This window comes from Coloeus monedula (assembly GCF_965178545.1).
Source record: "Coloeus monedula genome assembly, chromosome: 1".
Lineage (NCBI taxonomy): Eukaryota > Metazoa > Chordata > Aves > Passeriformes > Corvidae > Coloeus > Coloeus monedula.
Window position 1 is genome coordinate 1,232,861 of NC_138781.1, and position 142,584 is coordinate 1,375,444.

The 142,584-nt window shown below is 50.6% G+C and overlaps 1 protein-coding gene across 1 annotated transcript; it reads left to right on the forward strand.

Annotated features, from left to right (window-relative positions):
• Positions 1-24,673: 24,673 nt before the first annotated feature.
• PTH1R (parathyroid hormone 1 receptor) lies at positions 24,674-100,304 on the forward strand (the record flags this gene model as incomplete). The annotated part of the gene is made up of 13 exons (XM_082300462.1): positions 24,674-24,748; positions 57,108-57,213; positions 68,030-68,140; positions 70,181-70,299; positions 78,921-79,015; positions 81,436-81,622; positions 84,603-84,756; positions 91,057-91,117; positions 93,021-93,087; positions 96,312-96,406; positions 98,164-98,305; positions 98,775-98,816; positions 99,942-100,304. 13 exons carry the CDS (start codon positions 24,674-24,676, stop codon positions 100,302-100,304), a joined length of 1,617 nt encoding a protein of 538 aa, XP_082156588.1.
• Positions 100,305-142,584: the final 42,280 nt, after the last annotated feature.

The window sequence follows — 142,584 nt, forward strand, 5'->3', positions numbered from 1 at the left end:
CTCATCCCGAAAATGCTCCCGGGGGAAGAAAAGAGCTCTAAAAACTTCTGGAGGCTGGAAATAAATGAAGATTTTCAGCTGATCCAGAGCTCCAGAGATTCCCAACATTTCAGCTGATCAAGAACTCCAGAGATTCCTGAAATTTCAGCTGCTCAGGCTGACAGGAGCTCAAGAATTTCCCACAATTTCAGCTGCTCAGGCTCCCAGGAGCTCCAGAGATTCCCAACCTTTCAGCTGCTCAGGAGCCCCAGAGATTCCCAACCTTTCAGCTGATGGGGATGACCGGAGCTCCAAAGCTTCCCAAAATTTCCACTGCTCAGGAGTTCCAGAGATTCCCAAAATTGATGCTCCTGGGAAAAGAAGCCAGAAGCCACCTGCAGGTGGAGTTTGATGGATCAAATTCCATGTTTCCAAGTTCAAATCCAGAAGACATCCAGGAAGGAGATGCTTCCATCCATTATAAACCAGATAACGGGACTGATAAGGGGTCAGCTCTTATCTCCTCCCAGGGGGGCCTCATCCAAACAGATCCAAGCCATTGAGGAAAAATTTGGGAATGTTTTGACTGAGGATTGAGGTTTTCCTGACTCCCTGTGGAATGTCACAGGGAGAGCGAGGCTTCTTGAAGGGTTCCTGTTGCACTCCTTCTCTTAACTGGGGCACAGGGGCAAAATCCATGGGGTTCAGCAGGATCATGGATTGAAATTCCTGGAATATCAGCCTTTGGATTAGTCCTGTGAGACTCTGATAGATTTTATGGAGAATTTTTAGTATTTTTAATATTTTAAAATTTTAATGTTTTTATATATTTTATATTTTTATGTATGTTATATTTTTATGTTTGTAATATTTTAAATATTTAAAATATTTTTAATATTTTTAATACTTTTTATATTTTTAAGTATCTTTTATATGTTTTATATTTTTTCCCTCTTCCATAGGAAACCTCTCCTGATTTTGGCATCTTGGAGATGCAAGAAATCAGGGAATGGAGGGAAAAGGCAGGAAAAAAGGGGGCAACCCCTCCAGGAATTCTTCATGCCATTGGAATTTGGCTTTCCAGCTGCCATACTGGAAGTGTGAAATTCCTGCTGGAGATAAAAACAACTGGACCTGAGGCATCTCTTTCTCATCTGAGGCTGGGCTTCATTTCCAGCTTCCCAAGAATATCCCTGAGGAATTCTCCTTCCCCTGTTTGCTGATGGCAGTGCTAAAGAAATGGAGGAATGAATCAATCCCTGGGATTGGTTGACTGGACCAGGGATTCCAGGATCCTGCTTCAACCGGATCAAGTATTTTATCCAAATATTCATATTTATCCAAATATTCCCTTTACACCAATATCCAGCTGAAAATTGGGATGTTTTATTCCCTTTATCCCAATATCCAGTTGAAAACCCCAAATGTTTTATTCCCTTTATCCCAATAGCCAGCTGAAAATTGGGATGTTTTATTCCCTTTATCCCAATATCCAGCTGAAAACCCCAAATGTTTTATTCCCTTTATCCCAATAGCCAGCTGAAAATTGGGATGTTTTATCCCCTTTATCCCAATATCCAGCTGAAAACCCCAAATGCTCGTCAGAAAAGGAAGGGAATAAATATGGAAGCATCCCGTGGGATTTATCCCCGTTGGCTGTGCAATGCACATCCTGCTTTTCGGTGCCTCCGGGATCCCATCGGGAATCCCATCTGGGATTCTCTTGATCATGGAATCATGGAGTGGTTTGGATTAGGAGGGACCTTTAATGTTCAACCCTTTCCCACGGCAGGGACACTTCCACCATCCCAGGGTGCTCCAAGCTCCATCCAAGCTGGCCTTGGACAATTCCAGGGATGGGAATAATCCTTGGGAAAGACCTCTGGGATCACTGAGTCCAACTGCAAATATCCTTGAGAGGCACCTTGGCCCCACAGTGACTTTTAAGGAATTTTCTCCACTTGGATGTGGATGAACAACTCGGACACTCCCAGGCATGAACTTCCTGCCCCCTGCGCTTTCCCGATTTCCATGGTCAGGAGACATGGGAAGATATAAAAAGAACTCCATGGAAAAGCTCCGTGGGCAGGGATGGCCTCGTTTGTCAGGGGTGATTAACGCCATGAATAAATTACCGGAGCGCATTAATTAACGTCCTGCTCTTTCCATTCCAAGGGGCATGGATTGAACCTTGGGACTGAGTTCCCAGCCAAAAAAATGGTTAATCCCAAAAAACGGCCAAGGACGCGAGGGCAAAACAAAGGCTGTGCCAACAGATCTGGCAGAACGAGCATGGAGTGGGAAGAGAAATCCATGGAAGAATTCCCAGCAGGAAAGGAGTTACTCATTTATCCCGAAGGTCATTGTTGGCTCTGGAAGAGGAGTTAAAGATTGACCCGGCCTGAGCTGAGGTTGGAAAACAGGAGGGAATCCGGGACTGGAGCAGTCGGATCCCAGCCTAGGTGATCCCGAGGCTCAGGAATAACGTCCTGTGTTTAACCAGGATCCTGGGAGCACTTGGATAACGTACGGAGCAGGGACAGGCGTTCCCAAAGGATCGCAGAGCAGCAGCCTGCCTGCAGCTCCTCAGTGATCCCAGAATCCCAGAGTCCCAGAATCCCACAATATCAGAAGCACCGAATCCCAAAATCCCTGAATCCCAGAACCACAGAATTCCAGAGTCCCAGAATCCCACAATCCCTGAACCCCAGAACCCCAGAATCCCAGAACCACAGAATCCCAGAACCACAGAATCCCAGAATTCCAGAGTCCCAGAGTCCCAGAACCCCAGAATCCCAGAACCACAGCATCCCAGAATTCCAGTCCCAGAATCCCAGAATCCCACAATCCCACAATCCCACAATCCCAGAACCACAGAATCCCAGAATCCCAGAGTCTGAGTCCCAGAATCCCACAATTGCAGAACCACAGAATCCCAGAATTCCAGAGTCCCAGAATCCCAGAATCCCACAATCCCACAGTCCCACAGTCCCACAATCCCAGAATCCCAGAATCCCAGAATCCCACAATTCCGGAACTGCAGAGTCCCAGAATCCAGAACCGCAGAATCCCAGAATCCCAGCATTTGATCCATTTCTGTCCTGCTTTATGCCAGAATTCCCTGATTTTGGAAAAGCGTGTTTTCCTGTGCTTTCTGACTATCCAGCAGCAGCGACTGGAATTCTGTCCTGAGCTTTGAGGGCATGGATCACACCCAGGATCACCTGGAATGAGGTCCAGCACCTCCACAGCCTCCCTGCCCTCTCCCGGTCATTCAAACACTCCCATTCCAGCAAATATTTCCAGGAATTCAAGCCCAGGGCTCCTAAAGTGCTTCCCAGCATTCCGGGATGAGCACATGGATATAGGATCGCAAATTCCCTTTAAACCAGCCCGGCCACACCTGTTCTTGGGAAAAGCTGCCTTGGTCAAAGTTGCTGGTGTTGACCTGGAAAATCCCGATTTATCTCCTTATCCAGAGGGGATCAGCATGGGATTTGTTGAAGCTCCGTGTCCGAACAGAATGTTCCCCATCCCCTTATCCACGACCTTTGTGCTCAGCTCAGTCCCACCAAATTTTTCCAAGTGCTGGGAAAGAGAAGTTCCCTCATGGACTAAAAAAAACCCCGATCTCTGCTCCAGCAGAAGCAGATCCGGGATTTTCCAGGCTTTTTCTTTTGAAATGGAAATATCCAGCTTTGAAGTGCTCTAGGGACAACATTCCCGAATATTCCCTCTGCTTCCCAGTCACTGTTGAACGTGCCCGCTGTGAATTCCCAGATTTGTAGCTCCCGTGTGGAAATCTTCACTCGGGAAGGTTTTCCTTGAGCTTTTCCTTTCTGAAATTGGAGTTTCAATCCAATCCAGGATTGTTTAAAGGGAAATTCCCCCATTTCAGTTCCTTTCCCTCGTTCCTGTAAAAGCTTCAGTGCTTCCAAGTGCTCGGAATGCTTCTTTATTCCCATTTTTTTGCAAATCCAAAGGCAAATCCAAGGCTTCAGCTTGAATGGAAATGTTTGGAATGCCTCTTTATTCCCATTTTTTGCAAATCCAAAGGCAAATCCAAGGCTTCAGGTTGAATGGAAATGTTTGGAATGCCTCTTTATTCCCATTTTTTTGCAAATCCAATGTTCCAGGATCTATGTAAATGTTTGGAATGCCTCTTCATTCCCATTTTTCACAAATCCAATGTTCCAGGATCTATGTAAATGTTTGGAATGCCTCTTCATTCCCATTTTTCACAAACCCAATGTTCCAGGATCTATGTAAATGTTTGGAATGCCTCTTTATTCCCATTTTTCACAAACCCAATGTTCCAGGATCTATGTAAATGTTTGGAATGCCTCTTTATTCCCATTTTCCACAAATACAATGTTCCAGGATCTATGTAAATGTTTGGAATGCCTCTTTATTCCCATTTTCCACAAATCCAGTGTTCCAGGAGCTATTTAAATGTTTGGAATGCCTCTTCATTCCCGTTTTTTTGCAAATCCAAAGGCAAACCCAGGGTTCCAGGATCTCTTTGAGCCTCCCCACTGCAGCTGATGGAGAATTAAGAGATTTTAGCATTTTCAGGGACTTTCTCAGAGCACAACTTTGCTCCAAGAGCTTCCAGGGATTGTGCAGGACCCGGAATTCCGTGTGGATTTGCTCATCCCCGAAAGAAAACTCAGCTATCACGGACAGCTGGAATTCCATCTCCAGGCTGAACAGATTTGGGGCTTTTTTCTTTTAAACACCACTTTTTAAGCTCAGTTTTATCTCTCATTGTCTGACTCTGAGCCCTTTAAACCCAAACTTGTTCCTTCATTCCCAGTTTCATTCCCTCCGAGTGTTTTGGGCTGTCCCAGCACCTCTTGGAGCTCCCCCATCCCAAGCTCCCAAATCCAAAGCCACTGTTCCAACCCTAAGGAATAATTCTGCTCCATGGAGTCGGCTGGGATTCCCCCGAGAGCCGAACACTCACGGAAAAACTGGAATTAACGGAACTTTCAACGCACTGAAGGAGGAGTTGGATTTTCATCGCCCTTGGGGGTCCCTTCCAAGCCCGGATATTCCATGGGTCTATGATTCCAAGTATTTGGAATCTCACTTTTCCCAAACCTTTTTACTTCTCCAGCTGTTCCCATTGCTTTCCAGGGAAGGTTTGGAACCCATGGATGCACTGAGGGCTGCAGGAGCTGCAGAGAACCCTGGGATCGCCTTTTTCCCTTCTCCATCTCTCTCCACCTTGGAGTAATTCCTAAAAAATCCCAATTTCACGTGAGTTTAACTTAATTTAATGAATCCCATCCTTGCTTCCCAAACCCAGAGCAATCCCATTCAGTTAAAGCGGCAAAAAGTCATCAGCGATTCCCTCCGATTCCAATTTAAACTTCCATGGAAACACAAGGAGGCACATCTGGCCACGAGAGGAAGAAAAGCTGTTGATGCAGCAAATCCTTGATTATCCTGCAAATGCAAAAGCTGGGATAAAACAAGATCTGACCCTGCACGGTCCTGAGCTGGATGAGCATTCCCTGGAAAAATGGGAAAGGAGATGGAGCTTAAACCTTCTTCAAACAGGGCTTAAGTCTCCTGATTTAGGGGCTGCCAGTGCTGCTGTAACTCCACAGTCCCTGGATCCCCATCCAGGTGCTGGTTGCCTTTTCCAGTTGCCGCCTGCTTTGATTCCTGATCCCAGGATCGTTCTGCGGACTCCGGTTTTGTGTGTGCGCATGAGAACAGACCCGGCCTCAAGCCTTCGGAAAAGTCTTCGGAGCAGCTGGTTCTGCTTCCAAGAAAACGTGAGGAATTCCTCCCGAAGGAATGGGAAATGTTTAATTGTAGGCAAAGGCAGCAGAGCACTTTAGTCCGGACTTCTCAGGCATGGTCTGGGTTTCCCCAGTCTGGTTTGGGCTACTCAGGCTTGGTTTGGGCTACTCAGGCCTGGTCTGGGCTTCTCAAGCCTGGTCTGGGCTACTCCAGCCTGGTTTGGGCTACTCCAGCCTGGTTTGGGCTACCCAGGATTGGTCCGGGCTACTCAGACCTGGTCTGGGCTACTCAGGCCTGGTCTGCACTACTCAGGCTTGGTGTGGACTACTCAGGCTTGGTTTGGGCTACTCAGGATTGGTTTGGGCTCCTCAGGCCTGCTGTGGGCTCCTCAGGCCTGCTGTGGGCTCCTCAGGCCTGCTGTGGGCTCCTCAGGTCTGCTGTGGGCTCCTCAGGCCTAGTGTGGGCTCCTCAGGCCTGGTTTGGGCTCCTCAGGCCTGCTGTGGGCTCCTCAGGCCTGCTGTGGGCTCCTCAGGCCTGGTTTGGGCTCCTCAGGCCTGGTTTGGGCTCCTCAGGCCTGGTTTGGGCTCCTCAGGCCTGCTGTGGGCTCCTCAGGCCTAGTGTGGGCTCCTCAGGCCTGCTGTGGGCTCCTCAGGCCCGGTTTGGGCTCCTCAGGCCCGGTTTGGGCTCCTCAGGCCCGGTTTGGGCTCCTCAGGCCCGGTTTGGGCTCCTCAGGCCCGGTTTGGGCTCCTCAGGCCTGCTGTGACCCTCCTGGCCCAGCAGAAGTTCTCCTCTCGTTCCCTGCTGCCGCCGGACGGTTCTTGGCTGTTTTGCTGAGCTCGCAGCTCGCTCTGGGTCCAGCTGACCCCGGGCTGAGCTGTCCCCAAAGGAACCGGACAATTGTCCCCCTCAGGTGTCCATTACCAGCCCCGAGGGCGAGCGCTGGGTAAATCATCAATTGCCCAGGTGGTTTTTATCTCATCTTTGCTGAGATTTGCGTGTCTGCGGCACTTAACCCTTAAGGAAACCGTTCCACGGGCAGGGAATAACAAATCATGGAATCATGGAATGGTTTGGGTGGGAAGGGACCTTAAATGCCACCCCATTCCATGGGCACGGACACCTCCCACTGTCCCAGGGTGCTCCGAGCCCCGTCCCACCTTTCCTTGGACATTTCCAGGGATCCAGGGGCAGCTTCTCTGGGAATTCTGTGCCAGGGACCAATCTGTAAATATTTTCTAGAGTAATTCCTGAAGAAAGAGTTATTAATAAACTTCTGGAAATGATGCCATAAAACAAATAATATAGAAAAGAATTAACATAAAAAAGAATTAATGTTGAAAAGAAATAATATTGAAAACAATTAATATAGAAAAGAATTAATATGGAAAAGAATTAATATTGAAAATGAATTAATATGGAAAAGAATTCATATTGAAAAGAATTAATATTGAAAAAAATTAATATGGAAAAGAATATGGAAAAGAATTAACATAGAAAAGAATTAATATTGAAAAGAATTAATATTGAAAAAATTAACATAGAAAAGAATTAATATAGAAAAGAATTAATATAGAAGATAATTAATATAGGAAAAAATTAACATAGAAAAGAGTTAACAGAAAAGAATTAACATAGAAAAGAGTTAACATGGAAAAGAATTAACATTGAAAAGAATTAATATTGAAAAGAATCAACATGGAAAGGAATTAATATTGAAAAGAATTAATATTTTTAAAAAATAATATTGAAAATAATTAATATTGAAAAAAATTAATATGGAAAATAATCAACATAGAAAAGAATTAGTATAGAAAAGAATTAATATAGAAAAAAATTAATATAGAAAAGAATTAACATAGAAAAGGATTAAAAAAAATAAATACAGAAATATTCATTCAAATTATATAAGAACAAATTAATAAATAATAAATAAAAATAATTTAATAAAATCATTAATAAAATTTAAATGATGTCTAAAAATATTGAATAAATTATTAAAAAAAGAGGGGCCCTTAGCAGAACCGTGACCTGGGGGGGAAGGAGCCCACACAAGGAATTCTGGACAAAGGAATAAACAGTAGGAGTTTCCCATAACAGCGGGGGTGGCTTTGCTCCACAGATGGGAATTAACAGCAGTCGGAGAATTCGGGCCGTGTCGGGACCGTCGGATCAGCCCAAAATCCCTGTTTGTGCTTCCATAAAGCGGGAACAGGGATCGGAAGGGATCAACAGCAATCACTTCATTTTTGAAGCCACCCCTTTTTTGGCAGCCAATCCCCCAACTGTGCCCGTGGCAAAGCGCACCGGGACACCAGGAGCGGCTTCTAATAAAGCCGGGATTAATTAAACTCCGGCTTTGCAGAGTGAGTGAGCAGAGAGCAGCTGAGCCCAGACATTCCCAAAATCCAAACCGAGGCACAATCCTTGTTTTTCCACGGCCACTTCCACTGCAGCTGATTTTATCGATGAGGTTGTAATTAACTCAATGAATTAATGCAGTTAATTAAGGCAATTAATGAATGCGGCACAGGAGGAGCTGCTCAGGTTTGCAGGAACAAAGCCCTGCGTGGACTTGGACACCTCGAGAGTGGAAGTTTCCCTTTGGTGCCGAGGGAATGAGGAGCTGAACCTTCCCTTCTTTGCCTTCCTGGATTTGGCACCTCCGGATTTGATAGGAAATTCCCCAAGGTCGGGCTACCCCAATTCCGACGGTTTCTTGGGATGCTAATTAGGAGGATAAAGACCGATAATCCCAAAGGGTTTCGTGCCCTCTGCGTGTCCCAAACACCGAGGTTATTTTTAGACCAGCCGGAATTTTGCATTAAACTAAACAAAACCCCCCCAAAATGAGGGACTTTGATGTCTGTGGCTGGGAAAACACATCCCAGCCTGGCTCATGGCGATGGATGAGAGGTTGGATGTGAGCCAGCCCCATGTGGTGGCAGCCCCAAAGTCCGATCCTGTCCTGGGCTCATCCAAAGGAATGGGAGCAGAATATCCAGGAGGGAATTCTGCCCCTGTGCTCCCTCAGGTGAGGCCCCACCTGCAGAGCTGCCCCAGCCCTGGATCCAGCACGGGAAGGAGCTGGAGCTGCTGGAGAGAGCCCAGAGGAGGCTCCAGGGGGATCCGAGGGATGGAGCAGCTCTGCTGGGAGGAAAGGCTGGGAGAGCTGGGAATGTTCAGCCTGGAGAGGAGAAGCTCTGGGGTGACCTCAGTGTGGCCTTGCAGGGCCTGAAGGAGCTGCAGGAAACCTGGAGAGAGACTTCGGACAAGGCCTGGAGGGACAGGAGCCAGGGAATGGCTTCCCAGTGCCAGAGGGCAGGGCTGGATGGGAGATTGGGAATTGGGAATTGCTGGCTGGGAGGGTGGGGAGGGGCTGGGCTGGAATTGCCAGAGCAGCTGTGGCTGCCCCTGGATCCCTGGCAGTGCCCAAGGCCAGGCTGGACATTGGGGCTGGGAGCAGCCTGGGACAGTGGGAGGTGTCCCTGCCCATCCAGGGGTGGCACTGGATGATCCACAGTGAGGTCACCCCAAAGCTTCTCTTGTCCAAGCCGAACATTCCCAGCTCTCCCAGCCTTTCCACATCCCTAACCATTTTGTACAACTCTCTCCTTCCTCTCATGCCAAGAAAATCTGGGATTTCACTTGAGCTCCGGGACCTGTGGGCTCTGACCAGGGATCCTGACCCACCTGAGACATTTTGGGACTCGATGTCACTGAGGGCTCAGGGATTCCCAAATTATCCCATGCTGGCAAATCATGGGAATTCTGCTGCTGGTTCTGCTGCTCCCTTCCAACCCAAACCACTCTGGGATTCCAGGACTCTCGGATCCTTTTTCCAATCACCTTCCCTGTGCAGATTTCTGGAAATCCAGCCCCAGACAGGTTTATCTGGGACCTCTCCCACCCTTGAACTCAGCGAACCGAGGTGGTGGAAAAGCAGCTTCTTTTTATCACCTTCCAATGTTTGTCCTCCTTAACTGCTGGAATTCCATCGGAATTGCAGGGGAGGCAGGAATGGGCTGGGAAGGGACAAGGGTTGCTGCAGTAAAGTCACATGGGAACTCTGCTCCTGCATTCCGTAAAAAGAACAAAACAAATCCTAAGGAAATTCATGTCGGAAGCCCCAAACCAGCCCTGTGTTGAGATATTCCAGGAAAATTCCACCCTTTCTCTGTCCGGGCTCTGCTCTCCTCTCTTTTCAGCAATCATGGAGGAGTTTTTGGTGTTTTCTCGGGTTTCTTGGGATTTTTCCACACGGAAAGTCACCATTCTCCATCTCCACTGCCTCTAAGTCAGCAAAAAGTTCCTCACGTTGATAAAATTAAAGTCTCTGTTAAGGAAGGAAAGTCAAAAACTCCAAAGGGAAATCCATCCCTTTGGAAGATATTTGGGACAAAGTGGTGGAATCTCCATCCCTGGAATTGTTGGAGAACCAGGTGGATGTGGCACTTTGGGATGTGGTTTGGTGGGAATTTGGTTGAAGGTTGCACGTGGTGCTCCTGGAAGTCTTTTCCAACCTTCATCATTCCATCATTTGCCTAAGGCTATAAAAATCCTACAGGAGAGAACTTCCCACAGGGAAAAGAAATCCAAAGGGATCTTTTCCTCCCTTTTCACTGCTTTCTGTTCACCCACAGTTAGGAAATGTTGACTTTGGAACGATGATCTCGGCAATAATTGGATTTAGGACATAATTATGGTGCTGTAGAAGTGGGACAGACCCAGCCCTGCAGCTCCAGGAAAAGACTGGAAGCTCTTCCCTTCCCGATTCCTGGCTATTCACAGGGAGGAGGGTGGCACGAAGGAAGAAAATTCCTTTTTCCAGGTTTTTTTGTTTGTGCTTGGGTTAAACTTTTCCACATTATCCAAATATTCACACTTGGCTCCGACACGAGCCTGAAGCTCCTCTCCCACTTGGATCATGGAGAGTTTATTGGCATTGCTCCCCAGCCTACGGAAGCGGGAATTTCCCCGCATCTTCCTGCTCATCCCTGACTTCCCATGGAAACTTCCCCCACATTGGCTGGTTCGAGGAACCTCTGGAGTTACAACCAACCCCAAATCCATGGAATTCGTTTTGTTCTGGATCAGTTTTCCTGCTGGTCCTGTAGGAATCCTCCATAGGATTGTGGTGGCCCAAGCACGGATTGGAGGGAGCAGGAATTCAGAATTAATGGGGAATATTTAATATGCATTTATTAATTTGAGCTGGTTTATTTATTTAAATATCTATCCCTTATATATTCATTGAAACATTTATTGATTCATTTCTTCAATAGATATTTATTTTTGTATTGATTTTATATACATTTATTTATTTCTTTAATAGATATTTTAAAATTGATTTTGTATACATTTATTTATTTCTTCAGTAGATACTTCTTTTTATATTTATTTTGTATACATTTATTTATTTCTTCAATAGATATTTATTTTTATATTGATTTTGTATACATTATTTATTTCTTCAATAGATATTTATTTTTATATTTATTTTAGATACATTTATTTCTTCAATAGATATTTCTTTTTATATTTATTCTGTATACATTTATTTATTTCTTCAATAGATATTTATTTTTATATGTATGTTATATACATTTATTTGTTTAACAGATATTTTTTATATTTTACCCTGTATATTTATTAAATAGCTATTTCTTCCTGTAAAATATATTTATTTAAATAGTTGATATTTATTTAATCAATTTACATTTATTTAATTAATTTAATTACCATACTTTAATATTAATTAAGAGGAATCTCCTCCGGGGATATCTCTTAGGGAATCTATAACTCAGCTGCAAGAGATCCCACAGGGCTTAAATGGGAAATTTGGCTTTTCCATCATGGAATTATTTATCCAATTTATCGTGCTCGGGCAGGAAATCCCTCTGAGGCAAATTTCCATGGCCCTTTTCCTTTTCCTGGTGTCCAAATCCTTATTTACAGTCACTGGAGAGGGATCACTCCAAGCTGGACATTCCCACCTGAGCATGGATGTGAAACAAAAACGTCTGGAGCTCCAACTGCTCCTTGCTGTGGGAAAAAGGAATCCAGATCCCGGATTTCACCTGGACACCCCCCTTGCATTAGGATAAAAATCATGGACAGACTTATTTGAAGTCACCAGGCAGATTTATGGGATTTGGGATCAATTCCCAGCTCTGTAATTCCAGTTTTTACGACCCCATCCCATCACTCCATTCCTGGGTGACTCTGTTCACCATCTGGGACTGAGACATTTTTCCTTGACGCATCCATTAAATTCTTGGAGTAGGAGCCATAAATCCTCCCATAAATGGAGCTCTGAGCCAAACACATTGTCCTGGCTGAGGAGGGTTGGGATTTCTGCTCAGCTTTCCTGGGATTTTCTCTACCCTTTGGGAATTCTCCTCCTTCTCCTTCTCCTTCTCCTTCTCCTTCTCCTTCTCCTTCTCCTTCTCCTTCTCCTTCTCCTTCTCCTTCTCCTTCTCCTTCTCCTTCTCCTTCTCCTTCTCCTTCTCCTTCTCCTTCTCCTTCTCCTTCTCCTTCTCCTTCTCCTTCTCCTTTTCCTCCTTCTCCTTTTCCTCCTTCTCCTCCTCCTCCTCCTCCTCCTCCTCCTCCTCCTCCTCTTTCCCTTTCCCTTCCCCTTTTCCTTTTCCAGAACTTACAAGCCTCTTTATCCCTGCATCTCCATCCCATAATTTTGGTGACTAATTTTCCATTGCAGCCTCTTGTTTAGGAATTGGGTTTTTCCTGGAATTTTCCCTCTGCTCTCGTGATCGATTTTTGACGGAATTTACACAAAATATTTACAGGACTTTCCTCCACCTGGGAAATTGATTTAAAATTGAGCAATGAGGTCAAAATTTCTGGGGCGGGGACTGGGAGGCCTGGGAATCCCAGGGATAAAACACGTGGAATAAAAGAATTCCGTTTAATATTAAAAATCACTGGGATGAACTTGATGGTTGATGAGGGAGCTGGGAATGTTCATCCTGGAGAAAAGGAGGCTCTGGGGGGAACTTCTGGCAGCCAGGGGGGAATCAGGATCTGCTCGCAGGGAATAGGGACAGGAGGAGAGGGAACGGCCTCAGGCTGGGCCAGGGAAGGGTTAAATTGGATATTTGGGATAATTTCTCCATGGAAAGGGTGCTCAGGCCTTGGAACTGCCCAGGGGGGTTTGGAGTGCTCATCCCTGGAGGTGTCCAAGGAACTCCTGGAGGTGGCACTCGGTGCCAAGGTGGGCGTGGGGCACAGCTTGGACTCGCTGATCCCAGAGATCTTTCCCAGCCTCAATGATTTCAGGATTCTCTGGATGCAAAAGCCGCTTTTCCCAGCCCCGTTCCTCCTCCTCGTCCTCTAGCCCCTCCCTCAGCCCTGCCAAAACTCTCCAGGTGGATCTGGAAACTCCAGAGGAGGATTTTGCTGGGATTTAACCCAAACTCCTCCAGATTTTTGGGAAGCAACCAACTGCCAGCTCCAGCACATCTGAGGGAGGCTCGGGTTGGACAGCAGCAGGAATTTCCCTATGGAAAGGGTGCTCAGGCCTTGGAAGGAGCTGCCCAGGGGGGTTTGGAGTGCCCATCCCTGGAGGTGCCCAAGGAATTCCTGGATGTGGCACTCAGGGCTCTGAGCTGGGCACAAGGTGGGCATCGGGCACAGCCTGGACTCAACGATCCCAGGGATCTTTTCCAACCTCAGCGATCCTGGAATTCTGTAATTCCAGTGCCACAGGCTTCTCCCCTCGTCCTCAGCATGGAGCTTGATCCATCCAATTAAATCCATGGATTTATTCTTTTCCCAGTCCTACACGTGGAGAAGGATCCCAAAGACACCCAAAGTCATCCCCGTGAGGACATTTTGGATGCAAAATCCAACTTTCTCCATAGATAGGACCTTGTTTCTGCCTACCTGGATGCTGAAATAAAAATTCCTCAGTTGGGAATTTTATTAGCATCCCAAATTTCCTGCATCCCCCATTCCTGCTACAGCAGCACCATTTAAAACGAAGGATTTTACAGGACGAGTTTGGAAAATGTTCCTGCAGTGAAAATTCCTGAAATCCTGGCAAAAAGCGAATGTCCCAAAGGCTGGGGTGGGTTTTTTTCTTCCTTCCCCTTTTTTTTTCTTCCCATTCTGCTCCTTTATCCTTACGCTCGGCTGAGTTGTTGGAACGTGCAGGAGCCAACTTCCAGCTTTTCCTTAGGCAGCAAAAAATTTTATGGAGTGAAACCATCCCGGATCGTGCAGTATTTTATGGACGGCCTTTCCACGGTCCATGGAAGTGTGGAACCAGATGAAAGAGCACAAGGATCCCTCCAGATTCCATCTGGAGTTTAAGGAAAATCCCAATTCCCAGCTGCCAGGTGTGGGAAAAAAGGGACCATAAAAAATACGTCAAAAGGAAATATCAGAACTAGGTACAATTATTTAAAAGTATTTCTATTCCTGTCAAAAAGAAGGAAAAAACCGTGATTTTCTTATTGGAGCTTGTTTTCGTCCTAAATAAAGTTGAGGAATTGCAGCTTCTTTTTAATACAAGTCCTTAAAAGAGTGGGAAGCGTAAAAACGGGAATCTAAGAGCAACAGGGAATGCTGCAGGAATTAATTCCATTTTGGTGGAATAAAACAATTTCTGGGGTAAATCTTTTCTCCCCAACTCTTGGCTTGGAAAACCTGGGAAGTGACGGATCCTTGGAGCCTCCTGAGGCTCCTAAGTTTCTACAAATCCATGATTGGAGTTGGTTTGGAGCTGTCCTAAAAACTCTGTGGAGTTTCTTTATCAAAAATAGAAATTTCAGCCATAAATGGGAGAATTCTGCTCCAATACGCCTGTTTGGAGAAGCTGGAAGTTGGATGGAGAGGACATTTAGATTGGAATCATGGATTTTATCCCTGATAAAATGAATCGTGGGATGCTCAGGTTCAAACCTCTATTAAAGGAAAAATTACGGATTGAAGCCATAGCCCTCCCCGAGCTGGAATTTATTGTGGGAATGGAATTTTCCTGGATTTTTCCCAGCCTATCCTGGGCTCTGCTCAGGTTCCGTGCATGGAAAATGAGATTCACCCCCATGGACACGCAGCCGGATATTCCCACTGCGTTATTTGGGAGTCTAAACTTCCGTGGATCTGGGAAAAGGAGAGGGGAAGGATGAAGGACCCAGGGAATGGCTTCCCAGTGCCAGAGGGCAGCGATGGATGGGAGATTGGGAATTGGGAATTGCTGGCTGGGAGGGTGGGGAGGGGCTGGGTTGGAATTGCCAGAGCAGCTGTGGCTGCCCCTGGATCCCTGGGAATGTCCAAGGCCAGGTTTGGAGCAGCCTGGGACAGTGGGAGGTGTCCCTGCCCATTCCAGAGGTGTTGGATTCAAAGGAAATCTGGGATAATCAGGGGATGCTCCAGGGTAGGAGAGCAACATAAACCAGCTCCATGAATCCCAGTGCACCTGGAAAAACTTTCCCAAGGATTTCCAGGAGAAGATTCAATGCTGAGATTCCCAGAGCCAGGGTCAGACTGATCCCACCAAAACACAGGGAGACAGAATGGAGGGATGAGCCCTGGGATTTTAACATTTCCGGGATATTCCACCCCTGGGAGCCCTGAATTCCCAGGAAAGCAGCCCGAGGGACACAGGGGGACTGTGGATGCTCCATTGGTTCGGGGAGGAACGAACAGGAGGCTTGGAAAACCAGGAATATTCCCTGCTCCCAGTTCTGGAATTTCAGAGAGGAGCAAGCTTGGCCAGGGGGGATTTTTCCACCTGGAAAATTCCTTTTTTCCTCTTTTTTTTTTTTTCCCTTTTACCCCAGAACTGCTGATCCATCTCAGATGGAAACTCCACCCTCTGGAATCTCCAGCAGCACCGGTGACGGATAACGAGGGAACAACACGCTGATAACTCCTGGGAGCAGAATTCCTCCCGAGAACAGCGGGAACATCCCATGATTTTCCACGAAATTCCCCAGCCCCCAACAACTCTGAACCCAGGGACCTCCCAGGGCACAGACATTTCACCAGGTTTTAAACCTGGAATGGTTTTTTCCTTGTCTAATCCCAGTTGGAATCCATGCCGACAAAATCCCACCGAGGAGTTCCTCAGCTCCAGCACCCGCCTGGGAGGAGCCACCTCCTTTTTTTACCCTTTGCTCTCCTGGAATTTTCAGTGCTGTGCTCCACATTTTTATTGGGAAAAGCATCAAATCCCCATTTCCTGGTGGCGTTTTCCATGATTTTCATGGATTCTTTTCCAAACCCTGTTTTCCAGCTTGGAAAGCCTTCCCCGAGGTGTCAAGCCACGATGGAACCCAACAACCCAAAAATGCCCTACACTGGGGCTGATTTTTCCAGGACAGGGACGTGGATCTGTTGGGATGAAGGTTGTGGCTCCTCCTGGAATGTTTGGGAATGGGATGAGAGGTGCCGTTCACCACTCCAGCCCGAGCTGTGGTGTTCTCAGCGAGCAGCAGCCCCCTCTGCTTGCTCTGCTCTCCTGGAACTTTCAGTGCTGTGCTCCACGTTTTTATTAGGAAAAAAATCCCAAATCCCCATTTCCCTGTGATGTTTTCCAGGATCTTCATGGATTCTTTTCCAAACCCTCTTTCCCAGCTTGGAAATGGGAGTTTTCAAGGTGCCAACCTACGATGGAACCCAACAACCCAAAAATGCCCTACACGGGGGCTGATTTTTCCAGGACAGGGATGCGGATCTGTCGGGATGAAGGTTGTGGATCCTCCTGGAATGTTTGGGAATGGGATGAGAGGTGCTGTTCACCGCTCCAGCCCGAGCAGAGGCCCCACAAAGGGACCTTGTCCCCCCCCTCCGGTGGCCCCGGCAGGTTGGAGGCCGTCACCTTTGGACGCTTATCGGAGCTCCGATGGACTGTGAACTCCCGGGAAAACTCCCCGGAGGTGGCTCGGGAGAGGCCTCAGGTGCTGCCCAACGGATAAACCCGGCTTTACGAGGCCCAGGTGGTAAATCCCGGTTTATGATGCCAGGGAACAGGTTCCGAGCTCAAACAGCCCCGTGAAACAGCCCCGTTCCTCATCGGGCCCTTATCGGAGTCAGCGGCTGGGGAGGAGGGGATTCCAGCTGCTTGTATCCCGCTTTTCCTCCTGGATCGGAGCATTCCCAGCCCCTGCTGTGCTCTGGGAGCTCAGCCTCGTGTCTGTGATTAAAAAAATCGGGATTGCTCATCCAAAAACATGGGGATTGCTCATCCAAAAATTGGGAATCCTCATCAAAAAATCGGGATTGCTCGTCCAAAAACATGGGGATTGCTCATCCAAAATCGGGAATCCTCATCAAAAAATCAGGATTGCTCATCCAAAAACATGGGGATTGCTCATCCAAAATCGGGAATCCTCATAAAAAAATTGGGATTGCTCACCCCAAAATTGGGAATCCTCATCAAAAAATTGGGATTTCTCATTCAAAAATTGGGATTTCTCACAATTGGACACAATCAGAGTGTGCAAGGTCCTGGCAGCTCCCAGGACTGCGTTTGGCGCTGTTGGAATGGGAAAAACCAGCTCATCCCACAAAACACCCATTCCCAGATTCCCGAAGAAGTTTGGAGTCAGACTCCTGGCTATCTCCAGACTTTTCCAGCTGTTTGAGCTCTGGGATGATCCCACTTTTTTTCCATGCCTGATTCCCTGGCAGCCATGAAAAGGCTCCTTTGGGATCAACCTCGCTCCAGAGACAATCCCCTAAGCCGAGTTTCTCCCGTTCCCTCATCCCGGGCTGGCGCTCGGCTCCTGCAGAGCTTTCCCAAATTGTTTTTCTCCCCGGCAGTTTCCGAGGGGTTTTCCCGCTTGCCTCTGGAGTTTTTCTGAGGATTTTGCCGGAGCTTGGGAAAAGGGAAAAGAGGACAATTTGAGTGAGCCCAGAGATATCGAGGCAGGGGAGGGGGGAAGGGGAAATAACTTCCAAAAGAGGAGAAAAAGGCTTTTTCCATCTGGAGAAAAATGTGGAAGCTCCAGACGCTCCTTTTTGAGTCAGGGTGGGAATGAGGGAGAGGAGAAATCCCTGGAATGGATAAACTGGGACGAGCAGCAGGGACGGGAGCAACGGGGAAGGGTAAAACCTCGCAGCTCACGGTGCTGGTTTGGGGCAGCAAATTCCCGATCAATTGGATAAATTCTCCCAATGAATAGATCAATTCCAACTGTTTTGGAAGATGGAGCTGGGAAACCGAAGAAGGAAGGAAGGAATGATCCACTGGGAGAAAAACTTCCCTGGCAGTGCCCAAGGCCAGGCTGGACATTGGGGCTTGGAGCCACCTGGGACAGTGGGAGGTGTCCCTGCCCATGGAATGGGATGATCCTTAAGGTCCCTTCCCACTCAACCCATTCCATGATTCCAGAAGATGATCCATGACCTCAACCCCACATTCCTCATCTCCCTCTTCTTCCAATCCAGACAACAAAAATGCTGGGAATGAAATCTAACTCTGGGAAGAGCTTTAGGAGTTCAGATTCTCACTCCGGTTCTCCAGGAGGATTCACTGGGAATTTCCCTCATCCTGCCCCACGTTTGCAGGGAATTCCTGTTCCCAGAGTGCGGAATGCTGGAGAAACGCAGAGCGAGGACCAGCAAGGAAAGCACAACAAAGAAAGGAGAAGTTTTTCCCACATTTTGGGTGATTTCCCAACGGTTGGAGCTGTGAGCCGAGGGAAGGAGAGTGCGGATGGAATTTTCCATCCCTGGAAGTTTGACACCAAGATGAGGCAGTTCCGTTTGCCCATGGAATTCCAGAAAGTTTGGGATGGACCTTGAGGATCATCCCATTCCCACCCCTGCCATGGCAGGGACACCTCCCACCATCCCAGGCTGCTCCCAGCCCCAATGTCCAGCCTGGCCTTGGGCACTGCCAGGGATCCAGGGGCAGCCCCAGCTGCTCTGGCAATTCCAGCCCAGCCCCTGCCCACCCTCCCAGCAGGGAATTCCCAATTCCCGATATCCCTTCCCAAGATCCCATCCAGCCCTGCCCTTTGTCACTTTAGTGACCAGGAGAGAGAGGACAGAAGATTTTTTTCTCCAGAATGGGAATTCCAGCTTCCGCAGGAGGGAACTGTTCCCCCAGCTGGGAATACACTAAAAAATCCAGGGAAAGGAGAATTTGATCCTTAAACTGCATAAAAATTCCCTCCAATCTGGAGCTGATTCCCCAAAGTGCCCATTCCTGGCCCCAAATGCAGCAGTTTAAACGGACGATCCCATTTTTATTTTTTTTCCACCCAAGATGCTGATTTCCAACAGTGGAAGGATCCAAACCTTTGGAAAGGTTCAGCTGAAGCTGCTGGAGCAACATTCCAAGCCCTTCCATTCCCGAGGCGCTCCTTAAAATAACAACGTTACAAAGGCTCCGTTTATCCCACATTCCTTCCCGGTTCCTTCAATCCCCGCTCGTGGATACGATCGGGAAAGGAAGCGAAACAGAATTGTCTGAATTCCCTTTGAGAGGGATTCAAGGCTGGGATAGAGAACGGAGCTCTTCAGCGGGAAGAATTCCAAGGAATTCCTCCCACACTCGGCTGCCTCATCCCAAACAAATCCAGGATGAGCCGAAGAATTCTCTTCTCTCTCCAAAGGCTGCAGAGAGGGAAAAATTCCTCTTGGAAGCAGCGTTGGGATGATGGGAGATGGCAAAATCCTTGTCCTGGAGCACCTGCTCCATCCCAAATTCCAGCAGTGGGGCTGCTCCTGGAATACATTTCAGTTTCCCAGGAAAAGCTTCCAAGGGCAAGGTTGGAATTCCTGTGCCTCGTGATCCTTTGATGTGGGGAAAAGCTGGAGAGGTCCTTTCGGATCATGTGGATGTGGAGACGCTCACATGGCCCCTCTGGCACTGGGATGTGATTTCCTGGGATTATAGGGAAGCTCTCTCCCCCATCCAGGCCTGCGCCTGCATTCCCGCTCTTCCCAAAGCACTGGGAATGAGGGAGGTCGGGAGGCATCCAAGGGAATCCTTCCTCTGGATCGGAGGTCATCTCCAGCACTGGCAGAAATCCACGGGAATGATGCTGAGCTGGGAATCCAACCCTAATTCCCATGGATCCGTCTGAGAGGGGATGGGAATTGTCCATCCTCCCTGGCTTGGAGTGTTTGGGAAAAGGATTCCAGCTGCCACCTGGAAAAATCCACTTCGCCGGACTGGATTTGAAGCTCATCCCACCAAAGAGTCGCTCCAGGCCCTGCAATTCCCATATTCCCAGGAGGAAACAGGCTGGGAAAAATTAATCATTCCCTGGCTGTTGGATCTGGCAGGGGAGGACTTTGGATCTGAGGATCCTGAGGTGTGGGTTTGGATTTTTGTGGATAAAAGGGATCCGGAATTTCTTGGCCTTGGTGTCAGGGTCAGATTTCCCAGGAGAGCTTCTGGTGCCAGGGTTAAACTGGGAATAATTCCCTTCTTGTGCAAGGATTAAACTGGGAAAATTCCCTTTTTTCCAGGGTTAAACTGGGAAAATTCCCTTTTTCCAGGGTTAAACTGGGAAAAATTCCCAGTCTTGTGCAAGGTTTAAACTGGAAAAATTTCCCTTCTTGTCCCAGGGTTAAACAGGGAAAAATTCCCTTCTTGTGCGGGGATTAAACTGGGAATTATTCCCTTTTTTCCAGGGTTAAACTGGGAAAAAATCCCTTTTTATGCCAGGGTGAAACTGGGACAAATTCCCTTCCTGTGCAGGGATTAAACTGGGAATTATTCCGAGTCTTGTGCAAGGGTTAAACTGGGAAAATTTCCCTTCTTGTCCCAGGGTTAAACAGGGAAAAATTCCCTTTTTTGCAAGGGTTAAGAGGGGAATGATTCCCTTTTTTCCAGGGTTAAACTGGGAAAAATTCCCTTCTTGTGCAGGGATTAAACTGGGAATTATTCTGAGTCTTGTGCAAGGGTTAAACTGGGAAAAATGTCCTTTTTTGCCAGGCTGAAACTGGGAAAAATTCCCAGTCTTGTGCAAGGGTTAAACTGGGAATGATTCCCTTTTTTCCAGGGTTAAATGGGGAATTATTCCTGGTCTTGTGCAAGGTTTAAACTGGGAAAATCTCCCTTCTTGTCCCAGGGTTAAACAGGGAAAAATTCCCTTTTTTGCAAGGGTTAAGAGGGGAATGATTCCCTTTTTTCCAGGGTTAAATGGAAAAATTCCCTTCTTGTGGAGGGGTTAAACTGGGAAAATTCCCTTTTTTCCAGGGTTAAACTGGGAATAATTCCCTTGTGCAGCTCCAGCAGTTCGGTGTTAACTCCTTTAATCCCTTGAATCCCTTTGATTTGTGGCAGGATCCAAAGAAATGTAAATTTTAAGTAAATCAACTCGAAACGAATCAATCGGAAGGAAATCAATTAGAAATAAATAAATTAGGAAGAAATAAATGACAAATAATAAAATGTATCTAAATAATAAAAATATAAGGAAATATTTAAAATCCCTTTTTCCTTAAAAATAAGGAAATAAATAGAAATAAAATCGGATCAGGGAAATCCCTGGATCAGCCCCTGGCCACGAGGGACTGGATACGGCTGGAGCACCAAAACCTGGATGTGGCCATTCCCAAAGCTTCTCAGATCCCAGTTTATTCCCATCCCAGATCCTGGTTTATTCCCATCCCAGATCCCGGTTTATTCCCATCCTCTCCTGCCAGTGGAATCCCTGGAAAAGGCCCCTATAAAATCCTCATTTTTATATCAATAAACCTATAAATGAGATTTTCCCTGCTTTTCCTCTCTCTCTGAGGAAAGATCCCCTGGAATGCTGCAGTGGACTTTTCCCCTCCTTTTCCAAAGGCCTGGGGATCCCTGAGTCCGGATTTTCTCCGTCCCTAAACCCACCCAGATCCTGGGAATCCCTGGGAAGGATTTCCCCAACCCCAGGCCCCCCTCAATGGGAAAAGCAGCCAGATCCCACAAAAACCCCGGCAGAGGTGGGAATACCGGCCCGGAAATTCCCAAAGAAACCCTCTCAACCTTCCTCGGCCTCCCGAATAAAAAACTTTGGGATTGTTGCTGGAAAAGCAGATTTGGGATCTGGCTGCAATGGGAACGGGGAGGGAGGAGTGTGGGGTCCGTGCTCTGAAATCCCTGTCCCGCAGCATCCTCCATCCCAATCCCGCTCTCCAGGGGTGGGGTGGGGTGGGATCAATGGGATGGGATGGGATTGATGGGATGGGATTGATGGGATGGGATTGATGGGATGGGATCAGTGGGATGGGATCAGTGGGATGGGATGGGACTGATGGGATGCGATCGATGGGATGGGATCAATGGGATGGGATTGATGGGATGGGATGGGATCGATGGGATGGGATCGATGGGATGGGATCAACGGGATGGGGTCAATGGGATGGGGTCAATGGGATGGGATGGGATGGGATGGGATGGGATGGGATGGGATGGGATGGGATGGGATGAGATGGGATTGATGGGATGGGATGCGATTGATGGGATGGGATCAATGGGATGGGATTGATGGGATGGGATGGGATGGGATGGGATGGGATGGGATGGGATGGGATGGGGTGGGATGGGGTGGGATGGGGTGGGATGGGGTGGGGTGGAATGGGGTGGGGTGGAATGGGATGTAATGGGATGGGATGGGATTGATGGGATGGGGTGGGATGGAGATGGAACGGGACGGGTTGGGGTGGGGTGGGGTGGGATAGGATTGATGGGATGAGATGGGACGGGATGGGATGGGATGGGATGAGGTGGGATGGGATGGAACGGGACGGGATGGGATGGAATGGGATTGGATAGAATGGGGCGGGATGGGGTGGGGTGGGATGGGACAAATTCAGGCCTGACCCCTTCATTCCCAAGCCGGGGGCTGCAGCCGCTGCCATCCCAATCGGGAATGGGGGGGTTATCCCTGCGTGCTCCCCCCGCAGCCGGGGAGATCCTTTGGGATTCCAGGGCTCGGGAAAGGCGGAGCAGGAGGCGGAGGAAGAGGAGGAGGCGGCGATCCCATCAAGAGCGGCCCTTTTTCATCCCTTCCCTCTCTCCCTCTCTCAGGAAGCCCGGCTCTACCTTCGCCTGGAAAGAGCCTTTCATAAACCCAGCTCAAGGCTCCCATTCACGGCCATGGAGCTGGGAAAAAAAACCGGGAATAAAAAAAAAACCCAACCCGAGCAAGCGGAGAGTTTGGGGTTTCTTTTTCTCTCTCTCGCTTCTTCTTTTTTCCCCCTGCGCTCCAAAAAATAACCCAGGAAAGTTGATGTTTTTCCCGCCTGCTCCCTCAGAGAGGAGAGAGTTGGAATTTTTCGCTCCTCGCTGCCCTTCGGCTCCTAAATATCCGCGAGGAAAAGGGGGGATAAAGGGGGGAAAAAGAGGAGGGAAAAGGAGGGCAAACCCCCTCCGAGTGCGATTTTTAAGGCCGAGTGAGTCAGCCCCGAGCCCGGCGCCGCTGGTTGCCCGCGTGGTGCATCCCCGGCAGGGTCTGTAACCCTTTCCCAGCCCCGCTGCTCCTCCCCGCATGGAAAAATGAGGAGGGAATGCTGGATCCCGCCGCAATTCCCAAATAAACCCCCCACAGCTCGCTCCGGTGGGTTGGAATTTTTTAGTATTTTTTTTTTTTTTTTCCCCCGGCGGAGTTTTATGAATGAAAGCTCCCCCGGCTGAGCTGGGATATCCCGGCTCTGTAAATTGGGAATGCTGGAGAAATCCAGGCTGGGAGAAGGGGGGAGCAGCGGGATGGGATCGGGGTGGGGGTGGGGGTGAATCCCGGCAGTGCCAAACCCCCTTTTCCCGGCTTTCAGAGATCCTGGGATCTCTGTGGGTGGAAAAAAAAAAAAATCAAAAATATTAAAAAAAAAAAATCAAAAAAATTCCCCAAATCAAAATCAAAATCACCCCAGATCCCGAGGATTTCAGGGAATTTCGGAGTGAGGGCAAAAAAGGAGGGGGGGGGGAAATCAAAAAACCTCCAAACCCCCTAAAATAAAGGACGGGAAGGACGGGAAAGGGGTGGAAGGAGGGGCAGGGAATTCTCAGCCCCACGTTTGCAATCGGCTTTTCCAAACTGCGGCTCCTTGGAGGCAGGGAGGGAGAGAGAAGCCCAAAAATTCCCGATCTCTCCCCGAAACGGGAGAATTCCCTTCCCTCTCCAGCCTGGCAGAACCGAACTCCCGGGACAGCCACGCAAAACCACCCCCGAACGCCGCCGCTGGCCCGAGGGGGATCGCGGAGCGAAAATATTCCCAACTTTTGGGGCTTTTTGGAACTTTGGGATTTGTTTGCGTGCGGGAGCGAGAAGGCGAGGTACAAAAAACACAACCCCCCCCAAAAAAAACCCTCCCAAACCAAACCAAATCCCGAAAATAAAAGGGACGAGGCGAGGGGAGAGTTTGGGGGTTGTTTTTTTTTTCCCCCTTCCCCTCTCCCCCTCGGAAAGCGAAAAGATAAAATTACTGCGGCTAAAAATAAAGCGGGGGTTAAAGTTCCCCCTCCCTCCCTCTCGCATCTCCCACCCCTTCCAGCCCTCTCCCTGCTCCCTCCCTCCTTCCCTCCCTCCTTCCCTCCTTCCCTCCCTCTCCCGCTGCCTCTCCGTGTTTGCGTTTGACAAAGAAATGATTTGAACTTCCCGGAGCCGCAGAAAATCGGGATCCCGAGGCGCACCCGGGCCCATATGGATGTGATTTCCCCAGCTCGCTCCCAGATGATCCAGCGGCACCGGGAGCTGCGGCGCTGAGCGGCTCCGCTGCCTCTTCCCATGGGCTCCGCGGCGGAATTTTGGGAGCTGCCCGCCACTCCAGCCATGAGAAAACGAGGAAAAGCGCCGGGATTCCTCGTCATGTGCCTTTCTGGCTGAAAACTGGGCAGCCCCACGAGCGAGCCCGCGGATCCCGCAGCGCTGGGGGGCACGGCAGGAAGGACAAGGAGAAACCCGCGCCGCTGGAATTCCGAGCTCGCCTCCTCCCGCTGCCCGGCGCGAGGCTGGATGCTGGAAGCAGCCCCTTGGATATGGGATCATATCTGGTGTATCACAGCCTGGGATTGATCCTCTGCTGCTCCGTGCTCAGCTCCGTCTACGCGCTGGTGAGTCCCGCTTCCCCCCCCCCCGCCCCCGCCGCGCTTTTCCCGGTTTTCCCTGCCGCCGGGAGGGATACTGGACGGGACGAAGGATTAAAAAGCCGTCCGGGCTTTTTGGGATCCGCTGGAGGATCGGCAGGGCAGGAGGGTTCCGGGGGCTGCAGCCGCTGGAGTGAAAATGTCTGTGCTTCCCAAGGCTTGGGATGGCTGGGAAAGCTCCGGCCGGGAGCGCGTGAGGTTTGACAGGGATCCGGGACAGCGCCTGGGGAGGATTTGGGGATCTGCCTATGGAGAAAGGACAACTTTCCTTCTTTTTCCCCTCTTTTTTCCCCTTTTCTTCTCCCTTTTAAAATTTTTCTTCTGCTTTTAAAATTTTTTCAAAATTTCTCTTTCATTTTTCTCTTTTTCTTCCCTCTTTCCCCCTATTCCTTTTCTTTTCATTTTCCCCCCTTTTCCTTTCATATTTTCCCTTTTCCTTTCATTTTTTCCCTTTCCCTTCCTTCCTTTTCCTTTCCCTTCACTTTTGCTCTTCCCTTTCCCTTCCTCTTTCCCTTCCCTTTCCCCCCTTTCCTTTCCCTTCCTCTTCTCCTTCCTTTTCCCTTCTTCCCTTCCCATTCCCTTCTCCCTCTTCCTTCCCCTTTTCCCTTCCCTTCTTCTCCTTCCCCTTTTCCCTTCCCTTCTTCTCCGCCCCCTCCAAGACAATTCTATTCCCAATTAATCTCCTTATCCTGACAATCTCCCCAGTCCCAGTGAAACGGAGCCTTTCCCTTTGGAATTAAATTCGGGAAGAGCAGGGAAGCTGTAGGAACCCTTTGCTCCTTGGCACTTCCCACCCCTTCCTGCACACACCAGGCTTTCCAAGGCTGGAAAACCGGGATAAATCCATCCAAACTGCCTCGATGCTGGGAACGGTTTAAGATCTGCAGCTCCAAAGCCCTCGGGAAGCAGGGAAGGGACATTTCCTCGGGAATCAGGCTCTGGATATGGAGCCAGTGCTGGAATTCTGCTGTGACAGGAGCTCTCCCGGTTTTCCCCATCCCTGGAATCCTCGCTCCTGCTCCAATTTCCCAGCGTTTTCCAGCCCAGGAAGGAGCAGGACCCTCATGGAAAGTGGGATCTGCTCTCCCGGAGGGATGGAGATGGAGGTGGGATTGGGATTGGGATCATCCTGGCTCCAGTCAGGTCCTTCCTGACCCTCCAGGATCCACCAGCCTGGGTCTTATCCCTGGATTTCGTAGGGAGAGTTTGGAATCTTGTGCAGGGCTGGTGGGGGGTGGGATTTTCCAACTTTTTCAGTGGGAAACATCTCCTCGATAAATGGGAAGGAGCAGCCTCTTGGAAAACTATCCCTGTCCAGTCCATCCATGTGAAACATACGGAGAAACCTCCTAAAATCCAAGGAAAATTGGGAAATCAGGGGAACCCTTGGAGATCTGTTGGGATTTCAGGGATGGATGAGGTTTTTCCCAGATTCCAGGGCTGGATCAGCATCTCCTGGCTTTGGGGCCGTATCCAGGTCCTGCAGCACCTGCTCCAGAATTCCTGCAATTCCTGCTGCTTTGGGGCTGGGAAAATCAGGATTGGGAAGCAACCAGGCTGGAGTTGGGGGAATTTCAGGATGCAGAAAAGCCGGGCAAGGCTCTACCTCCCCTTCCCATTCCCATTCCCATTCCCATTCCTCACTCCCCTTTCCCAGTGCATCCAGTGTCAGCCGTCTCGAATTCCCAGTGGGATTTCTTTTGGATACTCCATCCCTGGGCCGGCTCAGGGCGAGCTGGACCTGGGCAAAAACTGGGAACAGCTCTTCCAGAATCCCAGAGGGCTGAGAAATCCAGGAAACAGGCTGGGAAAGCTCGGGAGTTTTCCAGCAGCCCCTCCTGGATGTGCATTTGTTGATCCCGTGGGTCTTTCCCAACTCGGATTTTTGCTGATTTCAGCTCCTGCTGCTCCAAACCCTGCTCGGTTTAGTTAGGCCAGGCTTAAATTCCCATTTCAGACACTCCCCTTGCTTTTCCAAGCACTCTCGACAGCAGAAGGGATTTCCAGAGGGTTCCTAAATCCATCCTGACAATCCGGGAGCTGCAGGGATCCCGAGTGTCCCTCCTCAGGCAGGATAAGGCCACCCCTTGCCACCCGCCATCCAGGAACTGCCTTGAGCCTGGTTTTCCTTGGAGTTGTTGCTTCTTTTCCCAGGAATTTGATTTTTAAACAGGCTTTGGGAAGCGGGAGTGGGATTGAGGGTGGTCGGCAGGGAGAAGATTCCGTGGATTTTTTATAAAATCCGTTATTATCTGTTATAAAACCCGTCATTATTTATGACAAAACACTTCATTTCTGTTTGTGATAAAATACTCGATTATTATTTCTTATGAAATATTTTGTTGTTCTTTATTAAAGGCTCATAAATATCTCTGATATTCGCTCAGTGCCTCTGAGGGATTTGCTGCCGGAATTTGTCCCTGTCCCGGGAGCAACAAGGAAAAATCCATGGGAAGAGCAGCAGGATGGGGATGCAGGGATTTAATTCGGGCTCTGGGCTGAGCTTAAGTGGTGCCGCGTTTTCCCCCGGGCAGAGCAGAGCCGGGCTCAGCTCTGGGCTTGGAGTCGGGAGGATCCCGCTCCAGGGCACAATTCCCGGCTGAGCCAGGAGTCTCGGGAATGCGGGCCCTGATTCCCGGGATCTCCGCAGTGATGCTGGGATGGGGCAGAGCACGGAGAGTCCCGAATCCGGCGCCGTCATTCCCGATATTCCCGTTATTCCAGCAAGGATCGCTCCAGAGGTGCTTTGGGAGGGAATGGCGCCGAGCAGGGATGGGAAATCAGTTCCCAGCCCTGGGATATGCCGGGATTGGCAGGACTGGGAGCTGGATCCCTCTGCAGCGGCCCTGCAGGTGTCCCTGCATTCCCACCGCGGGGAATCCAGCACCGGGAAAAATCCCTGGGAAGGAGAGAAAAGTGGGGAAAACCAGCCCCCCCCCCCCGCGGCTCAAATCCATGCGGGATCAGCTTCCCAATCCTGGGCTTTTAGGGATGTTTGAGGTGGGAGAAAGACCTGGGAAAGGCTCGGCTTTGCTCCAGCTCTCCTGACAATCCGGAGAAACCTTCCCGGCGTTTCCCCGGAGTAGAAATTCCCTGGAATAGCCCAGGAACACCTGCCTGAACAACGGGTGGAATTTCAGTGGGTCGAGTGCTCTGTGCCCGGAATCCGTCAGGGTGAGGGTGGAAATTCGGGATGATTCTGCTCTTTAGTCCCAGGATTAAGGAATTCAGACCGGCCTAAGGAGGGGAGCTGTGCGAGGATGGCTCTGGGGAGAATTTGTGGCAAAAGGAGCTGTAAAAGTGGGATCCGACAGCAGCAGAGCTCGGGAGAAGGGAAAACGTGGGAATGCTGATTTTATCTGGGAGGTGCTGGCGGCGGAAAATCCTCCCCGGGTCATAAATGGTTGGATTTTGGGATCTGAAAGGTCTTTGCAACCTAATCCTGGGATTCATGGAATGGAAATCTCCAAGGTCAGCTCCTCCAGCGCTTTTTTGCTTTCCCTTTTTTCCCTTCTCTTGCTCAGCCGAGAAAATCCCAGCCCGGCTGTCACTGGAGGAAAATGACTAATCAATCAATCAATTAATTAATTATTAACAACGATAATAGTACAGCAGCCTCCTGCAGGACTTGGGAGCAGAATATCCCAATTTTGGGAAGCAGCTCCCAGGCTGAGCCGGCTGAGCTCAGGGAGGAGGGAAACAGATCCATGTGGGGAGGGAACGGGTGGGAGATGGGACCATTCCCACTTTTCGCTGCCTGGAATTCCAGCCCTGGCCCCGCTCAGGTCGTTTGGGTGATGCTGAACTTCCCTCTGCTTTTGTGACGCTCCCAAAGATTCCAACCCCGATCTTTGGGGGACTGGGAATCCTTTCTGGCACACAGGGACCTGGAGAAAATTCCTCAGGGAGCTGCATCCAGCCCTGGATCCCTGGAATGTCCATGGGCGGCTTGGACGGGGCTTGGAGCAGCCTGGGATAGTGGGAGGTGTCGGGGTTGGAATGGGATGATCCTTGAGGTCCCTTCCAAGGCAAACCAGTCTGGAATTCCGTGCTGTTGGGGAAAGTTCGGATTAAGGAGGTGCTGGATGGGGTTTTCCTCTTGGGCTCGTTCCTTGTTGCTCGGATCAATCCCGCAGATCTCCATGGATGGGGAAAAGGGAATGGTTTGAAGTTGGATGGAGGGAAGGGAGGATAATATTCGTCCTCGGAATACAACTCAGGATAAAAAGAATAGGAATAAAAATGAAAATGAAAAGAATGAAAAGAATAAAAGTAAAAATTATAAAAAAGAAATGAAAAGAATTTAAAAATAATAAAAAAATTTAAAAAATAGTGAACAAAACTAAAACGACAAACAGAAAGAAATTTAAAAGTAAAAATTAAATAAAAATAAAATAAAAATTATTAATAATAAAATAAATAATTATTAATAATAATAATTAACAACAATAATAAATAATAATCAAAAAATAAAAATAAAAAATAAAAATAGAAATTGGTCCTGTACAGAAATCCCACAAATCCCAAGTTCATTGAACCGAGACAGGCCCCAAACATCAGGAAATGCCCTTTCCTGGGCACACCCTTGGGAAGGAGCCCATCCCTGCTCCCGGATTTCTGAGAGATATTCCCGCTGTGACCGGACTCTGGAGCAGCCGATATCCCTGGATCCGAACCTTTCCAGAGGCGAAGGGAAAGCCAACAAAGCCCATGGCCGGGGAGAGCCCGGTCTGGCAGCTCAGGCCACAGCAGGCAGGAAAATTGGGAAGAGGAAAAGCGGGAGCAGAGCTGAGCCCACGGAAGGGTCGGGGCTGCAGGAGGTGAGAGCCGGGGCTGGGTCCCGCAGTTGTTGTTTGGTTGGCGCGCTCCCAGAAATAGCCCGGAGAGGTTTTTTGGGATCAGCGGGATTATCCCGGCTGGAGCGTGGCTGTGCCTGCAGGGATTCCCCAGGCAGGGACAGCTGGAGCCACTGAGGACACCCCGCGTCCCTTTGGAAGGTGAGGATGGGAGGGACATCCCTGAGCTCTTCCTGGGATTGTCCCGCTGGAGGATTCCCATCCTTTGGAAAATGCAGCTCCTCGAGCCAATCCCACTGGAATCAGGCCCTGTTTGCAGATGGATTTGGGACACCAAGGCCACTCTGGTCACCCTGAAATCCCAGATTTTATGGCTGTGGGGTGAGCGGGAAACCTGTCCTGGGATACTGGGATACAGGGCTGGGAATGTCCAAGGCCGTTGGATGGGGCCTGGAGCAACCTGGAATGGTGGGAGCAGCCCTGGCCATGGCAGGATGAGATTCAAGGTCCCTCCAACCCAAATCATTCTGGAATTCTGTAATTTTATGATCTTTTTCCGTGGAGTCCATGGCAGAGCTTTGGCTCCGGCTAAACCCTGCAATCCCAGGATTTCTCTGTGCCTAAAAACTGGGAGGAGGGAATAGCAAAGCTCCGCTAGGGATGCTCTCGACTTAAACCCTCCTCGCTGAGCTGAGCTGCTCCATCCTCATCCCACACCGGGATAAAGCCGGACTCTCTGAGCCCATGGATGTCACCGGGATCCTTCGGAGTCCCGATCCCTCCAAACCCCCTGTGGATCAAAGGGAGAAGCCGGCAGGGATCCCCCATTCTTTGGGATGCGCTGTTTCTCCGGAAAAGGGCGGGCCAAGAGGGTTTTGTGCTTCCGCTCAGCTCCTGCTGGAAGGGAAATCAGGAACAATTCCGATTAAAATTAAAATGAAAAAAAAAATCAAGGAAAAGCTGCTCCTTTAAGGACCTAAAGGAAGAGCTCGACAGGCTCAGCCTGGCTTAAAGTTTAGACTTTATCAGATCCATGATCCTGGGCCTTGGGAAGAAAATTCCCAAACTGGGAATGGCCCTGGCTTGGCATGAATCCCTTTATTCCCGCCGAGGCCAGGCTGGATCTTGCCAGGGATTAGAGGGGCTCCGTGTTTTAGGGTTTTCCTTTTCCTTCAGAGGGATTCAATCCCAGATACTCGATTTTCAAGCCAGGAATATTCTGGATTGATGGGATCCTGCCACAAATCTGAGGGTTCAAACTTCTGCCAGAAAAACTCATCCAAAGGAATTCTGGCCTCTGGGAAAAGATTCCAGGATCCGTGGCTGGGGCAGGGAAGGGGTCAGGAATTGCTGGCTCAGCAGCCCAGGCTCCTTATCTGGTTTCCAGCCCCGGTGCTGATCCGGGCTCCCGATGTTATCTCGGCTCCAGCCTCCCTCCCCCTCCCTCCGAGAATTCCCGGGTGTTCCTCTGGAGAGGCAGCCCCAGCTGGATCTGGAAAGGCAGGATTGGATGTTTGGGTGTCCTTAGGAAACCTCCTCGTCCCTTCCCTGAATTTTGCCTCGGGACTCAAACGGGATTTGGGGTTTTTGGTTTTTTTTTATTTCTTTTTTTTCTGGGTTCTAACCAAAGACCCCAAACTCAGCTCGTGCTTTGCATGGATTTAGGGATGAGCGCTTTGTGAGGAGCAGCAAATATTGGGAATTCCCACCTAGAAGGGGACAAATGATCCGTGAACTGCGGTTTGTGGGATTTTGGGAATCTCTGCCACTTTGAGGGCCACTAAGGCCCTGTGGCTGAGGATGTCCCTGCTCATTCCAGAGGGGATGGATAAGGTGGCCTTTCAATGTCCCTTCCAATGCAGATTATCCCGTAATTCCATGATTTAATCACCTCATTGCTGGGATTTATCCACGTGGCTGTGAGAACTCCGGCGATTGCAGCATCCCAGGAGATCCCTGGGCCCGTCCCTGCACTAAACCTGGGAATGGGGCTGGGAGCAGACGTGGAGCGGGATATTCCTTAGCTCTGAGGAAAATTGCTGGAATTTCTCTGGCTCTGCTCTGCCCAGGAAGGCCGGGATTGCTGGATCTGGGAACTCCCTTTGAGCCTGGTTTTGTTCCCATTCCCTTCACCATTCCCGTGTCCCATCGGGATGAGGCCCCACTCCATCATTTCTGTCCCTGCCTTTGACCCTTCTGTCACAATTCTGGGGACAAAGAATCACCATTTTGGGAATGGACACGGAGCTGAATCCTGCCTGATCCGTGTGGGCACATGGAATTTTCCTGAAGGAAAAGCTGGCTCTGGATCATCCTCAGCTTCACCCCCACCCAGCTGATGATATTTCATTTTCCATAACCCCAAAACCTGGGAATGGTCCGGAACACACTTAATTTAGGGGTACAGCGCGGCCTGGGGCTCCAGGGAATGCTCAGGATTAGGAAACCATGGAGACATTAATTAACTAATTAATTCATTTTCTGCATTAAAGCTCCTCAGGCAATGCCTATCAAAGAGCCTAGGGCCTAACTGGCTTCCATAGAATCCCAGAATTCCAGGATGGATTGGCTTGGAAGGGACCTTAAAGCTCATCCCATTATTCAGGTGTCTTTTGTTTTTCAAAGACACAAAGCAAATTCCCAAATTCACTGAAAAATCGGGATTGATTTCCACCTTCTTTCCATCTATCCCGCTTTTATTGCCTGACCCTCTGGCTCACCTCAAGGTCACCTTGACTTCTTTCTCCGTTCCTGCATCCCAATCCACGTTTCCTCTTGGACACGGAGGAATCCGAGCTGAAGTGGCTTTGAGCAAGGACGAGACCTCCTTGTCCCGGGTTTATTCCGAGACTCGGATCAATATCCATTACAAGGAGCTTTTATTTTGTGGGTTGCAATCCGACTCCGCTCGATGAAAACACAGGAAATGATCCCGAAAATAAAAGTGGGAGGGAGCCGATGGAGGTGGGACTTCCAGGGTCTTTATATATGGACATATAATGGCTTTTGTAGTGGAAAAGGTGAGGGATGGATGGGATATCAGGAGGGAATTCCTGGCTGGGAGGGAATTCCCAGAGCAGCTGGGATCCCTGGGAGTGTCCAAGGCCAGGCTGGACAGGGCTTGGAGCAGCCTGGGATAGTGGGAATTGTCCCTGCCCATGGCAGGGGTAGGAATGGGATGATCCCATCAAATTATTCCCATTTTAAGGTCCCTTCCAGCCCAAACCATTCCAGGATAACACAGACATGGCTGATTTTCCCTCGTGCTGATTTCCCAGGACTGTTTATCCAGGATAGCCACTGGACTGGGATAAGGCACGATAGGGCCAGGACTGGCGGGGCCTCGGGGTGTTTTTCCCTCGGCCGTACAAACCCATGGAATTGGGTGGAAAACTGGGATGTGTTTGTGTATCCAAGGGAGTGCAAGGGTGTCCCTGCATGGCTCGGAATCATTCTGGAGCAATGGGAAAGGAGAGGATTCTCTCAGTGGAGAGAGGGTGATGGGAACAGAGAGGGTTCTCCAGATGGAGAGAGTTGGATGGGAAGGGAAGGGATTCTCCAAATGGGAGAGATCCAAGATGGATGGGAACAGAGAGAATTCTCCACATGGAGAGGGGTTGGATGGGAAGGGATTCTCCAAATGGGAGAGAGTTGGATGGGAAGGGAAGGGATTCTCCAAATGGAGAGATCCAAGATGGATGGAACAGAGAGGATTCTCCAAATGGAGAGGGTTGGATGGGAAGGGATTCTCCAAATGGGAGAGAGTTGGATATGAAGGGATTCTCCAAATGGGAGAGATCTGAGCTGGATGGGAACAGAGAGGATTCTCCAAATGGAGAGAGTTGGATATGAAAGGATTCTCCAAATGGGAGAGATCTGAGCTGGATGGGAACAGAGAGGATTCTCCACACGGAGAAAGTTTGATGGGAAGGGAGAGAATTCTCCAAATGGAGAGAGTTGGTGGGAAGGGATTCTGCAAATGGAGTGAGTTTTCTGGGAAGGGAGAGGCTTCTCCAAACGGAGAGATCCCATTTTTCCAGCCGCATCTCCAACCCCTGGTGATTCCAGCAGCTCCATTGGTGCCTCCCCTCCCTGGGCAATGAAAACCTTGGAATGATTTCAGCAGAGCAGTTCGGGGGTTCAGCAAGGCGGGAATGTCCCTCCTGCTCCTGGCCCTGGTGCCGGTGGGAAGGAGGATGGACACACTGGGAGTGTGGATTTTCCAAACCCCAGGACAGGGCTGGATCCCGTTGTGGATTTGGGGCTGTTTTTAGGGGCTTCCAAACCATCTCTGAGCTTTGGGCAGATTTAGTCTCGGTATTTAAAGCAGATTGTTCGGGAAATGAATCTTTTCCTTCTCTGCTCCCCAAAATTGTCCCGATGCTGTCCCTCAGCATCATTGGTAAAGTCCTTGTGATCAATAAATTGAATTTTAGGCACTTTTCCCATGGATTTCGGAGGTTTGGAAGCAGGAAATCAGAGCGCTGTGCTGTGTATTCCCAATTTTCTGTGCTGCCAGCCGGAGCTGACTCAGGCTGCTGGAAAAGGGGAGGAGACGGAGCTCAGGTGGTGGAAAAGCAGCAGAATTCCCTTGTTTGGGATCCAGGGGAGGAGCTGGGGCTGTGCCAGGGAATGGGATCACAGGGAGAATCTCCATGAGGGATAATGCAGGCGCTGCCGGCTCCCCTGACTCAGCACCTGGACACTGATAAGGGCTCTGATAAGGGCTCTGATAAGGACAACAAAGCCCCAGGGTGACCCAGCTGTCACCCCCCGGATGGCTGAGCAGAGGCGGGAGCAGGGACATTCCCATGTCCTTCCCAGTTTTCCTATTCCTGCTCCCACGGAAGTGAATCCCTCATCCCTCCCATCCCTCCTGTGATGCCAGCAGATATTGGGAATTCCCACCTAGAAGGGGACAAATGATCCCTGAACTGCGGTTTGTGGGATTTTGGGAATCTCTGCCACTTTGAGGGCCACTAAGGCCCTGTGGCTGAGGATGTCCCTGCTCATTCCAGAGGGGATGGATAAGGTGGCCTTTCAATGTCCCTTCCAATGCAGATTATCCCGTAATTCCATGATTTAATCACCTCATTGCTGGGATTTATCCACGTGGCTGTGAGAACTCCGGGGATTGCAGCATCCCAGGAGATCCCTGGGCCCGTCCCTGCACTAAACCTGGGAATGGGGCTGGGAGCAGACGTGGAGCGGGATATTCCTTAGCTCTGAGGAAAATTGCTGGAATTTCTCTGGCTCTGCTCTGCCCAGGAAGGCCGGGATTGCTGGATCTGGGAACTCCCTTTGAGCCTGGGCCTAATCTGCAGCAGAGCCCTTGGTCACTGAGGGAACACCCATGGTGAGGATCCCAAGGATCGGCCACCACCCCCTGGATCCCTGAAGCACAGGAATGTCGCTATTCCTGCAGGAATATGCATGGATACCACACTGCAATATGCTCCAGGCTTGGATTTATTTGGGTGCTGGATTTGGCTTCTCCCGATGGGTCACAGCTGGGTTTTTTCACTCCTGGGATTTTCCTCCTCCTTCCCATCATTCAAAGCCAATCCAGCTTTTCTCCTCTCCTGCCTTATCCCGGGGCTTCCCCCAGCTCCAGGGGAGCAGCGCCCCCTCCAGCATCTCTGCTTCATTCCCAGCAATGAGGAGAGGAGGGAATTCCGGAGCTGCCTGGGGGGAGGAGGAGATGAGGGAATGCTGGAATTGACTGGCTGGAGTGAGGAGATGAGGGAATGTCGGAGCTGAGGGTTGGAGTGAGGAGATGAAGGAATGCCAGAGCTGAGGGTTGGATTGAGGAGATGAGGGGGATCCTGGAGCTGCTTGTTGGGAGCTGGGATATGAGGGATATCCTGGATGTGCCCGCTGGAGCAGGAGCATGTGGAACATTCCCTGTGGGCTCCTGTGCCCCCACAGAGCCGCCCTTGTTGTCCGAGCATCCCAATCCCCATCCCGTCCCATTGATCCCACCCCAATCCCATCCCAATCCCATCCTAATCCCATCCCATCCCATTGATCCCATCCCCATCCTAATCCCATCCCATCCCATCCCATCCCATCGATCCCATCCCATCGATCCCATCCCATCGATCCCATCCCATTGATCCCATCCCATCCCATCCCATCCCATCCCATCCCATCCCATCCCATCCCATCCCATCCCATCGATCCCATCCCATTGATCCCATCCCATTCCATTGATCCCATCCCACTGATCCCATCCCCATCCTAATCCCATCCCATCCTAATCCCATCGATCCCATCCCATTGATCCCATCCCATTGATCCCATCCCATCCCATCCCATCCTCCGCTCCCGGCCACTGCTGGCAGCTCCCACCTGTTTTTTTGGGAACAGAACCGCCCTTCCCAAGAAAAGGGAGAGCGAGGGGTCTGCAGGGAGAGAGGAGAGGACGGGAGGCGGCGGTGTCCTGGCTCTGTGGTGGAGCTGTGAATCGGGACATTAACAGCATTCCAGGGATCGGGATGGGGTTGGATACTTGTGGTTTGAGGGATTGCTGGAGCCAGAACACCACACTGCTCCTGGAGAGGAGCTGCGGCCTTCCAGGGGGAATCCAGCTGGGAAGGGATGGGAAAGAGATGGGAAAAGGGAAAAAAGGAAAGGAAAGGAAAGGAAAGGAAAGGAAAGGAAAGGAAAGGAAAGGAAAGGAAAGGAAAGGAAAGGAAAGGAAAGGAAAGGAAAGGAAAGGAAAGGAAAGGAAAGGAAAGGAAAGGAAAGGAAAGGAAAGGAAAGGAAAGGAAAGGAAAGGAAAGGAAAGGAAAGGAAAGGAAAGGAAAGGAAAGGAAAGGAAAGGAAAGGAAAGGAAAGGAAAGGAAAGGGGAAAGAGGAAGGAAAGAAGGAAAGAAGGAAAGAAGGAAGGAAGGAAGGAGCCCTTTCCATGGATTTCCTGGCTCTGCTCCAGAATTCCGGGAGGAGACGACTCCCTGTTTTTAACCTGCCTGCTGAGCCTTTGCCTTGATTTGTTTTCCTCTTTGTCCCCTCATTCTGGCACTCCAGAATTCATCTCCAGAAATTTGAGTTGGGAATTTTGTATCCCTCCATCAATGACTCCGAGGAAAACCACTCCTAAAACACAGCAGAGAAAGGAATGAGAACCCACAGTCCCGACATTCCCCGTGTCCTTAAAGGGGAAAAGGAGGAAGAAAATCCCATTAATCTCCTTCCCGTGTATCCCTCAGCAATTCCCCCTCTGGAAGCAGTCCACTAAGGAGATAGTCAAAGATTTTGGGGGGAATTCCTGGAATTTAAAGCTCTTTTGCTGTTTTTTTCCCACCTTACCCCGTTGGTCACTGTGGGGAAGCGCCAGAGCAAATGGAAAAGATTCCCAAAATCCATATTTTAATTCCTGTGGGGATTTGTGTGCACAGGAATTGGGATTCTCCTGGAAACGCCTCAGGAATGAGCTGGATTTGTTTGGTGTTCTGGGCACGGTTTGGGTTTTGTTGCGTTTGTGGTGTTCCCGGCGGGGGGGATTCGGATGTCGGAGTTTTCCTGGTCAGATTTGGGAAACGGCCCTTTGGAAAGAGCAAAAGCTGCAGTTTGGGCCAGACCTAAATTAAAAAAGATTCCAAAAATGCGTCCTGGATGGGACTGAAAGGGAACATTCCCGGTCAGAACCTCAGGAGAAAGGAATTGGAAAATCCTGGAATGGTTTGGGTTGGAAGGGACCTCAAAGCTCATCCCATTCCCAAAGGCAGGGACAGCTCCCACTGTCCCAGGCTGCTCCCAGCCCCAATGTCCAGCCTGGCCTTGGGCACTGCCAGGGATCCAGGGGCAGCCCCAGCTGCTCTGGGAATTCCGGCCCAGCCAGGAATTCCTTCCCACTATCCCATCCATCCCTGTTCTCTCTCAGAGCTCTTTAGGGAATGCAGAGACCTCCCTGGACAAAGTGAGCTCAGATATTCCAAGGAGCTGTGTGAGCATCTCCCAGCATTAGGACAATTAGGACAATTAGGATAATTGGGAAGCTGCTTTCTCCTCCGCGTGCTCCTGTTTCCTCTTGGCTGGAACTTTTTCCAGGCAGAGACTCCCTCGTGCCTTGCTCCAGGTTCATCCCCTGGGAAGGAGATTCCTTGGGATGCTCAGGTCTCTCCTGGGCTCTGTGGTGGGAATTTGTCCATGGAGCTCCTGGAGAGGGATCCAGCTCTTCCCATGGAGCCACTGAAGGCTCCATTCATCCCTTGGCCTTCCCGGAGTCATCCAGAGGCATCCAGGGTGTCCAAGAAACCTTCCCGGGGAAGGCAGAGCTGGCTCGGGACCAGCAGGAAGCATCAAGTAGCACTCGACACCTCGCTCCCAACAGCCTCCGGAAAAGCGGGAGCCGGGATTTTCCCGTCTGTGGCCGGGGAGCAGGAGAGCCCCTGGACAGGGAGCAGCCCCCTCACAAGCAGGGTCTGTCTCTCTCTGTTGACTGAGCTGGGACAGCTCCGGATTTGGTGGAATTTGCTCCAAGATCTCCGGACGGTTCCAATTCCCGCTCCATACGTGCAGTAATTCCATTTTTATACCAATAAAAATCCCTCCGACACCGCAGCAAGGCTGGGAATTTTATCCTTCCTTGCTCTCCCGAATATCAGGCTCAAGATTTAACGGGGTCTTTTCCAACCTTGATGATTCCATGAGATCAAATGTCCAAAGTGGGAAAAAAACCCGTCCAGAATCCAGGGATTTATCTGGTTGTAAATGAAATTCAAAAACCAGAAGGAAAACACCCACTCGAGCAGGGATTTCTGGGAAAATCATGGCACATCCCTGCCATCTCCTTGCGTTTTCATGGAATGCCGGAGAGTGGTTGGTACAATCCCGGCGTGAACTCCAGGAATATCCTCAGAAACATTGGGAAGCGCCAACGAAGCCTGGCTCAGGCTGTGCCTCCCTGGGTTTGGCTCCACTGGACGCAAAGAGATTTGGGAAAGATGGATAAAAATTCCCAAATCCATCATTAGCAGACACTGGTCATGAGACGAGGTCCACATGTCCCAAAAAGAAAAGATGGATAAAGGTTGGGATCTACCATCCGTTCAAAAATCCACCTCCAATATTCCCTTCAGACCCCCAAGAACTGAAACCTCCGGCCTTTAGTTCCAAATCCCAGTGATGACTCCGGTTCTGGAGGGAAATTTGGGATCGCTTATGGATCATGGCATGGGAACAGCAGGAGCTGCCCCTCAGGATGAGAACATTCCATCTCCCTTTATCCAACTTTTATCAGTTATTGAGGTTTTCCTTCGGTGTTTCAGAGCTCTCATCCTGTGGGATTTTGTGCTTCCTGCTGCTCATTCCTGCTTTTCCTTGAGTCCACGGAAACAGCCTGGGCTGGATGGACCTTCGGATGCTCCATCCCTGCTCGTTATTCCAGGCCCTGGGGTACCTGTGAGCAGCTCTTTCCCTTTTTTTTTTGGCTCTTCCCTCCTTTCTCCAACTTCCTTCTTTCGGCTCGGCTTTGGAAACATCCAGGTTCTCCCAGAGATCTGAGGGAATTCTTCCCAGAACAACTTCCCAGCCAATTTCTGGGCCCTGAGCCAGGAGTTCCTCCCGGGACAGGTGTTTTGTGTGGGTTTGTGGGGATTGAGCGGCTCGGTTCAGGACAGGGATGATTTCCAGCTGGGAAGGATCCTCCGTGGATCCAGAGGTGCGGAATTCAGGGACACTTTGAGATCCAAACGCCGAATCCTCCTCACTTCCCACAATTCCCTAAAATTGGCTGTAGCCAGGTCCGGCTTGTTCCCTTCTCCCAAGAAATCAGCGATGGAAGAAGAGGAACAGCCTCAAGCTGTGCCGGGGGAGGTTCAGGTTGAACATTGGGAATATTCCTCATGGAAAGGAATCCAGCCTGGATCCTGCCCTGGCACAGGGTGGAGCCCCAATTCCCAGGGGGATTGAACATCCATGTGGATGTGCCACTCGGGAATGCCAGTCCTGCTCCAAGGGCTTTGCCAGCAGCACAGACACAGTGGGAATCTGAGGGAAAAACAAGGATGAGGCTGGAATTCCCTTGGGATAGCTCCGTGTCCCTGCTCTGGATGGAGCCGGGCCAGGGAAGCTTTCTGCTCCCGCCTTGTCTGCGCTGCAAATGGGCCGGGATGGGAGGGAGGCGGAAAAGGAATCCCAGTTAATGGATTTGAGGGATCATTAGGACAGGAACCGGGCCCGGCAGCGCCGTGGCTTCTGCAGCTGCTCGAAAATTCCCTTTCCCGCTGCGCCGGAGTGCTCCTGGATATTGATCCAGGCCGAGCAGGAGAAGCTGGGTTTGGGTTTGTTTTGTCCCAAATTGTCTCCAAAATGTCTTCTGGCTCTCCTTAGTTCCCACAGAAAACCCTGTGAACCCGGGGAATATTCACGAGGGGCAGCCCCCGGTTCCCTTTGGATCAAATATCGTAAAATTCCCATTTTCCCTCTCTCCCTGCACCGGAGTGCTCCTGGATGTTGTTTCAGGCTGAGCAGGAGAAGCTGGGTTTGGGTTTGTTTTGTTCCAGATTTTCTCCTGGTTCTCCATATTTCCCATGGAAAAGCTGTGAACCCGGGGAATATTCATGAGGAGCAGCTTCCAGTTGCCTTTGGATCAAATATCCCTAAAATTCCCATTTTCCCTCTCTCCCTGCACCTGAATTCTCCCAGATATTTTTTCACATTCCCGGCCAGCTGAGCAGGAGAAGCTGGGTTTGGGCTGGGTTTGGGTTTGTTTTATCCCAAACTGTCTCTTGGTTCTCCTTATTTCCCATGGAAAACCCTGTGAACCTGGGGAACATTTAGGAGGAGCATTCCCTGGTTTCCTTTGGATCAAACATCCCTCCCCTGGGCCGTGGTTTAATATCCGAATGCACATTCCATGCCTGGATTTCTTTCCCGTAAATCGCTTCAGGACCAGAGGTAGGGAAGAATGGTTGGAGAAACCCCTCCAGAAGTTACCTTTAAACCTCCCTGAGAACCTGGAGGCTGGAAAATCCCACATCCTTTGGTTTTTCCACCTGGATTCCAAGGCCAGACCTTGATCCCTCCCTTCCATCCGGTGCATCGGGGAAATCTTTCCCGTGGGTGCAGACTCCGAGAATCCCGGGATTCTGTGGCTGCCATTGAATCCTTGAGGCCAAGGCTGTGTCCTGAGGTGGACCTGGAGCACCGGGATCTCACGATCCATGATCCGGGAGAAGGGAGAGGGGAGACAGGGAGATGTCTGGGCTGGAGGAGATCAAGGGGCCACATGATCCCAGTTCCCAACACATCAAGGGGACAGGGAAAAAACCCTTCCTCAATCCCTCAGGGATTGGCTGGGATGACCTCAGATTTCCGGGAAGGAAACTGGGTGAAAAGCCAGAAGATTCCTGGGAGGATGGTGGGGCTGGAATGTTGGGAAGAGAGGGCTTGGTTATCCCAGAGGGGCTCAGCTCCAGAACCTCATCAGAGCAATTAAAGCAGAGCTGATTCTGGGTTTAATTAGGAAAAAGGGATCCGTGCTTCCAGCAGCTCAGCAGTGCCGGGATTATCCCAAAACCCCCCCAAACCAGTTTTACCTTCCTGCCAGAAAGAAACTTCCCAAAAAAGGAGGATGAAGGATTTTCCTGGAGCAAAGGAGGCTCAGGGGGGACCTTCTGGATCTCCACAACTCCTGACTGGAGGGGGCAGCCTGGGGGAATCGGGATCTGCCCCCAGGGAACAGGGACTCCAGGGAAGGTTCAGGTGGGATATTGGGAATACTCCTCCCTGGAATTGGTTGTCCAGCCCTGGCCCAGCTGCCCAGGGCAGTTCTGGAGTGCCCATTCCTGGCGGGATTTAAATCCATGTGGATGTGGCGCTTGGGGACGGGAATGGCCTTGGCAGTGCTGGACTCGATCTCAAAGGGCTTTTCCCACTTAAATAATTCTGTAATTCTGAGGAAAAGCGATCAGGATCTCCCAAACAATTCCCTGTGCTGCGAGGAAGGAGAGCAGGGCACAAACAGCCTGTCCTGGATAAATCCCAGGATGTTTTCCAGAGGCTGGCAATGACTGGGGGGGGAATGAGCTGATGTCTCCATCCCACAAGGACAACCCCCGACACCAGGGAAGCGCTGGATAAAGGATCTCCTGGATTGAGATGTTTTGTGGGATTCTCTGAGTGTTCCTGGCTGGAAGGAGATCCTGGGGCTGTCAACAAATCCTCCCTTTCCCAAGTGGAACAAGAGCGCTTCCCTGCAGCCGGGCTCCTTTCCCTTTGTTTTGTAACTCCCGGAGTTTTAACCATGGAATTGCCCTCTCTGGAGCTGCCTTGGCTCCACGGGATTGCAAATTCCCAGCCCGGAGCTGCCAGATGCTTCCAGGATTCCAAGGATCCGGAGGACACCCCTCAGTGACCCGAGGAGGGTGCGATCCCTGGAGCACATTCCCGATATTCCCAGCCCCACGTGTGAGGCTTGGCTCATCCCAGATGGTTTTTCACGGGAATGACCGAGCTCCAGCTGCTTTGCATCACTGGAGCCCTGCAAAGCGCTTAATGCAGGCCAGGCAAAGCTTTCCCTGGAATATTCCCAGCGTTTTCCGTATTTCTGGGATTTTATGGATGTTCAGATCTGCTTCGCTTTCTGCTTTTCCAGGTAGGAACGGTCAGGCTCTGTTCCCAGGGAACGGGGGCAGGATAACAGGGAACATCCTCAAGTTGTGCCAGGGCAGGTGGAGATTGGATAATAAGGAAAAGTTTTCCCCGAAAGGAATGTCCAGGTCTGGCACAGGCTGTCCATGGAAGCGGTGGAATCCTGATCCCGGCAGGATTTAAAAGTGTGGATGTGGGATTTGGGGTGGTGGCCTTGGCAGTGCTGGACTCCGTGATCCTACGGGATCATCCCACAGAAACGATCCTGGGATTCCATAACGTCGTGGAGAGCACGGGAACGTGGGAGCAGGGACACAGCAGGGACCTGGCTCAGCCTCTGCTTGGGCTCATTTTCCATGAGGAATTCTGGCAATTCCAAGAAGAATTCTGGGAATTCTGTGAGGAAATCTGTGTCCTCAGACTCTGGAGCGGATTTCCAGGTGGTTATTCCATGTTTTTCAGACATCCACATGGATCTGCAGAGTTGATTCCATAATGTCCCAGCAGAGCATGGGAATGTGGGAATTGGGAGCATGGACTCAGCAGGGACCTGGGCAGGTGAAGGAATTCTGGGAATTCTGTGAGGAAATCTGGGAATTCTATGAGGAAATCTGTGTCCTCTGAGTCTGGACTTCATTTCTAGGTGCTGGATCCATATTTTCCAGACATCCATGGGGATGTGCAGAGTTGATTCCATAATGTCCCAGCAGAGCACAGGAATGTGGGAATTGGGAGCATGGACTCAGCAGGGACCTGGCTCAGCCTCCGTTGGTGCTCATTTTCCTGAGGAATTCTGGAAATTCCAAGAGGAATTATGGAAATTCCATGAGGAAATCTGGGAATCCCATGAGGAAATCAGGGAATTCCGTGAGGAAATCTGTGTCCTTGGACTCTGGAGCTGATTTCCAGGTGGTTGATCCATATTTTCCAGACATCCCCATGGATCTGCCGGCCCTCTAAAGGTGCTGCAATTCCAGAGCCCCAAAAGCCGAGATTTCCCGATAACTCTGGGCCATTCCCACTGGAATAAATCTGGAATGTCCCGAATAGGAATCTCCAGAGGGAGATGCAGCCCCCTCCAAACTGGTGCCAGTTCTGCTCCCTCGGTCACCGGCATTTTTTGGGAATATCCCCAGTTACGGATCGGGATAATCCTGTGTTCCATCTCCCTGAAATAAATCCATAGAAAGTGCAACCAAGGGATGTTTTCCACCCAACTAATGCTCCCGCTCCTCTCTCCCTCTTTTTAATGGATATTATTTCTGCTTCCCGCCGTTCTACCCCGGAAATGTCGGGATGCTGCTTTTCCTGCAGCTCCCAGGAGCCAGAGCCAATCCATTTTTAATTCCATTTCCTTCCCTTCTCTGGCTGATTTCTCCCTTAGGGCAAAGCACCTCAAAGAGGCAAAAAGCTGGAAAGGGGCAGGTGGGAATTCTAATTCCCAGAATGGTGGGAATAATAAATATTCTATGAATATCCAGCTTTTAAACCTTCCTGAGCGGAGCTGTCCTTATTCCCAATAATTTCTCTCCTCTGGCTCCCCACAAAATCTTCCCAGATCCCAAACAGGACCTGCCCAGGTCCTCTCTGGGAATTCTTAATGTTGGAGAAGTCCTCTTGGATCCTGGAGTCCAATCATGATCCCAGTACTTCCAGGCCCACCACCAACCCACAACCCCAGGCAGCGCATCCATGTTTTTGTTGAACTCTTCCAGGGACAGGAATTCCATCATTTCCCTGGGCAGCTTTTCCAACGCTTCACTCTCTCAGGGAAGAAAGAAATCCCGCAGTTTTCAGAGAAGCAGCCCCCAAAACACTGGGAAAACACCACAATTCCCAGCCCTGCTCCATGAAATATTCCAAATATTCCTGCTCTGCCTCTCCAGAGAGGGAAAACTCCTCTCCGTAGGTGGCCGAGAGCTTTGGAAGCAAATCCCAGGTCAAGGATATTGGAAAACTTCCTTTCCAAATCCGAAGCAAAGTTCAGGGATTTCCCGCCCAAGGCTTTTCCCACGGAATTCGGGGATTTTTTGGATGTTTGTTTCTGAAACTTTTCCCGTAAACTTTTGGCATCCCTGGGGTTTTGCATCCAGGAGTTTTCCAGCTTTCCCAGAGCTCCTGCAGAGCTGGAATCATCAGGGCAGGCTGGTGGGATGAGATGGAGGAAGCTGATTCCTGGATTTGCCAGGGGGAGCTTGGGCATCCATGGCTTTTCCCAAAGGAATTGCTGTGTTTGGAATTGCATGCGGGATCTGGGAACATCCTGGAGGATCAGGGATGAGCCTTCGGAGCTGTGCCCAAGCTCTGTTTGAATTCCTGGGCTCAACATCCCAAATTCTTTTCCCTTGGAATAAAGAAGTGAGCTGAGCTAAAAACCTGGGATAACTCGGGATAACTCGGGATAACTCGGGAGCAGGGAGGGGGAATCCACAAACCTTCCTTTGGCTTCACTACGATTTGGGATACAGGGAAACATCCCAGCCATGGTGTGAGGCCGGACATGCCAAAATTCCCACAGGAGGAGTGGGAATATGTGGGAATTTTCCATGGGAAGAGGGCTCAGGGGTCCTGTGGAGGAGCTGGTCTCTCCCCACAGCTGATCCTTGATCCAGCCTTTTCCATGGAAGCTGGAAGGACGGGACATTTCCCTGGGGCTCTGGAGCTCATCCTGGCACCCAATCCCATTCCGGTTTCTCGGATTTCTGGGATTAAACAGAGCAATCCCACACCCGAGTGTCCCAGCTGGACATGGAGTTCTGTGTTTCCCACAGGATTCTCCCGGATATCAGAGGCTCCCAGGGACCTGGATTTGGAGAGGGAAAAGGCAGGAAAAGGGACCGGCCCGGGGCTGTCCCCAAAGCGGTGTCCCAGTCCTGCTGGGCTTTCCCAGGAATGCAAATCCCTGTTCCTGGCCTTCTCCTGGAAAGGTTCGGCTTTGCCGGGAGCTCGGGAAAGGGGGAGGAGGCAGCTCCTGGGAGCATCCAGAGGGGGATCCCCGATCCAGAGGTCGGGAAGAGGAGCCTGGCAGGGAAGCAGCTGCGGCTCCACAGCCTCGGGATCCTGCCAGAACAAACAGCAGCGCTCGGGATTCCCGGGAATTCCACACGGGAATTCGCTCCTGCCTCGCCGGGAGGGAGGAGAGAGGGAGGGAAGCACCGCCTGCTCCCTGCGCCGCTCCCAAATCCCAGTGCTCATATCCCAAATTCCCGGTGCTCATATCCCAAATCCCGGTGCTCATATCCCAAATATTCTGTGTTCCCATCCCAAATTCTGGGTGTTCCCATCCCAAATCCCGGTGCTCATATCCCAAATCCCCGGTGCTCATATCCCAAATATTCTGTGTTCCCATCCCAAATTCTGGGTGTTCCCATCCCAAATCCCGGTGCTCATATCCCAAATCCCGGTGCTCCTATCCCAAATCCCCAGTGCTCATGCGGCACTTGCTCCCGGAATTTGGGCCAGGATGGGGGGATACAAATTCCCAGGGAAATGCCGGTGAAACAGCATCAGAACTGGAAGTTTTCCAGGCATCTGCTCTGGAGAAACAGGGAAACGGGAAAAGAGAAGGAAGAGGAAAGGGCAGGAATATTTTCCAAAGCCTTTCGGGCGTGTCCCCTCTGGAGCAGTTGCGCAGCGTCATTCCCAGTTATCCCAGATTATCCCGGGAAGCTCCTCTCTCCTCCCTGCACTTTATCCCTGTTCCTGGCGTGCTCTGAGTGGCCTGGGGATCCTGGGATGGAAGTTTTCCATGCGAAAGGATTCCTAGGAAGTCTTTGGAGACAGCTCCTCCCTGCTTCCCCATTCCCAGCCCAGGAAAATCCACCCTGGAGCCGGAGCCGGGTCTCTCCCGGCTTTTGCACTATTTGGGATTGGCCGTAGATGGCAGCAAATGTCTCGCAGCTTCCCGCTGAGTTGGCTGCAGCCGGGAAAATTCCCGCATCCCGGAAAATTCCCGCATCCCTCTGCTGTGCGGGAATGGGCCCTTCTCCAAAGGGAGCGGGAGCGCAGGTGGGATCAGAGCTGCTCCCATCCCGGGATCTCCAGAGAAGCATCTCCTGCAGGATCCAGCTCCTGGATCCTGGGATGAACTGGGGTATGTGGAGGGAGCGAAGCCTGGGGAGAGCCTTGGGAATGGTCCTGGAGCTGATCCTGGAGGGATCCTCCTGCGGGGACAGGAAAAGGAGCAGCAGCTTTAAACTGAAAAAGGGAAGATTTGAATTGGGATCTTGGGAATTGGGAATTGCTGGCTGGGAGGGTGGGCAGGGGCTGGGCTGGAATTCCCAGAGCAGCTGTGGCTGCCCCTGGATCCCTGTGCACATCTGGGGTTGGAAATGGTCCTTTCCAATCCTCAAGGTCCTTTCCAACCCCGACCATTCCGTGATCTTCCCTTGCAACTCCAACTTCCCAAAAGCTTGTAATATTTTGGAAAACTTGGAATCCATCTGACTTTAAAGCCGGTCAGAGTCTGGAAAATCCCCCAGGAGTGAGGGGAGAGAAACGGAATCGTTGGGGACCTTGAGAGCTTCAAGTTCCAACTTGCGCTGGGCTTTATTACCCAGAGAGGCACCCAGAGTCCAGCTTGGAGATAAACTGGAATTCCCTGCATCCATTGTTTACGCACGGATCTGTTGGCACAGGCTATTCCGAGACACAAAACCTCCAGACGGAATTCCCGCCGTTATTCCAGCACAAAGCCCATTTCTCACGGATGAGATCCCCATCTCTTTTTCGGGAGGCATCCAATCTATTTTTTTCTTTTTCGGCTGCAGAGGAGTCTGTGCTAAATTTAAGGCCCAGACAGGAGTAAATCCATCATCCCAAAGCCACGGGCCTGGGCGTGCCCCGAAATTCCCAGTGCCGCTCCGAGCGTTTCTAACTGGGGCACCAGTAACGTGATATCCGCACGTGCTGGGAGCCGGATCCGTCGCGATATTCCTGGGTACAAACCCCGGATTGTGCCTGTGGGATTCTCGAGCGGGCTCTCGGTAAGGGATCCTTCCCCAGCTGACGTCAGCGGGGCGGCTCGATTTCCACCGGCCGAAATTCCAGGTCTTTTTGCCGTGTCTCGGAGGGGCTGGGGATGCTGGGAGAATTTGCGTCATTCCCGCTGTGGTAGGGCTTGGAAAATAGCACCGAGGGCTGGAAAGAAATGCAGCCCTGCTTTTCCCAGCTCCGGGATGAGGAGCACAAAGGGAACATGCCAATGGATGTTGGGGTTCTATGCGTTCCGGACTTGTTGGGTTTGGATAACTCTGAATCAGACCTGGGAATGTGAGGCTTAAATGTCCTTTTTCCCTTTGGTTTTAAGCTGAAGGAGGGTGGATTGAGATTGGATTTGGGGAAAGAATTCCTGGCTGGGAGGGTGGGGAGGGGCTGGGCTGGAATTCCCAGAGAAGCTGTGGCTGCCCCTGGATCCCTGGCAGTGTCCAAGGCCAGGTTTGGAGCGCCCTGGGATAGTGGGAGGTGTCCTTGTCCATGGCAGGGATGGAACTGGATAATCCTTAAGGTCCTTTCCATCCCAGCCTATTCCATGATTCCCTGATGTGTGACAGCCAGTCCAGCTTCAGCCGGGACTGGCGTGACTAAATCAGGGTCAGTTTGTCCTGGGAATGACCAAGGGATTGAGGGACACCTCCGGATCTCCGGTGGGATGTGTCTGGAAGGATTCTCCTCCCAACGATGGAATGAACCCGGGGAGAAATCCCATTGTCAGGGTATCCCTGATGTCTGAGAAAAGTGGGATGAACCAAGCTCAGCAAGGACCAGGAAAGCCCAGCTTTGGTGTCGGAGCTGGCATAGTCTGGCCTAAAGTCCGAACATCACGGACAGAGGTGGGAAGTTGGGATCACGGGATGTTGTGGATGGGCAGGGCAGGGAGGGGCTCCTAGGGAAGGAGGTGACCCCAAAAAAGCGGAGTGGTCCCCTGGGGATGGCTGGGAAGGCTCAGCTCAGGGAATTGGCACTTAAACCCAGCCTGGGGAGAACAAGGGCTTGGGCTGGTTGGGACAACTTCAGTGCATCTTGTTTCCCAAAAAAAAAAAAAAAAAAAAAAAAAAAAAAAAAAAAAAAAAATTGGGAATGGCCTTTTCCAGCACACAGGCAGAGCTCCTGGCAGCATCTTCACAGCTGTGCCTAAAATTCCCAATCGGAATAATCACAATTACGAATATTCCCTGATGGCAGAGCTGGGAGATTTCCAGAGCCAGAAAAACTTATTCCTTTCCCCTCTGATTTCCAGAGTTTTCCTTCTCTTGTTTTCTGATGGAAAATCCCGGTTCACCTGCAGGGGAGCAGCGCAGGAGGCACCTGCCTGGCTCGGGTTTCCTTTCCCAGTATTTCCATGTCATCCTGATCCCAGAGTCACAGAATTCCAGACTGGTTGGAGTCGGAAGGGACCTTAAAGGCCATTCCCAACGCCATGGGCAGGGAACCTTCCACCATCCCAAGCCTCATCCTTGGACACTTCCAGGGATGGGGCATCCCATGAGTCCTGCTTGGGTCTCACCTTCCCCCAGCCCCCCGACATCCCCATGATTCCTATGGAATTCTTTTCCCTCTGTTTCTTGTTGACAGCCAGGTGGAGCCTCCAAAGCAGGATGTGAGCAGTGGCTGTCGGAATCCCTGCGCCAACCTCATCCCAAAAAACCCCTGTTTTCATCCAGACAAAAACTCATTGCTTGTTTTACGGGCTTGTGGATGGGCCTTGCCTTGGAACCCAAAGGGAATTTCTGGAAAAGCTTTCAGCTGGGACGGTGAAATACAGGCAGATATTTTTAGTGTGGGGTTGTTGTTGGGGTTTTTTTTCCTTCCCATAAATCATGAGGATCTGCCTTTGTCCGTGCTGAAAAGGTCACGGGTAGCCGGGAATTTTGGCTGTGCCGGAGGGATCAGCACATCCTTAATCCTGGAAAAGGTGATGGAATCTCAGGTGGGGGGTCCCCATCGCTTGGTGATTAATGAGTGGCTTTTTTAGGGAAAGCAGCAGCAGCAGGAAATAAATCCCAGCTCCCGCCAGGTGATCCATGATTCCCACCGCAGAGCTCTGGCTCCGGCAGGGAGCACTTGGAAGCAAAACTCGGTTGCAACACTTTTAAGGAGGCCGTGGCTTATCAGGAACATCTGTCCCTGCCTAAGCCGGGCTGCTGGCTTTATAAAGCCTGAGTTACCAGGGAAAAGCCAGGGAACTGGGAAGAGCAGTTCTGGGAAAGACCCGTGGAGAGGGTGCCGAGGAGCGGCAGGAAGGCGAGCGAGCCCCGTTGGGTGGCGGAGCCGCTCCCTGTGAGCTCATCCCGGGCTCCCTTTACGGCCTCCCAGGGAAAAGAGGCACTTTTAGGGAATGATTTAGGGAATGATTCATGGCGCTGTTTACGTGTCTGGCTTAGGAGGAGATAAATCACTCCTGGCACTGCAGGCACCGCCGGCTCCAACAAAGCGAACCCTGCTGGGATCCGCTTGGGATTTCATTTGGGATTTCATTCGGGATTAAACTCCTCTCGCCTCCAGCGGCGTGTGGCCCCAGCCCAGCAGCAGAGCAGGGATGGGGCTCATCCCATATCCAGGGATAATCTGGAGGGAAGGAATGGGGCAGCCCATGGGTCTGGGTGCTGCTCCAGAGCCAGAGGGGTCCCCCAGCCATCACTCATCCCAGCAGGAATACAAATCCCAGATATTTTTAGCAGATCTGGGCCGGCACAGACGCAGCCCGAGGTGCCCAGTTCCAGTGGGACGTGCACGGATCAGCTGGATCCTCCCAAAACGGGACTTTAAAAAGGCTTTGGGCCATTTGGACTTGTCTGATATTTTTGATACGATTCCAAACACAGTTACAACTGGGAAGACAAGTGTGGAAGGGATAGAGGAAGGGTTAGATGGGATATTGGGAAGGAATTCCTGGCTGTGGGGGTGGTGAGGGACTGGAATGGAATTCCCAGAGAAGCTGGGGCTGCTCCTGGATCCCTGGAAGTGTCCAAGGCCAAGTTGGACACTGGGGCTTGGAGCAGCCTGGGATAGTGGGAGGTGTCCCTGCCCACGGAATGGGGTGATGTTGGATGATCCTTCAGGTCCTTTCCAACACAAACCATTCCCTGATTCCATGATTCAGCAGTAGGATGTGTTATTTCCTCTGGTAATCTCCCTCACCCCGCTCCCTTATTCCATGCTTTCCATGGACATCTGTCTCAGCTGGCTTTCCTTGTGTTTATGGATAGTCTGGGACAGCAGCGTGCCCTGGAATTTGGGTCCCTGATGGATCGGGAGAGCGCTGACTCATGGAGCAAAGGCGTCACCACCTGCAGCCTTGAGTCTCACAGGGAAACATCCAGGGGATTTTCCAAGCAAATCCAACAGGGAGGCAAAAATAAGAAACCTTCAGGGATTGACCAGACTGAGGCATCTGTTGTTCCAAGAGAGGGATGGAAACCAGGAGCTGGAGTCAGGCTGGGAATCTGAAGAGACAGGAAGTGGCCAAGGCCAGGTTGGACGGGGCTTGGAGCATCCTGGACTAGTGGGAATTGTCCCTGAGGTGGCACTGGATGATCCATAAGGTCCCTTCCGACCCAAACCATTCCATGCTGGTGCCGGATGTTTGGATTCTCCAACACGAACCCGCAGCACCTTTCCCAAACGGGATTCCCTGCACGTGGCTGGGATTCCTGCCCTGGATAAGATCCATAAATGGGATCCTTCCCGACCTTGGCCAGGGAACCGCCCGTATGACACCAGCCTTGCCTGGGTGACATCCAGGCCTGGAGGTGCCCCCTCCCACCCCAAATCCTTCTTTTCCTGCCCCGACAGCCAAATTTCCGGGATATGGAGCTCATTGGTGTCAACGGATGGGCACAGCCCCGCCCCCACCACGGCAGCTCCCATCCTGAGGGACAATTCCCTGCCCAATCCATGCTGGAATGTGTGCCTGCTGTCCCCGGTGTCTCCTGGGCCGTGCCCTCAGTCCTGGCCGTGCTGCCCAGCATGTCCCACGCCGATGATCCGAGGATGATCCCGAGGGAGCAGCTGTTGGCACTGGGAGCTCTCTGGGGTTTCCCCGCTCCCGGCCGTGGCTTCTGGCACACACGGAGCAGGGGGAATGTGGCCTGGAGCCCACAGTGCTCCACGGCCTTGGCACAGCATTCCCAGGGCACGGATTCCGCGTCTCCCTGCGGTCCAATCCCACCAGCAGCCGTGGGCTGGCAGGAGTCAATCCCAAATCCCTGCTGGGGCAGCGGGGAGGGATGTGGGATTGACCATTCCGGCAGAAATATCTCGGGAGCATCCCCCGAGCCCCTTTAGGGCCATCAAGGATGGGAAGGGGGAGTTTTGCTTCCAGCTAGATTTCTCTGGATGGGAGGGAAGAAGGGAGGGCTGCTCCAGGTCTGTGCCTCTGGACAAGGGAATTGCTGGGATGAGGGTGCAGCTGGATGTTGGAGCAAATGCTCCAGGGAAAGGAGCAGGTTATCCTGACCTGAAGGGTTTGTGGTATCCTAGGACTCCGAGCTGCAGCAGGGAAGTTGTGCCAAGATTTTGCCTCTCTCCCCAAATTCCTGAGCTGCCTGAGGCCACGGAGCAATCCTGTGTTGATTCCTGGTCAGGGCTGCTGGAAGGTGAGGAGTTGGTGTTTTGGAAGGAGGAAAAACCAGGGAAATGGAAAAAAAAAAAAGGGGAAAAATGGAATCAATTCCAGCATGATCCGGAGCAGCTGTTTTGGGAATTCAGTAGAACCTTTGGATAATTTGCCCATGGGAAAGCTGGAGTCTCCAAGCCACGGGAGTCAGGAATTACCTTCAGCTGCCATGGAAGCACCGGGAGCAATCCCAAATTTCTCAGAATTTCTCACAGATCCGCTTGTCCAGCTTAAATTTAATCCTGCCTTGGTCTAGGTCTAGTCCTTGATCTCGAGCGTAGCTGAGTTAGGCTTGGCTCGTTTCATGGAAGTTATGGAGAAGTGGGGATGTCTCCAGCTAGGCCAGGCCTTCTCCAGACCAGAGGGGAGAACAGGATGGGATTCATGGGAATATCGGAGACATTTGGCTTGGGATTAATCATTCCTGGAGCGCAGAATGCGAGGGGTGTTGTTTGTGATCCAGGAACAGAATTCCGATCCCTGCTGATCCCTCTGCACCAGCTCCATGCTCCGATCCCTGGGAAGGACATCCCTGTCCAGGCAGCCTGATAGGAAGTTCTGGGAATTCTCTCCTTGCTGGGAAGTTGATTTTTCCATAGCTCAGCTCTTGGGTCCCACCTCGTTTGCCCCAGGGGTGGAAAGTGGGAAATCCTTTGGGAGAGACAAATGTTCTCCCTAAATTCCTGTTCCTGGAAAGGCCCCGTAAATCTCAGTTCTCCTGGATAAATGGCTGGTGCTGACTGCAAATTGTGGATTCTCAATCCTTGGAAGTGTCCAAGGCCAGGCTGGACAGGGCTTGGAGCACCCTGGGATGGTGGAAAATGTCCCTGCCCAGGGGTTGGAATGGGATGATCCTTAAGGTCCATTCCATCCCAAACCATTCCAGAATCATTTTCCCTTTCACTTTCCCAGCCATTACCCGGTGCTCTCCCAGCAGATCCCGGCAGTCCTTGCCCTCAATCCCAACAAATCCGTTTGCCTGGAGCTGCTTTTTGAGCTGCTGCCAGGGAAGCGGCACAGAAAGGACCTCGCTCTTCCCGAAAATGGGGCCCATAAACGAGGATGAACGGGACCTCACCGGGGACGTTTGGGGTTTGCTCTCGTGGCTGGGACATCGGCCAGGGAATGGAAATTCCAGAGGACATCCTCATCCTACCCCGCGGGCTCTGGAGGGGCAAGGAAAGGGAGGAAAAAGGGATCCAAAAGGATTTTACAGCCTCGGGATAAAGTTGTTGTGTCCCCTTCCCTTTGGCATTTCTGCTTTCTCCGGACACGGAGGGAAAAGCAACATTCCCAGATCTTTTCCCCAAGAGGAACTTTTATTTTCCAGCAAAACCCAGCACTGGGAAGAGGGGAGGGGATGATTGAGCAAGAGGAGCAGGTGGGATTTGATTGGAAAACTGGGAAGCGCAGGGAGGAGCCTCCATCCCTTCCAGGTGCTCTGGGGTGGAATTGCAGGAATGAAGGGAAAAGCTGTGCCTGTGGAGCCCCCGGGCTCCCGCATCCCTCGGGATAAAGCTATTCCTTGGAAAAACTGAACGCCAAGAAGCTCAGCACAGGAATTTCTGCAGAGGAAATTTAGGGAAAGCTGATTTAAAGGGATTTGCTGGCAGCTTTTAGAGGGATTTTTAGATAGATTAAGTCTGCAGGGACAGGATAACCTCGACCTCTTCCTCCAAACCAGCTGGATTTGGGAGCTGGACATGTCTGGGACAGTTTCTGCCTTCCCTTGGATGCTCCTCTTGCTCCCACAATTCCCATCGGCAAAAACTCCTCCTCAAAAATCCTTCCAGGGCTCCTGAGTGGCCAATTAATGGGAAAAAAAAAAAACCCAAAAAGGCTGATCCGATTTATTCCAGGTGTTGGTTTGAGGATGGAATAAATTCCAGCTGCTCTGGGCAGGTAGAGACTGTAAGAGGAGCTCTGAGGGAATAGCTCAGCTTGGTGAATCCCATCCTGGATATTCCCAGTTTTCTCTCAAGGCAGGGAGTATTGGGAAAAATAGATCCTTATATTTATTCCTTTCTCTTGGTTAAAGGTGTTCTTCAGGATGAGAGATTTTTTGGGGGGATAAAAAGGTGAAGGCTTGTGGGAATTGGAAAAAAAATCAGTGGAATGGGAAATGTTAAAGATGGGAATCTTGGGGAGTTTTTGGCTCTGGGATTCACTGGGATGAAAAATTCCTTTTATTTCCTTTTTCATTGTCCTGAGCACCAAGTGCAGGGAATTCTTGGAATGAACGATGCTGGACTGGAGGAAATCCTGGATATTAATGTGGATTTTGGGATTCTCAGCGTGGCACAGGGGGTCTGTGGCCTTAAAAAGAGAGGAAATTCATGGATATTGATGAAATTATCCCTTTTGGGCCAATTTTCCATCCTAGCCCAGTTCCAGGAGGTGACACTTGAGGGCTCAGCAGCAGTTTAGGACATTCCTGGCCCTGGAATGTGCATCCAGAGTCCGGATTTTCCCAGCTCCTGCTGGATTTGGGCTTTGCTCATTTGTCTGATCCTGGTTTGGATCTCCTGGTGGGATTTGTTGGGATTTTTTTTTAGTCCTTGTTCTTTTTGAGTCTAAAATCCTGCAAATTAGGGATAATTTTCCCTCCTTTCTCCGTATCCTATGGACGTCTCATCCTGGCACCTCCATCCCTGTTTTCCTCCCATCCCAAGGGATCCAGATCCCCCCCAAAGCAGCGGCTGCTTCACTCCCAGCACTTCCCACTCATTCCCAAATCCTTCAGCCCCACTGAAGGGCACTCCTGGAGGTGAAGCCACTTCTTTTGGTGCCTGGGAATCTCCAGATTCCCAAAGATCGGCACAAACGATTCCTAATGGTTTTAGCAAGGCCGCCCCTCGGCATGTTTTGGGATCAGGTGTTGGGATTGTTTTTCCAAGGGAAAGCTTTGCCCAGCCAGAGCCAAATGTGCCTTGGATCAGGAAGGCATCGTGAGGAAAACATTCCCGTGGATTCCTTTAACCTTGGACAGCCAGGCTGGGAGGAGGAACAGGGAAGCGCTGCCTTCCAATCAGGAGATCCAGGGCAGGAAAATCCGAGGAAAATCAGGAAAATGTGGTCTCAGGGAATTAAAATTCCTCCAGCAGCTGGAAGATCCAGAGGTGCTCCGGGTTTTCCAGCTCTGGGTGTTTGTGCTGTCCCACCTGCTGTCCCTTGATCCCAAATCTGAGGATTCCAGGGCTGGATAATCCTCAGTCCCTGGGGATCTTTCAGCCCCATGGAGGCACTGAGATGTCCCCACGAGGAGTTGGGACAGAGGGAATGACAAATTCCAGACCCCCAGCTCCCAGCCTGGATGTTTAATGGGATTTATCCAGCACCATTCTGTCGTTTTCCTAACAGCTTTTGAGAACTGATGTCTTCAAATCCCAGGATTTAGTGAAAATCTCTGTTTTAATCCATACATTTATAAACTTATTCACGTTCACATTTCAACCCCTTTGGCCGAGGGGAAACTCACAAAGTCAGGCCCTAAATGGATTTTTTTATCCTTTAGACCATTTTTTGGGAGGAGAGGAGGGAATGTGGGGTTGGTTTTGGTGGATTATTTTTTAAGGATCAGGCAGGTTTAGGAAATTAAACCTGAGCTGAGCTCGGAGCTCTGCCCCTGCCCAGCTCCAGGCCCAGCACTTGGAGATCTTTCCCTTTTATTTCTGGGAACTGAAATGGGTTTTCTGTGCATCCCTCCAAGCACAGCCAGGGGAGCCGAGGGCTGAGCGTGCTTGGGATGAATCGCTCGGAATTCCTGAGGTCCCATCCCTCTAAATCCATCCTAACTCCTCCAGCTTTGGCGGAATCGCTCCGGCTTTGTACGGATCCGAACGCCAGCAGGAGCTGACCCCGAGCTTTTCTGTTCCCAATCCAAGCTGAAACGAGGGATGGTGCCTTAAATGCGGACAGGCCAAACATCTGGGAAGGGCTGGAGCTGTTCCCATTAACGTGGACGCGGTTTGGAAGCGACTCCCGCGTGTGAAGGGTTTCGAGCCTGGATTTGTTCCAAGGACACGAAAACCCAACTCCTGTTTGACTCCCAGCCCCTTATCAGATTGAACTCCACAGCTGCGAGTCCATTGCCCCCCGTTCCTCTCCCTGGGAGCCCGCTGGGAACTCGCATCCCGGTTTATTTGGGAGCTGGGATTCATTAACCCTCGTTATGTCTTTCGGAGGGAGTTTTTGTTGGGAGTTAATTGGCCCTCAGCTGGTTCCTGTTACCGGCTTGGCAAAGGGAATGAGCTTGAAAGGAGGGAAGGAACCTGGGTTCGGGATAGGGATGGCTTGGGGAGTGCAGGGAAATCATGGAATAGCTGGGTTGGGTTGGAAGGGATCCAAAGGATCATCCCATTCCCACTCTGCCATGGGCAGGGACACCTCCCACTGTCCCAGGCTGCTCCAGCCCCAATGTCCAGCCTGGCCTTGGGCACTTCCAGCGATCCAGGGGCAGCCACAGCTGCTCTGGCAATTCCAGCCCAGCCCCTCCCCACCCTCCCAGCCAGCAATTCCCAATTCCCAATCTCCCATCCATCCCTGCCCTCTGGCACTGGGAAGCCATTCCCTGGCTCCTGTCCCTCCAGCCCTTGTCCCCAGTCCCTCTGCAGCTCTCCTGGAGCCCCTTTGGGCCCTGCAAGGGGCTCGGAGCTCTCCCTGGAGCAGAGGGTGGGAGACGCTGTCAGCTCCCAGCCCTGCCTGGGGCAGGCCCCTCCACACATTCCTGGGATTCAGGCAGGAATTTATGGAGCCTGATGCCTGTGGATGGAACCTCCATGCCGAGGAGGAAGCAGCAAGGGAGGTTGTAATTCCTAAGAGGAGAGGAGTCCTTGACATAAATTAGTTACTAGGAATGTTTTCCTCCTGGATTATCAGCCTCATCCCTGCAATCCGGGGTGCTCCATCCCAGAATTTCCCCAGTGCAGCCTCATCCCTGCAATCCGGGGTGCTCCATCCCAGAATTTCCCCAGTGCAGCCTCATCCCTGCAATCCGGGGTGCTCCATCCCAGAATTTCCCCAGTGCAGCCTCATCCCTGCAATCCGGGGTGCTCCATCCCAGAATTTCCCCAGTGCAGCCTCATCCCTGCAATCTGGGATGCTCCATCCCAGAATTCCCGCTTCCACGTGCGAATGTGTGCGACAGGAGCACTCCCAGCCCGTGCTTCCATTGCCACATCCATGGATGATAATTCCACAGAGCTCCTTGGGACACAACCGCAGAGCAAACCGGGATTCCCAGGGCGAGGCTGAGGAAATCATGGATGCACAGGAGGGTTTGGAACTGGAATTTCACCTCTCTGTCCCCTCCTTGCAGGTGGATGCCGACGATGTCATCACCAAGGAGGAGCAGATCTTCCTCCTGCTGAAGGCCAAGGCCAAGTGCGAGCGCCACCTCAAAGCCAAGGTGCCCAAGGTGCACGGTGAGTGTTCCCAAATTCCGGGCTGGAGCTGGATCCATCCCTGCTCCACCCCCAGCCCTTCCCTCAGCCCCACTCGCACAGCTCGGAGCAGGGAGGCAGCTGGAGGATCCCAAAGCGTTGGTTTTTCAGGATAGGCCATGGAGAGGAGGTTTCAGCGCGAGGGGTTGGAAAGCGAAGTTGTCCCAGACTTGTTCAGCTCCAGGATTCCAAATGCCGAGGGTTCAGGAGGATGAGGAAGTTGTGGAGTTACAGCCCTGATCTCGCAGGAGAGAGCATCAACCACCAGCTTTCTTGGGATCACAGAATTCCAGAATGGTTTGGGATGGAAGGGACCTTAAAGATCCCATTCCATGGGCAGGGACACCTCCCACTATCCCAGGCTGCTCCCAGCCCCAATGTCCAGCCTGGCCTTGGGCATTCCCAGGGATCCAGGGGCAGCCCCAGCTGCTCTGGCAATTCCAGCCCAGCCCCTGCCCACCCTCCCAGCCAGCAATTCCCAATTCCCAGTCTCCCATCCATCCCTGCCCTCTGGCACTGGGAAGCCATTCCCTGGGTCCTGTCCCTCCAGGCCTTGTCCCCAGTCCCTCTCCAGCTCTCCTGGAGCCCCTTTAGGCCCTGCAAGGGGCTCGGAGCTCTCCCTGTGTCCTTCCCTTCTCCAGGGGAACATTCCCAGCTCTCCCATCTTGGCTCCAGAGGGGCTCCAGCCCTGGGAGCAGCTCCGTGGGATCCTCTGGACTTGTTCCAGAGGAGAGCCACAATTCCAAATCCCAAAATTCCTTTGCAGCAGTGATAAGGGAAACAAAACATTGCTCCAAGACCTTTCTCCTTCCATGCTCTCTCTCCTCGGAAGGGCCCAAGCTCAGCTGAGCCTCTTCCTTCCCCTTCCTTTCTATTTTGGGCTGGAAAATCCTTCCCAGCTGTGGGGCTGGAGGGAGGAGGAAGGAGGGAACTCTCTCATGCAGGGAGCAAAGTCCTCACCCCCCGCCAGCTCCTTTCCTCACATTCCCAAATGTTCGTTCCTGGAGAGCTGAGGGACCCTGCACCCCTCAGGATGGGTGTCCCATCCCACTTCCCTCGATTTCCTGGGAAAACGGGACAACCCACGGAAAACCGGGACAACCCACAATGTTCCTGTAGCTCAGCTCTCTCTTCCCTCAGGGAGTGCTGTGGGAAAACCGGGAGACAGAGGGAATTGTCCCCAAATCCAGCTTTGCCACCTGGTGCCTTTGGAAAGGCCAGCAAGGGGCTGTGAAATCCCAGCTTTCCTTTGATTCCAAGCCTCCTGTTTTCCATCAGAAAACCTCAAGCCACATCCTCTGCGGCTCCTCCGTCCCCTCACCCCGTGCCCAATTAACACCTCGTTAATGAGCACATGTGCGAAGGCATTTCCTGCTGCTGTCTCCCTGCCCACCTGGGCCTGCTCCAGCGCCCCTTTTCCAGCTTTGAGGCAGCATTTGGATCGATCCCCCTTCACGGTGGGCAGGGATAGGGATGTGATTGACAGCTGGCTTTTGGGCTCATTCCCTGTGGACAGAGCAAAGGAAGCAAATCCCAGGGATTTGGTGCTGGTGTGAGACCTGGCTCTGGGGCTGGAAGAGAAAAATTCCAACCCGTGGTGGTTTAATCCCATGGACACAACTCCTGCCTCTGGAAAAAGCTGCTCTGAGCTCCTCAGGCTCCCTGCTCCATCCCCTACAGCAAATCCAATCCCAAATGGTCCAAGAGGAGGAATCACCTGGATTCCAAGGTTTTAGAGACTTCAAACCTTCATTAGCAGAGGGGAATTAGATCAAATTAATCGGCACTTATCCGAAGGCAGAATGAATTCCCCCTCAACCTTTCCCAAGGAATGTCTTTTTAGGATTTGGCAGCCCAGAAATTCCCCCTAGGAATTTCCAAACAAGGCAGGGAACCCAGACTGTCCCTGAGATGGTCTAGGGAGTTTGTGGTCCCAACAGAGGGTTTTCCAATTTGGAGAAGTCCTTCCCACTTTCCAGAGGAGCTGCCATCCACAGATTTTGGGATTTCAGATGTCCTTGGACACACGGAAAGTGGTTGGGTCCAGCCCTTTCCTCCTTGGATAATCCGGAAATTGGGACGCAGTGTCTGTTTTGGGATCAGGGACACGCAGATCCGTGGCCTCCTCATCCAGAGGGAGGATCTCATCCTGCTACCTCTTCCCTCACTGCAGATCCCAAGGAAAAACCAGGGAAGGACAACGATCTCCCCAGTTATGACGCTCCAGCTCCTATTTGCAGACAGGATTTAAAAGGAAAAGTGCATGAGGCAAAGTAGGGTTGGTTTGGAGCAAAATAAATCCTGGGCGGTTTTTCCACTGGTTTTCCATGGTCAAATCCACGCTGGGTTTGTCATTCCAAAGAAGGAAAAAGGACAGGCCCATGATGAGGCAGAAATTTGGGGAGATCCTAAGGAAAACGCATCCCACAGTTATCCAAGGGTGGGATTTCTCCAGCTTTTCTTAAGGAGTTTGTGGTGAGGGAAAAGATCTGTGTTCAGCTCTGCTGGAAGGGATCTGCCTGCAGAGCCAGAATCCCTCTGGGATCATCCTGGAGCAGCTCCAATCCAGGCCCAACCCTGCTGCCAGCCCGGGGGTGTCGGATGTTTGGGAAAGGAGAAAGTTCCTACTTAAAATTCCTGACCCAAGGCGACAAGGAGCAACTTGGGACTCGCGGGGGATCTCTCCAGGGAAACTCCTCACCGCTGGGGTCATAGGAAAAGAGTCTTTGACCCCATTCCGGAGAGTGGGAACATGTCCTAGCTGGCAGGGCTGATATTCCAAAGTCTTAGGGGGCAAAAAGGTTAAAACCCTCTAAAATTCCGAACTTTCTTCAGCCGCTGTTTACTTGTACAAGCTCCAAATTTCCTTTTTTTCCTCTCTAGAAAGGTTAAAATTCTGCTTTACGGGAGGATGAGCTCCCTGCTCTCCTCCTGGGATGGCTCACAGGGATCCTCTGGCCACCTCCCAGGTGTCCCTGAGCCCTGGCTCCTGATCCATGTGGCTCCCACGTGGATCTGTGCCGTGAGCAGCGGAGCCTGAGCCGCTCCAGGAGCTTCCAAAGAGCCCCGTCAGGATTCGTGCGTCATCTCCACCTTTGGCTGAGGCACTGAGGGCTGGAGACCCAAAAATTGAAACCAAAAAAACCCCAAACCCCTTCCCCCACAAGCATTTGGTTTCCTCCTTTTCTCTTTTCTTTCCCCTCCCCTTTTTTCCCTTAAATTTAGTCTCCAGATGAAAGCCTTTGGGAAAGAACAGGAAACCCGAACATTTCTCTTCTCCCTACACAAATATTCCATCCCAGCCCTGGTGGGCAGCTGATGCCACCCCAAAGTTAAACCTGGAAAGGGATGAAGTGAAATTCCCAGCCCGGAGCCATCAGGCCTGATTTTTTTTTTTTTAATCCATGAATTAAAAGCTTGTCTTTCCCTGGTTTGGAAAAGGAGATGGGACGTTTTGTGGGGAAAGAAGCGGGATTTTTGCACAACCCTGTCATTAGCAAAGGCCATGGGCAACTCTTTCTCTGAGCCCGAGGTGTTGCAGCTCCAAACTGGGTTGTTTTTTTAACAAATGAACTTATTTTCCCAGGAAAGGTGTTATTTTTAGTTGGGAATCTGGGTCTGTTTACCTGGGTTGTGCATCCCAGTTTGGCTTCATTGTCCCTAAAGGACCTAGACCCGATTCCAGGCTCTCCCTGGGCCTGAGGAACCCCAAACTCTGCTCCTGGTTTACTCTCCAGAGGCTCCAGCACCATTCCCTGATGCCAGGAGCTTCCAGAGGCTGGGAGGAGCCTCAGGAACCTCAGAAATTAATGGAGACAAAGGCATCCAGAGCCCCAAACACCCCAGCCCTCTATAAATCCATATTCTCTCCAGCTATTTCCATCTTCTCCCAGTTTCTGTTCTCAATCCTTGTGGCTCAACAGTGCAGATGTGCCCCAAATTCCACAAAAACCCCAAACCATCCCTTGTGAATGTATTCCCAGCACAGTTTTGTCCTGGAAAAGCTGTCACTGCTCCAGTGGACACCAACCAGGGGGTCAACATGGACCAGGAGAGCTCTGAGCATGGAATCATGGACCAGGAGAGCTTTCAGGATGGAATCATGGACCAGGAGAGCTTTTAGGATGGAATTATGGACCAGGAGAGCTTTCAGGATGGAATCATGGACCAGGAGAGCTTTTAGGATGGAATCATGGATCAGGAGAGCTTTGAGGATGGAATCATGGATCAGGAGAGCTTTTAGGATGGAATTATGGACCAGGAGAGCTTTCAGGATGGAATCACAGACCAGAGTGTTCCTCTGGAGTGTGAGGGAGTTCAGAGGCATGGATATGAACCATGATGGACTTGAAGGAGCTGAAAATGGGATGTGGCCTCTACCCGCAAAGTTTTATGGGCCAAGAATTCCCAGTCCTATTGAGGAATATCCACAGAGCAGACAAATAGGTCTTGGAACACATGGGAGGAATGGATCTTGGGAATTATGAGAGGCACAGCTGGTCCATGGTTTAGATTTGTGAAGGAACACAGGGAAAGGGTGGGAAACACTCCAAAGGGTGGCTGAACTCTAATGCTAATTATTGACCTTATTTTAATTGGTATGAGTGATATTACCCCCTCTCCGAGGGAGGCTGGAGGGCTTTGGAAGGACTGGATGTGCTGGAATGAGGAAAGAATGGGATGTGCCAGCAGTGGCAGGTCGGGGGGTTCCGATGGGATGGGGGAGGTTGTGTTTCTGCTCCTGGGTTGGGAATGCAGGGCTGGGGGGGGGGGGGGGGGGGGATGGGCAGTGTCTGGAACCAGCTGGTGAGGTCAGGAAGGTGCCTCTGGAGCTGGGTCATGCCAGGAATTGTCTGGTGACACTTCTGGCCTTGTGACTGGGCTGAGCCGAGACAGGGTGTGACTTGGAACAGCTCCTGGCCCCCGTGTCCCCTCCAATGCCCAGGGCCTCCGGGGCTGAGCGTGGAAGGGGTGTTCTCCCAATAAACACCGGGGTGAAGACCAGCAAAGGCCTTTGAGCGGTGATGGGCAGAAGCTGCCTCCATCCATGGCCGTGGAACTTCAGGAGTGGGTCCAGTGGAGATGAGGAAGGGCTTGGAGCATCTCCCTGGCCTTGTGGATCAACAGTGCAGATGTGCCCCAAATTCCACAAAAACCCCAAACCATCCCTTGTGAATGTATTCCCAGCACAGTTTTGTCCTGGAAAAGCTGTCACTGCTCCAGTGGACACCAACTGGGGGGGTCAGCGTGGACCAGGAGAGCTTCGAGCATGGAATCATGGATGAGGAGAGCTTTTAGGATGGAATCAGGACAGGCTGAGGGAGCCGGGGCTGCTCAGCCTCGAGAGGAGCCCCAGCTGAGAGGGGCCCTCAGCCCTGGGTGTCCCTGGCTGCAGGGAGGGCTCAGGGCAGGGCCCGGGCTCTGCTCCGGGGCCCAGCAGCGGCACCAGAGCACCGGGCAGGGCCTGATCGCAGGGAGTTCCACCTGCACAGGAGGCAGAACTGCTGCCCTGGGCAGGGCCCGGCCCCGAGCAGAGACCAGAGGGGCTGTGGGGTCTCCTCACGGGGATATTCCAGAGCTGTCAGGATGCAATCCCGTGCCCTGAGCTCTGGGATGGCCCTGCTGGAGCAGGGAGGTGGCACCAGGTGCCCACTGTGGTCCCTTCCAGCCTGATTCTGTTGGATCACCTCCTTCCATACTATCCAAACAACCGTAACCCTCACCCCTTCCTCCAGCCACACCCCCTACAGATCCATACGTCCCCAAATGCAGCCCCTCATCCACCCCCTGCCCTCACAGCCAGGTTTGAAATCCATCTGCAAACCCCCGAACTCAATCCCTGCCCCTCCAAGGCCCCATTCCTCCCCCTTCCTATCCCAAAACGATTCCTCCCCTTTCCTATCCCAAAAAGATTTCCCCCCTCTTCCCATCCCAAAACGATTCCTCCCCCTTCCTATCCCAAAATGCTGCCTCATTTTTTTTGGTCATTCCTCCCCGCCTGCTTCCAATGCCCCAAATGTCCTTCCCGTAATGGAGTGACCACAATCACACAGCGTATTCCAACTGTGGTCTCCCAGGTGCCGGAATGAGCCGGGCTGATTTATATTCCGTGCCCCTGGATAAACACCTCGAGCCCGTGTTTGCATTTGTGCAGCTGCCAAGGAGCCTCGCAGATGGTTTGAACGTGTTCTCCACATGCAAAGTGTCCCATTCCGGCTGAAATGGGAATTGAGGCTAGGGGGGAAGGAAAGGAGCAGGAAAGGAAGGGAAAAGGGGGATGGGATAGGAGTGGGAAGGAGGGAAAAACTCTCCGTGCACCCTGAGGGGGTTATCCCAAATTTGCTCCTTCTTTTCTCTCTTCCACCAAAGCAACCTCTGGAATTCTGGCTTGGCTGGGGGGGGGGGGGGGGGGGAATGAAAACAAGGAGCAAAATGAGGGAGGCATTTGGGACAGCTCCTTCCAAAGGATTCTGGGATTGGCCTTCCTGCCTTCCAAAGGGAAATCTTGTAGCAGTGACATCCAAGAGAGTTTTTGCTTGCTCCCGTCTTGGAATGACAGCAAATTCCATTCCCTGAGATCCCAGCCTTCAAGGGGGAAGGAGAGATGCAAGAGATGTCCTGGTGGATGAGGAGCTGTCCCTGAGCCTGGGACAGGAGCCAATGGGATCCTGGAGGGATGCCATGCTTCCCTTCAGGACTCATTTCTTCAGGAATGTCATCCAAGAGAGCTTCTGCTTGTTCCCATGTTGGAATGACTGCAACTTCCATGCCCTGAGATTCCAACCTTCAAGGGTGAAGGAGAGATCCAAGAGATGTCCTGGTGGACAAGAGCCAGGAGGATCCTGCAAGGATCCCATGTTTCCCTTCAAGGCTCATTTCTGCAGCACTGAAGTGGTCGATGATGTCCTCAAAACATGAGGAATTCCAGTGCCATTCCCGCTTTCCCTGTCCCCATCCGGGAGATACGCAGCTCTGAATTTGGAGGAGCTTCACCCACAGGCAAATCCCTCAGGGATAAAAAGGATCATCCCTCTGGCATTGCCTGGGCGACGGATACACTCCCAAAACACTTTGGGATGTGGGATATGTGTGAGATTTCCTTGTTTTCTTTAGAGTTTATGGATTCCTTTGGACTTCCATTATCTGTGAATCCTACTATTTCTTCCAAGGAAAGCAATGGTTGACTTTTCCAGTTCCCTGTCCTGAACCACCTGGATCGATCCAAACAGCACAGTGGAACCCTCAAACTCATTTTCACCAAAATTCCAAGAGCTTTTCCATCGGCTTTTCCAAAGAATTGGATCCTTTGGAATTCTCCGTGCTCTGGAATATTGTTACCAGTGTCTCAGGAGGAACTGGCTTATTTTTAACGGGCCAAACTTGCCCCGTTTTCAGTTTTCTTCTTGGAATTCATTGTGGATCTCCTTGGAGAAATGACCGGGAGAAAAGGAAAACAAAGGGAGAGGCCAAGTTGTGATTACTGTGCATGTTTTTATAAATTAAGGAAAAAAATGTTTGGAGGAGATCTTTGAGCAAACAAACAGAAGGGAATGGCTTGTTTGGATTCCAGCACAATGGGATAGATGGGCTTTTCCCTTCCTGTTTTATCAGAGATTCATGGAATGGTTGGGCTTGGGAGGAGCCTTAGAGATTATCCAGTCCCACCCCATTCCAAGGGCAGGGAGAGCGCCCTCTGTCCCAGGTTGCTCCAAGCTGGCCTTGGACACTTCCAGGGATGGGGCATCCACAAATTCTCTGGAAAAGCTGTTCCAGTGCTTCACCACCCTCATTATAAAAAATTTCTTCCTTGGAATTTGTTGGAATGAACCCTCCTGTGGTTTAAATGCATCCCTCCTTGTCCTCCCAGGAGGTCTCCGTAGATGGGAGGAACGGAGGGATTCGGGATAGGACAGGAGGATGGAGGGTTTTGGGATAGGAGGATTGGAAGGATTCAGGATAGGAGGAAGAGGCGGATGGAGGGGATCGTCTCTGGGACACTGAGGGGACAAACAGCTTTTGGCTGTGTTAAACCCCAGGAATGTGGATCCAACAATCCCAAAGTGTGGCTGCTCCTGACATCAGTCCGTATTTCCATTTGAAAGACGTTTTCCAAGTGCTTCAGTCAGGGTAGGAGCTCCTCAAATCATTCCAGGAGCTCCAGAGGCACCTGGCTTGACCTGTGGATGTTCCTCACCAGGTTTCCCTACCTGTAATCCCTGCTCCTGACCCAAATCCTCTCTCCTACCCCCATGGCTCCCAGAATTTCCAGGAAACAGCTGTGTTATCCTGACTTTTAGGGGGGTTTCCAGGTAGCAGCTCCCAAATATCCACCTGCCCTTCCTTTAACTCATCCATCACCGGGCAATTCCGGGAAGGAAACGATCACTGAGATGTTTTATCCCTCCTCCAAATTCACCTGGAATGGCTTTTCCAAGCAAGGAGCGGGGAGAGAGAGGCCGGAGATGATGCGGAGATGGAGAAGAGGGGGAGGAGATTTCTCTGGCGTGGTTCAGGTGTTGGTAACAGCGACGGATGCTTTTGTTGGGAAGCTCGGACACTTCCTGAATTTTGAGTCCCGCGGGATTCTTATCAGCTTTAATGGCTCAGTTCCAGAGACCGAATCCTTTCACGAATCATTCCCACGCAGAGGGAGAGTTTTAAATGCAAAACTCATCCTTTAAGATATTTCTAGGGCAGCTCTCGGCTCCCCAGATTGTCCCCACACAAAGCAGCATTCCAGAGGTGTCCCACCAGTGTTCCCTTCAGCTTTCTGGGATGATTTTGGGCGGCTCAAAGTACCCAAAAATAAATAATTGCAGGGTCTGTTACCAGTTTTCCACGTTTCCAGCACGAGGAGGATGCACCCACCACAAAATGATAAAATTCTTATTTTCTGGCCGAAGATTTCGGTGTGATACAAAATGAAACCTCTTAAAAGTGAAATTGCCCTTGGGAAATCATGAAGATTTTGGAAAAGTGGGCGATTTTCTCTCATTTCGGAGCACTTTTGGAGGAATATTTTTCCCTCAGAGTTGTTTCTCCACTGTGCTTCCTTTAATGTTTACCCAAATTGATTTATTTTGCCATAAGAACTGGTTTTATTTTAAGCAAGAGCACTTTGAGGGCTCCATTAAATCTTTATTTACTTTCTTGTCTGCAGAAAAGACCTCAAGGACATCAACATTTTGTTCTGAGCCAAATTTTGTGGGGCCCTGTGTTAGTTGGTTTAATTTTTTTTCCCTTTGTCTTTTGTACCTTCCAGAGAACCGAAAGATAAACCCTTTTTTCCCAGTGTAAGTTATCCTGCAAATAACGAGTCAGAGGGAAGGGTTTTCCCAGTTTCCATGAATGGGAAATGCAGTATTTTTCTTCTCCTAACGGGACTTCAGGCAGAGAAAATGCAATATTTTTTTCCCCTCTTTTTTATCACGTGGATGTGGAGGAATTTTAGCTCCTTCCCCTCACTCCGGCTTGACGTTCTGAAGAAAGGCTGGGAATTGTTGGGTCCTTTTCTTCCACACGAAATTAGAGATAAGAAATCAGCTGCTGAATGAGATTTTCAGTGTTTGTCATGTCCTAAAACCCACCAAGCTGAATAAACCGGTGTCGGCTCCGACCCTGGAGCAGCCAAAGGGCTTTAAAGCATTCCCAGTTTTCCTTTAATCTTGGGAAAGTGCATTGGTGAGGAAGGGTGGATTCCTGGGTGGTTTGAAGCTTTGATTTTCATGGGATACGTGGAGATCTTGGCCCTGCTTTGGATTTAGTTCCTAGAGGAGTTTTTTGTGGATAAGGCAGGTGGTTCCTGTTCCTTTGGATTCCCAGGTAACTCCTGTGTCCGACACTTGATAAGCTCCTGGCTGAGGGCAGACACAGCTCTGGGAGCAGATTTGGGGCAGATCCACCACTCTTAGCATTTCACTCCCACTATTCCACTGCAGCTGGAATTTTATGGCTGGGTGCAGTTATCCAGCCGAAAGCCGAGGGGTTCCCTGAGGACACAGAGCTGGGAGCAAGTGATGCCTTGGGGGATTGCGGAGGCCTTTGGAGGGACCTGGACAGGTTGGGGAGATGGGCAGAAAGGAAACTTCTGGAATTCAGCGAGGGCAAGAGCAGGTCCTGGATGTGGGGAGATCATCCCATTCCAACCCCCTGCCATGGGCAGGGACACCTCCCACTGTCCCAGGCTGCTCCCAGCCCCAATGTCCAGCCTGGCCTTGGGCACTGCCAGGGATCCAGGGGCAGCCCCAGCTGCTCTGGCAATTCCATTCCAGCCCCTGCCCACCCTCCCAGCCAGCAATTCCTTCCCAATATCTCATCTAAATCTACTTCTTTCAGCTCAAAGCCATTCCCTGTGTCCTGTCCCTCCAGGCCTTGTCCCCAGTCCCTCTGCAGCTCTCCTGGAGCCCCTTTAGGCCCTGCAAGGGGCTCTGAGCTCTCCCTGTGTCCTTCCCTTCTCCAGGGGAACATTCCCAGCTGTCCCAGCCTGGCTCCAGAGCAGAGGGGCTCCAGCCCTGGGAGCAGCTCCATGGATTCCTCTGGACTCTCTCCAGCAGCTCCAGGTCCTGGTGCTGTTGGACCCAGAGCCGGACACAGTTTGTTCTTGTGGAACAAAACTTGGGATAATTTGCACCTTCTGGAGCCAAATACTAAGAAGGAATTGGCAATGATTCTCAGGACTGCTTTCTCCAATGGAATGCCAGCGTTGGCTTCTTCACGGAGGGCCCTCTCCAGACGGGGGGACCTCGGTGTCACCTCTGCAGCTGCAGTGACTCCTCTTTGTCCCTGTTCTCTCCCACAGATGGCTTCTGCCTTCCGGAGTGGGATGGCATCGTGTGCTGGCCCGAGGGCGTGCCCGGCAAGGTGGTGGCCATGCCATGCCCCGAGTACATCTACGACTTCAACCACAAAGGTGGGTGTGGTCCCCAGGGCCGGCGCAGGACACTCCTGACAGCCAGGAAATCCAAAATTCCCTTCATCGTCCCTTTCTTCTCACACGGTGCCTCCCTTCCGAGCAGGAGTAAAACCAGGGAAGAGGAAGGGAAGGAGCGGCCGTCGTTTATTGCTAATGGAAGAAAAGCTCCGTTTGAGCTGAAATAACGACACATTTCCCACACAGACTGGGACGTTCTAAGCACCAGCTACCTGCTTACGACAGGTTGTGAATCCCAGAGATTTCCAAATCTCGATTGATTGGATCCCACAAGCTCTGTGTAGCAGTAGAACCCCAAAATATTCTTCCAGTTTTAATTCCCCTCCTCAGGGCTCTGTTAATTCTGTGTGCAGAGCCCTGGTGGGAGTCTGGGAGCAGAATGTGGGAATTCCTCCTTATCTCCCTTTCCCTCAAGCTCCGCATTTCTTGGCTCACTGGTGATGCCGGGAAGTCTGAGGGTGTTTTCAGAAGCGATCGATCGGAGCACACTCGGCCCCTCAGTGAATGTTCCAAGCACCCAAGGAGGGAAAAAGGAGGGAATTCAGACTCTCTGCTCAGAGCAGAGCACTGCTGGGGCTTTCAGAAAGCAAGGAAGGACATTCCCAGGCATCCTGGCCGCTCACAGTCGGTCCCGACTATTCCATAAGGGACTGGGAACTGGGATTCACTCCTGGCTGGTGACCTCTCGTTCTTCACCTCAAAGGCCAGGAGGAACAAGGAGTCAGAGAATCCTGGAATTATTTAGGGTGGAAAAGCCCTCCAAGATCAGTCCATTGACCCCCCAGCACTGCCAAGGCCACCCCTGACCATGTCCCCCACATCCACAGGGCTGGTAAATCCCTCCAGGAACGGGGGCTCCACCCCTGCCCTGGGCAGCTGTGCCAGGGCTGGACAGCCCTTTCCAGGAAGGAATTTTCCCAATATCCAACCTAAACCTCCCTTAGTGCAATCCATCCCTTTTTTTTCCTCCATATTCCAACATGGCTTGGATTCCTCACTTCACTGATATCCACTGGGTAAATCAGGGAGTGTGGGAGTCCGATGGAGACCCTTAGATGATGGAATCAGAGAATCCTGGAATAGGTTGGGTTGGAAAGGACCTTAAAACTCATCCCATTCCAACCCCCTGCCAGGGGCAGGGACACCTCCCACTGTCCCAGGCTGCTCCCAGCCCCAATGTCCAGCCTGGCCTTGGGCACTGCCAGGGATCCAGGGGCAGCCACAGCTGCTCTGGCAATTCCAGCCCAGCCCCTGCCCACCCTCCCAGCCAGCAATTCCCAATTCCCAATCTCCCATCCAGCCCTGCCCTCTGGCACTGGGAAGCCATTCCCTGGGTCCCATCCCTCCAGCCCAGAGTAAAAATCCCTCTCCATGTTTCCTCACACTCCCTATCAGCTCTCCCTCTAGTCCCAGGATCCATGGATTAATCCCTGTTTTCTGTGAGGGGCTTTTAACGCACACCTGATGCCACAATTCCCACACGGATATCTGAACAGGGATATTCTCCTCTACCAGCCAAATCCAAGGATGAAACCTTGCTCTCCCTTCCTTCTCCATCTCCATGAGGAGGGCAGGGGTAAAAAAAATACCCCTGGACATCACCTGAGCCTGGAAACGAAGAGCAAAATAATATAGACCACCCTTCTTTTATCTTTTTTTCCATAGGGAGAGATGCAAGGAATTCTGAGGATAATTCTGAAAACAATTCCGAATAATTCTGAATAATTCTGATATTTCTGAATAATTCTGATAATTCTGAAAACCAAGGCTTCTCTCCTTGATTTGCGGACCCAACATCTGAACTTAAACCCTAAGAAAGCCCAAAACCCCAAGATCAACTTATTAAAGGCTCCATGGTGTTTCTCAGCTAAAAAACGGATAAAATTGATCAATTGGTATGGGGATGGAAGTTGGTTTTTGCAGCTGAGCTTCCAAGCAGGCAGGAGGCCCCAGGGATCCACTCTGGGATGAATTTCCTCCCATTTCCCTGCTGATTCCGTGTCTCCTTTCTCTCCGTAGGCCACGCTTATCGCCGGTGTGACCTGAACGGGAGCTGGGAGCTGGTCCCGGGCAACAACCGCACCTGGGCCAACTACAGCGAATGCGCCAAGTTCCTCACCAACGAGACGAGGGAAAGGGTAGGCATTCCCATTCCTGCACGGAGCAGGAATTTCTGGCCTCATCCCCAGCTAACCCCTTTTAAAACCCCAGATGAGCTCCAGCTCATCTTCCTCCTCTTGGAAACTCTTCCTGAGCTTGCCAAAGCCACATCGTGCTTTGATGGGCAATGAGTTGATTGGAAAATTGTCCTCAAAGGCAGAAAAGTTTCCTGCAGCTGCCATGATCCCATTCCCAAAGAGATCTTGGGGAAAATGGGAGCGGTCTCGGGGATGCTCAGAAGTGGTAGGAGGTTGTTCCTTGGCATTGAGGCTCCCTCTGCCACAGCAGGAAATCCTTTCGCTGCCAGGTTGTTATCAAAAATTCCAATGTTTGTGTGGTTGTCTGTGGGAGGGGATGTCCAAACCCTTGTGGAATCAAACCAGGAGCAACTGGCTGGGAGAGCTGGCAGTGTCCAGACTGGAGAGGAGAAGGCTCCAGGGAGAGCTCAGAGCCCCTGCAGGGCCTAAAGGGGCTCCAGGAGAGCTGGAGAGGGACTGGGGACAAGGCCTGGAGGGACAGGACACAGGGAATGGCTTCCCAGTGCCAGAGGGCAGGGATGGATGGGAGATTGGGAATTGGGAATTGCTGGCTGGGAGGGTGGGGAGGGGCTGGGCTGGAATTGCCAGAGCAGCTGTGGCTGCCCCTGGATCCCTGGCAGTGCCCAAGGCCAGGCTGGACATTGGGGCTGGGAGCAGCCTGGGACGGTGGGAGGTGTCCCTGCCCATGGCAGGGGGTGGAATGGGATGAGTTTCAAGGTCCCTTCCTACCCCAACCAGAGTGGGATTCCATGATCTTGAATTAATTCTGGTGTAGACACATTTTGGAAACAGTGACACCAGTCCAAAGTTGGAAAAGGGATCCAAAGCACATAGAGAGGCTCTGGTGTGCTCCCAGACAAAATAATATCCACGAGACATATTTTCACAAAAGTTCAGGAAAGTGGCAAAACAGCAGCTGGCAGAAATTTCCCTCCTCCCTGTGAGCCAGCCTGGGGCTCTGGAATGCTGGGAGTCTCCTGGAAGGAATTCCGTGCTAAGGTGACAGCAAAGCTGTCCCTGGTGTCACCTGGGAGGATGTGACCTCCTTGTCCCACAGGGAATGACGTTCCCACCCACGCGCGCCTGTATTTCCCAAAGAATTCACCCAAACCCTCTGGTTTTTCAGTGGTTCTTGGAAGAGTCCCCTTGGATACGGGACATGGCATTAGGGACTGATCAGCTGCAGGCAGGATGATCCCAGGCAGCTGGAGATAAGGATCTAACCACAGCTTCCGTGAGGATGATCCAGAGGCCCTTCGGGACAATGTTCTTAATTTTAAACCTAACCACAGGGTAGGGGAGGTTTTTTTAAAATTTTTTTTTCTATTATTATTATTTTTGGTTGCTGTTTTCTCCTCTGGAGTGAAGCAACTCTTGAATGAAGTGGTTTAGGAAAATAAGGAAATGAGGGAAAGGAGGGAATGAGTTCTTTGAGGATCTGAGTGTTTCCTCTCACGTGGACGAGGAACAGAAGGTTGAGTGAACGGGGTGCTGCTCCAGCCACTCCAGCAAAGGGCTGGAGGATGTTCCCTTCCCGAACCAGTCTGGTGGGACTTGCCCCAGTTCAGGGTGGAAAGAACTCTTTCAGCCCCAGAGTTTTCTGGGAAGGTCCTGGAGCAGGTGTTGGAGTTGTCGAGCATCTTGATCAATGCACAAACTTTTGACTTCTCTGAAATTGTCTCCTCTGTCCCACCACCCTCAGCCGTGTCCTGGGGTGGGAATTGTCCAGCTGATGTCCCACGATGCAAGATTTCCCCTAGGGAAAGGACATCCTTTCTTTTTCACCTCCCACAGTTAGGATTTTTCAGGGTGAACTGGTAGAGGAAGGGCACAAAAAAGAACAGAGTTGCCCATTTTTTTCCACCACAAGGAAGAAATCGAGAATTTCCACCTCCAGGGTGACAAAAAGAGGCTGAAAGCAGAATTTCCTGTGGTGGGGTTGATGTGCCTGACTTTGTCTGTGTCCCCTGAGTGGGGCTGAACTTCCCAACAGAGATTTACAGGAGGTGTCACCTCAGTTTTAGCATCAACCTCTTGGAAAATTACTGCTCCTCATGGGCTCTCCCTTAATGAGCTGTTTTAATAACCCATCCCCATTATCCTGCGCCCCCAAGGCTGATGCATCTTTAGCCAGGAACTTGCTGTTGTAGCTACAAAGGTGAATGGAATAATATTTAATATTAAGACAAATTAAATCATCACCACTGTTCAGGTAGAATTACCAGGCTGGTCTTGCTGAAGTGGTGTTCACCCCGTGCAAAGAACACAGGAAAAATGGATGTTTCTGCCCGCTTTGAAATCGTATCTTGATCAACAAATGCTTTTTAAGGACATCTATTTATTAATTTTTATTATAATTCTTAACTTTATGTTTGCAAGAGGTCTCTTCATCAGGCCTGCCCTCACCTCAGTGATCCTGTGATTGTCACCGAGTTCCCTGATTTTGTCACAGAGGTGGCTGGATTTTTGTGACAAATGAAGCACTCTCTGTGCATCCACTGCAGGTCTCTTGGGCCTTGGGGTCTGAAAACCACTCTGGAAATAAAAGAGGAAGGGAAAAATGCCCTTTTTCCCTCAGTGTGGTGATGACTTTACTCACAGAGAGCACGGGAGGCCTCTTGTCACACTTCAGAGGGGCCCTGCAGCCCTGGGATTAATAAACCTTCCTTTGATTTTGTTTTTTCATGGAGTAGATTCTCAAGAACATCTATTTAATAATCTTTATATCAATATTAATATTATTATTATTATTATTATTAGCCTTGTATTTACAAGAGGTCTCTTCCTCAGCCCAGGCCTGCCCTCACCTCAGTGATCCTGTGATTGTCACGGGGTCCCCTGATTTTGTCACAGAGGTGGCTGAATTCTGGTGACAAATAAAGTGCATCCACTGCAGGTCACTTGGGCCTTGGGGTCTGAAAACCACTCTGGAAATAAAAGAGGAAGGGAAAAATGCCCTTTTTCCCTCAGTGTGGTGATGACTTTACTCACAGAGAGCACGGGAGGCCTCTTGTCACACTTCAGAGGGGCCCTGCAGCCCTGGGATTAATAAACCTTCCTTTGATTTCTTTTTTTTTTCATGGAGTAAACATGTCCAGAGATGTCAGAACGGGGGAATTTGGCCACAGAGAGCCGTTGTCTTGAGCGAGAGATTGTTTTCTATTATTATTTCCCTCCCTGGGGAGCAGCATCTCTGCGTCACCACCAACAGCTGCATTTACCCAGCGCTTTGCCAGGGGCTCGTGGCTGCCTCCGAGCAGATGGAACCAGAGGGAATTTTAAGAAACCAAGCTTTTAGAAAAAAGAAAACCCAACTGTCTGTGGCTATAAATACATGGATTTGCTGGCTATCTCTGGAAATAGGCCTGTACCTATAGATAGCTGGAGAGATCCACGCCTAAATAAACACCACGTGCTGCACACAGCTCTGTCCAGGGCTGTTTGTTTAGGTGGGGACTTTTCCCATTTCAGCCACGCTGGGGTAATTTTAAGATAGGCCAAAGCGGCGAACAGAGGGCCCCAGAGCAAGTTGGTGTCCTGCCCCGAATAGATGGGGATTGTTTCACACAGAGCAGCTCGGAAAGGGCTCTCTGCAAAGAGCAAAGTGTGTTAAAGCCATCAGAGGCCAGAGAATTAACAGCTCGTAACTGCCTGGGGAGGGACGGCTCCTGGGCGGCTTCCTCAGGGAAAATCGCCACTGGAGGATGGGAATGGACAGCCCTGGAGACTGATTCCTCCCTTAGCCAGGTAGGATGAGGCGATCCAGGGAAGTGTCTCCTCAAATTCTTTCCAGATAACGTCAAACAGGAGTGAACAATCGGCTGGAAGTGTCCAAGGCCAGGCTGGATGGGATTTGGAGCAGCCTGGGATAGTGGGAGGTGTCCCTGCCCGTGGCAGGGGTGGCACTGGGTGATCTTGTCCCTCATGGCATGGGGACACCTCCCACCATCCCAGGCTGCTCCAAGGCCCATCCAACCTGGTCTTGGACTCTGCCAGGGATCCAGGGGCAGCCACAGCTGCTCTGGGAATTCCATTCCAGTCCAGCCCCACCCTCCCAGCCAGGAATTCCTTTCCAATATCTCATCTAAATCTACTTCTTTCAGCTCAAAGCCATTCCCTGTGTCCTGTCCCTCCATCCTTGTCCCCAGTCCCTCTGCAGCTCTCCTGGAGCCCCTTTAGGCCCTGCAAGGGGCTCGGAGCTCTCCCTGTGTCCTTCCCTTCTCCAGGGGAACATTCCCAGCTGTCCCAGCCTGGCTCCAGAGCAGAGGGGCTCCAGCCCTGGGAGCAGCTCCATGGATTCCTCTGGACTCTCTCCAGCAGCTCCACATCATATTTATTGTGGATTTGTTCTGTTCCCACCCTCTTCCCTCAGCATCCCTTCCTGGCCATGGAGGAGACAGGGAGCAGAATTAAAAGGACTTTAGGCCTGGACGTTCTCCTTTGTTCCTTAAATTCCCTTAAAACCAGGAGTGAGGGTGACCTGTGTTCCTGGAGCTCCTCAATCTTTGGATAAAATGAGGCACAAATGACAAGTGATGAACCTCTGGCAGCTTTTTAGGCTGTTTCTCCTCAAATCCCATGGAACCACTGACAGTGGATCCCTTCTCTTCCACACATCCAGCCAATAGCAGCAGGATCCTTTCTCCGGTCACCTTTTCCAACACTGGCAGCAGCAATGGCATGTTTGGGTCAAACCCCAGGAATTTCCCTCATTCCCATCTCCCCCAAAACCACAGGGACGCCAAACACAGCTATTTTTAAAGCAGGTCAAACCCATCCCATTTCCAAGGATGAGCTGAAGGGTGAATGGGATCTCCATCTCCTGAAATCCTGGGAAAGGGGAGTCGGAGCCAGCAACTTGGGAGGTTGGCTCAGCTTGGGACCCACCAGCAGGATGGGCCATCCTAAGATCCAACCTCAATCCTGTCTTCATCTGCTCCCGCTTGTTTGTAGCGTGGGGATTTTACGGCTTCCCGGGAATTCGGAGAGGCCTGGAGAATCCGTCCCCTTCCGAACACAATGGGAAGGGCCCAGCGTGTTGCAGGGCTGCTTTATCTGAACTCCATTGTTCCAAGCAGCAATCCTGGAGCTCTCTGGGGTCCTGGGAAAAGCAAACAACTTTGTGGAGCCTCAAAGTGACGGCACAGGAATGGGTTTGGATTGTTTTGTCCCGAATTCCACCAAGGAATGCCAGCAAAGTGTCAGGCATTTGCAGCAGGACACGGGCAGAGGTTTTAAAGTCTGCGGAGGAATAAAAAAACGATCCGAGAGATGTTTTGTTCGTAATTTCAATCAACCCCGAGGTGCCATCCTCATTCCACGCCTATGGATTTGGTCTGGTGCGCTCCTGGAAATAGAATCCGAGAATCCTGGAATGGTTTGGGTTGGAAGGGAACTTAAAGCTGATTTTTATGGACATGCATGTCTAAATGGGGGTGTCTGAGAGTAAATGGGGGTGTCTGAGACTAAACTGGGGGGTCTTTTGGGAGAGCTGATCCCAGTCACTCTCCAGCACGTGAGGATCTAAGAGCCTGGAATCTCTATGGATGAAGGGAACCGAACCCCGCAGGAAAAACTCATCAACACTCAGGGGTTTCCCTGAGGCTTTGGAAATCAGTGCCTGTTCCGTGCCTTTGGTGAATATCTCATTTTGTGAATATCCCATTTTGTCAATATCCCATTTAGCGTTTCCTTTTATCCCATTGAACTTTTTATTTCGTTCCCTTCTCCTCTAAAGAAAAACAGACAAGGAAAGCAAGGGCAGAGATTTTCCAGCTTTGTTTATCACTCAAAGCAGCAAACCCCTGATTCCAAGCGTGTCCTTAACAACATCTGAATCAGCAGCTTGGAGAAACTTCGCAGAAATTCCAGCTGGAAAATCCTTATTGGTCCTTCCAGCCTCCTGTGCTGCTGATCCCAACCTTCCCATTCCTCAAAAAACCACGGGATCCCTCCCAGCTTCACAACCTGAGTGTTGCTGGTGTCTTGCTAAAGTGGAATAAAAAGGAGGAAAGGAAAACATCGGATACAGGGAACTCAGGATGGGATTTGCCACCAGAAAACTCCTTCTCCGTCTGGTTTTCCTTTTCCTTTTGCACGCGTGGCAACAGTTGAAAGAGTGGAGGGTTCCTGCAGGAATCAAATTCATGGAATCATGGAATCCTGAACAGGTTGGGGTTGGAAGAGACCTTAAAGTCCCTCCAGTTCCAACTCTGTGCCATGGGCGGGGACACCTCCCACCAGCCCAGGTGGCTCAAAGCCTTGGACACTTTGATTAAATGATAATTAAATCAAATTAAATTACGTCAGTTTAATTATCACACTGTATAAACCAGGATCTCATGGCAAGGCCAGGTTTGGCCTCTTCCAGCAATGGATGACCAGGGTTGGTCAGTCCGTCCTGAGGGTGGACTTCCAGGAGACTTTAGGTGGGAATTTCCTGGAGTGATGGAGCTCCAGGTTGTGTCCATGGCTTGGCCATCATGATCTTTGTGGTTTTCTGGGAATTATTTAACTTCCCATCCACCTCAGCTCCCTAAAGATGCTCCTCAGACCATGGAGAGGGTTGTTGCAGCTGGCAGATGACTCAATATTTTCCTGCCTGAGGGACCTTTCCTCATTCTTCATTGTGGTTTTCATGGAGCTGGGACCTCCCTCAGGAGACCTGGAATTCCTTTGGAGATTTTTTTCCCCTCCTGGGTAAATCCAGGGAGGAAAACCTCCTGGGAATTACCAGTCCTGAGCTCCAAGTGAGGAAGAAGTAGAAGTGGAGAACAGCAATTTTTTGCTCCAAAGGCTTTCCCCAAGGATCTGAGCACCCCATCCAAGAAATCACCTTTCCCAACAGCTTCCCAGAGAGACTCCGGGTAGGATTTGGGGCACCTCCTTCTCCAGGGAGGACACCAGGAGAGGCTTTCTGTGTCTTGGCACTTGGGGCTTGACCTCCATTCAAAGAGAGGCCCTGTGGTCAATCAGAGCAATCAACCTTCCAAAGCCTCCTGCCAGCCAATCCAGAGGCTCTTCCTGAGGCCATTCCCGCCACAACAGTGGTGTTGTCCCATGGGAATGTGGACCTTCCCGGTGAAATTTCTGAATGGGGCTCAGGGATGTTTTGTTAAGGCCTCAGATTTCTGGATTACTGAGAATTCCAACCTTGGAGCGAGATTTATTATTATCATTATTATTATTACTATGATATTTTATTTTTTACTGTGGAAGCAAACGTTCTCCAGCTCCAAGAGGATTCCAGCCTGGCAGCAGGAAAGTCACGCCAGGCTGTTTTTCCCTGGAAGCTTTGAAATCTCCTCTTCTTGGCTTTTCGGGGCCCGCTGCCTCCACAGACAGATCTATAAAAATCTATAAAAATATCACATAAATACGCACAGACACACTCGGTAAATTAATGTTGGCAAGGGCTTCGCTCCTCCAGTGCAAACCGCAGAGAAACATTCCCAAATCTGCGGATTCTGATGTAATAGGGCTGAGGTTTGGCATTCCAGGCCAGCGTTCCAAGCCTCAAATCCCAATCAGAGCTGTCATTCAGAGCCCAGCATTCCCGATGTTATTGCAGCCCCGTGGGCGGGGCGAGGGAGAGGAGGGAATGAGGAGAAAGATGCTGGATTGGTTGGGTTTTTTGGGATTTGTTTCTAATTTCAGGCTGGGAAAGGCAGGACAGGCTGGGATGAGGGGCAGGCATTTTAACCCTTTCCAGGAATCCCTGAGTTCAGCTGCGCGTCCCGGCGGGATTAAGGAAAATATCCTGATATTTAATGGAAACCTCAGGGTTTCAAGGCCAACTTTAGAAAATAGCAACCTAAAGCCTCCCAAAGGATTAATTATTAGGAATTCTCCTGTTACAGGAGCTTTTCCAATGAGATTTTGGCAAGCTCAGGTTGTGTCTGGATTGGATAACCACAGGCAGAGGCTGATTTGGATTAAAAAAAGGGAAAAATAAATGCAGGTGATTTTTTTTCCTCGTATCCCATAGCCAAAGCATTTCCTTCCCATGTTTTCTGGGATGAGTTGCACTCCCCCAGGCTGGACATCTGTTATCCAGCAATGGCTAAATTGTACAATTCCAGCAAAATTCCCAGCTCAGCAGGCATTTTGTCCTGGTAAAAATTCCCAAGTGATTGGGCCAAGAGTTTGTAAAGCGCTTTTGGGTTCCTTTGGGATGACAATACTGTGAAACTCCCAGGTATGGGATGAACCCAACTCCATCATGAATCCCTTGCAAAATTCCCAGCTCAGCAGGCATTTCATCCAGGCAAAAATTCCCAAGTGATCCTTGGGCTGGGCTGAGGGCTTGTAAAGCGCTTTTGGGTTCCTTTGGGATGAAAATACCGCGAAACTCCCAGGTATGGGATGAACCCAACTCCATCATGAATCCCTGGGGGAAATCCCATCTCCCCACCTCAGGGAACACACACCCCGCTTCCCAAGCCGCCAAAAGGACGGGATTCCCTGAGGATCTGGGCTCTGTGCGCTGCCAGGGTTGTGTGATGGTGCAGTAGGGCCGCGTTCCCAATGTGACGCTGTTTTCTCCATCGTTTCTGCTGCAGGAGGTCTTTGATCGCCTCTATTTGATTTATACTGTTGGATACTCCATCTCCCTGGGATCTCTCACAGTTGCTGTCCTTATCCTGGGATACTTCAGGTAGGCGGCTCTGTTTTTACCTAAGCGACACTGGAAAAGCCTCCGGTTTTTCCGGAAGGATGAAATTGGGGTGGCGCAGTTCAGGAAGCCACCAGTGGTGGTGGTGCCTGTGATTTGGGCTGTGTTTAGGGTCACTTAGGGCAAACTTCCTGGGGGATGGTGGGTGGGGTGTTGGAATTCCTTCTGCTTCCCTCAAGTGGAGCTTTCCAGGCCCTCTTTGCAGCAAACGGGAAGAGGGGCGTCTCCAGGAATCCCTTGGAAGACTGTCGAGGGTTTTCTGTCCCTGTTGTCCCTGCAGGTGACCGGCTTAGCTTTAGATGGCTGATTTGCAGATAAATAAGGTTTCCTGAGGGAAATTCCACTCTAAATCTGAATGTTCGTGAGAGATAAACCAGATGAAAGGGATGGAAAAGTTGCAGGATAATTCATCCAATCTCCCTGTGCTGCTGCTGTTCCCAGGGATCCAAAAATGACCCTCCTGACTCTGTTTGTGTCCCCTCCCTTCCCGCCATCCCTGCCAAGGGATTTATACCCCTAAACACCACTTCGAACCCTCATTATCCATTCCTTAGATCCAACGTTGCCTCTTCCATCCCTGGAAGTGTCCAAGGCCAGGTTGGACAGGGCTTGGAGAAACCTGGGATAGTGGAAGATGTCGGGGTTGGAATGGGATGATCCTTAAGGTTCCTTCCAGCCCAAACCATTCTGGGATTCTGGGATTCTTGCTGGCATAGAGAGCGTTGGATGGGAGGGATGAAAGGCGTCACCCATATCCAGGAATTTGTCCTTTGGGAATGTTCTATCTGGTGAGCTGATAGAGTGGGGTGACCCCAAACCCTGAGCCCCAGATTTGCTTCCCTTCGATGTCTGCTCGTGTCTTCTCCTTAAAAAACCAGCAGGACCTGGACAAGAGCTGAGGGGGCCAGAACAGCCCTGTGATGTCTGCAGAGGGATTTGGGAAGCTCGAGCCAAGCCCTGGGCATGGAACACTGGGAATAAAATGTGTGTCTTTGGGCTCTGGAAGTGCTCAGAGCTCTCTGCAGACAGCAAAAGGTGTCGGGGCTTTGCCTGGATAGCAAATCCCAAATCCATGACACGCCCAATCCAAAGGGGAATGCAGACCCCATCCCTCCAGCACACTCCAGTTCTCCCAACCTTTCCCCTCTGTTTCATTTCCCACTGGACACTGGCAAGGTTGTTAAAATATTCCATGTCCACGTACATAAGAGAATTCCTGGTTTTTCTTTATCCACGTACTCAGAGCACTTCATTTCCAGCCCAGAGCACCTGTGCTGAACATCTTTATCCCAAGGATCAGAGCAGCAGCAGGGATCAAGCCAGATTTTATCCTCGCTAATGCAGAGATTCACTGACTCCCTTTAAATGCGGGGAACAAAGCCAATCTTCATTTAAACCTCATCAGTTCCACTTGGTGTGATTTGGATTCTAAAAGTGCAGAGAACAAGTGGGGTTGTTATCATCACATCCTCCAGAAGGGATGAAAACATGGCTTTTAATTAGTGCAGATTATTGCGATTTAAGAGGATGTAAATCCATTCGTAAATCCATTCGTAAATCCCGGCATGGCAACAGAGCTCCAGAGGACAGAGAGGATCCCAAGAGGTCAATTCCTTCTTCCCCAAAATCCTGATTCTTGATCCTAAAATATACCTCTCATTCCTGGCTCTGATCCATTCACCTCTCACCAGCCCCAAAACAGCTTTTCCCCCAAAAAGACCTTAAAGCGCTTTACAACCAGGATTTGTGGGGTCGCCGCTGCCATTGCTGGGGTGGAGCCCACAAAGGATAATGTTTCCAGCAGGAAACAGGGAGAACAGCCCGCCACACCGGAGTTACTGCTGGAGTTGCTCCTAAATTGGGCTGGACGCAAAAATTAACGGTTTACAGGAAGCTCTGTGAGGTTTCCACTGGCCAAAAGTTCTGGAGCCTCTGGAATCTAAGGGCGAGTGTGGATAGGAGAGCGGGAATGGCTTCCCACTGCCAGAGGGCAGGGTTAAAGCAGATTTTAGGAAGGAATTCCTGGCTGGGAGGGTGGGGAGGCCCTGGCACAGGGTGCCCAGAGCAGCTGTGGCTGCCCCTGGATCCCTGGAAGCGTCCAAGGCCAGGCTGGACATCGGGGCTTGGAGCTCCTGGGATAGAGGGAGGTGTCCCTGCCTGTGGCAGGGGTGGCACTGGATGGGCTTTAAGGTCCCATCCAACCCAAACCATTCCATGATTCCGAGCAGGTATTAATCCATTTCCCAACCCCCCGGGAGCACAGGGAGCAATGACCCTCACTCTGCTCCCCATGGGGACACGGTGCCGGTGGGAACAGCTGGGGCTCTCCGGAGCCAGAGGTGGCCATGACTCCATCCAACAGTTGGACTAAACTTCCCAATCCTTTTTTTCTCCTCTTCCAGACGTTTGCACTGCACTAGGAACTACATCCACATGCACCTGTTTGTGTCCTTCATGCTGAGAGCCGTCAGCATCTTCGTGAAGGACGCGGTCCTGTACTCCGGGTCAGCCCTGGAGGAGATGGAGCGGATCTCCGAGGAGGACTTGAAATCCATCACGGAAGCACCTCCAGCGGATAAATCGCAGTTTGTGAGTATTCCCAGAGCAGTGTTTTCCCAGGATTTCGTGTCTTTGTCCTCTCTGTTCAACACTTTCCCTCTTTCGGGGAGTTTTCCACCCTACTCACTTTTCACAGCCCCCTCCCATCTTTTCCCATTCCCACAGTTTCAGAGGGATTGCCCAATTCCTGAGCTAAGGAAAAGCTCTTCCCACGGCAGTCAAGGTTGACAGCTTGATTCCCATCTACATTCCCCCGATACTCCCTGGAATTTCTGGCTGTGGAAACACTTCTGACCATCCCAGCAAAAGGCGCATCCAGCTTGGCTCACAACACTTCCAGGGATGGGGAATGCACAACTTTTCTCACTCCCATATGGAAAAAAGACATTTCGGAAGGGAAAATGGAGGGATGATGAGGTGTCATGGGAAATGGTGGGGCTCATCTGCAAAAAGGAGGTGTCTGTGAGAGGGACCTCGGACAGAATCACTGAGGTTGGAAAAGAATTCCAAGGTCAGCCAACCTTGGAATGGCTGGTGGGTGCCCGATGCCCACCTTGTCCCCAGCCCAGAGCACTGAGTGCCACATCCAGGAATTCCTTGGACACCTCCAGGGTTGGGGACACCAAACCTCCCTGGGCAGCCCCTTCCAAGGCCTGATCGCCCTTTCCATGGAGAAATTCCTCCTATGTCCAGCCTGAACCTCAGGTTCCATTTACGGTCGGTTCAGTCAGTCCAGCCAACCCAGGCAGACGAGTCAACATCCCAAAATAAAAATGGAAGGGAGGTCACTCAGGCTCTTCTCCAAAATTCCATGGGCTTTTCACTGTGTGGAAATCTCTGATGGCCGTACCTGCATTGTCCATGTGCTTGGGGGGAAGAAGCCCATCCTCATGCTTCCCGCATCCTGAAGCTCTCAGCTCTCCTTGTCATTGGTCCCATCACGGATTTCCCATGGAATCCTGGGTGTGGCACCTTCTCACTCCCCACAACTCCCTGACAGGAAGGGGCAGCCGGGGGGGTCGGGCTCTGCTCCCAGGGAACAGGGACAGGAGAAGAGGGAATGACCAGGGGAGGCTCAGGGTGGACATCAGCAGGAATTTCCCCATGGAAAGGGGGATCAGGCCTTGGAAGTGCCCAGGGAGGTTTGGAGTGCCCATCCCTGGAGGTGTCCAAGGAATTCCTGGACGTGGCACTCGGTGCTCTGCTGGGGATCGGGCACAGCTTGGACTTTATGGTTTTGGAGGTCTTTTCCAACCTCAGGGATTCTGGGATAAACTTCCCGCCTGTGGATTTGTTTGTCTTCTCAAGTGTTTCCCAGCTTGTGCTACAACCAGGGACCAGCAACACCCTGCGAAAAATCAGAGGATTTGGGAATATCCCACTGTGCATCCGAGTGTCCCAAGTGGAACTTTGTCATTGTGTTCCCATCCCGGAGACCCGTGTCATTAATTTACGGAGTCTCACTCAACACACTCCCAACACTTTTTTTTTTTGGAAAGAATGCAGAATGTTTCACTGCATTGTTTGGAGTTTCTCCTCATGCCGGGCTCATTATAAGGAATAATTAGGATAATCTATGGCATTCTTTGGATATTAGCATTTAATGGCATTTCCCACTCTTTGGAATTGCAAGGCAAACAAGCGACGAAGGCGACAATTACTGGATTTCTTTTGTTTCCGAATGAAGAGGGAACTTTGCAATTATTGCCTCGTGTTCCCCGCATGAGGCAATAAAGACAAAAAATAAATATAGAAAATATTATCAAGCCTAGATGAGGACTTTTTATAAATATAAAAAATATTATTGAATTTATGGAGATTTTTAATTAATCAATTTAACTCCCTTTGTCTATGAAAGAAAATGAGTGCCATGTGTGCATATTTTATCAATATGCAAATATAGGTATAGATGTGTATATTGATTGACAAAAAATTAGCATAAGAGCTGTGCCAGGATTAAAAAATTTCTCTTTTTATTTCCAAGGTATTATTGGAATTTTCTGTCAGTCCTTTGTATTAATCAAAGGAAAGGGCAGCACAAAGATGTACCACTGCCAAGGCAGTCCCAGAATTCCTGGGAAATCCACCTTCCCTGACTCCAAGGATATCCACACTGACAAGAGGTGTCTTTGTATGGATCAATCCCAGTATTTTGCAGCCTCTCTCTGCTGAGAAATTGGGAAGAAGGGTGCCTTTGTCCCACTCTGTCCCAAGGGAGTGTTGGGTCACAGTCGGGGTTTGGCTCCCAAAAACCAAAGGATTTCAGCTCAATGTGGAGCAAGAGCTCAGCTTAGGAGCCCATTTAACACCAGGATGTCCTGGAAGTCTCTCCCAGATCTCCCACCTTGCAGCTCAGGTCTGCTCTGGAAACACCTTGACATTTCCAGGGGGAAAACCTCCGGGCGCTGTTTGCTCTTGGAACACCTGGCTCCAAAGGCAGCAGGAACCATCTGGGGTGTCTTTGTTGAGGACTGACCTGGAGGATCCCGGCTTGGACATCCATGTCAGGATGGGGTGACTTCATCCCACCTTGGTCTCTCCATGAGCTGAGGAAGGAGTTATAATTCCAGGTGTTGTGACTTTGGCAGGACACCCAGACCAGGACAACTTGGCCAAAGCCCTTTGGCCTCCAACATGAGCAGGAAACACAGGGAAAGATGAAACACAGGGAAAGATGAAAAACAGGGAAAAGGTGGAACACAACTGCTCCAGGAAGTGTGTGAGCCCCTCATCACCGGGCTGGGAGAGAGCAGGATCAGACCATCATCTCTTCTCCTCCTCCTCCCAACTCACCTGCTGTTGGAAAAATCACCTTTGGCTCAGCAGTTCTTTCCCAACTCTTCATCTCTCCTGTTCTCCCACAGATTTTCCTTTTAAAAACCCTGCAAGGAAATTTTCTGATTAAATTTTTTCCTTCCTGCGCCTTGTTTTCCCACCCCGCCTCGCCGTGTTTGTGCAGCACGAGAATTTCACCCCGTGTTCCTTCTCTGTCCTTCTGTGGTCGCTGCAGGTGGGCTGTAAAGTGGCCGTCACCTTCTTCCTCTACTTCCTGGCAACCAATTACTACTGGATCCTGGTGGAAGGGCTCTATCTCCACAGCCTCATCTTCATGGCATTTTTCTCAGAGAAGAAATATCTTTGGGGATTCACATTATTTGGCTGGGGTAAGTCACGGCTGCTCCTCAGGGATCACCTGGAAGAGCCTCCTGGAGGTGGTTCTTGAAGGAAATTGTGGATGAACGGAAATATGGGAGAGGGCATGGAGGCAGGATGAGCATTGTGGGACGCTCGCAAGGACAGGTTTTCCATTCTGGGAAGCCTTTATCATTCCTGAATGGTGGTGATTACACTGTGGCACTTCCAGAGTCTCCAGAAGGATTAGCTCAGGCTTGGAGAGGCAGCACAAAGATCCAGGGAATCCCAGGATGGGTTGGGTTGGAAGGGACCTTAAAGCCCATCCAGTCCCCACCTTGCCATGGGCAGGGACACCTCCCACTGTCCCAGGCTGCTCCAAGCCCCGTCCAACCTGGCCTTGGGAATTTGCAGGGATCCAGGGGCAGCCCCAAATCTCTGGCGGTGCCTCACCACCCCCACATCTAGCCACCCTCCCAGGGCAGGAAAAGCGAGGGCTAAATTTGGGGTGAGGCAGCCGGTTTTAGGGAGTTATCCCCATCACTCCCCAGGACCTCCTGCTGAGAAACCAGCGCTGAGCTGGAGGGGCAGAAATCTGTGGGAGGTTTGGAGCATCTGCTCCCAATGAGAGCCCCGAGCTCTGATTTCCTCCCTCAAACCTCAGCTGCTTAAAATCCTTGAGGTCTCCTGAGCCTTGGAACCCTGCTGGAAACCTGCAATTTGTGGGGAAGGCTTTTTTATTTTCCTTTTCTTTCAACTTGGGCATCTTTTCCCTGAGTAATGAGAAAGGGGCGGGATGTGGGCGCAGGGAAGGGGCTCATTAGGAGAAGACGTTGCGGGCACGCACATTTCGGAGGAGAATGGGATTTCTGTTCACTCCTGGCTTTAATTTTGGCTTCCCGGGAGTTACGAGGTGCTGGGACAATAAAACAACTGCCCATGGTTGTCTCGGAGTCTGGGGGTTGGGAGGAGAACAGGGAATGTTTCCGATGATCCTTGAGGATGTAAGGAAGGATAATGGGGTGTGGGTTTAAACAGGAATTACAGCAGGAAAACCCGTCCAGGGGGCCTGTGGTTACCTGGCCCAGCACCACTTCCCAGATTCCAGACCCCAAATCCACCTGGCCACATCCTGACTGCATTTTAGGACAAGGTTCATGTGGGCACCACCCCATTCCCCATTTCAGGATGTGATTTTTATGGAAAAAAAGCTGGTGGCTCTCTCTAACAGTGGAGCTCGGAGCAAGGCAGGGAACACAGAACTGAGTTTAGGAAGGACTGCAGATTTTTGGGATTCAGTATTCCAGGACAGGGCTCTTTCCAGCCTTTCTCCTTCCCAAATGGGATATGAGGAAGAAGTTCCTTCCAAGCCTCCTGTTCAGCTGCTCCACAGGTCAGAAACTGCTGGTGCTGATGGTTGATAAAGATGGGAAGTGTAAATACAGAAATATCCCAAAGTGGGAATCCATCTCTCAGGAAAAACCTAGTCCTGCACAGCTGGAAAAATTTTGGGAAAATCAATAAATTAAGAGATAGTTGACGGGGCTTGGAGCAACCTGGGATAGTGGAAGTTGTCCCTGCCCTTTGGCAGGAAGTGGAATGAGATGGGATTTAAGGTCCCTCGTAACCCAGATAATTTTGGGAGTCTATTTTGGGGATTTGGCATTTCTTATCTCAGCTGCTGAGGGACAGAGAGGGCTTTGGATGGCACCTCTCTGCTAAAGCGAATGAACCAAACCCCAAAGAAATTAAATTAAAGAAAGAGAAATAAACTCTTCTTCTTCCAAACCTTCAAGCTCTGCAAAAATCGCCTCTCAAAAAAATTACATTAAGCTGCCCAGAGCAGACTTAAAGAAGCAATTCCCTGGAGGGAATTCGGGAAGAGAGGGAAGCAGCTGGAAAATAATGCCATGTGTTTAACAAGCAAAACCAAAGGAAAACAGCGGGACAGGCAGGGATTGCTCTCGTTAATTCACCCGAGTGCTGCCAGGGAATAATCATTTTATCGGAGCGACCACAGGGCTGGAGTCACACCTGTCACAACAGCCAGCATCCCTGGGCTTCCAGGAGCCTGAGGCTGCTCCATGGAAATTCCTCTGGAATGAGAACACAGGATCCCGCCGGTGGCAGTTGGGATCGCTTTGTTTGGATTGGGATGATAATGTCCACACAGGCACCCGCACAGGCGGATTGTTTGGATAATTTTTGGGCACGGGAAAGGGCAAACCAATCCAGGAGCCACTGGAGACAGTGGAAAAATTCCAGTTCCCTGCAGTGGGCACTGGATGCTGCCCACACCGCAGCAGTGAGTGACAGGGAGTCAGGGATGGATAACTATTCACAGAGAAGACAAGTTTGCCCCCAAAACTGGGATATCCTGGCAATAACCAGTGCTGGATTTGTCCTGCCTGGAAATCTCCAAGGTGGAAACAGGGAGGAAAAAATCACCCTACAGCATCTTATTTCTGGGAAAAGCAGGACAAAGAGCAATTCTTTGATGTCAGCTCCATGGATTTCTGTCCGGTGTTTTCAATCCACATCCTCACTGGTACAAGCTCCATCAAAGCCCTCAATTCCCTTCTTCCAAGGGAGACCCTGCTGACGGAAAGGACCTCATTCCGTGCCAGCACCCACCCAAAATAAATAAATAATGACATTATGGGCAACAATAAATCCCTCGGGAGACTCCCAGCTCCCTGCAGCTGTTTTCTGAAGGAAGTTTAGGAACCATGACCAATAGCCAGGAAACCCAAGCTGGTTCCATTGGCATTTTTTCTTCACACCACGTTAATTCCCACACATGTGGCTGGGCTGCCCTGGGTTTCAGCAAATTGGGGATTGCAGGGACACCTGGAAAAGATAAAAAGGATGGTGGGAGGTGCTCCAAAAATCCATGATGGGGAGCCCTGCGTGTTTATCTAAGCAGGAATCCTCCTTCCCGGAAAAATTTGTACCAAGAAGGACCAGAGGCCTTAAAAGTATTATCATTGTTATTCCCATTTTATATCAGGGAAACGGGATGTGCAGGGACTCATAAAACACAGGCATTGTTCCTCGGAGCGGCTTTTAAATCCCAGGGAATTGAGACCAGAATTCCCACACCTACACAAGGTCTTTATTCCTAAACTCCCTTCCAGCAGTTGCTGCCTCACTCCGCATTCATGAAACTCATTTTTCCAAATGCTGGGAGACACGGACACGGGAAAAGCCCCCGAGGGGTGGGGTGGCCAGTGGCTCTTTCCCGTTTTCCAGCTGCTGGGGAGATTCCTGACTTTATAGCACCTGCATTGTACACACTGTGTGTGTGGCTGGAAATGCACAGCGCATACAATGTGGATTCTGTAAAGGTCGCTCACGGCATGGCGGGGCTGGGCCGGAGGCAGCGGGGAGGAGATCCATGCATCCATGCATCCATGCATCCATGCATCCATCCATGCATCCCTCCATCCATTAATCCATGCATCCATGCATCCATGCATCCATCCATCCATCCATTAATCCATACATCCATCCATCCGTCCATGCATCCATCCATGCATCCATCTGTCCATGCATCCATGCATCCATGCATCCATGCATCCATCCATGCATCCATGCATCCATGAATCCATCCATCCATCCATTAATCCATCCATTAATCCATCCATTAATCCATCCATTAATCCATCCATCCATCCATCCATCCATCCATCCATCCATCCATCCATCCATCCATCCCCCATCCATCATTCCATCCCCATCCCTCCATCCATCCATCCATCCATCCATCCATCCATCCATCCATCCATCCATCATCCATCCATCCATCCATCCATCCATCCCTCCCTCCATCCATCCATCCATCCATCCATCCCCCATCCATCATTCCATCCCCATCCATCATCCCTCCATCCATCCATCCCCCATCCATCCATCCATCCATCCATCCATCCATCCATCCATCCATCCATCCATCCCACATCCATCATCCATCCATCCCTGTACACATTGGGATTTTTAGGGATAACTCTTTTCCCCTGGGTATTTTATTGTTGCTTGGGAGCTCAAACTTGGCACGGGATTAGTAAGAGTGGGAACTGTGTCTCCTCTGGAGCTCAGGACAGGCGAGAGGGGAACAAATTCCTGTCAAATATGTCCATATCCCAAAAAATCCATCCTTCAGATTTGGAGCTTCGCTGTAGTGGGAATATCCAATATTTCACTGCCAGCCTTTCGGCATGGCAGTTCCTCAGTGGATATAAACTGGAACAGCACCGAAAAATTCAATCCATTTCAACCTTTGCTGATATTCCAGAGCCTGCCCTCCTTTCCATGGGTAGGTGGATACCAGGGAGGAGGAAAGAGCCGGTGCCTGTCACAAGGAATCAGCACCTTCCCCGATGGAGCCCTCACTTCCCTCGCTCCAAGTTCCCAGTGCTACAGGTCAAGGATTTTCTTCCCAGTGCCAGCAGCCCAGGGAATTGTGGAGCGGGATGAATTCCTTACAAATGTGGCTTTGTAGGAGCGCTGGGCCTGAGTGAGGCTCTGTGTTTAATTATTTATGCTTTCTTAGATTACCCCGGCATTCCCAGCTCCCAGCCCGGATAAGGGCCCCGTTGTCCTGGGGGCTGGGACACAGCCGCCCCTGCTCCACACCCCGTGGTCAGGAAAACCTTTAAGCACCCTAATGAGACTTAAGTGCATGCTGAAAGTTAAGCCTGGGCTTATCCCCGAGCCCCAGTGAGCTTAGACTGGGAACAGCCTCTTCACAGTCCCCGCTGATAAATGTCGCCTTTATTTATTTTTTAATAATTTTTTTTTTCCACCTGAAAGGGGTCATTCTTCCCGAATTTGTGGAAGCTACTGTGGATTGGATCCCGCTTTTTAAGGGAAGCCAGTAGGGGACTCGGTTGTACAAATAACTGGACCCTAAAAAAATAAATACAGGGTTGCATTTGGATATTGGGGAGATTTTTATCCACGTTTCACAGGGAAAAGATGATGGCCTGGGGTAGCTGTGCTGAAATCAGGATGGTTTATTTGGGAATGAACCTTTGGCTGGATATTTTGGAAGCATAATCCTAAATTTTTAGCCTGTCTCTGCTTCGTGCAGCAGCTCTCTTGCATTTAACAGAGCTTCCAATCCATCCAGGGATTTTCTGGGAGAAACGGCCTGAGCCTGACTCCTGATCCACTTTTCCTTGATGTGAAGGAAGGAAGGAAGTATCTTGGGAAAGGTGTACTGCATAAAACCACTGGAATCATGGAATCATGGAATGGTTTGGGTTGGAAGCAGTCTTAAGGATCATCCCATTCCCACCCCATGGATGGGCAGGGACACCTCCCACTGTCCCAGGCTGCTCCCAGCCCCAATGTCCAGCCTGGCCTTGGGCACTGCCAGGGATCCAGGGACAGCCCCAGCTGCTCTGGCAATTCCAGCCCAGCCCCTGCCCACCCTCCCAGCCAACAATTCCCAATTCCCAATCTCCCATCCATCCCTGCCCTCTGGCACTGGGAAGCCATTCCCTGGCTCCTGTCCCTCCAGCCCTTGTCCCCAGTCCCTCTGCAGCTCTCCTGGAGCCCCTTTAGGCCCTGCAAGGGGCTCTGAGCTCTCCCTGTGTCCTTCCCTTCTCCAGGGGAACATTCCCAGCTCTCCCAGCCTGGCTCCAGAGCAGAGTTCTCTGCTTCCCATGGGATGAGTTGGCCAGGCCCAGTTTCAGTCTCTCAGGTTCCAGCACTCTCAGGCCTCGGAGTCCATCGACTCCAACCATTCCCCCAGCACTGCCAAGGCCACCACTGCCCCATGTCCCCAAGTGCCACATCCACAGGCCTGGTAAATCCCTCCAGCAATGGGGACTCCACCCCTGCCCTGGGCAGCTGTGCCAGGGCCAGACAGCCCTTTCCAGGAGGAATTTTCCCAAGATCCACCCTGACTCTGCCCTGGCCCAGCCTGAGGCCGTTCCCTCTCCTCCTGTCCCTGTTCCCTGCGAGCAGAGCCCGACCCCCCCCGGCTGCCCCCTCCTGTCAGGGACTTGTGCAGAGCCACAAGGTCCCCCCTGAGCCTCCTTTGCTCCAGGCTCAGCCCCTTCCCAGCTCCCTCAGGAATTCTCCAGCCCCTTCCCAGCTCCATTCCCTTCCCTGGACACGCTCCAGCCCCTCAGTGTCTGTGTCATGAGCACTCCAAATGGGATTGTTCCGTTCCTAGATGTGAAAGCTCAGCCTTTCCAAGCCTTGGTTATGCCTGGATTATTAAAAACTGCTCCTTCCCTTTCCCCCAACCCACTCCACCTGGAATTTTGGTGCCAGAGCCCTCGGATCCCCACTGACCCCGTGTCACCTGTGTTCTCTTGCAGGACTCCCTGCTGTGTTTGTCACAGTGTGGGCCAGCGTCAGAGCCACTCTGGCCGACACAGAGTAAGTCCCCCTGGGTTTACTTCTCTCCCTTTTATCTGCAACGTTTTTCTGGGATTTGTGGGTGAATTCAAAGGGAAAAAGAACCAGGCAAAGCTGGAATTCTACTCTGACGTCATTCACTTTTGGAGGAGGGTGGTGGATGGAAGGGAAGGATAATTTTTCCTTTCGTTTTTCGGGATTCAATGACTGGGAATAGCTGCAGTTGTTATCCCTGGGGATAAAGGGACGGTGTCACAGCTGGGCAGGGACAAGACAGGGATCCTTAAAATCCGGAATGAGTGGGAATGAATTTGGGACACAGCAGCTGCAGCACACTTGGAGAAGTTTGGTGTGGGGGGATGGTGAAGCTGTAAGTCCTCCATGGATTTTACAATCCCAGCAAGGTTTGGGTTGGAAGAGACCTTAAAGCTCATCGCGTTCCACCCCTGCCATGGGCAGGGACACCTCCCACTGTCCCAGGTTGCTCCAAGCCCCATCCAGCCTGGTCTTTCCCCCAAAATTCACAGGCTTGACCACACAACAGCTTCCATGTGCCTAGGATCCTCCAGCAGAGGCTCGCCAGGCATTCCCAAGTGGCTTTCCCAGGGAAGACACTACTTTCCACAGGGGACTTCAGCTCCAGGGCGGGATGGGCGGATCAGCAGAGCTATTGAAGGGTGACACATCTGTGACACCGGCTCATCCTCACAGAGGTTTCCAGGGAGCACCGAGGGTTTTCTGGCCTCGCTTTCCCTGAGGAGCTGGCCTGGGAAAACTGCGGCTGCCATGTCGGGTTACCTGGATGAGATAAGGAAAAGCCTGTGGCATTCCCATCTCCATGGCTGGAGAGAATTCCAGCAGAATAATTAACACTGAGTCACCTTTTCCAATGGCTGCTGGAAACTCCTGGGAGCAAAGAGTGCCCATCCCTTCTTGGCAGAGGAGGATTGGATCCCAACATCCCAACATCCCAACATCCCAATATCCACATCACCAACTGGCACTTCCAGTCCTCACTGGGATAAGGACTGAAGGTGGATGGAGAGAAAGATTTCATGGGGCTTGGCTGGGTGTCCCTTCAAGGGCAGGGGTGAAGGAAGCCCGGGATGTGGGTGTGGAAGCCCAGCACTGTCCCTGTCACCGTGTGTCAGACACCACCTGGCCCCAGGCTTATTCCAAGGGGGAATCATGGAATGGTCGGGTTGGAAAGGACCTTGAAAGGTCATTTAATCCAACCCCCTGCTGTGAGCAGGGATGTAGCCAGGATTGAAGAGGCCTACAGGGAAGCTGGAGAGGGATTATTCATCAGGAACTGGAGGGACAGGACACAAGGAATGGCTTCCCACTGCCAGAGGGTGGGGATGGATGGGATAGTGGGAAAAATTCTTCCCTGTGAGGGTGAGGAGGCCCTGGCACAAGGTGCCAGAGAAACTGTGGCTGCCCCATCCCAAATCCAGTTGGACGGGGCTTGGAGCAACCTGTCTCCCATGGCAGGGATTTGGAATGAAATCATCTTTAATGTCCCTTCCAACCCGACCCATTCCAGGATTCTGTGATCCTACATCCGTGTTCATGATACCTGGATCACTTTAAATGTAGGGATTTTTTCGGGTGAGGAAGTGAAGAAGTGGAAAAGGATCCATTCCTGCCTGGAAGGGACAAGTCTGGATGAGTGTGGGAAGAGCTGGAAAGAGCTTCACCCTCCGGAGAGCAGAACCATCCCAACCGTAGGAATATTCTCATTTTTAGCAGTAGAACAGCAGGGAAAGGGATATTCCAAAGTCTCACAGAGTGCAAGCAGGCTTAGACCAAGTCCTTAGACCAGGCTTTGGAGGAATTCCTCTGTCCAGGAGGATTTTTCCAACGAAACCCTGGAGCGTTGCCCTTCCGATGCTTTCCTGACGGGATGTCCATCTCTCCTCAGGTGTTGGGACTTGAGTGCTGGCAATTTAAAGTGGATTATTCAGGTGCCCATCCTGGCAGCTATCGTGGTGAGTATGGGGTGAGTGAGGGGTGGGAGGCCCTTGGGAAGAGCTGATCCAGGATTTCCTACTCTAATCTCCCTGTTAACCCAAATCCTGCCTTATAAAAATCCCTACAGATCCACTTTGAGGGGTTTATGTTTGTCCCACCTGGAATTCTGGTGGCTGAATACAGCAGAAGGGGTTTCCAAGCGACTCCAAGGAGAGAAAAAACCCACATTTTTAGGGTTAAGACCCTAAAATCAGTAATGAAACCAACATTCAAGGCAATATTTCCAACCCAGACAATCCTGGAAGCTCCCAGGGTTTGTAGCACGTTCTCCCCAGTGGGAAGAGATGGAATTTCGGTTCTGTAGCTGGACAAAAGCGTTTCCCAGGCAAGGTTTGGGATCATCCCATTCTTTCTGAGCTGATAAAAGCTTGGAAAGCCTCAGAGGTGGGAAGGAAATGAAACCATCTCAGCTTTGATTGGATCTTCAGTCACTGAGGGTGAATTATTCCAACCCCGAGCCAGAAGGGAAAGAAAGGATCCAAGTGACATTATCCCAACACAGGAGAAGCTCTCCAAAGCTGGAGAGGTCCTTACAAGATTTAATTATCTGCACCAAGTCAATCCTGTCCTAATTAGCTAAGCCTGCTTTCGATGAATCCATTAATTACCCTCTTTCTCCCCGCCCCGATTTACTTGGGCTTCTCCATCTCCTGATGGAATCCATGTGAAAGAGCTCATCCACTCCCACAAATCCCATCCCCCTTTCCGCTCATCCATGAGTGGATTCGGTAGGAATCTCTCCACAGTCCGAAGAGTTTGGAATCTGGCTCTGCCTCCCGAATCAGGAGGCCTTGGAAGATGCTCAGTGTGGGTGAGAAGAGCAGCAGACACACAAAGAGCAGGAATTTTTCCGAGGTGGATGTGCCCGTCTGTGCCGTTAGGTGAGACTTTTGGGATTTGGGGGGGGCTGGATTTCATCCTTTCGCTGGAAATTCTCCACCTGGCCCCAGCAATTCCTTGGAAGAAACTCATCACCGAGACCACGTCTTTGGGAATGGAACAGCAGAGGCTGGAGAAGAAAGTTCAGATGGTTCAATTAAACGAATTCCAGCAACCCCGTCGCATTTCATTTGAAGGCCAATTAGCAGAGGAGAAAGAGCCCAATTGAGGCTCATCCTTGGAAAAATAAGGTTTCTCCGGGAGGTTGCGCCTGTGCCCTGGCAATTTGCAAATGCAGCTGTTTATTATGCAAAAATATTCTGTGGGTTGTGTCTGTTTAATTTCTGTGGGTTCATATTGTTCGCTTGGCTGCTTCTGCCATTCCCACGTTGCTGGACCAGGTCCTGCATTTTCTGGATGAGATTTTGGAGGCTGAGCTGTTTAAAATCCCTCCACTTTCTGCTAATTTGGGTGTGATTCCTTTGTCTGGATTTCTTTTCAAATTTAGCACTTTTGGGGAAATCAGAAGAGTTTCCCTCCTGGGTGTGATAAAGTGGGGAATCTTTAATTTTGCCGACAAATGCAGAACAAGATCCCACTTTGGAGCCTTTAAAGCTGGAAAAGCTCCTGTAGAGACATAAAACCTGCTTGGTTTTTCCCTTCCAGAGTGATTTCCAAGGAATTAAGTGCCCCCAGGCTCTGTGCTTCCCTGCCTGTCGGTCTATCCACTCCTCCCTTAGAATTCCTCTGCCAGCCAGGAAATTTCAACCAAATGGAGCACGGGGAATGGGGTTGCAGGGATGTAAAATTCCCACAAACCTCATGAAAACAGGGAAATGGATATGGGAGGGAAATTTCACTCCTATCCCAGTGAGGGAAAGGGTGTGACAGGACCTTCCCTGGTTTATTATGGAGAATAGTTCCAAATGAACCTGCACCTCGTTAAAGGAGAAGGAATCCAACCGCAGGCGGCAAAGCCATGGCAAACCAGGCCCTGCTGGTTCAGCAGCTCAGGGAATTCCTGGTTTTACCAGGCAGGATAATTAACCATTGGAACCACTCTCAACTGGTTGTGCTGGGATCTCCGTCATGGAAACGCTGGAACCTGGATCTGCTCTGGCTCCAACCAAAATGAATCCAAGGAGGTCTCCTGGACTATCCAGCTTGAGGTTCACCATGGTCCCTCCCTAAAATTCCAAGCCTGTGTGTGGTGGGGTAATTTGGTGACTTGAAGCGCTGGAGCCTCCAGAGGAATCCATAGGAAACAGCATTTTCTGGGACCATGGAGCTGCTCGGTGCAGTTACAGGATGGTTCTTCCCTTGCCCCTGCCATAATCCCGTGGATGGGTTTGGCTGGGCCAGCAGAAGGTGGAATCCAGGGAAACCAAGCTCCAAAGAGCTCTAAAAAGATGGGAATCGCCCAGTGAGGGTTCCAATGGGAATTCCTCTCCGTGAGGCGTTGCCGTTACATTTTCCTGCGTGAGCGTGTTCCTGTAGGACACGACCGGAATCACGGAGTCATGAAGGTTGGAAAAGTTCTCCCACATTGAGTCCAACCATTCCCCCAGCACCACCATGGTCACCACTAACCCTCATCCCCAAGTGCCACATCCACACGGGACTCCACCATGTCCCAGAATGGGGATCCCACCTCTTCCCAGGGCAGCCTTTTCCAAGGTGGTCAAGCACCACTGGAATTCTCTTGAGCAGTTGGCCACGAGTTGGGTTCACAGATGTGTCTCCCTGACAGGAAGTCGATGATATTCCCTGATTGTCCTTATCTGCTCCATCCTAAACACTTCCCAGAGGAAGTTGGCGGTAGAATTTTGGGAGAAATCCAGCAGTCTTGTTGCCCTTCTGCATTCTTGAGCTGTCATCTCCAGTTAGGTCCACTCTGTGGCTTCCCCGTGGTGCATTTGGCTCGTTCCTCTTTCCTGTTGCACGTGGAAATGTGGGAAGACATCCTATGAGCGCTCCTGGTATCCTGAGGGGATCTCAGCCCCAGCTGGGCTGTGGAAGACAAATAAAACTTCATTTTGGCCTTCTCCAGGTGCCTGCTGGGCTGGCTGGCTCAGGTGTTTCCATGTGAGATGCCCGCTCCTTGTGAGCCATTCCATATCCTCCCTGAAGGTTAAAACCCCTGCGATCATTCCCGGGATGCTCATCCCTTCCACAGGAGGAGCTTCCCCTGCCGTCGCAGCCCCTGCCTCACCTGGGGGAAGCATCAACTGAACGACTCCACCGTTCTCGCCACTTTTCAACAGCTCTCCTTTCTTTGTTGTTTGTTTTCTTTCCCTCGCAGGTAAATTTTATTCTCTTTATCAATATTATCAGAGTCCTCGCAACCAAGCTCCGAGAGACGAATGCAGGGAGGTGCGACTCGAGACAACAGTACAGGTGAGTGTCACCGGCCCTGTCCCCTTTTCTGGGGTGGGACAAAGTCCTCGGTTCACCCCTCTGGCTATGGAGAAAGCCCAGGGTGACACTGGAGCCACCTAAAATAAGGTGAGAAGGTTGTTGTTGTCTGAGTGTGGTGATGCAGGATGAATCAGAGCCATTTAAACCTCTCCTTTCAAATCCAACCTGCTGGAGGTTAGGGAGGAATTCCAGCTCTTCAGCCAGTTTTTGAACCAAAAGTGCAAAAACAAAACCTTCTTTGTGCTGTTGAAGGCCATAAAACTTGTATCAGTTTATTTGCTTATATTTTTTTCCCTCCTGTGCTTTGTAAAGCTTGGCCTATTTGTTAAACCTGCCCTTGAGCTGGTGTTTCAGTGCCTCGGCTGAACGGAAAAAAAGATTCCAATTTCGTTCTGTTTTTTGTTTGGTTTTCCTTTGTTCTGCCAGCTCGTCTCCCTTGATAATTCAGGTTATTTGTAGCCTGCTCAAAAACAGGATGGAAAAATCGGAGTGCTGGGACACCACGGCTGCTTGAGAGCTCCCAAGGCTTCTTGGGATCTCCTGGACTGCCCAACAAGACACCTGGGAAGGGGGGAGAGGGCAATGATTCGGGATGTAAACCATGAGCTCATTGCTCCCACCTCCCTCTCCAAACACACGTCTGAGGCAGGAGGGAGATTTGGCAGGAAAACACCTCCCAGTTTTCCTCGCTGCCCTGTCAGGGCTCTTATTTATCCATTTATTTACTTCTCCCTGGCTGAAGCTTTGCCATTAATTATGGTTTGGATGGGCCCTGTTCCTTTTAAAGCTCCCTTGGTGGTTTGCAGTCGCTGGACAAGAGGCGGTGCCGGGGCTTTCTGGGAGTGATTCCTGTTCTTCCCGATCCCTGCTGCACTCGGGGACTTGCTGGAACTCCTGGCACAAGGTTTAATCCCTCAATTAATGTCACTTCCAGGCAAAGCTGATTCCTTCTGCAGCCAGCCCAGCCAAGTACACTGGGCTGTGGTGCCTCCTTGGAGTTCCCAACACAGATCCTGTGCTGAGCTGGAGTTCTTCCTGAAAAAGGAGCTTTTTTTCCAAGTGATGCTGAAGCCCAAAGCACCTCCTAAGAGTGGTCACCTCTGCCCTGTCCTCTTCCCCTGGACATCGGGAGTAATTCCTCTCCTAATTCCTTTCCCTCTCCTCCAGCCCTGCTCATTGCACTGGAGCCACTGGTCCTGGGTGGATTTTCCTGTCTTGCCTCAACGGAGTGGTTGAGGTTGGAAGTGACCTCTGGAAGTCAATTCTCCAACCTCCTTCTCAGCCACTGTGGGTTGTGTTAGGAGCACGTGAGGATGGAGAAGCCTCCTTTAGGGATGAGGGGATTTGGTGGCTGTTGGAACCCGAGGGCTGGAATTGCAGCACACATTCCTTTCATTCCTTTCCACCTGTGATCCTGACCCAGCCTTGGAGTTGGTCTGAGGCTGGAAAATGCATCTCAGCGTTGTCACCTCCAGCATCACACGGGGACGTGTTGAGGGTTGGACTGGCACACGCTGGGGCATGGCCTGGCTGGTGTCACATCCCATAGGAGGAGCAACAGCTTGGAATTCCAGGTGGAATTCCACGGCGCCTGTGGAAACACCTGATACCCAAGGGGAGCAAGGAGAGAAAACCACGAGCAACTCGTGCCCAGTGACAAACCTGGCCAGGCTGGTGATGTTGGGGAGGTTCATCCATGCCCTAATTCCTGCTGTATCCCTTTTTTTTCCCTGCAGGAAGCTGCTGAAATCTACCCTCGTCCTTATGCCTCTGTTTGGCGTTCACTATATTGTTTTCATGGCTATGCCATACACAGACGTGTCAGGGATTCTTTGGCAAGTTCAAATGCACTATGAAATGCTGTTCAACTCTTTCCAGGTACTGGAACTCTGGGAAACCATGGGAATTTCAATGGGGAGAGGAGGGAAATGTTGGGTGCAAGGCTTTTGGGTGCGGGGCCGGGTTTACAAGACACCAGATTTCGTTCACGGGGGGATTTGAAAATATTTTCGACTCAAATGGTTTCTCTTTGCAAAACACAACACAAAAGGAGTCACTGTGTCCCACAAAAAATGCTCTTCCCAGTGCACTCCAGGATCCCATTGGCCTCTTGTCCCCCAGGACACTCTGCTGGCTCCGGGACAGCTCCTTGTCCACCAGGAGTCCGTCAGGGAATTTTCTCTGTTTCCCTCTCCTGCCCCACTGAACAATCCCAGATTTCTCACACGCATTTTCCACAGCAGGTTTGGAGTGTCACTGATCTCAGAGAAACCTGGGGGTGCTGGGCAGAAAAGAGACCCAAATTTCCCAAAATTCCCATTAATTTGTCGTTTCCTCCTCCTTCCAGGGATTTTTTGTTGCCATCATATACTGTTTTTGCAATGGAGAGGTGAGTCACGAACATTTCAATTCCCTCCTTTCTTGGGTTAATTCCACACCCAGATGGATGCACATCAGCACATCCTCATTTTTCCACAACAAACAACCTTATTTTGCAGTCCAAGATCTCCCAGTCCGCATAAAAAATTCAAGTCCGCATAAAAAATTCAAATCCCCTTTTTTTTTTCCTGGTGGAAAACCCCCAGGTCAATACGGCACCAATAAATGAGCTACTGGAAGCAGCAAATGGAGAAAAAAAAGTGGAATTTTTGGTTTCCCAGCACAAGTCCTGCTTAGTGCTCCTTCCTTTCAAATTAAGAAAAACGGATTGATAGAGTCGCTGATTAACCAAAAAACTCTGGATTTTTCCAGGATCTTTTGACCTTTATTCCTACTCCCAGAATAATGTAGTTAAATTTCTTTATTTCCATTAATTCCCTCTATTGCTGCTAATTAATAAAGTGGCTGCACCCCGAGGGAAGAACTTCCATGGACAGGCATAAAGTAAAATTTATGGATTTTAAGGGGAATTTATGAATTTTTAAGGGGAATTTGTGACCTAAATCTGTGAATTTTAAGGGGAATTTATGACCTAAATTTATGGATTTTAAGGGGAAATAAAACTACAAAATCTCTGTTTATGTTCTGCGCATAAAACCAGGATAAAATCTAAGGGGAATGGATCTCATCCTAACTTTAGCAACCTTTACTTTAGACCCCTAAAATTCCCATTCTAGGGAAATTTCTCGGGATTCAGGTGCCTCTCAAGGTGGTTTTCCCACTCACACTTGATTTTCATGGGACGTTGAGACGATTCCCTCCTGGATGTGCTGCTGTCCATCCCTTAACCCTTGGATAGAGCTATCCCACCTTTCCATCCAGATGTTTTCAGCCACTCAAACTTCCCCGTGTCCAATATTTCATCTGGAAAGGGCAGATTTAATGTGAATTCATTGTTCTTTCCAATTCCATGGAATCACAGAATCTCCTGAGTTGGAAAGGACCCACCAAGACCCTGAAATTCCAGGTCCCCACAGAGTTTCCCGCCCATTCCGTCTAGGGATACCACATTTTTCTGGAATTTCTCTTCTCCCACTCACGTTTTTTTTTTTTTTCCCCCCTTTTGTTCCCTCAGGTCCAAGCAGAAATAAAGAAGTCATGGAGCAGGTGGACTTTAGCACTTGACTTTAAAAGGAAAGCCCGGAGTGGGAGCACAACCTACAGTTATGGACCAATGGTTTCCCACACCAGCATCACAAATGTAGCCACGAGAGGGGCGCTCGCCCTCCACCTCAACACGAGACTGATTCCAGGGACCCTCAACGGCCACCGGAATTTGCCGGGTTATGTGAAAAATGGCTCCATTTCGGAGAATTCCATGCCTTCTTCCGGCCCGGAGCAGTACAATAAAGATGAGGAATACCTGAATGGCTCCGGGCTTTACGACGGAGACAGACCCACGGTCCTTGTGGAAGAGGAGAGAGAGACAGTGATGTAGAGGCAGGAGGAGATAAAGAATTCAGCCGAAGGATGGAAAAGGTTCCTGGAGAGCATTTAGTGGGAAAAGACCATCAGGCCACGCAGCGGATTCCAAGGGTTTCCATGCAGTTTCTCTGTTCTGTGGAATGAGAGATTAAGTTATTTGGGGGGGAAAAAAAAAGTGAGCCGCCAACGTGGCCAGCGGGTGATCCCATCCTTGAATTCCGTGATCCACGTTTTCCTGGTGACAACAAAACCAGAGCTCTCCAGGCCTGCTGGACACCAGAGATCCTGGGAGCTCGCCAGGGAGGGCTGCGAAGCCCCACGTGGTCCTTGCATCCCTTGGAGCGCGTGGGCAGCCGATGAGGACGGGAGTGTCCCCCCGGAAAGCAAGAGTCGTGCAGGGAGGGTGCGGTGCCATCGTCCTGGGGGGGGACAAGCCACCCTGGGGGTCAGCGGCTTGGGTTTGGTTTGTTCTCTGCCTGTGGATCTGCCTGGTGGCACACACGGGGTTGGGAAAGGCCCCGCGACCCGTTGGCGAAAGGTCGCGTTGGGTACAACCAATCCCGTGCCCTTCTTCCCTTGGGAATTCTCATTCCTTGGCAAAATGCTGCTCTGGGGTGGGGAGGGTTAACAGCTCATGGGTGCAGGCAGGGATTCTCCTCTCCTTTCCCTGAGTCCCAGGAGCAAGGCAGGAATCGGTGCAATTTTAGGGTGGGAAACGCAGCTATCGGAATGTGCGACATTCCTGGTCTTCCAGAGGGGGTGGTGGAGAGGGAGCCACCAAGGGTATGGAGTTGGCAGATCCCGGGGGAGGGTTTGTGGCTGAAATCGGTTCCCAGGGTGGATAACTCAGCCCTCCCTTTCTGTGGGTGCTCCTGCAAAGCGCCTTCAGCCCTTTCTTAAAACTGGGAATTGTTCCTCACTCTGCCCTCTGAATGCCCTGTTCCACAGGGTCATGGAATCCTGGAATGGTTTGGGTTGGAAGGGATCTTAAAGGGCACCTCGTTCCACCCCCTGCCATGGGCAGGGACACCTCCCACTGTCCCAGGGTGCTCCAAGCTCCATCCAGCCTGGCCTAGGACGCCTCCAGGGATGGAGTGTCCACAGTTTCTCTGGACAACTAATCCAACCCTAATGAGGAGAAAGACTCCACCAGCAGCAAGCAGCTGCTCTTCTGAGGGCTGATTAAGGATTAACTTCCCCAAACTCTGAAGGAAGTCAGGAGGAGCAGGTGGGATCCTGACTTTGTATCCCACACCTTTAACCAAACAGATCAGGGTCTGACCAAAGCCCAGTGGGAAAATCTCCTCCCTTGGGCATCTCTGAGGTTTGGATTCGGACCTGGTGGGGCACGTGGTGGCTGTGAGGTTCTGTCAGGAGCTGGAGCTCCTCTCCAGCAGCTGCAGGTCACAGAATCCCTGAAGAGGTCAGAAAAGCCCTCCAGGATCACTGAGTCCAATCTCTGCCCGATCCCCACCAGAGCCCTGAGTGCCACATCCAGGAATTCCTTGGACACCTCCAGGGATGGGCGCTCCAAATCTCCCTGGGCACTTCCAAGGCCTGAGCACCCTTTCCATGGAGAAATTCCTGCTGCTGTCCACCCTGAGCCTGCCCTGGCCCAGCCTGAGGCCGTTCCCTCTCGTCCTGAACAGAAATCTTTGACAGCCAATATTTATTTGTGATGTTCTTTTCTTGTTTCGCATCATCAAAAGAAGTCAAATCTCATCAAAACCATTTCCCACCAAATGAGAGTTACCAAAATATCAAATTTATGAAGATTAATCCATTTTCCTGCTCTCTTCTTCTGCCCCTCCCGATTTTCTGGCTCAAAGACATTTCTGAGTTATCATTTCACTGCTGGAACAAAGCAAAAATACCAAAAAACCCCAAGCAGTGACTCATTATTTGCTTGTGTTTATTACTCAAGATTGAGAACTCTTGACAATCCCTCAGAAATTCAAGGAATCGGCAAAAGCCATAAATTTATTTATAAACAAACACAACCTCCCTCATAAAATGTGGCTCTCACTGAAATGAGTCAAACACTGGATTATTTAGGATTTAAATAAATCAAAGCTGTAGTCAAATGTAGATAAAAAATCACGAGGGTTGTGCAGGGGGAAGAAATATTTTTAAAAAATCATTTGAATTGCAGATTAGAAATGGATTTATTTCTTTCCTGGATGTTTCTGTGCATGAGCAACATCCCTGCAAAAATTGGGATAATGATGACGCCAAAACAGAGGGAAAACTGCCACTAAGGCCCAGCGGGATCTGTTTGTCAGAGTGTGTTCCCATCACTCCTGGGCTGATCCCAAGCTCTCGATCGAGTGTATGGATCAGGATCTGTTGGATACCCAGGCTCATCCCTCCAGGATTTTAGTGAGGAAGAATCAGAGCTGGGATGTCTGGAAAGAGAGAAGCAGCCCCAAATTCTGCTCGGGATTTTCCCTGGAAGGACGAATGGAATGGTCCTGTTGGAGCTTAGCCAGAGCCTTTGGATTCAGAGCAGGCTCCTCATCCCTTCCTCCGTTGCCAGGAGCTGAGGACATTCCCCAACGCCAGTTCATCCCCCTCCAAAGGTCTGAGTCCACCTGGGATGACAGATCCTCTCCTGTGGGATTTTCCTATGGAAACACAGCCCCGAAGGCCACAGGAAACAAAAACTGGGGAGGGGAGGATTTGTTTGCCCAGGATTCATCCACTGCTCCCTGCAAATCCTGCAGGAATGACAGGGCTTGTGCCCATCCTGGCTCAGATCCAACACGGGATCGTGGAGCAGAGGGAGCAGATGGGAGCTGGGGTGCAGCAGACACAGCTTGGAATTGTTAGCATGGAGTCGTTAACATGGAATCATCCCAGAACGGGTTGGGTTGGAAAGGACCTTAAAGCCCGTCCCATTCCATGGGTAGGCACACATTCCGCTAATCCCAGGTTGCTCCGTGCCCCATCCAGCTTGGAAAACAGGCAACGCAACTTTCCCGAGTTCAAGGAGGAGGCAAAGATCCAAAGGAGCTGTTCCCTGTTTCCTCCTGGTTTTCCCTCCTCCTTTGTGTCAGGTCTGTGCCCGTTTTCCTCTCATCCTAGAAAACATCTGGCAATACTCCGGAGTCCTATGGACCCTCTCACTTCTCCAAGCCAAGCTGCGCTCTGCAGTGTCCCGGCTGGCTGGCTCACATGGAATCTCCCTGGAATCTTGTGGATCTGTGTCCTCTTCTCCAGAGCCGTGGAGATGTTGGGCTTTGCCAGGGAATCTCACCCCCGGCCGGTTCCTCTATCGTTCCTCTTCTATTCCCATCCACAGCAGCAGAGTTCTCCTCGTGAGTCCTTGCTCCATGATCCCGCTCTTTTTTGGGATTTAACAGCTGTTTAATCTTCCTTTAATTCCTTTGGGATGACTTCTGGCAGCAGTTTTGCCATTCCTGCTTCTCCTGGAGAAGTGCAGACAAATGTTTTCCTGCCTCCTCCGTTCTCCTTGGTCCTGGTTCAGATGAGATCATGTCTTGTCCTACCCCTCATCATTCCTCAACTCTGCTCCTTCTTGTTGTGTTTTGGAGCCAAAGATCTCCCAAAATTCGATTTTTCAGCCAGGGATTGTCTTTGTTTATGTTCATGGGCAATCAGCTGGAGGTCACGGAACATCCACAGCGCCGGGAAGAATTTTCCACTCTTTAAACCATGAAAATCCACAGAGAGGGAAGATCTCCAAAGCTTTTGTTCCTGTTTGTTGTCTTGACAAACTCGGTGGCTGAAAGGGTTTTTAATCTCAGCTTTTGAGATTATAGCTTGGGTTCTTCTTTTCACACGTCCACCTTGGTGTCTCCGTGTCCTCCTAGGTGTTCCCAGGTCCTCCTTGCTGTTTCCATGTCCTCCTCAGTGTTTCTGTGTCCTCCTTGGTGTTTCTGTGTCCTCCTTGGTGTTCCCAGGTCCTCCTTGGTGTTCCCAGGTCCTCCTTGGTGTTCCCAGGTCCTCCTTGGTGTTCCAAGATCCTCCTTGGTGTTCCCAGGTCCTCCTTGGTGTATCTGTGTCCTCCTTGGTGTATCCCAGGTCCTCCTTGGTGTTCCCAGGTCCTCCTTGGTGTATCCCAGGTCCTCCTTGGTGTTCCCAGGTCCTCCTTGGTGTATCCGTGTCCTCCTTGGTGTTCCCAAGTCCTTCTTGGTGTTCCCAGGTCCTCCTTGGTGTTTCTGTGTCCTCTTTGGTGTTTCGAGGTCCTCCTTGGTGTTTCTGTGTCCTCCTTGGTGTTCCCAGGTCCTCCTTGGTGTTCCCAGGTCCTCCTTGGCGTTTCCATGTCTTCCTTGGTGTTTCTGTGTCCTCCTTGGTGTTCCCAGGTCCTCCTTGGTGTTCCCAAGTCCTTCTTGGTGTTCCCAGGTTCTCCTTTCTGTTTCTGTGTCCTCCTTGGTGTATCCATGTCCTCCTTAGTGTTTCCATGTCCTCCTTGGTGTTTCCAAGTCCTCCTTGGTGTTCCCAAGTCCTTCTTGGTGTTCCCAGGTTCTCCTTGGTGCTCCCACATCCTCCTTGGTGTTCCCAGGTCCTCCTTGGTGTTTCTGTGTCCTCTTTGGTGTTCCCCAGGTCCTCCTTGGTGTATCTGTGTCCTCCTTGCTGTTCCCAGGTCCTCCTTGGTGCTCCCACATCATCCTTGGTGTTCCCAGGTCCTCCTTGGTGTTTCTGTGTCCTCTTTGGTGTTCCCCAGGTCCTCCTTGGTGTTCCCAAGTCCTTCTTGGTGTTCCCAGGTCCTCCTTGGTGCTCCCACATCATCCTTGGTGTTCCCAGGTCCTCCTTGGTGTTTCCATGTCTTCCTTGGTGTTTCTGTGTCCTCCTCGTTGTTTCCAGGTCCTCCTTGGCCATTCAAAGCTCAGAGACATCACACAGACTTTGCTGAGACAGAAATCCTGTGGATGTGCTTCGTTCAGTGATTAACTCCAAATTAATTTGCTGTCAGGGCTTCTAACAGACGTGGATACATCTCCTAATCCTGGTCTTTATTCCCTCAGTGCTGACAGACATCGTCACTGGCTGCTCTTTGCTCTGTAGGAGGTTTGGAACAGGGATTTTCTCCTGGGAGTCTTTTCCCACACTTCAATTCTTTTTTCCAAACTGCCCCTCCAAAACAACCCCCAAAACTTCTTTAAATAACTTAATTCAGCATTTCATTTCCCGTTTTATCTGGGTGTGAATTCGGCTGGAGGGGAGCGCTTATGGTTAGAAGCCAATCTCAATCAGCAGTTCCCAAACCAGTCCAGAGCTTTGGGATGGGAACGTGATTTCCGTGGATCACTTGGGTCTCACTGTACCCATCACACCTGGGGCAGAGTTCAGGTATCCAGAGGTGGAAGATGACTCCCAAGTAATCCTAAATCTTGGTGGATTTATGGGAAAAGGGCACAGAGAGCAGGGAAAACACTCGTGTTTGTGCCCCGCTCCAGGAGGATTTCAAACAATAAAATAGAAATCTTCAGCTATTTTTGTTTATTTTCTGGGGTCCTGCTGAGTGCTCTGCTGGGCTCTGGGCAGTGTCTGGAATTCTGGCTTCTCCCAGTTCTCTGTGCTGGATAAAACCTCTCCAAGGAGTGGCTAGAGATGTTCCGAGCTGGGCTCCAGGGCAGGACAGCTGGAAGCAGCTCCGGTGTGGATTTGATATTCCTTGGCACGGGGCAGGAGCTGCTCGGCTGAACTGGGGTAACTCAGAGCAGTGAAAAGGCGAGACAGCTCCGGAGCTAAAACACAGATCAGGACTCGTGTCCAGTTTGCAGAATGGACTTCAAATCCAGCTTCCAAATCCAGCTCCAGAAATGGTTTCCTGGGAGTTACAGACCAGGCCTGGTGCTGGAATGAAATCACAGGACGCCCACATAAAACAACCCCATCGATCTTCTCCTTCTCCTTCTCCTTCTCCTTCTCCTTCTCCTTCTCCTTCTCCTTCTCCTTCTCCTTCTCCTTCTCCTTCTCCTTCTCCTTCTCCTTCTCCTTCTCCTTCTCCTTCTCCTTCTCCTTCTCCTTCTCCTTCTCCTTCTCCTTCTCCTCCTCTTCCTCCTCCTCCTCCTCCTCCTCCTTCTCCTTCCCATCCTTCCATGTGAACTCAGATCCTCCAAGTTTTCCCACTGTTTTCCAGGTTTCCAGCAGCCCCAGGGCACACCAAGTTCTCGGTAATATCAACATTTTGCCAGGATCTGGGAGTCAAGTGGGGGAAAGACAATCCTGGGGGAGCATTGAAAGAAATACTAACTCAGGTTCCTCTGAAATCTTTCCCACGGAGCAGGGGAGGATTTCCAGACTTGGCACAGCATTTTATCCCCCAGATGAACTCAGATTTTCCTCAAGGGTCTGGACTCAGTGTTCCAGAGTTCCCAGGATTCTTTCCACCATGTCCAGGGATTTGGGATTAGAGCTGATACTTCATGAAATATTCTTTTTCATTTGAGCTTCGCCTTCTCATCTGCTCAAGTGGTTTCTGCATCCAGCTCTGGGTTGGTGCTTTCTGGTTGGATTAGATGATCCAGTTGGGCTTTTCCAATCCTGGCCATTCCCTGATCCCAAGTTTCTTTTTGGAAACACTTGTCCTTTGAGATGCCTTTGGACCTGTGGCACATGACAAAATCTGCCCCCAGGGAGGCATTTTCAGGCACTTTCCCAGGCTGGAAATCAGCTGAGGGATTGGCAGAGGCCAGGAATGAAAGGAAAAGGTCTGGAAAACTCACCCAGATAATCAGGAGTAATTAATTAGGAACTCCTATAAATCCAGCTTTTTTCCAGGCAGAACCCCCAGCCAGCACAGATCTGACAGAAGCAAATTAGTGCCTAATTAGGGGGAGTCTCCTTATTGGGTGAGTCTAAAGAGAGCAAATGGGGGTGTGTGACAAAATCAGTACAAATTCCTCTTCCTTTTCATCCTCATTGCCACTTTTCCCTCTTTTTTCACTGGAAAAAGGGGTAAATTAGAACAAACTCAGCTTGAGAACACGGAATTCTGACCCATTTCTCCTGGGTCCCACAGAGTAACTTCTCTCTTCGACTGGAGCAATGGTTTTCCTGGCACATTAATGAAGGAATTCGATGGAATTTAATTATTTCCTCAGACTGAGGGTTGATGACTCCGGGCTAATGACGGGGTGCACAAAACCAGCGGTGCGGGCACAGTTTGGGATGAAATCCTGATCCCAGGAAAATCACCACCAAAGTGTCTGTTGATTTCCATGGAGTGAGTTTCACCCATAAATTCTGAAGAGGAAAAGGGGAATGATTCCAATGAATTCCCTGTTCCCAAAACCTTACTTGGCACTGGGATTTCAGGGTGTGCCTATCCTTTAGATCTGGAATCCAGCAGGACCACTGACATCCAGAGGTAGGAGAAGGTCTGAGAGGCAGCTCCCTCTCCTAAAATTCTCCATTTTCTCTTGGTATCATCTTCCCCATGTGGGGATTTCGGATGTTGGAGACACTTGGCTGGAAATACCTGGAATTAAAAGGTTTGGCATGGAGGGATCAGTGTGCACCAGGATTCCAAAATGCCTGGAGTTGCATCCTCTGAAACATTGATACAAAATCCATTGGAAAGGCAGCTTAAACTCATCTTAACTGAAGGGTGGCCCAAGCAGGCAGGCTCAGGTGCCTGAAGAGGAGACAAAACCATGACAAGCAGCATTGATTTAAAGCAGAGCTTTATGAGACATGAGCCAGCCTAAATATAGACCTGAGCTCCTCTTGCCAGGCCAAGCTTTTACCTCGTTCTCTGTCTAAATTAATCCATCCTTGAGAGCTGCAGGAAAGGAGGAGTCAGGCAATTCTGGGATGGTTTAGGTTGGAAAGGAGCTTTAAAACCATCCAGTTCTGGTTCCATGGGCAGGGAATCTTCCACTATCCCAGGTTCTCCAAGCCCTGTCCAACCTGGTCTTGGACAAGGAGCCATTTGTTGTTCAAGGTGGGATATTTGGAAGGTCAGGTTGGATGAGGTGGAGCTGGTGGGGGGAGGAGAGGAAGGACAGGCACAGCCAAGCACCAAACCCATCCCATATCCCAAATCCTTTGCCGATCTCTTCCCGTCGGGATCCATGAGGAGACAAAGCTGCTGTTAAACCTCTTTGCTTTATCTCAGCAGCTTCAGGGTGACACAGCCCCGGTGGTCACTGCAAATCATGGGGTCTGGGCTTTGGAAAAAGGGCTTTTTCCAGGATATTGGCTCTTTTTTCCACTCGGAGCAGGAGGGAGAGGAGCAGGGCGGTGTTTTTCCCTCTCCACCACCGAAGTGGGATTTAAGACCTTGTTCCCCTCCAGAAGAGGGACAAACCCCAAAAAACTACGGGATAAAAGTGTGATTCCAGGGGCATTGTTGGGTGTGTGTCTCCAGGCAGGAATTTGGTTTACATTCCTCCACTTCTGCTTTCTGCATGGACCAAAGTAATGAGCGGGAAAAGGCAAACCACAGGTGTATGTAAAAGGGAATTCCAATAAAAAGAAACCTTTATTGATTCTCATGGAATCTTTCTCCCGTGTCTTTTCCTGTCTCTCGGACTCAGAACCTCAAAAAAATCCTTCTGGGAACGCTTGGATGGATGTGGGTGAATTATTCCTCTGGGTTCATGAGGAAGCGGCTCTGTGGGCTCCTCCAGATTGTTAAGGAGACAGAAAGATGGGAGCGAGTTTCTCTGGAAATCCTTTGGGAAAATCTCACGCTGGGTGGCTTCAAAAACCTCCTTAGGCTTGTGATTTTCAGGAGCATGGGGCACAATCCTGGTCAGCTCCCGCCTGTGCTTCCAGGAGTTCTGGAGAGGCAATTCCACTGCTGATATCCTTACCCTTAAGCTTGGTTTAGCTCCTCCAATCAGAGAATCCCAGAATGTTTTGGGTTAGAAGGGACTTTAAGGATCATCCTATTCCAACTCCTGCCACGGGAAGCAACACCTTCCACTATCCCAAGTTGCTCCAAGCCCTTCCAACCTGGATGTAGAAGGGCCCCGCTCTCATATGAAATAAAATTCATCATGAATTTGGGCCTCGTGTGGATTCTGGAGCCATTTTGTTCTGGAATGACTAAACCAGAAGGGAAGGGCTGCAGGAGGAGTGAATTCCAAGGAGGGTTTGATGGTGCTGGGCAGCCAGAGCAGTGGGAATGACATTCCATGGAGGTCTCCCCGAGTTTCCCTGTGACTGAATTTCACGCTCACAGGAGGAGCAGCATCTGCTCGTGCCCTGTTCCAGCCTCCTCCCTCGGCAGGGCAGAGCTCCAGGGAATCTCTCTGCACGTGGATGGGACGAGGTGCCACCAATCCCGGGAGGGGATCAGGTGACATGGGAGCATCCTTCAAAATAGCCACCGGAGCCACGTTGGGCCAGCAGGGCTGGAGGGCTCTGTGCTGTGGGACGGACAAAAGGGACATTTGGCCACTTCAGCTTTTCCTGCTGTTTTCTGTTCACTCAATTTTCTGCTGCGTTCTCCAGCTGGGATTTAGGGCCACGCTCAGGGAGAGGCTGTGCAGCCTTTTATCCAGGGAAAGTTAAGGAGAACGATGGGGGAAAGGCTCAGTCTTAACATGAGATGAGGGGAAGGCTCAGATTTACGGAACTGAGTCATCCAAGAAATTGTTTTCCACATGGTTGGGTCATGGAAGTGGGGCTGGAGTGATCCATGCTGTGATCCACTAAGGCCAGGACTGGGAGAAGGGTTTTAAACTAAGTAAGGGAAGATTCAGACTGGATAAAATGAAGACAAGTTTAAGATGAAGGTGGGGAGGGGCTGGGATGGAATTCCCAGAGAAGCGGTGGCTGCCTGTGGATCCCGGGAAGTGTCCAAGGCCAGGCTGGACATAAACCATGGATAATTTTCCTCCTGAGAAACATGGATCTCAGTTTGTGGCCGGCTGAGGAAGCAGCAGCTCCAAATCTCTGCAGTTCTCTGTCGAAGAACAAAACCTTTGGAAAACATTTTCCATTTCTCTTTGCTCCACGGAATGCCGCAAGGATTAACGAGTAATATCAGCTCCGCTGAAGTGCCTTCATCTGCTCCTGGAAAAGAGGGAACATCCAAGCAGCCAAACTTTGAGCAAGAGAACGAAATTTAATCCGAGCCATGTCTGTTTGGAATCAACAGCCCTTGGAGAAGGGAAGGATTGATGGGTGCCAAAGCGCTGACAAACAGCTGCGTTCCACATGCGGCACTGCGCGGGCTTCCTGGAGGAATTCTGCTGGATGCAGGGACGGGGAATGATTTCCCTGGAGCGGCAGGTGGATCACAAAGCACTTTCCGAGCTGGTTTGTGTGGGAGGGATAAGGGGCTGCAGCCAGGGGTAAATTGAGGCCGCGGATGCAGCAGGATGGGAGCCAACCAGGCCATTCCATGAGTCCATCCGGAGTCTATCCCTGAGTTCTGGCATCCAAGGAGCCCGTGCAATATTCCTCAGATATATTCTATCCCATTCGGGAGATGGTAAAGCAGCGAAAGCACCGTGGGAAAGGAGGAGCCTGGAATTGTGATTTGGAAAGGCTCTGTTGAACCTGGAACTCTCTTTTAAAAGGCTGCTCATTCCCAGCTCCTACGAGTTTGGGAAGGATATGAAAGGGATGGAGAACCTCTCCTATGAGGAAAGGCTGGGAGAGTTGGGAATGTTCAGCCTGGAGAAGAGAAGCTTTGGGGTGACCTCACTGTGGCCTTCCAGGGTCTGAAGGAGCTGCAGGAAAGATGGAGAGACAAATTCCAAGGGAGGGAGGGACAGGACGCAGGGAATGGCTTCAAATGGAAAGGGAATAAGGTTAGATGGGATACTGGGAAGGAATCCTTCCCTGGGAGGGTGGGGAGGCCCTGCCACAGGCTCCCAGAGAAGGCCCTTGAGGAGTGGGAATTTCATTTGGATTTTGTAGGAAATCTGCCTTCTCTGGGAACAACCACAGCGCTCCCGAGGCAGAATCCCGAGAGGAAAATCCCCTTGGAAAAGCTGCGGTAAATTCACGGGAACCAGCAAGGCTCGAAGGGCAGCGAGAGTTGTTTGAGGGAGTGTCTGGCAAGGAAAAGCCGAAGGGAAAGAAGACACGAGACCAATCCCGAGGGATCCGTCCGATCCAAAACAATTCTTGTTGTTTGTTATTGCGCACATTCCCTTTGCCAGCTCCTATCTGCCGGCGGGACGCCGCCGGATCCTAAGGAAAAACAACTTTGGTGCATTCTGAGTCATTTTCCTTCACAAAAACATCTGTGGGATGTGGGGAACGGGGGCTTGAGTTTCAGGCAAAAAAAATCCAATGTGAATGCTGCCGAAGGAATGCTGAAAATCCCTCTTTCCCTCAATCCCATTTGAATTCCGGTGGTGGCTGGAAGTTTTTCCTTCTTTTGGATTTAGCTCCATCCTGCCTTGTCCCTTCATCCTCCCTCCAACACCTTCTCTGCTCTTGGTGTGGGATTGGGGGAATGGCACTTCCATAAATCTCCATGTGCATCCAAGGTCTTGAAAAGTGGGAATGCTCAGGGAGGATCCCAAAACATGAGGGGGTTTGGCAAGACGGAAAAATTGCAAACAAGGATTTGTTCAGAAAAAAGGACTTGGGATTCTTCCAGTCAAAACTGGAACGTGCTTAAAATCCAGGATGATTCTCAATAAAGGTTGTTTTCCAATGATTTCTTGGAACACTGTAAAAAAAAAAAAAAAAAAAAATTATTTTAAAATTATTTTTATTTTTATTTTTATTATTTGTATTTGTATTTTATTTATATTTTATTTTTATTTTTATTTTTATTTTTATTTTTATTTTATTTTTATTTTTATTTTTATTATTTGTATTTGTATTTGTATTTGTATTTGTATTTTATTTTAACTTATATTTTTATTTATATTTTATTTTTATTTTTATTTTTATTTTTGTTTTTATTTTTATTTTTATTTTTATTTTTATTTTTATTTTTATTTTTGTTTTTATTTTTATTTTTATTTTTATTTTTATTTTTATTTTTATTTGCGTATTTTATTTTTATTTTTCATTATTCCTTTAAGTTTGGCATCAAGGTCTCCGTGCCTCTATATCACTGAAATTCTGGGAATGTCAGCTCTGGAATGGACTCCCAGATTTTAACTAGACTGGATTCTCTTCCAGGAGATTTATTGTCCCCAAGCCCAACACAATGGAGACATGAGGGGGACACTGAAGGACGGTGACGTCACTGAGGTAAAATTTGGGGATTTATTTATCCCTTTTCCTTTAAATCCTGCAAATCCACGAGTGGCTCTTTGGAGAATCTTATCATAGAGACAAAACTGGTTTTTATTCTCTGCCCACACAACTCTTCTACAGCAGGTGATAAACAACTTTATTCTTCTGCTTTGACTGGATTATCCTCTGGATCGAATCCAATTCCATGGGCATCTCCCTTCTCCAAACATCCCTGATCACTTTATGCCGCCTGCAATGATTCGTTTCCTCGATAAAGTCCTTTTCCCTGGGAAATTCCATGCGTTTAATACATCTCCAGCCCCATCAGCCCTGCGCAGGTCAGAAGAGGCTTTTCCATCCTCTGGATTTCAGGAGATTCCATGGGATCTCTCTCTGGAGCAAAGTGAGGAGGTTTGATCTTTTTTTTCAGGGCTTTGGACACCTGAAAATTCCAACCAGCTCCGAACACTTCCCTTTGTGCATTTCCCTGTCCTTGCCGTGTTTATATCCAGCCCAATCCACAGGGTTGGATCCAGGTTTTCCAAGAACCTGGAAGTGGGTTAAGGCCTAAATCCATGTAAAATCCTATGGAAATTGTTGCTTTGCGCTCCTGAATTTTCCCTGGCAAACGTTACTGACGGCATTCCCCAAATTCCCTTTCTCCTCATCATTCCCAAGGTATTTATGGGAGAACCAACTGCTCTTATTCCCACCTGGATACCTTCAACAGGAGAACTAAACCCAATCCATGTTTATTTTGTTCTCTCTTCCCAGGCAGGAACTGAACCCTGGAAAATTCCCTTGGTGGGAACAGAGGTTAAAGAGCCTTTGTTCCCTGAAAACCTGGGAGATTCCTGGTGCCACCACCAAGGGAAGAACCCCAGCTGAGAGACCAGGAGCCAACCTGGCCCCAGCAGAAGGGTGGGAATCACCACATCTCCAGCTCCAGAAGGACATGGATCTGTTGGAGCAGATCCAGGGGATCCCGACGAACCTGCTCTCAGGGTGGGAGCTGCTCTGGAGCCAGGCTGGGAGAGCTGGGAATGTTCCCCTGGAGAAGGGAAGGACACAGGGAGAGCTCAGAGCCCCTTGCAGGGCCCAAAGGGGCTCCAGGAGAGCTGCAGAGGGACTGGGGACAAGGCCTGGAGGGACAGGAGCCAGGGAATGGCTTCCCAGTGCCAGAGGGCAGCGATGGATGGGAGATTGGGAATTGGGAATTGCTGGCTGGGAGGGTGGGGAGGGGCTGGGCTGGAATTGCCAGAGCAGCTGTGGCTGCCCCTGGATCCCTGGCAGTGCCCAAGGCCAGGCTGGACATTGGGGCTGGGAGCAGCCTGGGACAGTGGGAGGTGTCCCTGCCCATCCATGGGGTGGGAATGGGATGATCCTTAAGATCCCTTCCAACCCGAATTATTCTGGGATGTTGTGATGTTCCCTTGTGTGACACCTCTTTTGATCCAGAATTTCTGATTTTCATGGCAAAACTCTGGAGGAGCGGAGCAGGTTCAGGCCTCCTGCAGGAAGCTCAAGAACATCCCAGCTGATCCCAGCCAGGAATAACACTCCGATTATTCCCAAAAGAGGGAAAATTCTAATTCCATTCCATTCTGAAATCTATCCCGGCCAAAAAAGAAAAAAAAAAAGAGAAGGAATTCCAGGATTCCGGGCACCTGTGGAGCCTTCAGAAAATAGAAAAGATTCTGAGCCAATTAAAAGCCAATTAATGGTAATTTGTTTGTATCATTAAGCAAACCCCGCTGAGCTCCTGGGGATAATATTCCAAGGGAAGCCAGGGAGTGGGGATGGGAAGAGATTCCCTTTCCTTTGTCTGCAGCTCCTGAATTTTCATTACTCCACAGGAGGGGAGATCCCAGGGAGATGTCCCTGAATTCCCCCTCTGCCACAATTCCTTCATCGGGAAGCAAAGGAAAAGGGGCTGTTTTTCCGTGCTGGTCGCTCTCCCACTGGGATGAATCCTGGAATTCATCCTGGGCTTGAATTTTCCCTTCAGACATTCTGAATTCAGAATTTCTCCTGCCTTCCTTAGAGCCAGAGGGTGCCAGGTTTGTCTGGGATCTCCATCCCTCTCCAGCCTCTCTCTGAGTGTATCATATCGATATCCCTGGATTGATATCCATGGATTGATATCCCTGGATTGATATCCATGGATTTACATCCTGGCTCCAGGACAGCCCATCTGTTTCCCCCACAGTTTGTTCTTCCCAGCAGGAAAAGGTTATTTCTCAGTAGAACAATTGTCCTTTTTTCCTTGTCCTGAAGCTCCGGGCAGAGTCAGGATCCCTCCTGTTCTCCCCACAAGCTGTGAAACCAGGGAAAACAGGGAAACCAGGGCAAAAAGACACCCCTTTTCCCAGGAATGCTGAGCTCCTGCAGCACCAGTGACAACCCAGGGATTTTGATTAGGAATGTGATCCTTATAACCACCAGTTTTTCCACGGATAAGCCCTCACTCCAAGGGCTCCTGGCTCTGCAAATCCATGAATCTCCTCTCCTCCTAAATTTGGCTTTCCTGGGCCCTTTCCATGGCGACAAATTCCATGGAGCCCCCCAGGCACGTTCCCTGGTTTAATCAGGAGATTAACTAGACTCAGACCTTGGCCTGAGCTCAAGTTTAATCCCCCTCAGCTCTCGATGTGCTGCTTTCCTGCCAGTTCCTTCTGGAGACACTGCCAGAGGCTGGAAAAGCAGCAGCGCTTCCCAAAAACATTTGTTCCACCCCCGGCACGGAGCGCCCAGCGGGAATCTTGGGATGTAAGACCAGCAGCCAGCTCTGGATCCATGAAAAAAGAGCATCCAGACAAAGGGGAATGACTCCCGAGGAAGAGCAGGGCTCTAATGCACTCACCGAGTAATTACAGTGACAAAACCGTGCCCCAGGCTGGGAATTCTCTTCCATGGAATAACGAGGAGAGCGGAGTTTGTGCCTTTTCGTGGATTTTCACTGCTCCCTTTCCATGTGGGCTTTGGGACTCGCCCAGAACTCCCCACGCGAAGGGAAACCACATCGAGGAAAATCTCTCCCACTTCTCCATGCACATCCCAAAAAGTCCAACCGCCAGCTCAAAACCCACCCAGGACAGGGAAAAAGGGCAGGAAGATGGAGGGAACTGTGAGGGTCCCTTTGGAATTTCACCTCCCTCGGTTTTCCGCTTTTACCCCTTCCAAATCTCACCCTCACAGCTGAATTTCCTCCCCTTGGATGATGCCCTAAGCATCCCCCTGGATGGGCGGTTTCCATTTGGGAAGCGGAGCGTTGTTAATCCAGGGAAGATAATTCCTCTCCTTTAAATCCCCTTGGGATGAACAATCCACGGGGATCGCCATTTCCCATGGAGTGCTAAAATAACGTATTAAGGTGAACAGATCTTGTGAGGCAGTCGTGAAACCTCTCCAGAGAGTAATTCAGGGTGGGAATCGGAGAATCCTGGAATTTTGCTGTTGGGAAGGACCCCAAAGTCCATCCCATTCCATGGGCAGGGACACCTCCCACTATCCCAGGATGCTCCAAGCCCCAGTGTCCAACCTGGCCTTGGACAGTTCCAGGGATCCAGGAGCAGCCACAGCTGCTCTGGGAACCCAGGGTCTCAAACCATTCTGGGATGATTCCACGATCCAAACAGGGCCTCCCAGTAGGGCCTCGGCTGCTCCCTCAGCTCTGCCATTCATGGAATTTCATCCCACATCCACTTTTAGGGAGCCAGCCATGGATCCTTGGCTCTGGATCCACTGCTGGCGTTGGGAAGGTCAGGTTAGCCAGTGCTCAGGAGCCTTCATTCCTGGGAAAGTGGGAAAAGTGTTCTTTCCCAACTTTTTTCCCCCTTTTCTCACTGCCTGGATTTGCCGGATCCCTTTCCAGGGCTCCTCACCAAAGCCAGGCCCACTCAAGCTCGGCTCTAATTTAAGTGGGGAAGATCTTTCCAGCTCCATCCAGCCTGGATCCCAGCACACTCCAGTCCTCCCTCCTGGGCACCTCTGGCTCTCTCCTTGTTCTCTCCGCCTCCTTTTCCCGGTGTTCTCCACAGAAAGGATGGAACACCAGCTCCTCCCCTGTTTACAGCTCCAGTCACTCCCCTCCTGCTTTTCCCCGGCCAAACCGACACCATTCCGTGAAAACAGAAATAAAAGAAACCCTCAGCCCAGCGTGTTCTTCTGAAGAGGACAAAAAGTCCAAACCCCGTCCTTGGAGACACAAAAACACGGGCGAGGAGGTCACTGCTGATCCTGGAATCGCGCCTCCTGCTCCTTAAGAGCAGCATTGTCCTCGAATCCAGTGGGAATGGCTGCGGAGCTGCAGCGCGAGCTGGGATCGGCTGTGAGGAATTAGAGGCAGGAAAAGCCGCTCGGCTTTCCCACAGAGCTCCTGTGGTTTCGGGCAGTGGCCCCAGCTCCACTCGGCACACACTGAGCCCAGCACGTGCTCTGCTCCAAGAGTTCAGGACATTTCATTCCTGGCTCGGGATTCCTGGGAGCATTCCCAGCCCTGACCCTGCGGGGACACTCCCACACCTGCCTTGTGCCCCTTCTCCACTTCCCAGTTTTGGCCAAGGAGCTCCGTGTCCAGCCTGGCGCAGCCGAGCACTCCCAGACCCCGGGGGGGACTCAAATCCCTGTGGATGTGGCACTTGGGGACACGGATCCGTGGTGGCTTTGGCAGTGCTGGGAACGGTTGGACTCCATGATCTCCAAGATCTTTTCCAGCCTCGGTGGTTCCATGGCCTCTCTTTGTCCACAACACAACTCCCAGGGTGGGATGGGACCTCCCAGCACTCCCAGCAGCAGCCAAGGATCTGGATGGATCTGACTCGGAGCTGTGGGACATCAAGGAGAGTCCTTGGCCAAACCCGCAGTGGTCAGGGAGCTTTGGAATTTTTGGAGTCTTGTCTGGATCTCAGGACAAAGTTCTGCCCCCAGAAGCACTGAACAAGCTCCGCAGGGAATGGATACACGGATTTATTTATTTCCCTATTTCTGTGCCATTGGGGGTGGGAAGGTGGGAGGGAATTCCTGGGCGGGTTTTAAAGGAGGCTCTGTGGAGGCTTTTGGAATTCCCGCCCCCCTGGAAAAGAAAACAGACAGAAAATTCCCTCCAAGTATTCCAACAAACAAACAAGCAAACAACCAGGGGCTGTTTTTTGGGAGCAAACGGCTCCGAAATGAAGGGAACGAGGTCACAACCCCGCTCCCGGTTTGGTTTTGTGGGATATTTTAGGAGAACAGAACATCCAGACTGGGAAAGGAGCAGCCCAGCTTTTAGGGAGCGTTGGCTGGGGAAGAGGGACAATGAAGAGCCGGAGGAATTTCACCTGGGATTTAGGAAGGGAGGGCTTGGAACCTTGACCAGAAAAATCAGGGAATGTCCTGAGTTGGAAGGACCCACAAGGATCATCCAGGCCCTGGCTCCAACAATCCCACCTGCCTGGGAGCGTTGTCCAAACCCTCCTGGAGCTTGGGAACACCGGGAACACCTCCAGGCCTTGTCCCCAGTCCCTCTCCAGCTCTCCTGGAGCCCCTTCAGGCCCTGCAAGGGGCTCGGAGCTCTCCCTGTGTCCTTCCCTTCTCCAAGTGAACATTCCCAGCTCTCCCAGCCTGGCTCCAGAGCAGCTCCCACTCTCAGAGCAGCTCCATGGATTCCTCTGGACTCTCTCCAGCAGCTCCACATCCTCCTGATGTCGGATCCAGGGCTGGAGCAGCTCTGCAGGTGGGGAATCACCTGAGTGGGGCAGGAGGGGAGATTCCCATCCCTAATCCTGTGTCCCACCCTCGGGATCAGCCCAGGGCACACCAAATCCTGTTTTTCATCCTCCAGCAGCTCCAGATCCTTCTCCTCGAGGTCTGAGGTGTTTGGATCTCAGTTACGCTGAGCTACAAACCTCGGAAATCATTTGAATTCCCACCACAAACACAACTGTCCCCCACAAATTTAATCCCGCCGGAAGCCTGGACTCGATTTCTCCAGCCTGAACCACATTCCCATAATTTTCCCTGGATTTTTCTCTCAGCTGCCTGTCCCTGAATCCCCAGGATTCATCAGCTCAGTGCCCATTAATCCAACAGCTCCTGGAATTGCTCCAGGCTGATGCAGCTCTGGTGAAAATCCCCTCTGAAGGGCAGCTAAAATTGAATTTTTAGGGTTAAAACCCCGCCATGGCAGAGAGGTTTTCTTGGAAAAAAATTCCAAATATTTTACAGTTCTACTCCTGAAAGCTCGGAGAAACTCGAGATTTGTTTTGTTGTCCTGTTGTGGTTCTTTTCCCCCATAATTGGCTTTATTAAGTCAATTAATTAAGTTATAAACCACGGATCTTGCAGGAATTGAGCCTCTTCCACATAATCCACAATTCTTTTATCCCAGGGATGAGGAGCAGAGCCTGGAAAAGACATTCCCATGAGGAATGAGGGAAGCTGGCACCCAGCTGGACCAGCTCAGTAATAAAATGAAGGAATTTTAATGGAAATAAACCACCAGGAATCCGAGTTTTCCAGCCTTTTGGTCAAGCGCCTCTTGACTGTCGGGAGCCAGATTTGGGATTTTTGGCTAATCCTGGTTTGCTCCACATCCCTGAGCTGCGATTCCTGCTGGGAAAACCTCCAGGACTGGGGCATTCTTGAGCCTCTTGGAGTATCCACAGTCCTGCAGTTCCTGTGGGAATCCTGACCTGGGTCAGCTGGAAAATCTCCTGTGCCTTATTCTCCAGCTGGGCTTTATTTTGGAATTCGCTGTGGGAATTCCACAGCTCGGCTTCTCCACATGCAATGAGTTAAAGGCTGAGCCTAACAAATCCTCCTTTTCCAGGGCTCTGTGGAGCTGAATTCCTTGGATTTGGGGAGTAAGAAAGGCTGGGAGGGATCCGTGGATGCCTCTGGTCCAAGCTTGGCCCAAATCAGAGCAGGACTTTGGAGCTGAGGGTTGGATATCCCCAGGAAAGGAGATCCGGGAAAACTCTCCAGGTTTTTTCCAGGATTTGACCACGATTGGTGTAAAATATTTTTCCCACGTCTGATCTGAATCTTCCTTCCTGCAACTTGAATCCGTGGATCTCCATCCCTATCCTTCCCCAAAGAGTCTGGATCTGCCTCTGGATCATCAGGTCAACGTTAGGAACCAACACCTCTATCCCGCGTCCTCTCCAGGAAGAACAATTCCAGATCCCGCCAATATCCTCTGCTCCAGCCTCCAGCCATCCTGGAATGCCTTCACTGGGCTCCCTCCAGTATTTCCATGGTTTTCCTGCACTGGGAAGCCCCAAACTGGACAGTGCCGATCCATAATCGCCTCCTTTTCCACCAGGACCCCTCGTTCTTTTCCATAAATCCCTTTTCCAGCTCACCTGGCAGCAAATCTGTGGGGTTGGGGATCCCGAAAAATGGAATTACTCCTTCCAATCCTTTTCCCCAGCAGTTTTCCATAATTGACTCCTCAGGAATTCCTTCCTTTGTCTTTCTCTCCCTTTTCAAAGCCCTGCCTTGCACTTTTCCCTCTTCCCAAATCCGTCATCCCTCTTCCACTTGCACCAGCTCTTGCAAATCCCTAAATTCCACTGCCTGGCTCCTAAAATATTTAAGGATGGAGCAAGGGCAGCCAGTTGGGAATCGTCTCATGCATTGGAGCATTGAAACCACCTCATTCCCTGTTCCAGAGCTGGATTTCCCCCCTTTATCCCCGGTTTTAAAGCTCCCTGCTCCCACGCGGTATTTCTGGGATACACTGCACAAAAGGGGCACTTCAGCCTTCCCAGGAATATCCATCCATGGATCCAGATCCAGCTGCCTCTCAGATCTCCAGCTGGTGATGGCAGCACCCTGGAAGTGCCTCTGGAAGGGGCCATTTCTGTGGGATTCCTTTGGGAATACCCTGCTCCCGACATCCATCCCCACACGGAACAGAGCCGAAGGGCTGTTCCCAGCCGAGGGCTCCCAGTTTCCCGGCCAGATGGGACACACATTTCGGGAATCCAGATTTAAAGGCTCCACAGAATTCCTTTGTTTGTTTTCTTCCCAGAGTGCAGAGATAATTTAATAACCCAGCCCTTAATTAGTACCACAATTAACGAGATTTAGGAGCTGCAGCATGAGGACGTTCCCTGGGGCTCCTACAATCCCTTTCAAGTCCCATTGCTTCATCCCTGCCTTGGAAATTCCCAAGGATCTGCTTCCCAAGCTGCACGAAGCCTCTGGAGAAGGTCCCACCCATTCCAGAGGGTGCCCAGGCTGTATGTTGTCGCTCCTGGATTTATTCTCCATCCGTGGGAAGAGCCTGGAATGGAGACGTGGGCACAGACACAACCAGGACAGCAAGGTGCCTGGGAAAATCCTTCCTGGACTTCTTCTGGAATCTTGGAGGTGGAGATCCAGCCCAGGGCAGCACAGAGACCCCGAGCTGGGACAGAGCAGAACTTCTGTGGGGAATCCTGGTGGGATTGGAATTTAATTCACAATTCCCACAATTTCCATCCCAAGAACCTGTGCTGGATTGGTGTGGCCAAGTTTTGGGAGAGAGGGAAAATCCATGGGCAGGGACAACTTCCTCTATCGCAGGTTGCTCAGAATTCCATCCAGCCTGGCCTTGGGCACTGCCAGGGATCCAGGGGCAGCCCCAGCTGCTCTGGCAATTCCAGCCCAGCCCCTCCCCACCCTCCCAGCCAGCAATTCCCAATTCCCAATCTCCCATCCATCCCTGCCCTCTGGCACTGGGAAGCCATTCCCTGTGTCCTGTCCCTCCAGGCCTTGTCCCCAGTCCCTCTGCAGCTCTCCTGGAGCCCCTTCAGGCCCTGCAAGGGGCTCGGAGCTCTCTCTCCTCCAGGCTGGAATCGGGTGGGATTTACCTGCAGCTCCAGCCTCTCCCACATTGTCCCTCTGGATCCAAGTGGAACAATGGGAGAGGAGCTGCTTGGTGGTCCCTCCCGTAGGACACGGGATCTGATGGGCGGAAAAGCTGCCAAGCTTTGGGGAAGCGGGGCCTGCAGGAAGCTGTTGAAGCCTCTGTGGCGAACACACACGTGGCAGCTGGATTTATGTTCCGCCTGGATGGGATTTATTCCAGCGGTGGCAATGATTAGGATCAGGAACAGGCACTGGTGCAGCTCACACGACTTCTTCAAGGAGGAGGGAAGCACCAGCACACCCCACCCAGAATTCCAGGGAAAACAGGCTCCTTTCCCCCAGGCCATGGGATCAGGAAGCCGAAGCTCCCCTCGGATAGCAGCTCTGCAGCCTCTCCCTCACACGTGACCCTGGAGCTCCAAACCTCAGCAATATCCCAAATTCCAGAGCTCCGGGAGCTCCTCAGGCACGGGCTGGGACCGGTGGGATGTCTGTGCAGGGCAGGAGCTGCACTGGATGATCCCTGTGGGTCAGCTCAGGAGATTCCATGGTTCCGTGACTCTCCAAGTTTCCACGGGCAGCTCCATCCCATCTTATCCGAGCGATGAATTCTCCCTCGGTAGGGATGGATGGCTTAATGCAGGGATGGAAAATTACAGCTCCTGCAGAGCCAGGGGGCTGGAATTCCCTCTTTCCCGTGCTGTTCCCTGCTCCCTGTTCTGCACAGGCACTCCTTGTGGGAAGTAATGGTGAATTTGGCCTGAAATTTAGAGTTTTCCAGGATTTCTACAGTCGCGTGGCGCTGGGAACTCTCCACACTTGGAATGGCACATCCTGGTTTGTTTCTTATCTGTTCACACCTTCAAGTCCAAGCTGGACCTTGCTCCTGCCGTGCCCGAATTCCAGCTGATCCCATGGCCCAGCTCCTGTTCCTCCAAGAGGAACACCAGCATCCGCTAAAATCTCTTCCAACCCATCCAGCTCCATCCATCCCGCGCCTTTCCCTGCTTATCCCGTTACTCCCTGGATTTATTTGCTCATCCTTCCCTTTGCTCTGTGTCTTCCAGCCAGGAGCCATCCCTGCTTCTCAATCCAGCCGGGAAGCGAGAGGAGCCCAGCCTTGCTCCGGCAGCTCTGACATTTGGTTTAGGGATCCGCCTTCAGTGTCACATCCTGGGACAGCCAGGAGTGCCATGGAGGGAGAGGCCACATCCCGAAATTCCCTTTCCCTTCATTTCGCTCCGCCTGGAAACCACCCACGAGGATTTTCAGGCTCTGCTCCGTCCCCTTCAGCTCTGCAGGCTCTCAGGCCCCCATTCTGTAGGAATGTTGTTCCCTCGCTCACAGAGGGAAATAATTGAAACTGAGGGGGGCAAAAAAAGGGGAAGAAAGGCTGGAGGGAGAATGACAGAGTTTCCCAGGGATTCTCTGGAAAACAGGCAGCCCCCTCCGGGCTTGGATTGCATCCCGGCCTCGGGAGCAGGGGCTGGGGGGCTGCCACCCAATGGGACACTGGTCTGGGGAGGGACTGGCACTGGAGAGTTCCTTGTTCTGGGATTCCGGGCTGTATCCTGAGGCACGGGAATGGGGAAGCCTTGGGATGAGGGGGATGAGATGGGATTTGAAGCCAGGGAAAGCAGAAGTGGGAAATTGCACCTGGAGGAGGCTCCAAGTCCTCATCAGAGACGGCACAGCCACAACCTCAACGGTTCATTAACATATGCAGAGATTCGTTTGCATATTCAGATATTAATGAAGACATTCAGAGGCTCATTAACATACCCAGCTAATCACCAGCCTGTGCTAACGCCGCTGTGCAATGCCAGGAAATCCTCGGGCTGCCCAGCAACTCCTTCTCCTCATCCCTCTCCAAGCCCACGGACACGGGGATGATGTTGGGATATCCTATCCCTGGATCTCCCCCAAGCCTGTCTGGGTCCATCTCCCCGCTTCCAGCTTCCCCCATGGAATGATCACTCCCCTTTCCAGTCCCTGTGGTCACTTTGGGGCAGCGCAGAGGGAGCTGGACCGTCCAAGGTGACCAGTTTGGGACAATAATCCCGGCTTTAATTCCAGCTTGAAGGATCCTTGGAATACTTTCCCTTCATCTCCGAACAGAGCTGGAAATAAAGCTCGGGTCACAGTGTCAGTGATAAATATCCACCATTCCCGACGATCCTTTATCCGGAAAAGATGGATATCCCCAGCCAAGGAACTCTGGACAATTTATCCAGAAGGTTTAATCTCTTTCCTCATGGGCAACCTGTCAGAGAGAGCATCCAAACATCTCCCAGCCCACCTGTTATCCAGGAAATAATGAGGAGAACAGGACTCGGAGCCACAGAGGGATTTTTTTATTGCCACTTCAGGGAATTATCCAGCATTTATCCCATTTTGTCTGGAATTATTCACCCCGCCCCATCAGCCCTGCCCTTGCTCCGAGGGATCTGGGATTTTTAGACTCTGATGAAATTCCAGGGATTTTCCATTAAATCCTAGCAGCCAGTTAAGGATTAAGGCTCTGTCCTGCCAGGATCGGGAAAATATTGCAGGAAAAATATTTGGATTTGAACTTTTTTGCTGCCCCAAGTTCAGATTGCTGCGATTTGAGGGTTTTCTACCTCGCTGTGACCTTTTAATCCTGGAGCCCTGGAATGGTTTGGGTGGGATGGGTTTTAAGGATCATCCCATGCCAGCCCCTTCAAACCTTCCAGGGTGCTCCAAGCCCTGTCCAAGATGGCCTTGGACACTTCCAGGGATGGAGCAGCCACAGCTTCTCCGGGAATCTCTGCCAGGGCCTCCCCACCCTCGTCCCCATTACATGTCAAATTCCGGAGTTTTGTGTCCAGGTTCTTCCTGAGAAGATGTTTTTGGTCAGAGTCCACGTTCTCTTCCATAAGAAACATTCCCTAAAAGTTGTGGATTTTTCCTGTCCCCTCTTCATGGAGTTGGCTCATTTCCAGCCTAAATGTTCTCCTGCGGGGCTCTGCCTCCAAATTCGCTTCTGCCTCCCCTTGGATCCCAGCCTTGTCCTTAGGATCAGCTGTTTGCTCCCATGGATTTCCCGGCACCATTCCTCCATTGGCCAGAGTAGGAATATCATGGAAATTCCACTCATTTTTTGATCTGGTGGCCCTTAGGGAGGTGTTTTCCAGAACTTGATGGAGGCCACCAGAACACTTGGATCACCACCTGGAAGCAATCCAGCCTCCTGGCAGTGGGAATTCCTTCCAGGCGTGGGATGTAGGAGCCATAAATATTTTTACAGCTCCCAACATTGAACGATTCCAACGGGAAGAGCCCACGGGATCTTCTGAGCAAACCCAAACAAGTGGACAAACAGCTTTTTGGGGAACAAAAGTCAAAGGAAGGGATGGGAGAGCTGATCCTGGAAAAACAGGCCCCAAAAAACCATGGAAGAGTCAGGGCAGAGCACACCCAAGACATCCCAGGGAGGGAAGGAGCTTTTCCAACATGGGATGTTCCCTATCCCATGGAAGCAAAGATTACACGTGAAATCATCCCATCTGTTCCTGGGAACTGGATTTTTCCCAGTCTCTGTGGGTTCAAGGCATTAATTCTTGGAGAGTCTTTGGGTTTTCCATGTTTTTTCTGGTGAGGGCCCCTTGGAACGCACCCACCTGAAAGGGATGCTCCAGCACCATCCCGCATCCAGCCCTTGGTCCAGGAATTCTTGGCTCTCCTGCTTCTCCTGTTGGGAATTCTAGGTTCCCCACCTGCTGCACAAGACTTCTCCCTTCCCCAGGAATCTTGGAAATCAAACCTAAACTCCAGCAAAACGGTGGCGTTTCATCCTTGCGCCAATTCCCTCATTTTTAGCAGGTTTAAGAACAATTCCCGGGGATTGTCTGGACCATCTGGAGCAGGAATCACCTCGTAACCAGAGAGCCACAGACAGCTGGATTGTCTGTTTGCTATTAATCCTTGATTTTGTGTTTTCCCGGGAAGGGTGGGGATCGGAATGCTGTGTTTACCAGCCCTGCTCACCTCCCACATTCCCTGCGCTTCCGAAGGCGGGGAAATCCCTCCATCCCTGTTCCCATTTTCCAGACCCTCAGCAGGGATAGAATCACCTCAGAACCCCTGAGTGCCACCTCGGACACACCCAGCCGGTGTCACGTCCGGTGTCCCCTCATCAGGGAGATCCTGGATGTCCCCCCATTCCAGTAGGAATGATGTGGGATGAAGCAGATTCCAGGAGCTGCCTCCCTCCTTCCCTCGGCTGGGATTCCAGTGCCTGGAGACTCCCAGGATCCAGCACACGAGGAAAGATGAGCTCATGAGAAGATCCGTGTCAAGCTCCATAGTCTGGGATCCCTCTTTGCCAGAGGGTGGGATGAAGGTCCTGTCCCTGGATGTGTGGGATGAGGGAGAGGAGCGGAGGCGAGGAGAGGAAACAAAGGCCGGGAATTGTTGGCTGCTCTCCCTTTCCCTCGGTGTTTGTGGAGAATTCCGCTCATTCCGGATAGGGAGACACAAACGGTGCTGGGTGTCGGTGACATCCTCACCCCTCCTGGCTCTGGATTCATCCCAACCATTCCACACCCACCGGAGCAAGGTCAGGAGCCTTCAGGAGAGCAGAGGGTTCACACAGCGGTCAGGAGAACGTTCCGAGGGCAACTGGCTGCTCCGGATGTGCTAAATCGGGGATTCACGGAATTGCTGAGGTTGGGAAAACCCTCCGAGATCATGGACTCCAACCACTCCCCAGCACTGGAGGCACCACTAAACCATGTCCCCAAGTGCCGCACCCACATGGATTTAAATCCCTACAGGAATGGAGTTCCACCACTGCCCTGGAATCCTGTTCAGGGAAAGGAGGGAAATATTGCATGGAAAACACTTTTCGTGGAGCACAAACCTTTGGATCTGACCGGAGATAACACCCCTCAGGTATCCATGGGGATTTCATTTTACTGTCCCCAGTTTTAGCTTGGATTGGAATCCAACATCCTTCATTCCAGAGAACAGAGCTCCCTGGATATTTGGTCCTGGGGGGATAACTTCTGGATCCAATCAACACCTTGACATCCCCCTTCCAGGAATGTTATCATGGAATAGGTTGGATTAGAAGGGACCTTAAGGATGATCCAGTGCCACCCCTGCCATGGGCAGGGACACCTCCCACTGTCCCAGGCTGCTCCCAGCCCCAATGTCCAGCCTGGCCTTGGGCACTGCCAGGGATCCAGGGGCAGCCCCAGCTGCTCTGGGAATTCCAGCCCAGCCCCTCCCCACCCTCCCAGCCAGCAATTCCCAATTCCCAATCTCCCATCCAGCCCTGCCCTCTGGCACTGGGAAGCCATTCCCTGGCTCCTGTCCCTCCAGGCCTTGTCCCCAGTCCCTCTGCAGCTCTCCTGGATGTCCCATTTGGGAATGTTCCCAATATCCACCCTGAGCCTCCCCTGGCCCAGCCTGAGGCTGTTTCCTCTCCTCCTGTCCCTGTTCCCTGGGAGCAGAGCCCGACACCCCCGGCTGCCCCCTCCTGTCAGGGACTTGTGCAGAGCCACAAGGTCCCCCCTGAGCCTCCTTTGCTCCAGGCTCAGCCCCTTCCCAGCTCCCTCAGGAATTCTCCAGCCCCTTCCCAGCTCCATTCCCTTCCCTGGATTTGCTTCAGCCCCCCGTAACGACCTCAGAAGCAGCACCAGGAGGATCCAGATGAAGAAGGAGAAGAATTTGTGTTATTCCAACTCACAGGATGCTCCATCCCTGCAGGAAAGCAGAGGAAAAACGTCACATCCCCCGAATTCCTTCTGGCTGATCCTTTATTTGCAAACCCAGTTCGTGGCCAAGATAAAGCCGGGGATGGAATCAACGCCCTGACCCCTGATGGCTCAGGAGAGCGTTGAGTAGAAACGTTACGGAATCAAGAATTTATTTTAGGGTGAGGGGTTGTCACGTTGAACAGCACTGATCCAGCACAGCCAGGAATTCCAAGCTTTGTTGGATCTGTGGAGCAGCCCAAAGGAAGATGCGGAGCACGGGAGAGACCCCTCAGCTGGGGCACGGAGTAGGAAAAGCCCACACAGCCTGGGAGTTGTCATTCCTTTGCCTTCCAGGGAACGGTTGACTTTGTCCAAGAATTCCACCATTCCTAGGAAAAAAAAAACATTTTTAACTCAAAGCAGGCACAAATTTCTGTTGATTTTTTATTGGTTGTGTCATTCCATGATGATTCAGAAATACATTCCAAGATCCAGAAATACAGCCCAGGGCAAGCTTTAATCAGCAAGGTAATTCCTTTTATTACACAAAAATCAGGAAAACTTTCCTGAACGGGAGTGTTTCTCTCCCCTTCCACGCAGATCCATGGAATAAAAATATCGGAACTTTATCTGTTTCAACCAAAATTGGCTTTTGCTTCCACCCAAAAAGTTCACAAGTGAAATCTCAGCTGGAAACCAGAAAAAAATTGGGAGAGAAGCAGAGAAAAGAGAGAGGGTCTAAGCAACAAGCTGAAATATTCCAGCATCTTTCCAAAGAAGAATGTTTCATCCCGGCTTCAAAGAGTTCCGATCAGGTCTGCTTCTCCCTCATCCATGTGTTCCTTATGGAATTAGAGCTGTGCCAGAGCTCCTTGGCTCCCAACATCTGCTCCCAGCTGCGTCAAGGAGCTGCTCAGACTCATCTTTCCGGAAACCAATCCTGCGTTTTCCTGGCTCCAAGTGGTGCCAGCTGGGAAGCAGAGCCGGTGGCAGAGGCACAGGACAGGGAGGAGAAGCTCTGATGTCTCACACAGCCTTTCCCTGAGGGGTTGGGAGAATTCCTTGGAATTTGTGAAGATCCAGAGAGGGAGAACAGGTGAGGTCTCGTTGCCTCATTGGAGTTGTCCTGAGGAATAATTTGTCCAGGGATGATGTTCCAGTCTTCCCAGCATCTCCGTTTTTGGATAACAGTGTATTTTTGGAAGATACAACAACTGGGATGTGAATTTTGTGCTTTCTTCACTATCTAATCAGCCAAGGTCATTTAAACTGAAAGAGGTGAGGTTTTCATGGGATATTGGGAAGGAATTCTTGGCTGGGAGGGTGGGGAGGGACTGGAATGGAGTTCCCAGAGCAGCTGTGGCTGCCCCTGGATCCCTGGCAGTGCCCAAGGCCAGGCTGGACATTGGGGCTGGGAGCAGCCTGGGACAGTGGGAGGTGAACACCTCCTAGTTCACATAAGGATCATCCCAGGATGGATCCAGCTCCAAATGTCTCCAGGTCAGATGGGATTGCAAAATTCCCACCGAAACAAGCAGGAAATCACAGAATCAGGGATTTATCAATGTTGGATGAGCTCATCCTTGATTAAGTTTCAATAAAGGCTTTCCAGGGGGGCTGCAAACATCCAGAACTTCTGGTTTGTCCATATCCAGCATGAACAAGGAGGGATCCTCCCATTTTCCATGATCCACAGGCTCGGCAGTGCAGGGAGAAGCCGCGAGCACTCAGGAAAACCATCCCTGCTCTGTGGTGTAGACATTCCTCCCCTCTGGCATTCGGGAGCAGGAGGGGGCGTCGAGACAGGGAAAGCGGAGCCATCCTGAATCCCGCTCCAATACCCCGGGATCTCACGCAGGAGCCCGTCACCAGCCCAGCTTATCACTCCCACTCACTCATCACTTCCCATCCCGCCAGGCGGGGAGCTCCAAGCAGGGAGCACATCTTGCCTCCACATTTTTTGCTGGAATCAGGGAACAGCGCATCCAGCCCAGATGCGCCTCCAGAAATGCAAATCCGCCGCAGTCGGAGGATTCTGCTCCTCTCTCGCAGCCTGGGTCTGCGATCAGATCCAAATTCCTCGCCTTATTTTAGGATTTGGATGGAAGCAGGATCCAAGATCAAATGCACAGGGTCCAGAACTGCGTTTTCCCCCATTCCAACAATTCCTTCGTGCTTGGCAAAGGCTGTTGGCAAAGTCATTCCCACAGATGGTGTAGGAGCAATCCCATCCCAAATTCTGGGCCTTAAAAAGAGGGAGAGGGATGAGTGGGAACCACAGCCGCGTCCCCGGGATGCAGGGGTTGGGATGGACTCTCCAGCCTTCTCCCATTTTCTTTTTCCACCTGTTCCTTTGCCTTCATCCAAATCCAAGCAGGAAAAATCGACCAAAGGAGACCCAATTTACAAATGCTGCTGGCAACTCTTGGAAAAGCTCCAATGGGAATATTTCAAGTTCCTTTTCCAAGTGTTTTTTTGTGTTTCCTTTGCTTTCAGTCGGCAGATCCCACCTGGATTTTTGGTCTGATCCCATTTTCTGCCAGAGCTTGTCCATGTGGCTTCAGACAAGACTTATTTTTAAATTCCAAGTACCTGAAAAAGTGGGTTTTTTGGAATTTCGACGTTTCCAGCTGGACTCGTTGAAATTCTCTTTTTGATCACTTTTCAGAGTTCACCTCATGCCAAGGTGTAAAAGAAACCCCTGCTGAGGGTATGGATGGGTGAGAAGCGGCTCCTCATGGGAATCTCAGGAATGTGAGCCCCTTCCATGGTTGGGAGACGCGTTCCCATGGGATGAGTCCCCTTAGTGGTGTTTGACACCTGATCCAAGCGGGGATAATCTTGGAATGACACCGGGAAGCTCAGGGAGGAAGAGGGGCTTGGAGATGGTCCCAAAGCATCTCCCTGACCTCTGATCTTGCTGTGCTGGCCAGGCCACAGAGGATCCCAGCCAAGGAATCCCTGGAATAGGGAGGTGCCGCTCTCTTCTGGCATTGGCTGGAGGATGAACCTGATCGGACTTCAGAGACAATTTTATCTGGGAATGGTAAAAACTCAGCTCAGAAAGATTTGTGATGTGGGGTCATGGCTGTAAATGGCTCCAGCACTGTCGTTTGTGGGAGATATTTGGGATTTCTGCAGGGAAGAGAGATTTCAAAAAAAAAGAGGAAGCAAAGAGGGGATAAAAAAGAGAGAAAAAAAGAAGAAAATAGGGGGAAAAAAGGAGAAAAAAGAGGAAAAAATAAGGAAAAGAGAAAGAGAAAGAGAAAGAGAAAGAGAAAGAGAAAGAGAAAGAAAAAGAAAAAGAGTAGGAAAAAGAAGGAAAGAAAAAGAAAAAGAAAAAGAGAAAGAAAATGAAAAAGAGAAAGAAAAAGAGAAAGAGAAAGAAAAAGAAAAAAGAAAAAGAAAAAAAGAAAAAGAAAAAGAAGAAGAAAAAAGAAAAAGAAAGGACAGACAGAGATGATTTAATTTAATGGATTGATTTGAATCTGAGTAATTCCTTATTTCCCCCTGGAAGGCCTCCTGAAGATCATGGAAGTACCACACATTGATCCCGTTCTTCCCTACCACAAAATTATGGATTTTATGGCTTTCTCACAAAAACAATGGAAATTCCTGGGTTTGGGATCTACCAGGATTGAGCCCTTTCCATGGGACCAGCAATTAAATCCTGAGGAATCGCAGTCAGACCCTTCCCCTGCCTTCCAGGAATGACATTCCCGATTTATTTTGTGTATTTTTCCTGCCTGGGAACAGGTTCCTCTTCAACACAAACCCAGGGATCACAACTGGAATTTAATTTTTGGGTTTAAAGTTGATTTTTTTTTAATTGCTTGAAGGTGATCCAGCAAGCCCTGATAGGCAAATCCCACTCTCATCCCGAATGAATCCATCAGGAAGGACTTCCAGAATGTGAACGAAAGAAAATTATCCTTCTGTAAAAACAAATTATCCTTTGGGAATCTTTGACAGCTGAGAGGTCCTTCCAGAGCCAGCGAGAAGAATCCCAGTTTCTCTGGGAATGACCAGTGGTTTGTGGTCCCTTCTGATCCAAACTGTTCTAAGTTGTCCTGAGCCAGAGGATTTGACAAAAGTTGGGAGCTCTGAGAGGTTTCAGGAGCATCTTCTCCTTCAGGAAGAGCTGGTCGGCCTTATCGGAATTACAGCTCATATGGGAGAATCCCACAGCAAAACGAGGAGAGGGAAGGAAAAGGGAAGCTCTTGGCATTGGCCCAAAGGATTTTCCTGCTCTCTGCAGAGGTTTGGGAATTAAACTCCAGACAAGGATTAAGCTCTGTCCCAGGTGGGTCATGAATCCAAATCACCTTTAAAGGTCCCTTCCCAGCCAAAGCATTCCATGATTCTGGGAGGAGCAGGACCCTCAGAAGGAGGATGGGGAGTCAGGAACATCCCACTCCCACCAGGAATTGGAGCCACTTCCTTCTCCCTTTGGTACTGACCAGCCAAGGGTTCAACTGTGCAAAATTCCAGGGAAATCCAACAAACCCAACTGCTGGAGACCAGCTGGGATCATTCCTGCAGCATTTTTTTGGCTCAAAGTCTAGTCCTTTTCCATTCCTGTGCTGCTCTGGACACAAAAGGGATGATTCCATTGTCCCATGGTCCCATTCCATATTTATGGAGCCCTGGCCACCAGCCAAGGAAGCACAACTCTGCCTGATCCCAAAATATCCCTCTGCCGGCTACCACTTGATTTTCCATGGCCGCTGAGCAGCCAAATCCACGGACTTGAACCCGAACAGAGATACCCAACAATGGAGCAAAGTTGTGGAAAGCCGAAATTCCCGCCTGGAACGATGGAAGCGGAGCCAACGGATGATGATGTGAAATGTTTTAGGGGATCCCACAGGGCTGGAAATAAAAGGGGCCCCTGGGGTCTCGTCTTCTCCTGGCATGGGAGAAGTCAGAGTTTGCACAAATCTGCAGCAGGAAAATAATTTATGAAAAATCCAGAGGCGGCTCCAGCGGGTGCGGAAGCAGAAGAGGAATTTTAGGCACGCTCCAAGCAGCTCTTCTGGCACCTTTTTCATGGCAATGGGGAATAATCCTCAGGAAACAGGGCAGGTTATCCCGAAAAACGGGGCCTTTGGGTGTCGTTTTTCATTTCCTCCAAGTCCTTTTGAAAATGCTGCTGCTGGGGGAGAAATGAGGTTCTTAAAAGCGAGGATTTTACAGTCGGACTCACCGGATAACCTGGAATTGGTATTCCCCATCCCGGATCATCAATCTAGGATAAAAACAATCTGGATTATCCGCTCTTTTCTCTTTGCTGGGAATTCTTTTTCCCTCCCAGCAGGGTGAGTTTGATGCTTTCTGTGCAAAAAAATTCTGATTATAAATAAAGGCTGTGCTGCCTCTCCCTCTGGAGCTGCTCTCCCTCAGTGCTTCCCATGGAATATTTTATAAATGGACATTTCCTGAAGGGATTTATGATTGCACTGGAAGGCTCCTTGTGGTGCTGAGCCCCAAACACCCTGACATGCAGGAATAGCGGAGTTTTGGGGAAAATTATGGGAGCAGAGAAGCCTGGAAATGAGAGGAAGAGGGAAAGGAGGCGGGAAGGAGGGAAAAAAAGGGACAATGGATTTAAACCAGACAATAAACTTCACTTCACACAAGAGAAGCAAACGTGGAGCATCACATTTCCACCAGGAATTTCCAAGCCAAAATGTGGAAAAGGCCGGGAAAAAAGCAAAGGAGGAGAGAAAGCGGAGTGTGGGAATTGCTTTGGCTCTTCCTGGGAATTGCTCCGGCTCTCCCTGGGAACACTGCGGGATTCAGCAGGGCCGAAACCACAGCAGAGAGCCGGAGCTCGGGAAAGCCACAGGCACGTTCCAGGCACAGCCAATCCCCCTCGGAGCACATCAGCAGCACCCGGAGATAATTGTGGAGTCAAAGGCCTTCCATGGGCCACAGGGCTCAGCTTCCCACTGGGGCTTTTCCAGGGAAAAATAGGCAAACACCAGGAGCAGGCCCAGCTGTTGCTGGCTGAGCAGGGAGGGAAGGAGGGATGGAGTCGGATCCCGGTTCCTCGCAATGCCGAGAGGGTGAATCCCCACGGAAGGAAGTCATCGGAGGCAAATGTGGAACAACAAGTGGAAAATGGGACGGGAGGAGAGAAACGGGGAGAAAAATCCAGGAATTTGCGTCAGCGTGGAAAAGTTTGGGAAGGAGAGATGATCTTCCCGCCAGTTTTGCTTCTGCAGGATTCAGGTTGAATTCCCAACTCGGAATTAAAGCGAGCCACCAGTAACAGAACAAGGTGCTCCTTCGGTTTTAGTGTTAATCCTTTGTTTGTGATTCCTGGAATTTTCCAAGGAGTGGATGGAATTATCAGAGCTTGCTTGGCCTCTGAGGGGGTGGAAAGTGTCCTTGGAACAGGCCGGGGAGGAATCTTACATGGGAAAAAAAGGTGTTGGATCAGGAGAGTGCGCAAGGATCCTTGGATTGGGATTATTGTGTGGGACTCACCGACTCTTTGTATCCCAATTAATGGAGAGGAAAACTGGGACTCCATCCAAGCTCAGACAGGGGAGGATTTGGGATTTCTCCATTAAATTCTCCATAAAAATCTCCATTAAAAAACGGCTTCGGACAAGTTCTTGGAGAAACCAGCACTGGTGCAGCTCCCCTGGGGGAATTCCAAATGTTACCAAAAAATCCAAAGCTGGAATCTCCTGTAGGACAAAGCCACCATGGAAAGTCACATGCCAGGAGCAGCCTGTCCCCAAAAAAACCCCGAATCCTTTGGGAGCGGGGGAGCCGAAATCTCCTTTTTGGTGGGTTTTTCCATATTACGAGCTGAGCACGGGATCATATTCCAGGCTGGGAATCGATGCCGGAGCTCCTCTGTCCATCCCCAGCCTGGCTCAGGTTACAAATTCATGCCACCGCTTTCCAGGCAGGAAAACTGATCCCCCTTCCCAGCCCCATCCTGCTGGATTAACCCTTCAGGCGTCCTGGGAATGCTGGAGAAGGGAAAAGCCCCCAAAACTCGGGAAAAGGCCCAATGCTCAAGTTAGGAAGGTGGCCATGGAAATCGCGGGGAAAAGGAGAATTTCTTGGACCTCCTGAATTCCCAGGGAGCCAAGGCAGCTCCTTCTCTGCTGAGATTCCAGGCTGGGGAATCCCTTGAAATCTCAGCTCTCCAAATCTCTCGTGTCTCGGCAGATTTTGCTCCCTGAGTTTCTCCCCTTTTCCCTCTGCTTTTCCTGGCCTTTCTTCCCTGCTTTTCTCCCTTTTCCCTCTGCTTTTCCAGCCTTTTCTCCTTCAGTTTCTCCCTTTTCCCCTTGGTTTCTAAAACCTTTGCTCCCCATGTTTCTCCCGTTTTCCCTCTGCTTTTTCCAGCCTTTCTTCCCTGTTTTTCTCCCTTTTCCCCTTTATTTTTCCAGCCTTTTCTCCCCATTTTCTCCCCCTTTCCCTCTGCTTCTCCAGCCTTTTCTCCCTGCTTTTCTCCCCTTTTCCCTCTGCTTTTCCAGCCTTTTCTCCCCTTGTTTCTCCCTTTTTCCCTGAGATTCTCTCCCGCCACCAGTCCTAATCCTGACCCTGTTGGGCTTTGTTATATTGGAAAAGGAGACACTTGGACACAGAGACTTTCCAGGACAATTCCTCTTTTATTTGTCTGCAATAAACCTTCCCCATGCCTGAGAAAAACCTTCATGCCGGAGACAACCGGAATTTACCCTTCCCAGGCAGGCCACGATCCCAGATCCCAGATGGATCAGCCTGAAATGTCCCAATCCTAAAAAAAAGTGGCTGTGGTGTTTTCCACCTCGTCCTTTCATCCCTGATTCCCAGTGGGAAATGGAGCCCTTTGTCCCTCATTGTCCTCATCATCATCTCTCTGTTGCTCCAAAATTTATCCGTGGCAGATTTTCCCTTTTCTTGCTAAAAATAAGGAACAAGAGGATTTAAAAGGTTTATCCCTGAACTCTGCTCCATATCCAGGGAGAAGAGACGTCTGTGGAGTCTGGAGGCAGCAGTAATTTCATCCAGAGCCATAAATTATTCCCAAGGAAGCTCTGACTGAAATAATTATGTCTCCTTCCCTGCAGAAGGGAAGAAAATAAGATTTTGGGATATTTTTGGGAATTTGGGTTTTTTGGGAAGGACTTTTTATTAAAAACTCTGGCTGTGATGGAAAAGCAACCCCCGAGGTGAATGAACAACCAATTCCCTGCCTGTTAACCCTCATTCCCACTCCCTGCTGCTTCCCATCTTTTCCCCTTGTTTCCCAAGGGATTGAAATAATCAGGTCAAACGTGGGGCTCCTGTTATCACCTGGGTTTTATTTGAGGTCCTTATCAGAGCTGATAAGGGATCAAGTGCTCCAAGGCTGTTGATGTTTTTATGACTAATAAAGAAATTCTCTTTCCTGATAAATTTTAGATCCCTAAATTCACAGGACCCGGTGGGAACTGCTGGGATTTGGGAGTATTTGCTGGAGGCAGGTTTCAGTTTAAGATTAGGGAAGCGCCATGGACATTCCAGATAAACTGGAAAACGTGGAAGGATTCCGGAGCATCCGGCTCTCCTGGGGGAAGCTGCTACCACTTGGAATGGGATAAATAGCAGCCTAAACTTGGGAATCTCAGCTGGGTGATGGAATCCTGGAATGGTTTGGGTTGGAAGGGACCGTAAGGATCATCCCATTCCATCCATGGGCAGGGACACCTCCCACTGTCCCAGGCTGCTCCCAGCCCCAATGTCCAGCCTGGCCTTGGGCACTGCCAGGGATCCAGGGGCAGCCACAGCTGCTCTGGCAATTCCAGCCCAGCCCCTGCCCACCCTCCCAGCAGGGAATTCCCAATTCCCAATCTCCCACCCATCCCTGCCCTCTGGCACTGGGAAGCCATTCCCTGTGTCTATTACTCCGTATCCTAAGAAGTTTCCAAATGAAGGGCAAGGACTGTAGTTCCTAATCCACCAAACCCAGGAAAAAGTGGCCACCCAGGGAAACTGAGGCAGCTGGACAGAAAGGACCCAGGCGATTCATCCCAGGGATCCAAACACCACCTGAGGATGAGATGGACCACTGGAAAATCCTGTCTTGTTCCCATGGTGACCGGCGGTGTCCAGACCATTCCTTTGGAAAAGAAATCCGTGTTTTAGGCAGCAAAAGGAAGATGAAATCCCAATTTCAGTCAATCATGGACCTTCCCACAATGTGGGACCCTCCCTGAGAATTGTGTTGGATCGGAGCATAAGGAAGTTGTAGGTAACACCCGGAGCAGCAAATTTATTGGAATCATGGTATTGATTTCTTGGAATTCCCAGAGCAGCTGTGGCTGCCCCTGGCTCCCTAAAAGTGTCCAAGGCCAGGTTGGACATTGGGGCTTGGAGAAATCTGGGATAGTGGGCGGTGTCCCTGCCCATGGGAATGGGTAGAACTGGATGAGCTTTAAATTCCTTCCAACTCAAAGCATTCCATGATTTTCTCCTGCAGGAATAGTGCTGCCCAAAGAGCAGAGCACGGCCTTCTCCTCAAGGACAATCCATGGGATTTGATCCATGCAAAAGATCCCTTCCCATCCTCTCCTGGAAAGCCCTGATGCCCCCAGACCATCTCCAAGAGCACGGGGAGTGTAGGAATGAAGCCCAGAGCCTTGCCAAGGAATGTGGGATTTGTGGGGAGCAGGCAGTGGAAAAGACGATGGGAGAGCCTTGTGCCAGAGGAAGAGGAATCTCATTCAGGAATCCAGAGCCACCAATGGAAGGAGACGGGAATGTCGGGAAAAAAAAAATGGAGGGGAAAAATAATCAAAAGGCCCAAAGATGCCTGGGTTTGGTGGAGAAACTCCACACAAAGAGAGCCTTTTTGGGAAAGAAAGACAAAGCGCTACCTTTGCTGGAATTCAGGGATACAGACGTCTCTTTTTGGGAATTGTTTACACCTGGACACCAGGGAGGGAACGGAACAGCCAAAAAAGACTGAGGGAACGTTGAAAAAATCCGTGTCGGGCCTGTGGGTTTTGTTTTATATGATTTGTTTATTTAAATGGGTTTTTTTTCCCCGATGAAGCAGCCACTGTTTGAAGAGCTGGAGCGTGGTGGGATCAAGGAACATTTTTAGGTCAGTGGTAGCTCTATTTATCATTTTTAAGACAAATTTGATTATCCTGATGGGAATTCAGGTCTTCAGGGAAAGCTGCCCAGTTGTCATATTAATCATTGCTTTTAGTGTTTTCCTTAGGCTTTGGGGTTTGGGTTTAATAGGGAATATTCATTTTTTTTCCCCCTTTTAATTTAGCTTTCAGTTGCCCCAGGGCTTTGGCCTGGGAACCTTTGCAGAGTGTTTTTCCTTCAGTTCCAACCTTGGAATTCTGGGAAGGCTGTTCACTCCTAGCACAGCCCTTGCTGCAGGTCCATCCCTCCTTCCACCGATGGGGAACTGGGATTTGGGGAATTCTTTCTTGGAAGAAGAAGAAGAAGAAATCAAGAAAACAATGACAGAGTAAAAATGAACATTTACCATTCCAGCTGCGGAGCGCATCACGTTGTTGTCCTTCCGATGGTTTTATGGGACACCGCTCCTGGATTTTTCTATTATCATGGAATGCTGGAATGGTTTGGATGGGAAGGAGCTGTAGAGATCATCCAGTGCCACCCCCTGCCATGGGCAGGGACACCTTCCACCATCCCAGATTGCTCCAATCCCAGTCCAACCTGGCCTTGGAAATTCCAGGGGGAAGTGGGATTGGATTGAGGGAGGAAGAGAGTGGAGGACACCAAAATCTCAGCCTCATCCGGTACATCCCAGTGCTCCGTGCAGAGACACTGGGAGTGAATGAAACCTTCGGAAAAGTGGGATCACTGTTTTTGGAGGAGCCGGATCCTCGACAATGGCAAAGGAGTTTGGTTTAAGGATGTTTCTGGTTTTGGGAATCTCCACGAAGTGGAAAACCAGGAGGGGAAAATCCAGCTGCAGCTGGAGCGACTGGCAGTGCCGCCGTTCCCGCTCCCTGAAATGAGAACAGGAAAAGAGTCGGGAAAACAGTCCGTAAAACTTAACTAGTGGCCATATTTAAGAGAAATTAGAGGAAATGGCCCCACATCCTGTGGAATTCACCTTTGCCAAAGTCTGCAAAGCCCAGTCCCGGGGCCGGATTTAGAAAGGGAGCGGAGACTTTAACGGCCAAAAACGTAGGGAAGGAAAAACGCTCCATGGCCACAAGAGTGAGGTTTCTGTTCGGGCTGGGACACGGGGCAGGAATGCTCCAGGTATTCCATGGAAATGTCTCCGTTACAATTTCAGACATGGAAATGTCATCAGTGCTACAATGACAGCACCAAGGGCACCCAGGAGACGCAGGGTGGGAAACACATCCGAGGTTTTAGAGGCAAAATCCATCACCCCTCGGCTAAAGCTGCCTAAAGTTAAGCTTGGAATAATCCAAATTTTAAGCTCAGCCCAGTTCACTTTGCAAGAGGTCACAGGGAAGAAATTTAGGAATATTTTACCCCTATGGAATGAAATGGTGCCACAAGGGATGGAGTGGGAACATCAACTCGTGGTTGCAGCACGTCCCACAAGAGTTTTGGGTGCTGCTCCCAATTTCCACAATGTTTTCCATGAATTCCCTTCATGGTGCAGGTGCTGCCATGTCTGATGGTTTCCACCACGAGCAAAGGTTCCAATTCAGCTCCTGGAGGATGGTGGTGGATTCAATCCAGGAGTTACAGGAATTTAGGAGGCAGCAAAACCATAAATTGAGAAAAACAGCAAGCTGGAATTCCCTGTGTCCCCTTCCCAGTATCTCTCCCAGTTTTTGGACGTGCCTCATCACTGCTTCATCCCTCCCTTCCCTCACTCAAGATTAAAACCACATGAACCACAATGCGGGCACGTAAAGAGGTTTCTGTTCCTAAATATTCGGAATTTTTTCTCAAGGAAAGGGGGGTAAATCATTGGAACAGACTGCTCAGGGCAGTGGTGGAATCACCATCCCTGGAAATGTTCCACAAAGTCTGGGTGCGGCACTCGAGGACGCCTTGTCACGGTGAACGTGGTGGCGGTGCTGGGTTCATGGCTGGACTTGATTTTAAAGGATTTTTTCAACCTTAACAATTCTGTGATTCCATGATTTTCTGTCAGCAGGATGCCCAGGCCATTTTTCATGGCCTTCTTCCCTTTTTCCCTTTTCTCCTTCTTCCCTTCCCTTTTTCCCTTCTTCCATTCTACCTTTCTTCACTTTTCCCCTTCTTCTTCTCATCTTCTGTTCTTTCCCTCTTTCCTTCTTCCCTTCTTCCCTTCCTCCCTTTTTCCCTTCTTCTTCCCTCTTCCCTTTTCCTTCCCTTATCCCATTCTTCCCTTTTCCCCTTTTTCCTTCTTCCCTTCTTCCATTCTTCCTTCCCTTTTTCCCTTCTTCCCCTCTTCTCTTCTTCCTTCCTTCCCTTCTCCTTCCCTCCTTCCCTTCTCCAGAGGTTCTCCTCACACAAACAGAACCTTTGCACCTCCAAAAGCCCCCGCAACCCTCAGGAGAATCCCCATTAACCGGGATAACGGGTGATGTCCCTAAGGGCATTTAAAGGAAAATGGGATTGCTAAATCCATGAAAACATCCTGCACTTGTTCCGAGCAGGAGCATGGGGACAGCGAGTGGGGAAGAGCAGATCCTGGATGGGGAAGGATTGTCCCTCCTCATTCCATGGAAATGAGGGTTTATGAGAGGCATAAAAATGTCCAAATAATCCCGATGGTGCAGAAGGAGTGGCTGCTCTTCACCTCTTCCAGAACGAGCCATTATCCCAATGCTTCCCTCTTTTTAGGAAGGGAAAACTCATTTAGGATGGAATTCTCTGTGGTAGACTTGGGGTAACAGAAGGACAGAATGGCTGAGGTTGGAAAAGCCCTCCAAGATTGAGTCCAACCCTTCCCCACCACTGATCCATGTCCCCCAAGTGCCACATCCACAGGGATATTAAATCCCTCCAGGAATGGGGATGCTTACTGGATCCCAGCCCGGAATCTCACCGCAGATCCCAGACGTGATCCCTCTTGGCCAACAATGGGATCAGGAGATAAAAGCTGGATCTTTTGGGCTACTCCAGACAGAATTCCAAGCAAACCTTTGTGACTCTGTTTGTAGGATCCAGCCCACGATGGAGCAGGGACAGAGATTATCCCACCATGGAAAACATTCCCATTTCCGGAATCTAAAATGCCGTTCAGAGCGAGGTCTGGTCATTTAAAATCAGTTCTTCCAATGTTTCTCCCAAGATCCAGGCCCTGCTCAGATCTCCCTTAGGTGCAGTTTAAATGATCCATGTGTTTCATTCCCAAAATCCCTGGAGAACTGATTGCGTGTGCCGGCGTGTTCTGTGTCCGATATCCAAGTTATTTTTATGAGTTCCATGCTCATGGAAGTGAGATCTGAAATTGAAACGTCATCTGCTACTTGATCCCGATTCCCAACTTTCTGACATCTCTTTTCCCCTTAATATATTCCAGATGACTCTGAAAAATCCCGGGAAAACATCCGCAGCTTGTTCAATAAGCTGAATTGTTATTTTCATTTTCCTGAGGGCTCAGGGAGCCCTTTGGGCAATTCCTCCAGTGGTTTTTCCATGTTTTCCTTCCAAATTGCTGACACTTTGTTGGTATCAAGATGCCTTTTTTTCCTCCCCTGGATCCGCCTGCTGAGACTCCTCGCTCCGTGGTGTTGATGTGTATATGAACTCCAGAATTCCCTGGATTTTACAGCTCCCATGGTGTTGTGGTGTTGGATTTCATAAATCGCGCATCACCTCAGCTCGTATTCCTGGTGTTTAGAGTGATTCACCATCCCGGGGAGCAGGAATTTGGCAGAATCGGGGAAGATGCTGACAGGACCACTCAGAGCCTGAGCCCCATTGAGGTTGTTCCCAAATTGTCTGGGGAACCTTCTGTCCTGCTGGAGATGAGATACAGCAGGAATGTGCATCTGGAATGTCCTCGCAGCAATGGGAGGCTGAGAATGTGCAGGTGTTGCACTCGAGTTGGGCAGAGGAGTTTTGGCTGGATTTTGGGAAAATTTCTTCCTGGAATGAGCTGTCCAGCCCCAGGCAGTGGTGGAGTCCCCATTCCTGGAGGGATTTAAATCCGTGTGGATGTGGCACTGGGGGACATGGGCAGGGGTGGCCTTGGCAGTGCTGGGGACAGTTGGACTCGATACTGGAGATCTTTTCCAAACTTAATGATTCCATGATTCTAACAAGGATCCAAAGAGCTCCAGACCAAAAAGGAGGGAAGTAGATCCAAGTCTGGATGTTGGGCGTGGCCTCTCAGCATCCTGAGAACTCCAATCAGAGGTCCTGCCATGAAGCACATCTGGATGCTGATACTGGGTAAGTCGGAACACTTAACATCTCATTCCAAAGCTGATTCCCGCTCAAAGCCAGAGGGAATCACACAGGGATTCCCAAATGTGGGATGTGCCCCCCTCCAGCCTTCCTGGCTCTTCCCAAGGGGATGTGAAGGAGCTGGGACTTGGAGCTCGTCACCTTCCCGCTGCTCCTCCTCAGCACCCAAAGACACTGACTGAAAGGAGCTGAGGCTGAGCAAGAGGAGCAAAAGAATCCTGAGATGATTCAGATCCTCAGAGAATCCCGATCCGCAGGGAATCCCAAAGGAAAAAAGAAAGTTGGAAAGGAGGCAGAAATAAAAAAGAACAATAATAATAATAAAAAGCGTTTCCTTAGTCCCTGTGTGGATGTTTTTAAAGCACAGCCAAACCGACCAGCAAAGATTCGCAGAGCACAGAGTGAAAACAAAACTCCAAGACAGAGAAATAAAAAAGGAAAATATTTCAATGGCAAATCCTGGGAATTCATTCCAGCCAAAGGAATGAATGTGCGTCGTGTCCGTGTTCTCCAAGCAATGTCAGAAGGATAATAAGGGATGAGGTATCCCATGGAGAGTCTGATTTCAAGGCCATGGAGGGACAGGACACAGGGAATGGCTTCCCAGTGCCAGAGGACAGCGATGGATGGGAGATTGGGAATTGGGAATTGCTGGCTGGGAGGGTGGGCAGGGGCTGGGCTGGAATTGCCAGAGCAGCTGTGGCTGCCCCTGGATCCCTGGCAGTGCCCAAGGCCAGGCTGGACACTGGGGCTTGGAGCAGCCTGGGACAGTGGGAGGTGTCCCTGCCCATGGATGGAATTGGATGATTCTTACGTTCCTTCCCATCCAAACCATTCCAGAGTTCTATAAATGCACCTATCCCACTCAAGACCTCTGATTTCCGGCAGTTGGGTGTCCACCAATGAAACCCAAGAAAAAAACAACCAAAAAGTTGGATCAGAATCAGAAAAAAGAACCCATTTGAAGCTCATGAGAGTCCCCATCACCCCGAACATTACAAGAAGCAGAGATCTGCTTGGTTTTATCCATCTGACAGCAGGAATTTTTTCCAAATGGATGAGTTTTAAGCAGCTGTCGCAAGCCCAAATTAACTCCCAACGTGTGATCCATAAAAGTGTGCGGATAAATCATCCAGGAATGCCAGCCACAGTCTCAGTGGGAAGAGAAATGGATCCACAGTGGTTTTTCAGGGATGCGTTCTGCGATTTGGTGAGAGGAGGGGTGGCCAAAACAACCACGGAATG